The sequence below is a fragment of the Capra hircus genome, chromosome 3 (assembly GCF_001704415.2).
Source record: "Capra hircus breed San Clemente chromosome 3, ASM170441v1, whole genome shotgun sequence".
NCBI classification, from domain to species: Eukaryota; Metazoa; Chordata; class Mammalia; order Artiodactyla; family Bovidae; genus Capra; species Capra hircus.
In genome coordinates this window covers 72136726-72280904 of record NC_030810.1, presented here as the reverse complement: position 1 = coordinate 72280904, position 144179 = coordinate 72136726, and the positions used below count along the sequence as shown (strand labels likewise).

The following is a 144179-nucleotide window of genomic DNA, read 5'->3' as shown; positions in this document are numbered from 1 at the left end:
GAAGGAAATGGCAACCCACTCCAATATTCTTGCCTGGAAAAAACCACAGATAGAGGAGCCTGGTGAGCTATAGCCCATGACATCTCAAATGAGTCAGACACAACTTAGCAACTAAATAACAACAACAGACATTTATCCTATGATAAAATGTCATCACACATATCATATAAGTCAATATAAAGCATGTTGCAAAAATGACTAGATGATTTAAAACTTGTTCAACTCAGAAACAGCCAGTACTCCAACAGAATGGCTGAGATTAAAACTGGTTTTTTTTCCTTTTATTTATTTTAATTGGAGGCTAATTACTTTACAATATTATAGTGGTTTTTATATTTTTGCCAAGGATAAAACACCAGCCTTTTTGCTAACTCCACTAATGTTGCTAACCTAAAGGTTAAAATCAGTATTGTTATTGGCAGTGGGGAAAAAAAAAATTCTCTCATTATTTTTTGCATTTTCAGTTTTTAAATGGAATAGAGCAAAATATTTCATGTATAAAGTACTTTACAGTTTACCAAGTGTTTCCATACCAGCCACCTATTTTCAAGGGACTTAAAGAGGCTTCCCTGAGAAATTACTACCCACAAATCACTACCTGTGACAGTTCTATTGTATTTCTAGCTGGTTAAACCACATCAATAATATAGAATTCAATGTTGGTTGCCACGTTTTCAGAGGGGCATTGACTAATTAGAGTGTAATGAAATGTAAATGTCCAGATGACTAGGAGAAGCCATAATTTTTGATAAATTATTCAAGCAACTTGGGAAGTGAAGAATAAGGAAAAGCATAATATCAGCTTTCAGATATTCGAAGGGCTGTCATGGAAAGATGAGTATACTAATTCTGTGTTTCTCCAGAGGCCAGAATTAGGATGCAAAGCTGGAAGTAAGGAAGGCAAATTCTGACTGAAAGTAGAAAGAACTTTTTATCCACTTGTGCTGTCCAATAACAATAACAGCTGCCTCTTGAGGGTTGTACCAATCTCCAGAGGTATTCAGGCAGAAACTGAATGTCTGTCAGAGTTATAATTTTTAAAAATTACTGTACCAGGTGGAGAACTAGGCTAAAAATCTCTAAGTTTCTTTCTAAGTCTCAGATTTTACTTTTCTTGATAAAATGAAATACATAAATGCAATACAAAATAAGAGTTTTATTGTATGCTCATTTCTATAACAGTATAATATTCTCAATTAAGTGTTTAAATTTAAGATTGTATGATACACAGAATGCTTACTTCCAACCAAAAAGAGCCATTTGGTCATTTAAAATATCCAATGAGTGAAATAAGAAGTATAACAAGTTTCTGGCAACAGACCCTTATATCCTATTCACAGATAAATAAATGCAATCATAAGAAAACATCTTTCATTTGTGAGGAAGCCATATAAAATTTACTATGAATAGGTATAAATCTAAGTATAATTTTATGAATCAAAAATAAAGTCCTTTCTCTCTCCTCTCTAACATGCTAGAACAGGATGGAGCAGAATAAGCTGTGACTATTGAACAGTGGTTCACTTGGTTCCCTGAATCCTCCTTGATCATATGTAAGACTAAAGAGCTAATATATTTCTCTTTTACAGAAGGTTTATAGACCTAAGTTCTAGTCCTGGTTTTGCTACCACGTGTATGGCCTTCAGTGAATAATTTACTTCCATATCACACTTCAAAAAACAGTTGGATTAAAGCATCATTTTAATTCTTTCTGGTTCTAAGGTCTATGACTTCTATATATATGATATCCTACCTATGCAGTCAAGCACTGTCGACCTTCAGGAACAAACTATAAACCTAAAAACATTTTTTAAAGCCTGTAAATGCGAGCAACGATGGAAATAACAAAGAAAAAAGATATAGAAGACACATTGTGATCAGTTGGCTTACTGATTGAAAGAAAATGCACTCTCATTGGGTGATGATGGCTATAAAATCTAAGCCCTGTTACCCTAAAGTCATAAAATTTGGAAGAAGTGGGAAGAGAGAGAGGAGGCCACAAAGAAGAAAAAAATTTTTAAAAAGAGGGACAAGAAGAAAGAAATCAATAAGCAGCCAAACTCTGCAATGGCAGGATTATAAAAGAGCATCAGAAATAGTGAGCAGGAAAAGAGAGAGAGAGAGAGAAGAGAAAATGAGCTGTGAGAACAAAAAGAAAAGAAAAGACATTGCTGGAGCTTGAAACAGTGTGGTCCGCTGAGGCTGGACAGTGGAAGCTGAAGCTCATTCAGTCGTACGGACAGGAGCGGGCTTCCTTCTACCACAGCAGAGTGGACTCATGGCCATTAGTGACAATCTAGATGCATTGAGCTTAGACTGTGTCCAATCCACTCTGCATATCACAGGAGAGTATAACATCTTTAAAATGTTTTCACCTCTAAAATATTTCCAAAAGAGTCTTGTAATTAAGGAACTGACCTTTAGATTGGGAGGAATCTCATTCATCCAAAGTTAACTGAGATGTTCCTTGGTACATGGAGTGAATTTATGGATAGGTATACATGGATGATCTATAAATAGATATAAATAACTGCTTGAGGGCCTAGAACAAAGCTCTAGCCATTTATATATGTATATAGGTGTGTGTATGTATATATATGTGTGTGTATATATATATACATATATATATACTCTGCCCTTCTATTCTCCTTCTACTTGGACTTCTTTGGAATTCACATTTGTGGGGGCTGACGATGTAAATCCAGCAGTGGGCTTAATGAAAACCACATAAATTCACAGCAGACTTTTCTCTGTTTTTTTCCCTGTGTGTTATTTTCAAGGGAATCTGGGTCTTCAGGAGAATTCTGAGCAAAACACCTAATGTTATCTGGCTATCTTAGCACCATGCAAATTTCCAATAATTATTAGTAATAATTCTGGAAAACAGAAAGATTATAATACTAAAAATAAAAGTATGCCAAATCAGCTTGTACTTAATTAGAAACACTGGAACAGAAACTAAGAATAAGCTGCTATTTCCCTACAGTCAAAGGAATACTTATGTATAAGATATGATATAGGATGGTATTTAGAAACACTAATGTACACATCTTCTCCCTTGGCAATTTCTTGTATCCTTTCCTCAGTCCAAACAATTAGCATGTCCCACTTTCTCTGCAATATGGAATGGCCATTGAAGCTAACACAGGCAAACAAAAGAATTCAATTCTTAGACAATATTTTTCTTTAATCTTACAAGAATATCGTACTGTGTTGTATTTTTGGCTGCACCATGAGGCATGCAGGATCTTGGTTCCCCAAGCAGGAATTGAATCCATGCCTCCTTCAGTGAGAGCACGGACTCTCAGCCACTGGGCCACCAAGAAAGTCCAGCAACATGTTTTGTAAGTTTACTTTCGATTAAGAAAATCTAGATTTATAAGAATTCCAAGCAAAAGTTTAACCCATAAATAATAGATCTGGAGTAGTTCACAATTACTCACATTTTTAGCTTCTGTTATTTATATTAGGTATCAAACTGCATATCCAACAGGACTGGACTTGATGACATCTGATAGAAAACTTCAAACGTGGCTTAAAGCCACAAAGGTATATTCTTTCACATAAAGCATAACCCAAGCTTGCCATTGGAATTTCAGCCATCCTGTTCACATTCCAGGCAGTAGAAGGGAGGAACAGGTAGCCGCTCCCAGTTGGTCAACATCTTCAAGAAGCCCTTCTGCAAATCACATACAGTACCTCCATTTACCCAGAATTTAGTCTTATGGCCATACCAACCTTCAAGGAAAGGTGCAAAATACAGTTTTTATTCTACATAGCAATGTACCCAGTTAAGAAACTACTTGCAAAATTACTAGTAAAAAACTACTGAGAAAGAAGTTTAGAATGGAAATTAGGTAAATACTTAGTGACCTAGGAAAATACCACTAGTGTTTCTCTCTTCAGAGGACACAATAAGGGTAGGGATTAATGGGGCTTTAGAGGAGACGTTTCAAGTGAGAGAGAGAGCAGAGCCTGGAGATAAGCAGAACCAACCTGAAAGGACCAAGTGGGCAAAAGCAAAGGTGGCATTCACAGACTGCCCCAGAGTAAGCCCAGAACAGACCAGCGAGCCCCAGGGAACAAGGTGGGAGTAGTCACTGCTTTCTCACTGCCCAGGTTCCGTGTGAGTACCGAAGCTCATCGGTGCAGAGGAGCTGTGTTAGCCATCCCGGCCACTGGTTTCTGGCCAGAGCTTCCCAAGATCCAGTGGCCTGTTAATGCGCCAGGAAAAAAAGTGCTCCACTAGGCTCTGAGACTTGCCACAGTCTGGGTGGGCAATCTCCCTTAAAATGGCTCAGGATATTCAGAGGACCCCTGAAGCAGAAACTGCGATACTAAACATCATGGGTCCTGTAATCATAGATTTTGTTTTGTTTGAAATTTATATATATATATATATATATATATATCTCCATACCTACACAAACCAGTCTTTCCAGAACCCAGAGGGATAGTTGGAATTTCTCTGTAACACCCTTTGTATTCATTTCACACAACTCAATCTTGACTGAGATTCCAATCAGCAAAGTTGTACCCTCACAAAACTTTTCTCTAGTAATGCAGACAATAAAGGTATATTTAAAACTATAATATACAGAGGATGAGTGGAAGATACATCCAGAAATAAGAGATTGTAATCAAATTGAGAAGGCATTTGAAAATAGCAGAGTGAACAGTTCACAACTAAGCCAGTAGAAAATAGGAGTGATATGGTTACTTGAAGATTTACCGAATTCAGTTCTACCAATCCTTATCCACAATTTCAAAGTCCAAAAGTTGCAAAAATCAAAAATATGAGTTTTTTTAACAATGCATTTGGAGATAAAAGCCAGTCTGATCTGAACACATTGGGTATGAAAGTTTAACATGCACAATGAGAGACCATTTATTTATTTATACCAATTGTACCATTTATATTACTTAATGTGAATATTCATACATTTCACTGAAGAAATAGTGATGTTTGATTACAGGATGCTCCCCCAGTCTCCATTATGGGGATTTTGTAATATAGAGTATTTTCTTCATATTACCTTTCTAAAACTCCCAGAATTAACAAGAAAAAGGTCTATATTCTAAAACACATCTTAAAAATAAACTAATTATTTAAAATAACATACATCTGATCTCAAGAGTTTAATGAGTTATTATCATCTGTATTGATGTATAGGATGGGATGGGAGAAACAGGTGAGAAGACTAGTCTGGATACTTTCGAAAGTCCCGGCTGGAAAAAAGCAAGTAAAGTATGGTGGCCATGAGACGGAAAAGATGAGAGGATGTAAGACTCACTGAGAACTAGATTTGGCAGCTAACTGGAGGCATGGACGTGAAGGAGTAGTCAAGGAAAATCCTGGGAACCTGGTGATAATTTCAATAACAATATCAACAACAACAAAGGCAGAATTGTTAATGAGTTTGTCCTAATTGTACTGGACTTAAGATGCTGGCAGAATATCTAAGTTGTAATGTCAGGCAGAGTTAAAAATGGGTGTTTAGAGTTCAGGAGAGAGATCAGTACTAGAGTTGGAAACCTGGGACTCAACCACATGGAGGAGATAATGAAATTTATAGCAATGGATGAAATTTCCAAGAAGCAAAGAAATGAAAAAAAAAAAAGTACATGTGTAGAATTTTGGGAAGTCACTAGCACTTTACAACATAGTTCTCTTAGTTGCACGAAAGGTCTATTGCTAAAGATTAGCAGAGGCTAATCATCTCTTAATGATGGAGAAGCAGCACTGTCGGATGTATCAGAAATGCAGCAGATCCATATAGGAAGGAGTGCGGTTCCAGAATTCCCTCTTAATAACACTTCACGGTATCTGTTGCCGACAAAGAACTGAGCAAACATCATTTTGAGATGCCCCAAGGCAAATGAGTTCACTTTTTACCTAAAATCAATATATGTCCTTGAGTCCACACTTTTTATACTCCCAGGCTAGTAGGAATGTAGCTTTCTATGGAGTCTATTACTGTGACCAGCTCTGTCTCAAGCAGGACCAATCAAGCCACAGTAAACTACAGTTTGTCAAGTTGTTAACTTAGTTTGAAAATGGTATCTTTCTTGCCAATGCTGCCACAGATTCATATCAATATTTAATGTTTTATAGCAGTGAAAACATAATAGGAAGAGATTGCAATGAGTTAAGCAGATAGAACAGAAAGCTACATTCCTCACCTCTAAAAGCAAAACTGCAGATGGGGTAATTCTCTAGAAGTATGATGGCTAATTTTATGTGTCATCTTGGTCGGACCACATTGCCCAGAACTGTGGTCAAACACTATTCTGGATATTTCTGTGAGGGTGTTTGGGAGATGGAATTCACATTTAAATTGGTGGACTTTATGGTGGATTGCCCTCCATAACTTGGGTGGATCTCCTACAATCAGTTGAAAATATGAATCAAACAAATGACTGACCTCCCCTGAGCAAGAGGGTGTTCTTCCAGCCTCAGCCCCCAAACTTGCACTGCAGTGTGGACTCTTTCCTCGGTCTCCCATAGTTCAAGCTCTATGACTTGAACTGCAACAGGGTCTCTTCCTGAGCCTGCCGGCCCACTCTTGGATTTACCAGTCATTATAATCCCTTGAACCAATTCCTTAAAATAAACATACATCCTATTCTGTTTCTCTGGAGAACCCTGACTAGTACAAGAGGGGAAAAAAGAATAAAGCTATATAGCATCAGGTGATCTGAAGAAATTGGAGAAATTGAAATCTGTGATCACGTTGTTTGGAAAAAAGTAATCTAGTCAAAAACCAAACGGTAAAGGTGAACTAAGGCATTAGATTAGTTGAAATGAAAAACTGATCAAAAATAAAGATGCCACTCCTCCACTCCCCAACTTCTTTGAAAGTGAGAGTCGCATCCAACTCTTTGCAACCCCATGGACTATACAGTCCATGGAATTCTCCTGGCCAGAATACTGGAGTGGGTAACCTTTCCCTTTTTCAGGGGATCTATCCAACCCAGGGATCGAACTCAGGTCTCCCACATTGCAGGTGGACTTTTTTTAATCAGCTGAGCCACAAGGGAAGCCCAAGAATACTGGAGTGGGTAGCCTATCCCTTCTCCAGAGGATTTTCCCAACCCAGGAATCAAACCAGGGTCTCCTGCATTGCAGGCAGATTCTTTACCAACTGAGCTATCAGGTTTATTTCTCAGTAATTTTCACACATCATTGGCAGTTTTACAACCCTTAGACATTTTGTCTTTTTCACAAAATGGGGGATTTGCTCCTATTTTTACTTTTTTTTAAATTTCAAATTCATTTTTCTGCCCAAACAAATTCAGACTTTGGTGCCTCAACTGACAAAAATGAGTCAACTATTTTATGACAACTCCAAAATTTAAACAGCATCTTTTTCTATAGTTATATTTGTACAATTATTTAAATGTTACCTGTTTCCCTTTTGTGTAAAAATAAAAGGAAAATGGCAATTAAAGGGCCAAAAAACTGTGTTAAAGGTTTCATAAAGCTAACACAGTTGTGATAAGATGGAGATCATTTGGTATGCAAAGAAAGGTGGATGTACAGCTTCTATCACATAATCTTTACTCAGTTGAGTGTTAATTATGAGACAAAGAACAAAATTAAGAATATATAAGAAATGCTAGAAATATTTGATCAAATATTGTTTGATAGACAAAGGTAATTAGGAATTTTAAAATATTTTTAGCTTTCTGGGACTGGAATGTCCCTTATAACATGGATATCTATTGTTAAACTTTTCACACTCAACCTCCTCACATCTTTTAAGAGCATAGATATGTTGACAGGGTTGTTCTTGTCATTGAGTTGCTCAGTCATATCCAACTCTTTTGTGACCCCAGGCATTTTAGCCCACCAGGCTCCTCTGTCCATGGGATTTCCCAAACAAGTACACTGTAGTGGGTTGCCATTTCCTTCTCCAGGGGATCTTCCTGACCCAGGGATCGAGCCCATCTCCCACTTGGCAGGTGAATTTTTTACCACTGAACCACCAGGGAAGCCCGTTGACGGGATACAGCTTCTCAAACTTCACTGTGCGTGCAGATCACCTTAGGATCTTGTTCAATTACAGATTCTAGTTCCGTTGGTCTGAGGCAATGCATGAGATTGTGTCCCTGAACCACACCTTGAGCAGCATGGTTGTAAGAGACTCACACTCAAAGGTGCATATAAACATTGCAAAAATTACCCCATCTACAGTTCACCAAAGTTATCACTAGATGAAAAATGAGTAACTGATATTACTCAATCAAAACTATTGATATTTAAACCAATTTTTAAAATCCAAACTGCTTTTAGAAAAAATATTTTAAATTATTTCATTTGTTGCCCAAATTTCCATTTGTCAACTTGTTGGCTCTAAATTTGGCCCCCATACATGGAGGGCAAAGAGAGACCCAAGAAAGAGGCAGACCACTTCAGATTGGTAGGTGGTTATTTTAATAAGCCAGTGAACTTACAGATGAGGCTTGTGTTGGATGGCCACAAGATGAGTAGATCTCTGCACCCCATCAGAATTTTAGAAGCTTATTTATAAACGCCTTAATCAGGTCCAGTCACGTATTCAGTTCAGGAGTTCTCAACCACATCTTACTGTCTCAAGACTGCATCCTTGAATGGCTCCTAGTGTGGAAACGGTGGGCAGAACATATGTTCCAAGGACAGAAGAGAGGTGAGGAGCCTCCGATTGCCCAAGTCCAGCTCTTGGGTCAGCCGGCAGTTCACACTCTCTCCATGACCTCCTCCAACACTAGTTGAATTAGTTTCTTTAATTCCTTTTTTTTCCCAATAGGTCTATAATGGCAGCAAAGAATCAAGGAAATATAACAACTTTCTAATATATCTCAAATGGACTCCTTCCTCAGACTTCCTTAATTCATAAGACAAAGATGCCATCGTTCACCCAGCTACTAAGGAAAAAAAAACTAAATCTCATCTTTAATTTCTTTCTTCTTCATCTTGCACATTCAATCTGGCATCAAATCTGCTCAGCTTAGACTTCCCTGGTGGTCAAGTAATTAAGAATCCACCTGCCAAAGCAGGAAATACAGATTCGATCCCTGGTCTGGGAAGATCCTACATGGCACAAGGCAATAAGCCTGTGGGCCACAACTCCTGAGCCCAGGCTCTAAAGCCCAGGAGCTGCAGCTACTGAGCCCAGGCACCCTAAAGCCTGCACTCTGCAACGAGAAGCCACCGTGATGAGAGCCTGCACATCACAGCTATGGAAAGCCCACCTGCAGCAACCAAGACCCATGCAGCCAAAAATAAAAACATATTTTTTTAAAGGTCTGCTCAGCTCTGTCTCCAAAATATATCTCATGTTGACAGGGTTGTTCTTGTCATTGAGTTGCACTTTGCTCCGATGCCATCATAAGCAAACCATTTGCTGACCACTTTGCTGCGATGCCATCATAAGCAAACCATTATCATCCTTCAGCTGGACCACTCACTGCAACAGGCTCCTAACTGGCGTTCATTCTTCCACTGTTGGCTCTCATACTGCTCATTTGCTTTGTAACAGTCAGACGATCTTATTAAAGTGTAAATCAGATATCACACCTGTCTCCAGTGCAATGAATTCCCACTGCAATTTTTTTAAAGGCTTATACTGGGTTTTAAGACTCACAAGGGTCTGGTTCCTACATCTGTCTCCCAACTTATCACTGTGCATATATATTGTAGACATCACCCCAAGGGTGTGAGACATCACCCCAGCACCCTGTTCAGGAAGAATATAGCCATTCCCCACCCTCAAAAAGCCCTTTTTCCAACCACAACCTATAAGTAACTGCCATCCTGACTTTTATTATACCAACTTCTTTGCTTGTCTATTAATTTCAGCACTTGAGTATGCATTCATGGTTTAAAGTCATTTTCTTGCTTTTGAACTTTTACAGTCATATGGTATACATTTTTTTGTGGGTTTACTTAATTTGTTCAATGTTGCTTTTTTAAAGATGGAGCTGTGTTGCTCTGTATGACTATAGTTCATTCATTTAATTTGCTGTGTAGTATTTCACTGCATGAATATACTGCAATTTACTTGTTTATTCTATGTTGGCGGGTGTTTAGGTTTCTTCCTTTGGCCTGCTAAAAATAATATTGTTATAAACATTCTTATACAGGTAACCTCACACATATGCACACATTTCTGTAAGGTATATGCCTAGAAGTAGAAATACTGGCTTATAAGCTATGGAATTGCCAGTTTTTCTAGATAAACTGCTTGTTGAAAGCATTTGGGTCAGTTTATACTCCTGCCAATAGTATATTGGTGTTGCCATTTCTCCATTTCTTTGTTGACTTTTGCTATTAATCCATCTTTTAAATTTTAGCTATACCAGTGGGTGGCGAAGTAATACTGTTGGAATTTCTATTTGCATTTCTCATTACCAATGAGGTATTATTTCATCCATGAAATCATGAAGGTTGTAGTTGCTGTTGTCCAGTTGCTCAGTCCTGTCTGATTCTTTACGACCCCATGGACTACAGCATGCCAGGCTTCCCTGTCCATCACCAACTCCCAGAGCTTGCCCAAATTCATGTCCATTGAATCAGTGATGCCATCCAACCATCTTGTCTTCTGTCATCCCCTTCTCCTCCCGCCTTCAATCTTTCTCAGCATCGGGGTCTTTTCTAATGAGTCAGCTCTTTGTATCAGGTGGTCAAAGTATTGGAGCTTCAGCTTCAGCATCATCAGTTCAGTTCAGTTCAGTTCAATCGCTCAGTAGTGTCCGACTCTTTGTGACCCCATGAATTACAGCACGCCAGGCCTCCCTGTCCATCACCAACTCCCGGAGTTCACTCAGACTCACGTCCATCGAGTCAGTGATGCCATCCAGTCATCTCATCCTCTGTTGTCCCCTTCTCCTCCTGCCCCCAATCCCTCCCAGCATCAGAGTCTTTTCCAATGAGTCAACTCTTCCCATGAGGTGGCCAAAGTACTGGAGCTTCAGCTTTAGCATCATTCCTTCCAAAGAAATCCCAGGGCTGATCTCCTTGCAGTCCAAGGGACACTCAAGAGTCTTCTCCAACACCACAGTTCAAACTCATCAATTCTTTGGCATGTACAAATGAAGTGATGTGTACAAGACCAGGCTTAAGCAGGTCTGAAGGCACAAATAAACTGCACGCTCAAGTGGCTCAGATGTTGTAGTGACTACTCCTGCACAGCTGTTTCTTCCTCAGTCCACACCTAGGCTGTCATAGTGATATCTATAGTTTATTTAGTGAGGAGGAAAAAACTCCGAGGATGGTTCTTTCCATCACAATATGCTTCAGAAATTACCACTGCAATCTAGTGTGTTTGAAAGGTGGTGAAGAGAAATCTCAGTGGGCAGAATTTTCAACAGTACTTCTAGGGAAAGAGATGTCCACAGGTGTAGATCTACAGTGTTTCATGGGCAAGGGGCTAATGGATTGGTCAGGTAGTCAGGGAATTTGAAAGAATAAGATCAGAAGGCTAATGCCAAGGAAATCTGGGGAGGGAGTATGTGAATGGACCTCTAAGGATGAGGAGAAAATTTGAGGCTAGTAGTAAAATTTGTCCCATGTGATGTTCATAGGGCAACCGCTGTGGTGAACATCCTCCTTGATTAAGTGGACAGGATGACTCATCCTCTGGATGTCAGTCATCCTCTTTCGCTAGCATACCAGTGCTTGCTCAGTGGGCTCATGTACCAAGTAACTATGGCAGCAGGAATAGAGGTTATCAATCCAGGGATCGAATCCAAGTCTCACACATTGCAGGCAAATTCTTAACCATCTGAGCCACCAGAGAAGCCCAAGAATACTAGAGTAGGGAGCCTATTCCTTCTCCAGGGGATCTTCCCGATCCAGGAATCAAATCAGGGTCTCCTGCATTGCAGGATTCTTGACCAGCTGAGCTACCAGGGAAACGCCATACATGGACTCAGCAACACGAAATTCTTCTCACCAATACTAATCTTACTATTGTCACTGCCAAGTACCTAACCTGCTAAGAACAGAGGCCAGTCCTGAGAGACCCCAGCCATCTGGTCACTAGTTAATCACATTGGATTCCTTCTCTGGTGGAAGGGCCAGCAACTGTCATGAAAATATTTATTCTGGATATGAATCCTAAGACTCTTGCTGTAAGACTACCAACCATAATCTTACCAACATGGTTCTCTCTCAAAACATAAATTCTAAATGAGAAATTCATTTCAGAAAGGGCTCACTACTATGAAATTCATAGGAATTCCCATGTACCAAATCACCCAGAAGTGGCTGGATTGATAAAGTAATATAATGACCTACTGAGACATATTAATATGATGTTATTTCTCCCATTGCCAGAATACAGAGTTTGAGGAATTATGGAATAAAAACTAGGACGGATTTTTCTATTATGTTTAATAATCCACTCACAGAATTTTTTACTCCCATCCCTATAAATGGGCAAAAAAAGAGGTCCCTATAAGGGCTGGGGTGGTTGATCCATATTATTAAGGGAAATTGGTCTACTGCCACACAGTGGGGTCAGTATGAACTATGTCAAGAGCCCAGGGGATTATCTGGGTTGCCTCTTAATGTTCTCTTATTTAACAGTAAAAGTTAATACACAACCAACTCCTAAGGACTCAGACCTATCAGAATTAAGATTCAGCTACCTTACTAGGTAAAGAGCCTCGACCAGCTAGCATGCTGGCCAGGAGCAAAAAAACCAAAACAATGGAGTAGAGGAAGAGGTTATAAATATCAACTACAACTTCCTGCCCTTATAGAAACAAGTACTTTTTTTTTTAATTTTTATTTTAGAAACAAGTACTTAAGCAAATCTACTTTATTGTTTGTTCTGTATATTTTTGTGTATATTAACTATTTTTTCTTCCCCCTTTCCCTATCAAGTTATATAAAAAATGTTGGTGGTAGTACACTTGATCATCCAGGTGATTCAACCAGAATAACTAACACCTCTAAGAATAACAGTAGGCGCTTCCCAGGTGGCTCAGTGGTAAAGAATCCACCTGCCAACCCAGGAGACACAGGTTCCATCCCTGGGTTGGGAAGATGCCCTGGAGGAAGAAATGGCTGCCCACTCCAGTACTCTTGCCTGGAGAATCCCACGGACAGAGAAGCCTGGTGGGCTGCAGTCCACGGGGTCACAGAGTCAGACACGACTGAGCACGCACGCGCAGTAACTGATGGAACCTACTTGCCACAGGCACTCAGCTCCCTCTCCCTCACTCCACACGGACACACCCACCCTCCTATATTCTGCTCTGTTCTCCTGGGGCTAGGGTATTCAGACTACATTTCCCAGACTCCTTTTTGACAACTGGAGTCCTGTCAAGTTTGGCCAATAGGAAGCACTGCTGAGAAGTCAGTGGTAGCACAGGTCCCAGCACCGTGATATTTGTTGGCAGTGGTTTCAGGGGAAACGGCGGTAGAGTGACTCCGAACTCCAACAGACCACAGACAGCACCTGTCAGTAATCTTAGCTCTGGTCCAGGCAGTACCATTGGAGCAGATCTAGCATCGACTACAACACCCTCCAATAGTGCAGCGGTGGGAAGAGACTCCTAGCAGCTTCTGAACTCTGAGAATACTAACCTCCCACAGAACAACCTAGCTACATTTACCAGGTACCCAGGAAAACCATCACCAACACCCTAGAATGAGATAAAATGAACCAAAAATCCCCTCATTAAAGCAGCCCCGCAGAATGATCAACAGGTAGGTCTAATTTAATTACAAGGGTATCTGAAAATGAGACCATCAGATTGGACTGCCATAGTCAGAGCAGCATGCTCAGGAAGCACTACTGGGCGGGCCGCCGCGTCTCCTTATTTACCCCTCCCATCAGTTATAACTTATCATGACATCACTGCAGATTACAGTGAGAGAGTTTTCTTCCATCACTTGGCCCCTTATTTCAAAGCACAGGTGGATTCATGAACACAAATATCCTTCCTTAAACATAAATGCCTGTCTATACTTTTGGAACCGATTTTAACACAAGCTTTTATTTTATTCCTGCTCTCCTTATATCAAATACATTTTGAGATTATCAGACTTTACTAAATTTTCCATCAGAAATTAAAAATATCTCCATATAATTTCCTCCCTCTGGTAAGTCAAGTTCATTTTGTGTAAAACATTTCTTCCCTTGTAAAACTAGACTGTAAATTTTTCAAAAAAGAATTTTCTTTTAAATTGACTCTTCAGTCCTATAACTAGTAAGCACCATGCTATTCTGGGACCCCAAAGAAAGCAATAGTAAATCAAGTTCTATAGAACTTCTTTGGTTTGTATTTAAACTAACCATTTATTCAATTCCACAAAGAAATCAGTGTTATATTTTTCTTAACATTCAACTTAAAACATTAGACATAATAAGCTGAATGAGGGAAAATCATTATCAAATGCTAAAAATGTAAACATGAAGAAAGTAAACATGAAAACAAATCTCTTTTTAAAAATTCATTTAATTACAAGAAAATTAGCCAGAAAATTGCACAGTTCCAAACAAATCCTCTGTATAAACACAAGGGCTCATTTACCATCATCTTTTTATATTTATCTCTGAAATAACATTCCATCTATTGAACTCAGCTTCTACTGGCAAAATTAGAATACATGGGTATTTTTACTGTTTAATATTCCATAAGCAGAATTGGCTTTTGTCCTGAAGTTATGATGGTGTCTGTCATTCCACTTCAGAGAAACTCTAAAATTGTCCCCTTATGAGTTTAAATTAGCCACTCTCAAAATCCAATGGAAAAAAAAAAAGAAAAACACTGTAGTTTCACTAAAAGATTCCTGTCCTCAACTTCATTTTACCAGCCTAAGTACAAATTCAGAGAAAAGCTTCTTAAGTCCTGTAGTTTCAAATTCCTTTTGTAACTCATCCAACGATGAATACTCTTTGACTTCAAATGCCAGAAACCTGCATTATACAAGAGAAACTCATGAATATGCCTAAATTTGTCAGAGTATAATTATCGATTCAGTTGCTTTTCCATCTGCAATAGTACTAAATTATACCTTTTGTGTTCTGCCTGTACTTTTGTTTCAAACAGTACACTCATCATTTTCTCTTTGCATTTCTTTCCACTTGAGTCCACATCCACTTTGCAGGTTTTCTGAAGAATCAGGTACTCCTAAATGATAGAACAGTATGTTAAATACATATCTTACTCTGAATCTCAAAGTCTCACTTTTAAAGGAGAAATAATCTGCTGGCCTGTTTGCATGCTGACAGAGTACTCGCTTTCTGAATCAAGCAGTAAGAGAGTTATACTGTTTTTATGTACTTGGGAGCGTAACATTCTGGTGAATGCTGGAGAAAAGAAGGTTTTAATCCAACTACACAGGCTTAAATCTAGACTAATCAGCCTACTAGAGCTGATTCTGGGGTTAGTTACCTAAATCCTCTGTGCCTCAATAACCTACTCCATAAAATGCTTGCTCTTAACAGCTACCTTATAGGGAAGCTGTGATGGTTAAATGAGCTAATATGTTGCTCTTAGAGGAATGCCTGGCACAACAGCACTTAATACAGCACCAGCTGCTGTCATTATTACAGTACTATTACTACTTCAAGGTCAGAGTGAAGTTAATAGGCACACAGCACCAAACTTTCCAAATTGATGGAATCCATAAATATGTACCTGTAATTCTCAATCCTGATAAACAATCTTAAAAAATTTAAGAGATATTTACATTAAATGGCATTTTAGGGAAAGTTAATAAAAAGGAAAGAACTATTTTTAAAAGTTCTCTGGTCTAGCCATATGATTAAATATATATTCATTAATTGATGGATCCAATCAGAGTAAAAATATCTGCAAAACAGCTGCACTTAGCCTAATATGCCTGAGCTGGCTTAAAGAACATCTGACCCCTTTGGGGAAATATGAGCAAAGAAATTATGAGCATTCATTCAGTCAGCCAGTATTTTACCCAAGAGTCCAGCTTTATAGATATGCTAGGAGTGAGTGATATTCGCTCAGTCATGTCTGACTCTTTGCAACCCCATGGACTGTAGCCTGCCAGGATCCTCTGTCCAAGGAATTCTCCAGTCAAGAATACTGGAATAGGTTGCCTTTTCCTTCTCCAAGATATACTATACATCACCTTAAAAAATATGTCATTCCTTGGTCAGACCCCAACCCAAGATCTGTATTAAATCTAAAACTGTGTTGTACCTATACACTATAACCTAGCACTACTCTGGTTAACTGACATTATCAATTATCAAGTTTTGTGTTAAGATCCCATCATGAAAAGCTATGTAATCCTACAAATTTTAGTAACCCTATAAATCTTTAAGACAATAAGTTATGAAAGATAAATCTGTTTTAAATAAATTCCACTGTAATTATCCTTGACCCAACCCACTTGAAAGCATAAAGTGATTTGTAGCTCTTTCAAGATTTAACATATAATAAGCAATTTTCCTTGTCTGGTCCCACATAAAGCAGGTTAGATGTTTATAGAATGAGAACTTGAAAAATCTGAAGAAGATGATGATTTTGAAAGCAGCTGCTGAGACAAGTCAAGTGGAAAGCAAAAGTTAGGGAGGAGATGACAAGCTGACAGCCCTAATGATTCTACTTCCACTCACACTAAATCCTGGTTAAGAGGGACCAGGTCCTCTTTCCGGATACTACAGATACCAAATTCAAGCTTCAGAATGTATCTTTAACTGCCAAGTTAAAATTTTGCAGGCTTACCCACAAATACATACATTGCTGTGTGCTTAACCAAGGCAAGAAATATAAACAGGCACAAAATTAGTCCAAATTTATAAAGTTTAGGCTCAAAGCTAATTACAGAAACAAACATTTGGGTACCATAGAGAGTTCTTTTTTAATAACCTATCACTTTCATTAAGTGGCATGATTTTTAAAACATAATCTTCTACTTATTCTTCAAGCTTTACAATTCTGCACTTGTAATTAGAAGTTACAGATAGTCTTTAAAAAAGAAAATACAGATCTATTAACATGGTAAGAGCGCACACAGAAACAGCTCAATGATTCATCTGTCCCATTCTTATAAAACACCATTTTAGCAGAACATAGCCAAATTTACATTCCACATCAAACGTTTTGGCACCTTGATGTCATTTCTGTCTCCCTGCAGTAAAATCAGTATGATTTTACCCATGAACATCAGTCTTCCTGTCAGCCTTAAATCAGAAGCCCACTTCTCCACAGTTCTGACATATTTAGCCTTCGCTCTCATGTGATCTAAATGCAAAAGAGTCATCCACAACCCATCATCCACAGTCATGCTCGCTGCAGAAGAGCACTTTTCACCACCACTTCCTGCTTCTGGGTGCTCGAGGATGTGCCTGAGGTTTTGTTGAATCCAGAGAACCAGCTCATGAACCATAGGTTCTGACAAAAGGGTCTCTGCTTGCTCCAGTAACTTCTCCTTCACGATTTCACACTGGGCCCTGGTCAAGTGCTTGGAGTTCACCACAATACCAGGTAGGCAGGACGGGTAACTGAGCGGTAAGTGGAATACCAACTGCAAGGGTATATCCGTATCTGTAAATCCTTCGGCTTTCGTGAGAATTCTGAACATAGCCCCGTCTGTCTCTGGAAAGCATCCAAAAATAATGATTAGTTGTACCTAATTCAATTTGAATGGAACACTAACAAGAGAAAATTTTGGTTTCAGATGTCAATTTATTTTTCATGTGAAAACTAAGTTATTTTATGAAGAGACACATCACACTAAGAAAGCCATTATGTACAGGTGTTTTCTTTCAGACATATATATACACACACATATATACATTCATAGAATTATGCCCAACCAGCACCCAGGATTTCACCGGCATTTACAATTGCTATTATCCTCTTTTCATTAAGGTCACCAGAAAGGTTTCTCCTTATATGATTTTTTTTTTCCTACCCAGACTTAGTTGCTAATTCTGGAAATTCCTAATAAACTCACATGAACCTTCAAAGAAATAGTGTCGTGTATTTATAAAATCAGCAATTAGCTTAAAAGCTATACACTAAATCCAATGAAAATCATGTTGCAGTGAGTCCGAGCAGAAGCAAATACTGGATCCCGTGTGGTGGTTGTAAGGGTGCAGAGAACACCACGACTATGCATACACACTAACAGCCTGGACCCGCTCTTTCTCACTTCAAATGTATTATTATCAGTGTAACATGAAGGCAGCGAGAGGAACTAAAATGGGGCAGCCATCAGTTCAGCCGTTCTCTGGCTCCATGAGGAGGGGGAAATGGGAAAGTACACACAGGATACAAGATGAAACGCTCTGCTCTCTTTCAGATTTGCTCCACTTCACCCCTCTGATGTGTTCCACACCACTTCACCCCACTTCTCGCAAGTTGATAAAACATCAGGCTGATTCATTCTGCAGGGGGCAGAAGCACACAGATCAGAAGAGAAGAGTAGAACAGAACCGGGTGCCGAGGAGGCTCTTTGAAGTTAACTTGCCTTCGTCTACGCTACTTCTGTCTCCACAGCCCTTGTTTCATTCTCCTTCACAAGACAGGCAGTCAGATCATTCTCATTTTCATACCTGGATTGCTGCTCAACAGCCTAAACAATGGAAACCTGAATGTATCCCCATTTTAAAGAACTGAACAGAACATTAAAATAGCTCTCTAGCCATCTGATTCCATTTATTCAGAAGCCATGGTTATAGACATTGATTTATATGGGACCAAACACATCTGTTACACAAGGTTTTTCTTTAGTAGAATCTTCAGCATCAGAGGCAAATCACAACTGTTTTAGGACACTACCCCAAAACTCAGGCAGTAACCATTATAAGGATGATATTAAAATGATATAACTTAAATTTGTATTACGTAAGAAAAATGTGGCCACATAAAGCAAAGTTTTCCAAACAACTTAGTGCATTCCCCTAAAACCCATCACCAGATTCTCAAAATCTTTCTTTCTTCTATCCTGTTACTTCTCCTTTTTTTAAAAAAAAATTTTTTACTATTAAAGTAGGCTCCCTGGATGTCAGTAAGATCATTACATTTCACTTGGTAAAATGGGTATTATAAATAGACCAACAGACAACGTGTAACCACTAGACTAAATAAGCCTTCCAGAAATCATCTAGAGGGTCCACTTTCCCTCTCAAGGGGGAGATATAATTTTTAAAGCTCTTCATTCATCATTTAACAAATAGTCACAGGAAACATAAGTGACTAGGGTTCGATCCCTGGGTTGGGAAGATCCTTTGGAGGACTAAATGGCAACTGACTCAAGTATTCTTTTTTTTTAATTCATCTATTGAAAATACTTTTTTTTTAATTGAAGGATAATTGATTTACAGAATTGTGCTGATTTCTGACAAACATCAACATGCATCAGCCTTAAGTATACATATGTCCCCTCCCTCTTTAACCTCTCTCCCACTTTTTCCCCATCCCACCCCTCTAGGTTGTTACAAAGCCCCGGATTGAGTTCCCTGAGACATACAGCAAATTCCCATTGGCTATCTATCTTACATATGGTAACGTAAGTTTCCATGTTACTCTCTCCATACATCCTACCCTCTCCTTCCTCCCCACACCCCCTCGCCCATCCCCATGTCCGTAAGTCTGTTCTCTACGTCAATTATTGTTGCCTGGAGAATTCCATAGACAGAGGAGCCTGGCAGGCTACAATCCATGGGGTTACAAAAGAGTTGAACACAACTTAGCAACTAAACAACAAGTCAGCAAATAGAAAATTAATAAGAGAAAATCCTGACTTTAGCTTTGGAAATTGTGAAATTATTAGTTATGCTTAGAAGGAAAACTACTTTAATTCTATCAAGAATTGGAAAGGACTAACAACCTTCCTACTTGGTTTTCTCTGTGACTCCTTTCACACACACACACACACACACACACACACACACACACACACACAGGAGTTGCAAACTGAAATTACACAAAATGATGCTATCTCTGTAAGAAAATGAAAATCCCAATAACATACCCCCAATACTGTTGATATTTAACGCAGCAGTAAAATTGTACATTCTTTTAAAAACTCATTTTCTCCCTAAAACTCTAGAAGGATGTACATTACCCTTCCTTTCTCATCTGCCCTGGTTTGTACATGCAATTAAACTGGCTCTTTTTGCCTCAGAAATTTTCATGTAATCACATATACTGTCAGTCTGATTTGGGTTATTTTTCCATAAAAAAGAAAACAAGGTTGTTCCTATCTACTTTATGTTTATTTAACAGGTTAGAAACAGAGTGATTAACAGAAAAATAATGGTGTTCTATATCTTACTGCTAATCTCTGGCCTTCCCTGGCACCAAGATACTCTAGTTATTAAGTTCAACTCACAAACTCATCATTCTCAATAAACATCTGTGCCACAGAAAACTTATGCCTGCCCTAGGAATCTACGATTTTCATAAATTCCAAGAATATTTCACCTAAAGATCCTAGCAAAAGATTTAAGTCTTGCCTCTGGTTAAAGTTCACATACCTATTCCCTAGTTTGTATTTTTTTTTAATAAGTCTTTATGCCTTAAAATAAGTGTATCAATTTCATAACCAAAATAGGGGTTTCAAACCTTATTCTTCCTTACAAGTATATGAAAGAAATTATGCTCCTAACTACCCTCCAAACAACAGAAATTCAAACTATAGCAACTGAAATAAACCCCAAATTCCATACCATTATTTTTAAGAATTCACCCTACACACACACAACAGAAATTCAATAAATGCTATACAATAACAGAAGACAGTGGAAAATCTAAACAAATTTAAGAGGATGAATTCTTCAAGATTCATTTAGAGCCTACTTAGAAATCATTGCATCATAACTGCATTATTGCAATCACTGAATCATGGCATCACCGACTGGAAGGACAGGAGCTTGAGCAAGCTCCAGGAGTCGATGATGGACAGGGAAGCCTGGAGTGCTGCAGTGCAAAGAGTCGGACACGACTGAGCAACTGAACTGCACTGAAGAAATCATTTATATACCACATACAACTGGCTTTCCCCATACTTTCTTTCTTTCTTTCTTTCTTTTTTTTTTGCAGTATTTACATGTCCTCAGGGTAAGACTGTTCAGAAAACCACTAAAAAGTCCCCAACAGCCTCTCTTACTTCATTATACAGGGTTTTTTCCCTCTTGCTTCCGGATGCCTCCCCACAAGTATACATCCACCAGTGCTGCAGCTGGATTGTTATATACACTAAAAGGTAGTTACAAAAAAAAAAAACAAACTAAGAATAAGTGAAGCTCAAAGTGGCAATCCCTCCTTTAGAAGTGAAGTTCAAGGCTGAATTGGTTTTAGAGGTGACCTCAGTACCAACAATCAGCAGGGAACAGGCCTGAGCAGATTTAGAGGGCTCAGTGGGTGACAGTAATGATTCATTTTGCAGGAAGGTCCAATGCAGTCTGAACATCAGTGTTAGCAGAATACACAAATTTACTCTGAAGCTACCGTGCAAACATATCATATGATAATGAGTCTTACACCCTCCCATTTCATAACATGCTTATCTGTAAGATGATTTTCCAGAAACACAATTCAATGTATAATGAGCACTGACTATGGCAATATACTCTCTGTGACCTCTGATTACCTCATCAAGAAAATGAAGATTCGTAACATCACCAGTCTCACCTACTTCCCAGGTATCCACAAGGCCAAGCACACACATTACCCTTCGTAACTATTCTGAACGTAAGTTGGACCACATCTGATTCTTTGCTCTGGGTAGTCGTCTTGCTCTCCTTTTCTGGACAAGTGTTATCCTTGCTAAGAACTGTTTTCCGGTTGCAGCAACTCATCTCTATTAAGTAGCATGATGCACTGCAAGAGTCCTCGAGCTTAGTGGTTACTAAACCAGCCTGAGCATCTGTTATCTTCTCTATAAAATAAACAGCACCCCTCATCGGGACTAATGACAAGCCTGGTAGATTTTTAACCATGTTTCCTTCTTTAGATGTGTCTGTGCTGTGCTTAGTCACTCAATCATGTCCAACTCTTTGTGACCCCATGGAGCCTGCCAGGCTCCTCTGTCCATGGGGATTCTCCAGGCAAGAATACTGGAATAGGTGACCATACCCTCCTCTAGGAGATCTTCTCAACCCAGGGATCGAACCTAGGTCTCCCACACTGCAGGCAGATTCTTTACCAACTGAGCCACCAGGAAAGCCTAGATTTGTCTAGTTTCCATGAAAAAAAGTGTTAGTGTTCTAACCTACCTTAAATTTCACTGACACAGCTTTTAAACGTCTTTCAGGATTCTCTGTCACTGTTTTCCCAGTATCTGAGAATAATTCCTTGCCAATTTCATTTGCTTAATCACAGTTTAAGATTACCTATCTTTCTTTTGAATAAAGTTGTTCAAATTGCTCATTCTTCTTCTACCATTCTCTCAGATATACAAGAGATTATGTATATATGCATAAATACTTCTTGAAAAATAAGCAAAAAATAAAAAATCTTGAAAGAAAAAAAAAAACAGAATACCTCTCATCAAATAAGATGCATTTAAAGTATCAGGTATATGGCAGGCGACCCCCATTAAACCTGGCACTTTGTCTGACTGCGCTGCACAGGGAACAGCAGAATGCCCCTGACTTGGTCTACCCATGGCATGCCCTAGTGGACAGGTGTCGGAGCTTTCAGAATTTACACCCATAAGAAAAAGCTACAGCTGATGCCTCTTACAATGAACTAACTACAGCCATCACAAAGAGGCCACAGTGTATGTAAGTCCCGTGAAATTCTCAGCACAAATTAGTCCAGCCAAAAATATGCAATTATTCAGACTTCAATCTTATGGCCTTAATATATGACCCCTGGGTTGGCAGCCTGAGCCTTCCCGGGCTACCTCCTACCAGAAGCACAATCCTACCAATGTTAACCTGATTTCAGGGGCAACAAAGGGAAGCTTATATGAGGAAAAGGCCAGGAAGGAACTGATGGTATTCAGAATGTTCTGGTGTTAAGCTTATACCCTCCAATCCAGGCTGACAGTGACCCGAGAGTGGTAGCCAGCAGCCCACTGGATGTTTACTGTGGTCTATTTAAGCAGTTCTTACGTACCCTTAATTCCCAGTTGTGAACATCAAACATTCCTATTTCAACCACTGAATTGTTTTATTCTCCAATGAACCTTTCAGCAACAAAATGTCCTAAGTTGTTACACTGAATTCTTTTATAATTCAATTACTTACTGATGCCAGAACACTGAATTAAATTAATTAGGAGGCATGGCTTGAAGTCATGCTCAATTTAACAGCAGATAAAGGGTCCACAGTGTTCTTTGTATCAAAAAATTGCTCCCTTTCTTTCTGTGCTTACTTTTTTCAGTTTTCTCTGAACCATCAGCAGTGTCCTATGTTCAGCCATGTGCTGAGGATACAGACCACGGTTACTCCATCCTCTTTCAGGTGTAATGGTAAATCCTAGGTTCATTTTCCCAGGATATTCCCAGTTGAGCCATAATAAAGGAATTAAAGAAAACTAATGATGTCCTCAAATAGCCTGCCTCAAGTAGAAATAATGAAGTAATTATCAATAAAGAAAGTAGTGAAGAGAGCAAGTAAGGTGATAAAGAATAACAGATGCTATCCTATCAGAAGATGGGTGACCCTCCCCCCCAAAACAAACACTACCAGGGAGTAAATCTTCTCATAACGATTTTAAACTTGTTTCAGAAAGCTGCAAGACAGGCTAGGCATTGAAAAGAAAGCAGCTTCACCACATAAATTGGTTCACGGTGCCCAGAACACAACAGTGCTAAATGAACGTGTAAAGACTGGTGATCAAGAGAAAAAAGTAAAAAGGAGGCAAGCCTCTGCAGGTGAATAACACGTCACATGGACACGAGGAATAGATCCTAACCCTTGATAGCTTTCTCACAACACCCAGACATTTTAGACTCCCTTCTTAAAGGTCAATCAATTTATGGTCAGAAAGACGATTTTAATAGCAGCTGTAACATGACAGAAGTTTAGATCTCATGCCAAAAAATTTACATAGTGTATTTGAAAGCTAAGAGAAAACTGAAAATCATCTGCATCACTGCACTTTTTCATAAACTGAAGTTTTGTTTTTTACTTAACAGAAGCTACAGACAGATACAGAGAGTAAGTGTTCGCTATCAGGAAAATAAACCCAGAAGAACCGTTCTAAACTGTAAGCTCCGGGGAAAGTGTCTTTGAAAAACCTTGAGTTTTCAGGGACTCAAATGTGAGCGGAACAATTAATGCGCTCCAAGAGCCTGTAATTGACAACCACCTTTAAGCGAACTAAAAAAGCTGAAGAAAAACAATCCAACTGGGAGAGCTCTGAGTGAGCGCTGGTTGAATTCAAAAATTCATTCAACAATAATTTACTATGAATACCTACCACGTGCCTGGCACTGACCTAGGTGCCCGCAGTTTTGTGATTACAAAACAGACAGGGTCCTGCCTTCTTGCAACTTGAGACAACCAAATACCCATTTAGTTAAACTTCAATGGGTGCCCCGATGGGGAAGTTGGCTTTAAACTAGGGGTGTCAGAAAAAAAAAAATAAATAAATAAACTAGGGGTGTCAGGAGAGACCTCTTTGTAAGATGAGATCTGAAGAATAGGTTCAGGACACCCAGGGAAAGCCTGGGGGGACGCTGTCCAGGAGGGCGCAGCTGGTAGCCCTCAGCGAGTTGAGGAGTGATCAGGCCAATTAGGGGGTGAAACGGGCGCGGGGGGAGGTATGTCTGAGGGGGATGTATAGGTGAGTGGCGGGGGGCGGGGGACGGGAGAATGGGGGGAAATCAAGGAATGGGGGGGGAGCGAATGGAGGTGGGAATGGGCGAGTGGGGGACGCGAGAGTAGTGGGTGAGACGGACCAGTGGATGAAGGGGCGCGGGAAGCAGGGACCGGCCGACGGGCTGCAGGAGCCTGAGCGTTGTGTTCTCGGCTGACTGCAGAGCAGCGGGAAGGGGCGCTACACTATTCATGTTTTAAGCGTCGCCGCACTCTCCCGCCTGCTCCCGCACACGCCCAGGCCCGGCGCCTGTCACTCCATCACTCGGGGCGGTGAGCCCAGCCGGGGTGGTGGGGAGCCCGGGTCCCTCCGGCGCGGAAGTAGTCACCTGAGAGACTCAGCACTTCCCACTCGTCAGGCCCGCAGAAAATCGCTGCCAGGGCCGAGAGCTCCTCCCGCACCGGCTCCGCCATGGCCGCACGGCCTCGCACGCTCAGCACCGCCCCTTCCGCCGCCGCTGCCGCCCCGGCCGTCCCAGAACAGTGCGGCCAGGCTGCCACCGGGGGGCGCTCCGCGTCTCCGCTGGGCTCCGCGGGCTGGATGCCGCTAGACGCCCCGCCCACAAGCTCCGGCTCTGTAACTGCAGCCGGAAGACTCACGCCGTTTGGGGGACTTTTCTCCAAGGGTGAAGGCCCTGTGGTCCAAGGCAGGGTGTCTGCCAGAGGCCACCGTGCAGCTCACCCGCTGCTTTTCTAACACAGGGAAGCCGCCTAGCAAAGCCGGAAGTTCTCTAACTTTAGTCCGGGCTTTGTACACTAGCCATTCCCTCCCAGACTTGTCCTTGAAGGGAACTTGGAGGTTAGGAAAAAAAAAAAAAAGCAGGGAAGTGACTAGAAGAGGTTAGCCCCTGTCTGGCTCAGAAGTGAACTACGGGTTAGAGACACTGCAGTTAACAGATCAGAGGAGATTCTCCGCCCTCATGGAGGTACTGGAGACCCAGGCGATCTGGGACAGGAAAACCTCCGGGGCAGTAACAACCTCCACATGCTGAGCGGTAACTGGCACTCAGACTCTAGAGCAAGACCGGATTCCTCTTTTTCTTTCTCCTAACGATGGTTCAGAAGGCGAGAGTTGGACCTGCCAGCTCTGCAGTCTAAGGATGTTACTGGGGTGGCCTGGACCCTTGCGGGGGACCTGTGTACCCAGGTGCTGGGAGCAGTGTCATAACGTTACTATTTGTCTCTAGCTTCACAGGGTTCCCTGGTGGCTCAGTGGTAAAGAACCCGTCTGCCAACGCAGGAGACCCAGGTTCAGTCCCTGCGTGGTGAAGATCCCCTGGAGAAGGAAATGGCCACCCACCCCAGTATTCTTGCCTGGGAAATCCCATGGACAAAGGATGCCTAGCCGCTACAGTCTATGGGGTCTCAAAAGAGTTAGACATGGCTTAGCATGTAAACAATAGCAAACAAACAAACAAACAAAATCATAGGGGACAGCCCTGCTGATTGGCAACCCCCACTTGCCAATGCAAATGGAACTCCTGGGCCTTTGAGGGTACAATCAAGTATGTAAATGTGGCAAATGCTAGCTTTTCAACATTACTCATTTTGTGATCTTCGATTGATACAAAGCAATGTGATTCTGAACTCCACTCAAATCTAAGAATGTTCAGTTCTATTTGCAATTTTTTAAGGAATCTCCACACTGTTCTCCATAGTGGCTGTACTAGTTTGCATTCCCACCAACAGTGTAGGAGGGTTCCCTTTTCTCCACACCCTCTCCAGCAGCACTGTTTATAATAGCCAGGACATGGAAACAACCTAGATGTCCATCAGCAGATGAATGGATAAGAAAGCTGTGGTACATATACACAATGGAGTATTACTCAGCCGTTAAAAAGAATTCATTTGAATCAGTTCTGATTAGATGGATGAAACTGGAGCCAATTATACAGAGTGAAGTAAGCCAGAAAGAAAAACACCAATACAGTATACTAACACATATATATGGAATTTAGGAAGATGGCAATGACAACCCTGTAGGCAAGACAGGAAAAAAAGACACAGATGTGTATAACGGACTTTTGGACTCAGAGGGAGAGGGAGAGGGTGGGATGATTTGGGCGAATGGGAATTCTAACATGTATACTGTCATGTAAGAATTGAATCGCCAGTCCATGTCTGACGTAGGGTGCAGCATGCTTGGGGCTGGTACATGGGGATGACCCAGAGAGATGTTGTGGGGAGGGAGGTGGGAGGGGGGTTCATGTTTGGGAACGCATGTAAGAATTAAAGATTTTAAAATTTAAAAAATAAAAAAAAAAAATTTAAAAATTAAAAAAAAAAAATGTTCAGAATTATCAATCCATTCTGTTTCAACGTTGGTTTTGTGAACAAGATTACAATGATTCCGTGTGATAGTTTTTTCAGTATATTTGACTTATCCTTTTGTTTCTCAAGTAACACTTTAAAATTTTGCAGACCCAAAAAGTAGCTGGTCTAGTTCACAGAGGTCCCACGATTTTTGTTTGTATCAGAAATAACATTTTGTGAGATAAATCAGGAAATTTAGATGGCTACACAGTGACTCCTGTCATTGACCTATGGATGTCAGGGAAACAGGGCTGATTTAAAGACTGAATTCATGTTACCATCATTAACATCCTTCCCACTCCAACTAAGAAGGGGTGTTAAAAAGGAAAAGATACTGTCTTCTGAGAACAGAAAGGAAGTTTAACAAGATAAACTGCAGGAGAAATGCCTTTCAGAGAATGCCGTGGGGTTTAGTGACCCCAAGTAATTAAGAGCACTGCTGTGTACATAGCTGAAAAGACAAAGGTTTATTTAAATGCATAATTATCTCTGATGTGGCCAATTTGTTTAATAATAATAACTCCTTTGAGTTATTTCCAAAGTAGCAGCAGTTCAGTAGGTTCAGTAGCTGCTAAAGAGTTTGGTGTGCAAAAGAATAAATTTTTAATTTAAAACATCATTGAATTATTGTTAATTTTAGCTTGAAATCCAATGTTAGTATTAAAAGTGATAGGAAAATATTAATTTATTTGACTTATTAAAGATAATTGACAAAAAATCAAGTAGTTCATATCTTATTTTTGATTTCCTGAATTCAATATAAGTGATATGAGTCCAATAATATTAACAGCAAGACTACAGCTGTCAGAAATATTAGGAGGCATCCCTGAAGCCTGTTGTCACAAGGTGTCCATGAAATTGATGTAAGAGTGCATCAATCTATGTAAAATTTTCTTGTCAATAGGTTTCTTCTTTGCTTTTCCTTTCTTCGTTGATTTCTTAACCTGCTTCTCATACTCCATTTAGCATGTTTAAATAAAACAGGAGTCGATGTGCATGTCTTTTAAATTGACAGTATCCTCAGGCCCTGGAGTCCTATGAATAAGTTTCTATTCTCTGACATTTGGAAGTAATCATCACAGAGAAAGCATAATGTCAGCTTGATATTTCTCTCACTATGAAAATACCAGCTACATGTCAAATATCTGAAGCCTACCTTAATGCAGTAAATTTTCTTGGATTCATATGCTACTGAAAATTCTAAATATTTAAATGTGCAATGATATCTAGACATGTGGATAAATGTCTAGTTAGAGCATGATCTCTTTCTCTTCTTCTCTACTCCTCTGCCCCAACAGTGTTTGTTTTCCTAGAATAATATTGTTTATATACGCAACTTTCCTAAATAGTTGCTTTCCCAAGACCAAAGGAGAAGCTATAAATCTCTCACCTCCAGTTAAAACCACTAGCCCACGAGAAAGAGTTCTTTAACTTTTCTGGGAAAACCTTTCTATTTACTTTATCATATGTAGTATGTGGACTGGAATATTCAACTCTGTGTCTGCAATTTTAAGTCAAATTAAGGTAGGAGACAGATGGGCCCCTGGGCTGGACAGCTGGTGTTTGTCAATTGGAGTAAAATTGAAGCTTTGTTCTCATCCAGACTCTTGAGGAACAGTGCTAGTGGCAAAAGCTATGAAGTAAGAGATAAGGTACCCACTCCTAAGGTCTCTGTCTGCACATGCGCAGGAAGGCTTCTGGGGGGTCAAAAAGGGAGGGAGTCCAACCCCATATTAAGTGTGAACATGCACCCACAGGCCATCTTAACAAAAAGTTGCACATACATATTGGGGAGGGTCCTAGGACCCTAATTCTGACTCCTAATTCTGAAGTGAATGGGAGTGTGATAAGGAAAATGATCATATTAAGACTATGAGGCAAGTAAAAATGCTTTCAAGAACCACTAAAAGTAAAGAACAAAAGAGGCATTAAATGCCAACTTGCTAAGTGAACCTGAACTCCAGTAAGTTGTGCTACTGGTTTTGTCTAAAGGCTTTTTGTATTTACTTACTTCATAAATACTCATAAGTTGCTTCATAGTTCTCAGGCACTATTGGTCTGGCTCGACAAGCTGAGTATTAAAACACAGAGATGAAAGCAGCGGGCCTTTGCTCTCTTCAGTTTTGAGTCTAGACAGGTAAACCCTGCGTGCAACAATTACACGTTCTTTCATCATGCTGAGGTAACAAGAAATGCCACATTCTCTGATTCATGTAAAGTCCACTGTCATGGTTTGGTGACCGTGAAGGGCTACTGTGGAGCACGTTACCTCCCACAATTTCCCAGAGGATAAATATGTCTGTAATGCTAAGGAATACAGCAGGTTTCCAAAAGTACATCAAGTCAGTGGTGTCGATTGGCCATAGTTCTTTTTGTTCTGTTACCATGTATGAGTCACAAATTTATTTTTCACCCAGAAAACAAAAGCAAATAGGATGCGTAAGAATTTGATATTGACACTGTAATCATACCCTTCTGTGGGAAGATCTGCCTCCACCTTGTCCAAGTAATCTGTACTCCCTCCAAAAAATTGGTTACATTCTGCCTGTAAGAAATTGTTTGATTCTCACACAGGAGCAATATCAAAAGTTTCAGCTTACCTTGTAAGAAAACATCCCCATGACCCAGGTCCATTACATAAATGTTCAATGCCTTATCAATGTTATAAAAAGAAGTCTTCAGTTTCATTAGGGTTTTAGACTTTGCCTAACACCCTAGAGTTAATTTTGGTTACTACTGTATTTTTTATTCATCATATATTTTGTCAGTGTGTATTACTAGTCTGACCAGTTTTTATTATCTGGATTGGAGGAGGGGGTACTTGGGATTATGTGAATTTTATAAAACTCCTTTTCTCCAAACTTGTAAAGGAATTATAAATAAGTCAATGCTGCCATCTTGCAAAATAGATTCTCGGTGGTTGAAAGTTGAAAGAAAGAGTATATCAAAGAATCAAAACTGTGATTGGGAAACTTAGATCTGAATTTCCTTATAAGAAAAAATGTGGGGGCTCTGCAGGCAGAAAATGTATTAGGCACAAAGAGATGAAAGGGAGGAAAAAAGGAAGGAGGAGGGGCAAAGAGGTACGCTAGGAAGATCAACACTTCAGAACACTATGTGAAAGGACGATTTTCATGAAGTGAAGGAAGTCGGAGGTTAGAAGTTCGGCTTTATTTCTAGAAGATTTATTTACCAGCTTTTTATGCATAGAGAGTCCTGAAACTTTATTTATTAATAATATGATGTCTAGGTTTGCTTCAAAATAATGTAGGAAGGGGGGAAGAAGCTGCGGTATGGATGGGGCTGACATGACCATAGGTTAATAACTGATGAGATGGAGTTGTGGGTACCCAAGGATTTGGCATACTGTTCTGTTTTCGTGTATTTTATATTCTTTATAATAAAAGTTCATGTTTATATTATTGGTAGATAATCTATCAAGATACTTGAAATTTTCATAATAATTAAGAAAGAAAGAAAAGGGAAAATAGGAGGGAAGAGAAAAGAAGAAAAAAAAAACAGGGCCAAGTAGAAAGAACTGAGTTGGTGAAGGCCATTAAGAAAGAAGAGAACAGGTTCCCTAGTGACAGGTTCAACGAATGCATGACTTACAATTTGTTCAGGTGAGAAGAGCATAGAACCTAACATTTATTTCAGTGTCCTTCACAAGATACAAGAGGTTTACTCGTAGACATTCATGTAGAGGGAGACAGGCAGAGCTGTGGGCTCCTCAGTGTAAGCCTCCAAACTCCTTCTGGTTTGTGGTTTGGATCCCATCGGTCGTTCTGTGGTCCAGGGTGGCCACCAGAGCCCCAGCCACCAAGTCCACATAGAGTCAGGAGAGTAGGGCTCAGGCCATTGGCTGGAATTTAGTCCCATGACAGCTCCCAGCTAAAAGGGGGACCAGGAAATGTCATTTCTGGGAGGCCATGTACCCAACCAAAGGGAGAGGAAGAAGTAAAGTATTATTGTTATCATTTCTTTCTTATTAGGGACAAAGGGAATCAGCCCTGGAAGACAGCTGGCAGTCCCCACATGAAGCTGAGTTCTGGCCAAAAGGTTAGGTGGTCACATACCATAAATCTGTGGAGCTCACCTTCCCCACCCCTCAACCCCCACTACCCTTTAGTATTTGTCACGCTGCCCCATTTTATTTTTCCCATGTCATTTACTGTTACCTGAAATCTCGTTTATTTGCTGACCTGTAACTTGTGATTGCCCCACAGAGAGCAGGGTCTGCCTCCTCCTGAGTACCACCAGATGGGTTCATATGTCCAGAGTGTTGAGGACACACAGGCCCCAAGACGGTCTGATGGGGTCTGTGGCTCACAAGCTGAGACTTTCTGGGAGGAGCAAGGCAATTCAGAAAGACCTGAATGAAGGCAGGGGCCAGCGGCTCTGGTGTTCCTATGCTTAAGGGGTGGGGCCGGCTTGGAGTTCTCTGCACCATGCGGGTTCCTGCAATCTCAACAAGGGAGGGAATGTCCACACTTTCCCAGAGGTAGAACAGAGGGAGTGGGCTGGGGGTGGGGACAGGGCTTGAAAGGTGTAGGCAGTCACACATCAAAAACAGAGTCAGACGCATTTACCATCTGTCTCCACCAGAATTCTATAACTCCCACGATGTCAGGGCCCTATCAGTCTTGTTCACTTCAGTATCCTCCGTGTCTAAAATAGTACCTGGCAAATTAGGAATTCAATAACATTTGCTAATACAAATAAACTCACTGCAAAGTTTATAAACTCTTCATAACCGTTGCTTATTCAACAGAATTATGGAGTGCCTACTATATGCTAGTGACTTGATGAGGTCTCAGGAATTCCGTGGCTAAGTAAGACTACCCTCCAAGAGCTCCAACTCCAGTCTGGGAGGCATCTGCTTTCCTGGGATGGGATGATGAGTGTCCTGCCAGGTGAACAGAGGGTTATCAGAGGCAGGCCAGGAAAAACATGGTTTGGCCATGGTATTAGAGTTCTCCCATCACAGGGCAAGGGGAAGAGGAGGAAAACTGCAGGCAGAGATGACTGGAGGTAGATGTCTGCTTTCATTCTTAACAAGCATTTATTGAACACCTTACTATGTGCCAACTATGACAATGGATCCCGGGGAATCTGTGGTTGCAGTGAAATGAGGGAGACAGGTCTTGAAAGATCGCACTTTTGGTAATGGGCACTCTGTTGAAATCATGGAAGTAGATATGATTGCCTGCCTGCATTTCAAGAATTTCCCAATGAAGGTGATATATGTCCCAGCGATTGGAGCGGAGCAGCACTGGTTGGCCAGGGTCTAACGCGATTGGAGCGGAGCAGCACTGGTTGGCCAGGGTCTAACGCGATTGGAGCGGAGCAGCACTGGTCGGCCAGGGTCTAACGCGATTGGAGCGGAGCAGCACTGGTCGGCCAGGGTCTAACGCGATTGGAGCGGAGCAGCACTGGTCGGCCAGGGTCTAACGCGATTGGAGCGGAGCAGCACTGGTCGGCCAGGGTCTAACGCGATTGGAGCGGAGCAGCACTGGTCGGCCAGGGTCTAACGCGATTGGAGCGGAGCAGCACTGGTCGGCCAGGGTCTAACGCGATTGGAGCGGAGCAGCACTGGTCGGCCAGGGTCTAACGCGATTGGAGCGGAGCAGCACTGGTTGGCCAGGGTCTAACACAATCTGCATCAGAACAAAAGTCACTTTGTGGTAGAGTCTCTGTATTTCCGTTTTGTTTTCACTTATTTGTTTTACTCTGTGTTTAGTGAGGAGAAAAATCAAGCTGAGAAAACAGAAAAAGAAATTTTTTTGTGGCACTGTTACCACTTGGAAGGGTCTCTTTGTCTCTGTCTCTCTCCTTAGGAATATAAAAACTATCTGAGAATAAAAGACTAGGCTAGGATACGTTGTCTATAGTTGTTTCAGATAAAATCCTCCTATATTTATGTGATTCTTATTGCCCTTTGAAACAGGTTGGTCAGAAATTTCTTCACTATAACTTCATTAACAGCTTTTAGAGGGAACATTATACTTCCAGTAGAAGCATAGCAAGGGTTCCTACTATTGGGATCATATTACTGGATACTTTGTTCTTAGCTCCTTCTTTTTTAGAAAATACTTTCCCACCTCTCTGCCTGGTGAATTCTTATTCATTCTTCAGCTCTGAATCCCACCCATGCCTCCTCCTGAGGCTGAGTTGAGGACTCCCTTCTATTTCCCGACCATCTACAATATTCACACACCTGTCAGGCTGTATCATATCAATAGTTGCTCATGAGTCTGTGATCCTGGGGGAGTATGATGTTCATGAGAGGATGGGGTGGTTTATTCCATCTTTGAAGGTATCTCTGACTCTTAGCACAGTGACTGGAATACCAAAAGCACTCATATTTGTAGAATAAATCAAAAATGAATGAATGTGGAACTTCCCTGTTGGCCCAGTGGTTAAAAATATGTCTGCAGCAAAAATACAAATAAATAAACTTTTTTTTTTAATGAATGAATGCATGGTTGTAGTGTCAAAGAAAGAGACTGTGCTTTGTTTTACTTGTTACCTCTACCCCAATTCTCACAGTTTATTTCACCCTTGAGTATATTTATGTATATCAACATCAAACAAGTAGATTGCTACCCATGTCTTTACCTGTGAATCACATTCAGAGGAATAAAGAAAGCACAAAAGGACAAAGGAAACAGTGGATTACTCCTAATGAAGTCCCACAGTTTCATACAGACAGTAACTTCCAAAGTGGAATAGTAGTGCACAGTTATTACTTTACTTGACTATATCATTAACAAAGAAAAATGAATTTTAAAGTAATTATTATAGCTAATACATAATACTAAGTGAGTCACGTGGTAAGTAAATCTACATAGTGAAAAAGTCCCAAACTGAAATGAGACAGCACATGGTATCTGATCCAGTCTGGCTAGAAAGTGATCATATTTCCACCTGAATTTGTAACTAAGGTATATATTTTATTTATTCTTCAGGTTAACATTAATCATTTTAAAAATAAAAAACTCACTTGAAGATAGGGTATTATATAAAACAATGTAGCCATAGTAATTAATTTGAAGCTTTGACACAAATTTTTGACTGTGTAACTCATGAACACTTATGAAGATTCTCTTCTTTTTTCTTTTCCTAATCCCTCAGAAGAAATGGAGTAGCTATCATGGTCAACAAAAGAGTCTGAAATGCAGTACTTGGATGCAATCTCAAAAATGACAGAATGATCTCTGTTCGTCTCCAAGGCAAACCATTCAATATCACAGTTATCCAAGTCTATGCCCCAACCAGTAACACTGAAGAAACTGAAGTTGAACGGTTTTATGAAGACCTACAAGACCTTTTAGAACTAACACCCAAAAAAGATGTCCTTTTCATTATAGGGGACTGGAATGTAAAAGTAGGAAGTCAAGAAACACCTGGAGTAACAGGCAAATTTGGCCTTGGAATGCAGAATGAAGCAGGGCAAAGACTAATAGAGTTTTGCCAAGAAAATGCACTGGTCGTACACTCTTCCAACAACACAAGAGAAGACTCTACACATGGACATCACCAGATGATTTCAACTCCGAAATCAGATTGATTATATTCTTTGCAGCCAAAGATGGAGAAGCTCTATACAGTCAACAAAAACAAGACCCAGAGCTGACTGTGGCTCAGATCATGAACTCCTTATTGCCAAATTCAGACTGAAATTGAAGAAAGTAGGGAAAACCGCTAGACCATTCAGGTATGACCTAAATCAAATCCCTTATGATTATACAGTGGAAGTGAGAAATAGATTTAAGGGACTAGATCTGATAGACAGAGTGCCTGATGAACTATGGACTGAGGTTCATGACATTGTACAGGAGACAGGGATCAAGACCATCCCCATGAAAAAGAAATGTAAAAAAGCAAATGGCTGTCTTGGGAGGCCTTACAAATAGCTGTGAAAAGAAGAGAGGTGAAAAGCAAAGGAGAAAAGGAAAGATATAAGCATCTGAATGCAGAGTTCCAAAGAATAGCAAGAAGAGATAAGAAAGCCTTCTTCAGCAATCAGTGCGAAGTAATAGAAGAAAAGAACAGAATGGGAAAGACTAGAGAGCTCTTCAAGAAAATTAGAGATACCAAGGGAACATTTCATGCAAAGATGGGCTCGATAATGGACAGAAATGGTATGGACCTAAGAGAAGCAGAAGATATTAAGAAGAGGTGGCAAGAATACACAGGACTGTACAAAAAAGATCTTCACGACCCAGATAATCATGATGCTGTGATCACTCATCTAGAGCCAGACATCACTACGAACAAAGCATCACTACGAACAAAGCTAGTGGAGGTGATGGAATTCCAGTAGAGCTGTTTCAAATCCTGAAAGATGATGCTGTGAAATTGCTGCATTCATATGCCAGCAAGTTTGGAAAACTCAGCAGTGGCCACAGAACTGGAAAGGGTCAGTTTTCATTCCAATTCCAAAGAAAGGCAATGCCAAAGAATGCTCAAACTACCGCACAATTGTACTCATCTCACATGCTAGTAAAGTAATGCTCAAAATTCTCCAAGCCAGACTTCAGCAATACGTGAACTGTGAACTCCCTGATGTTCAAGCTGGTTTTAGAAAAGGCAGAGGAACCAGAGGTCAAATTGCCAACATCCACTGGATCATGGAAAAAGCAAGAGAGTTCCAGAAAAACATCTATTTCTGCTTTATTGACTATGCCAAAGCCTTTGACTGTGTGGATCACAATCAACTGTGGAAAATTCTTCAAGAGATGGGCATACCAGACCACCTAACCTGCCTCTTGAGAAATCTGTATGCAGGTCAGGAAGCAACAGTTAGAACTGGACATGGAACAACAGACTGGTTCCAAATAGGAAAAGGAGTCCGTCGAGGCTGTATATTGTCACCCTGCTTATTTAACTTCTGTGCAGAGTACATCATGAGAAACACTGGACTGGAAGAAACACAAGCTGGAATCAAGATTGCCAGGAGAAATATCAGATATGCAGATGACACCACCCTTATGGCAGAAAGTGAAGAGGAGCTAAAAAGCCTCTTGATGAAAGTGAAAGAGGAGAGTGAAAAAGTTGGCTTAAAGCTCAACATTCAGAAAACGAAGATCATGGCATCTGGTCCCATCACTTCATGGGAAATAGATGGGGAAACAGTAGAAACAGTGTCAGACTTTATTATTTTGGGCTCCAAAATCACTGCAGATGGTGACTGCAGCCATGAAATTAAAAGACGCTTACTCCTTGGAAGAAAAGTTATGACCAACCTAGATAGTATATTCAAGAGCAGAGACATTACTTTGCCGACTAAGGTCCGTCTAGTCAAGGCTATGGTTTTTTCCAGTGATCATGTATGGATGTGAGAGGTGGACTGTGAAGAAGGCTGAGCACCGAAGAATTTATGCGTTTGAACTGCGGTGTTGGAGAAGACTCTTGAGAGTCCCTTGGACTGCAAGGAGATCCAACAAGTCCATTCTGAAGGAGATCAACCCTGGGATTTCTTTTGGAAGGAATGATGCTAAAGCTGAAGCTCCAGTACTTTGGCCACCTCATGCGAAGAGTTGACTCATTGGAAAAGACTCTGATGCTGGGAGGAATTGGGGGCAGGAGGAGAAGGGGACGACCCAGGATGAGATGGCTGGATGGCATCACGGACTCAATGGACATGAGTCTGAGTGAACTCTGGTAGATGGTGATGGACAGGGAGGCCTGGTGTGCTGCGATTCATGGGGTCACAAAGAGTCGGACATGACTGAGCGACTGAATCAAACCAAACTGAATACTCCAATATGTTGTTAACTCATGATTTAATTTAAAAGATAGATTATGTTGAAAGGGACAGGAGGATTGATTGGAGAGAGACCCAGGGAACTTTTTTTCAAGATAGAAACATTTGTTTTCTTGATTGGGGTGGTATTTACATGAGTTTATGCCATTTAACTATACCTTTAAGAACTGTACATTTTATTTTAAGTATAGTATGTCAATTTTTTAAAAAGAGTATTTTGAGGAAAGAAAGTAAGTTTATAAAATTTTATAAGATTTTTTTTCTGAATTTGAGCTATGATTTCAACTTGAAAATTGAAGGGAATTATTCTTTTAAAACACCTTGAAACCTTGCTGTTGCTTAATTTTTAGGTATAACAATAAATCTTGGCAAGAAAATAGTTGCAGTTTTCAAATGTCTTCAAATGGCACTGATTTGTCTCTCTGTGAGTAGGTTGTTAATAAAAATGAAGAAAACCATCCCTTAACCCATGGCAACTTGTTTTTAGCCTAAAAGCTCAGCTGCCCATTGTCTGTTGATGTAAAAAAACAAAAATGATTGGTACAAGTGTACCTCATTTTATACAGTCTAAAGAGGGTTATTCAAAGATTTTAATGTACTCAATGAATTCTCAGTACAAATAATTTTAGGATGAGTTTTTTTTGCTAAATGAGGAACTTGTGATGATGTAGACCATCTACCATTTGTACAGCTGTCCTGAGATGCCCTTATTTTTTACACTTTAATCATCTCTGAAATCAAAAAGCTATCCACCATGGACAGCACCTTCTGTTGGCCATTGGCCAGGCAGCAGACAAGACTAATGTGGCTTGCATGGGCATAAATTTGGTTATTTTCCTTGGACTTGATTTCTGGTGGAGATATGAATGTAGCAGTATCAAAATTTGCAGAATGTCAGAAAAGGTATTAGCAACTTGGAAATAGTCTAGAATTCTAATATTAGTGGAGCATCATTGTTGTTATTTTTTTTAAAGAAATGCTGTCTCACTGATGCTCTTGTTGGAACAAAGGATGACATATGTGGAAAAACAGACACCAGTGCCGCTGGGTTGATATATGATTCACAGTTGACAGACACAAAATGTGAGTTGCTCTAGGACTGCTTGAGTTATTTCTTGTGCACATATAAACAGGTTATATCTTCCTGTTTATATGTGTACAAGAGTGATACTTGATTATGTACACTTATATAACTCTAGAAAAAACTTCTGTAAGAAGTGTAAAATAGAAACTTCAAGTAATAAAAAAGTGAGCCATAGTAGATTGGCAGCATATTTCCTTTTGCAGCAGTACAAAAAATAATGACTCATAGTTAATAGCATCTTATAATCTATTAAAGCTGATCTTTGCACTTTTTGTATGCTGGCTTTTCAGCTAAGGGGATTATTGAAGAGCAGGCAAGAAAGACTTTCATCAAATAATATCTTAAATTTATAATAATAACAATACTATGTACTGAGTAGCTACTATAGGCCAGCTGCTATGCTTAGTGCCTTATATACCTCATTACGCGTAATTCTTCCCCCAAAAGCCTGAGAGTTACTATTGAGCAGATCTTTATCCCTTCTGAGCTGTTAGATAACCTAACTCAAGCTTGCAAAACTGAATCTGAACCTTGTTTTGACTGATCCCCCCTAAAATTTCTTGATTTTTGTGTAGCAGATTCTTCTTCTGCCTATCTTCCTGCCCTCCCCACCCATTCCCACAAATTCAAAGTGAAAGCTTATAGAAAGGGAAGAGAGAAAGACAAGAATCCCAGCAGCACTCAATTTCTGTTCAGGTTGTTCTTAAAGACAGCTTCATCCTTGATCTGGTGATGCACTTCTGCATTCAATCATGTGCAATATCCCAGAATTCTAACATCATCCTCCTTTTTCCTTGGTTCTATTTGGGATTTTATCACTTGCAACAAAAAACATACTACTATAATCATTCATAGCTTTAATACATTTAAACATATTACTTGCAATAATAAAATATTACTTCTAACACAGCCAGCCAGTTTAAGTCCTGCTGGCTCGTTTCATTAAACTGCACAAGGACTGAAGCTGGCTGTTTCAGTTACAACCAGCAGCCCTGGAAGCACTGGATTCTCTCTGGGATTAAACAGTATCCTAATCAGCACAGGTAGGAAGCTGTAGATACAGCACAGAGAACCCGGGACATTGAATGGGCTTGGTTTTCCTGGGAGCAGCTCTGTGGTTAAGCACAAGTTGCTTAACTCTGATGCAATTCCATTTCCTTGATTGTAATAAGATACAAATTACAAGATTTTTTTTAACTTTTATTGAAATATAGTGGATTTACAATGTTGTGCTATTTTCCTGTGTATAGAAAAGTGATTCAGTCATACATATACATAAATTCTTTTTTAGATTCTTTCCTACTATCGGTACGAGATGATTTCTAAGAATGTTTCTGGTTTTAAAATTTTTGGCTCCTGCACAAATTAAAGATATCCAGATAATGCATTGGTTCACAGTAGTGCAGTGTTAGTCACTCAGTTATATCCAACTATAGCCCACCAGGATGCTCTGTTCATGGAATTCTCTAGGCAATAATATTGGAGTGGGTAGCCATTCCCTTCTCCAGGGGAGCTTCCTGACACAGGGATCAAACCCAGGTCTCCTGCACTGCAAGCAGATTCTTTACTGCCTGAGCTACCATGGAAGCCCCATTCAGTGGATTTCATGGCTAGCTTCAACTCCAGTTTTTCCTTAATAAAATTAAAATTTGATACTATCAAGGGATATGCTTAAGAAAATTAAATGACACTTAAAGTTTAAAAATCTTAGTTATAATATAAAAACATAAGTTGATAGTCCAAACATTATCCAGTAACAACTTCAGAATAGTTTTAATACTATAAGACTTGTAACTCATGGAAGGAAAATCATCAGGTTCTGGAATGGTGAACTGAGTTTTTTATTCTTACCCCAAAACAGCAGCATACATCCTTGAAAGGAAAGTCAAATTTTTAACATTAAGCAATAAGAAGGACATGGAGATGTTCTTGTTTTTCCTTATGGACTATTGATTTCAAATTTTAATACCAAAATACAATATATAATGACTTTTTCCCCAAAGTGATAACCTTAAAAATAAACACATTAAGGAAATTCCCTGGCAATCCACTGGTTAGGACTTGGTGCTTTCACTGCCATAGCCCACATTACATCTCTGGTCAGAGAACTAAGATTCTGTGAGTCACAAAGCATGACAAAAAAATAATGACAACAACAACAAAAAACCCACATTAATAAGTGATTTGCAATTGTTAAAAAATATTTGTGTATTCAACCTCAGACAATTGATACAATTTTACAAATCAGAAACTAAACTCTTTTGACAAATGCTGACTTGGAAAAACAAAACATGAAATGTGATTGAAAATTATATTATTAAATATTTCTTCCAAAAATACTAAGCATTTTTTTCCAGCAAAAATGGAACTGATTCAATTAAGTGACTTCAAGTTATATGTAACATGTTTGAGGAGCTGCTCTTCGATGTTATTCTTATTTACTTGTGTCATGTAATTTCCTGGAGCAGCTATTTCCTAACTCAGTTCAACTATGGCTTGGAATTTTTTATTAAAGTCTTTATTGAATTTGCTATAATCTTGCTTCTGTTTTTTATGTTTTGGTTTCTTTGGGCAAGAAGCATGTGGGATCTTAGCTTCCCAACCAGGGATCAAACCCACAGCCCTGCACTGGAAGCTAAAGTCTTAATCACTGGACCGCCAGTGAAGTCCCCTGGCTTGGAATTTTTGTTTGCTTTCTATATCTAACTTGCTTATACTTAAGAAATTATTCAGGGGCATAATTTCCCTCATGTGTATAGTACTTTGGGTAACATTTTAACAAAAGGAAACCAAGGAAATGAACAAAACTACCTTTGCCAAACACTAAATCTGTCAACTGCCTTAAATGTTCATACCAACAGATGGGAATCCACAGAGCCACAGCCTGGGAAGGGCTATACCGACTTGGCTTCTGACTCAACCATTTAAGGTACCTGTTCTGCAAGAGGAAAAATTACCCTTCAAAATCCTCACCCCCAGATCTCCAAGCAACACAGCATCTTAATTATTCACAGGTAGCGAGGTCCAGATACTGTGGTTGTCCCAACAGTACATAAGTAAATAACTGTGAGGGCCAGGAGGAAGCAGGATCTCTGTGCAGCTCACAAGCAGCTACCAGCAGTGAGAGTCAAAATAATAAACACTAGTGCAGCTTGTGGAGAAGGAAATGGCAACCCACTCCAACATTCTTGCCTAGAGAATCCTGTGGACAGAGGAGCCAGGTGGGCTGCTGTCCATAGGGTCGCACAGAGTCAGACACGACTGAAGCAACTTAGCAGCAGCAGCAGTGTGGCTTAGGTTCTGACCAACCTAATCAACATTCGGTGCAAAAGTCTATACTGGCTGTAGCAGTGCACCCTGGCTGGGTGTCAGCCCCAGGAATTAGTAGCCTGAGCAAACTAGTGCAGTTTTATAGGTTACAAATATATTTTGAAATATGTTATGTAACTTAAACCTCAAAAATTATGTAGGCATTACTATTTTTCTAATTTGTAGTTTAGAAAATCGAGGCTTACAGAGGTTAAGTAATTTGCCATAGCTTATCCAACTAGCAAGTGACAGAACTAGATAAACTACTACTGCTGCTAACACAACCAGTTTGTTTTATTCTGTGGTTTCTCTTTCATTCTCCGGGCTAATTATAAGGACCTGAAACTAACCTTGATTTTTCAAACTGTTCTATTTAGACATTAGAACATAAAAAGCACCAACGATGTTGATTCAGTCCTTCAGCTTCATGTTATTCAAATCACTCAGTTATCAGCAGTTCCTATTAAATGACTTTTTTCTTGGCCTATGGAAATATTAATGACTAGTACAAGAAATATGTGCTTAAGACACTTGCAATGTTATTTTTGTGAGGCTCTTCATTGCTCTCATCTTCTGCTACTGTCAGCATGTTCATCTGTATTGAAAAATAGTTAGCTTCCTGAATGAAATCTATCTCTCAGTTTTAATCTTAGAAAGCAAGGCATGAAATAATTGAGTCTTCTACAGGAAAACTAAAAATTCACTTACCCTGGAAAGAAAAGTCTGTGGTTCAGAAGATTTCTGCATAATCTGTGAGTCTCCTCACACAGAGATGGAGCCTGTCTCCTCATTCCTTGAGTGTGAGCTGTGCAGAGTGATATCTATCCAAACAGGACTGTATGAGGAGTGGGGTATACAGGGAGTAATGTTAAAAGGGGAGAAACCTGAAGAATGAAGCTTCATTCAGGTGATCAAGGTCGATATCAACAGTGATAAGTCACATTAATGGTATGTACCTTTGACATGCTGTGATTAAAATGACATTCTGGGGTCTTCTCCAAAACTCACAACCCTAGTCTAATCATGAAAAGCACTGGACAAATCCGAGATGATCAAGGCATTTTACAAAAAAAAACACCTAACCAGTACTGCTCAAAACTGTTGAGTTCATCAGAATCTAGGGACATCCAACACATCGTCAAAGCCAAGAAAAGGCTACGAGACATGATGACAAGATGTTGTGTTTCTTGGATGGGAGCTTACAACAAAAATTATTCTAAAATATAAAGTTTTTTTTTCAAAAAAATAATATTTTATCATTTTGGCATTTCAATAGTTGATCACATAACACCAAGCCTTCAGTTAACTCAAAATTTCAAAAGTATTACATAAAGTGAGGTTGGAATTCCTTGGATCCACCCTCATTGGCTCTCAGGAAGTCTACCTCCTACATCACCACTATCCCTACTTTATCCTCTCTCACTTTGGTTTCACAACCAAGGTTCTTTTTTTTAAAAAAAAAAAAAAGTGTAGACTTACTGTCTCTACTTTCACTTACTCTTTGAACCACTGCAGCCATGTGTCTACCCAACAATGATTCCAAGTCCAAATCCAAAGGATCTTTCTCAGTCTTCACTTATTTAATCTGGTAAAGATTGAAAGTATTGATTATTCTCTTCCTTAAAACTCCCAGTTTCCTTGCCACAGTCTGTCCTATTCTCCTAACTTCCCTTCTCGACTGTTAATAAAGCAGGATATCTACCCTCCAGTGTTGTTGTTGTTTTTTTTTACCTTTATACAATTTGATAGAATCTGGGTTTCTTGGTCTGGAAAAGGGTCATTTAGTTATGCAAATATAGAGCAAGTACACAAGCATCATTCCAGAACAAATGACTTACTTTTTTGTCTTAGCAAAAACTGTCTCTCCCATTGATGTGCAGAGCTGGACACTGGGGAAGAGGTGACCCCGAACCTTCTAGGAACTCAAGGCCTTCTTGAGAAAAAGACGTCAGAGCCCCAGAGTTCAATCTCCAAGTCAGAAAAATCTGTAAGGATCCATCAAAGAGTTCTGATTAAAGATTGCTAGACAAGTAGTGTGGAGAAGGCAACGGCACCCCACTCCAGTACTCTTGCCTGGAAAATCCCATGGATGGAGGAGCCTGTTAGGCTGTGGTCCATGGGGTCGCTAAGAGTCGGACATGACTGAGCGACTTCACTTTCACTTTTCACTTTCATGCATTGGAGAAGGAAATGGCAACCCACTCCAGTATTCATGCCTGGAGAATCCCAGGGATGGGAGAGCCTGGTGGGCTGCCATCTATGGGGTCGCACAGAGTCGGACACGACTGAAGTGACTTAGCAGAAGCAGCAGCAGAGGAATAGTGACCAAGGATTCCAAGAGCTGAATGTACCAGGAAAATACGATACCGTCATGCAAGGACTCCAGAATTCATGGGGGTAGAAGGTGGGTACATTGTCTTCAGCACTGCTGCTGCTGGAAGTAGCTTCAGTCGTGTCCGACTCTGTGCGACCCCATAGACGGCAGCCCACCAGGCTCCCCCGTCCCTGGGATTCTCCAGGCAAGAACACTGGAGTGGGTTGTCATTTCCTTCTCCAATGAATGAAAGTGAAAAGTGAAAGTCAAGTCGCTCAGTTGTGTCCGACCCTCAGAGACCCCATGGACTGCAGCCTGCCAGGCTCCTCCATCCATGGGATTTTCCAGGCAAGAGTACTGGAGTGGGGTGCCATTGCCTTCTCCACAGGGTAGAATAATTTTCTCTCCAGCCATCCTGCCAGTGACGTTGCACGCTGGGGAAAATTAGTGAGTGTAAGTGGGAATTAAATGTAGCTAGGACCCTAATACACCCCACTCCAGTGTTCTTGCCTGGAGAATCCCAGGGACGGGGGAGCCTGGTGGGCTGCTGTCTATGGGGTCACACCGAGTCAGACGCAACTGAAGTGACTTAGCAGCAGCAGCAGCAGCAGAACCCTAACAGGGCTTCCCTGGTAACTCATTGATAAAGAATTTGTCTGCTAATGCAGGAGACTCAGGTTCCAACCTCGTGTCAGGAAGTTCCCCTGGAGAAGGAAATGGCAACCCACTCCAGTATTCTTGCCTAGGAAATCCCATGGACGGAGGAGCCTGGAAAGCTACAGTCTAATGGTTCGCAGAAGAGCTGGATACAACTGAGCGACTAAACAACAACAAAGGACCCTAATACACAACACTGTGGCTTTGAACCATCATCTGACAGGCCAGCAAGGGCATCCTAACATCATCGATCAAACTTCAGGATTAATCTTCAGTGGTAATACCCTGTGACAGGCTGCGACGGCGCAGGAAAGGCTGAGAGGAGCCACCCTGAGTCCGAGGCCAGGGGCGGGAGCAGGGAGGAGCCACCCATGCCCGAGGCCAGGGCCAGCAGCCAGGAGGGCCTAGAGGAGCTATCCCACGTTGAAGGTCAGGAGTGGCGGTGGTAAGGAGATACCCCTCGTCCAAGGTAAGGAGAAGTGGCTGCGCTTTGCTGGAGCAGCCATGAAGAGATACCCCATGCCCAAGGTAAGAGGAACCCAAGTAAGATGGTAGGTGTTGCAAGAGGGCATCAGAGGGCAGACACACTGAAACCATACTCACAGAAAACTAGTCAATCTAATCACGCTAGGACCATAGCCTTGTCTAACTCAATGAAACCAAGCCATGCCTGTGGGGCAACCCAAGACGGGTGGGTCATGGTGGAGAGGTCTGACAGAATGTGGTCCACTGGAGAAGGGAATGTCAAGCCACTTCAGTATTCTTGCCTTGAGAACCCCATGAACAGTAGGAAAAGGCAAAATGATAGGATACCAAAAGAGGAACTTCCCAGGTCATTAGGTGCCCAATATGCTGCTGGAGATCAGTGGAGAAATAACTCCAGAAAGAATGAAGGGATGGAGCCAAAGCAAAAACAATATCCTGCTGTGGATGTGACTGGTGATAGAAGCAAGGTCTGATGCTGTAAAGAACAACATTGCATAGGAACCTGGAATGTCAGGTCCATGAATCAAGGCAAATTGGAAGTGGTCAAACAAGAGATGGCAAGGGTGAACGTCGACATTCTAGGAATCAGCGAACTAAAATGGACTGGAATGGGTAAATTTAACTCAGATGACCATTATATCTCCTACTGTGGGCAGGAATCCCTCAGAAGGAATGGAGTAACCATCATGGTCAACAAAAGAGTCTGAAATGCAGTACTTGGATGCAATCTCATAAATGACAGAATGATCTCTGTTCGTCTCCAAGGCAAACCATTCAATATCACAGTTATCCAAGTCTATGCCCCAACCAGTAATGCTGAAGAAGCTGAAGTTGAACAGTTTAATGAAGACCTACAAGACCTTTTAGAACTAACACCCAAAAAAGATGTCCTTTTCATTATAGGGGACTGGAATGCAAAAGTAGGAAGTCAAGAAACACCTGGAGTAACAGGCAAATTTGGCCTTGGAATGCAGAATGAAGCAGGGCAAAGACTAATAGAGTTTTGCCAAGAAAATGCACTGGTCATAGCAAACACCCTCTTCCAACAACACAAGAGAAGACTCTACACATGGACATCACCAGATGGTCAACACTGATATCAGATTGATTATATTCTTTGCAGCCAAAGATGGAGAAGCTCTATACAGTCAACAAAAACAAGACTAGGAGCTGACTGTGGCTCAGATCATGAACTCCTTATTGCCAAGTTCAGACTTAAATTGAAGAAAGTAGGGAAAACCGCTAGACCATTCAGGTATGACCTAAATCAAATCCCTTATGATGATACAGTGGAAATGAGAAATAGATTTAAGGGCCTAGATCTGATAGAGTGCTTGATGAGCTATGGACTGAGGTTCGTGACATTGTACAGGAGACAGGGATGAAGACCATCCGCATGGAAAAGAAATGCAAAAAAGCAAAATGGCTGTCTGGGGAGGCCTTACAAATAGCTGTGAAAAGAAGAGAGGCGAAAAGCAAAGGAGAAAAGGAAAGATATAAGCATCTGAATGCAGAGTTCCAAAGAATAGCAAGAAGAGATAAGAAAGCATTCTTCAGCAATCAATGCAAAGAAATCGAGGACCAGAGATCTCTTCAAGAAAATTAGAGATACCATGGGAACATATCATGCAAAAATGGGCATAAAAAAGGATAGAAATGGCATGGACCTAAGAAAAGAAGACGATATTAAAAAGAGGTGGCAAGAATACACGGAAGAACTGTACAAAAAAGATCTTCATGACCCAGATAATCATGATGATGTAATCACTAATCTAGAGCCAGACATCTTGGAATGTGAAGTCAAGTGGGCCTTAGAAAGCATCACTATGAACAGAGCTGGTGGAGGTGTCAGAATTTCCGTTGAGCTGTTTCAAATCCTGAAAGATGATGCCGTGAAAGTGCTGCACTTATATGCCAGCAAGTTTGGAAAACTCAGCAGTGGCCACAGGACTGGAAAAGGTCAGTTTTCATTCCAATCCCAAAGAAAGGCAATGCCAAAGAATGTTCAAACTACCACACAATTGCACTCATCTCACACACTAGTAAAGTAATGCTCAAAATTCTCCAAACCAGGCTTCAGCAATACGTGAACTGTGAACTCCCTGATGTTCAAGCTGGTTTTAGAAAAGGCAGAGGAACCAGAGGTCAAATTGCCAACATCTGCTGGATCATCGAGAAAGCAAGAGAGTTCCAGAAAAACATCTATTTCTGCTTTATTGACTATGCCAAAGCCTTTGACTGTGTGGATCACAATCAACTGTGGAAAATTCTTCAAGAGATGGGCATACCAGACCACCTAACCTGCCTCTTGAGAAATCTGTATGCAGGTCAGGAAGCAACAGTTAGAACTGGACATGGAACAACAGACTGGTTCCAAATAGGAAAAGGAGTCCGTCGAGGCTGTATATTGTCACCCTGCTTATTTAACTTCTGTGCAGAGTACATCATGAGAAACGCTGGACTGGAAGAAACACAAGCTGGAATCAAGATTGCAGGGAAAAATATCAATAACCTCAGATATGCAGATGACACCACCCTTATGGCAGAAAGTGAAAAGGAGCTAAAAAGCCTCTTGATGAAAGTGAAAGAGGAGAGTGAAAAAGTAGGCTTAAAGCTCAACATTCAGAAAACGAAGATCATGGCACCTGGTCCCATCACTTCATGGGAAATAGATGGGGAACCAGTGGAAACAATGTCAGACTTTATTATTTTGGGCTCCAAAATCACTGCAGATGGTGACTGCAGCCATGAAAGTAAAAGACGCTTACTCCTTGGAAGAAAAGTTATGACCAACCTATACCAATAGATAGTATATTCAAAAGCAGAGACATTACTTTGCTGACTAAGGTCCATCTAGTCAAGGCTATGGTTTTTCCTGTGGTCATGTATGGATGTGAGAGTTGGACTGTGAAGAAGGCTGAGTGCCGAAGAATTTATGCTTTTGAACTGTGGTGTTGGAGAAGACTCTTGAGAGTCCCTTGGACTGCAAGGAGATCCAACCAGTCCATTCTGAAGGAGATCAGCCCTGGGATTTCTTTGGAAGGAATGATGCTAAAGCTGAAGCTCCAGTACTTTGGCCACCTCATGGGAAGAGTTGACTCATTGGAAAAGACTCTGATTCTGGGAGGGATTGGGGGCAGGAGGAGAAGAGGACGACCAAGGATGAGATGGCTGGATGGCATCACGGACTCGATGGACGTGAGTCTGAGTGAACTCTGGGAGATGGTGATGAACAGGGCATGCTGCGATTCATGGGGTTGCAAAGAGTCGGACACGACTGAATGACTGAACTGAACTGAACTGAACTGAAGTAACAAAGGCAAAGAACTTACCAGACTCCAATGTGCTCTCCACTTGATGCTTGGAAGCGGACTGACCAACAAACCTCCTGATCCTTGGGCTAAACCAGGACCTGAAATTAATAGACATTTTTGAGGATGAAAATTATGGAAATATCCTTGCTAATATGGACTCAATCAATTTGTTAAGCAAAAGATGTGATCATATTTGTACCCTAAATTTGTGATGGTCACACCAGCTGTACAAGTTTAACTCACTCTACCTAACCCTTTATATTGCTTCTTTTTGAAGATTTTGTACTCCATCTAGATAATTTCATCCTGCCTGTAGCTTTCTTATTGCCTTTATCCATGTCTCCCGTACCTTTATTTAGAACAAAGCATTCTGAGCTATTACCTCTAAAGCTTAAGTGTTTCATAGGACTGTAAACACAGCCTGTGCAAAAATGATTGTATTTCCCCAAAGTACACCAACACACCCACAAAAAACTTATTCTCCTAACCTTGCTAGTGGCATTATCCCAAGCAGAAATACGGGAGTCTTCTCAGTTGCCCCCTTTCTGTCACCTCCCACATTTCATCTCTCCTTTTCTCAGCACCTTCTCTTGTTTACCACCTTCTTTGCATTAATCCAGACCCTCATTGCTTCTTGCCTGGACTTTGCAATTGTCTCCTAATGTCTTACACCTGCCCAAATAAGCTCATTCCTCCTTTTGAAACATGCTTCCCATTTTCCCTCTCCTCGCATTTGTCTTTTCCAATTGGTTTCTCCAGGAGGCTTCCTTCACTTCCAAGTCTGGATTAGCAGCCTCTCTGTGAGTTGTATCACAGTGCTCGTCATGCTGTTCCCCGTTCTTGTTTCTCATCCTTGTGAAACTGAGGGCTCTTGAGGGAGGGGCTATCTCATTTACCATGACAGTCCCAAAATCCAGCACAGTGCCTGGCACTCAGTAAGTAGGTATTTAATAATAATTTGATGAAGAAATGAGCTTCCCTGGTGGCTCAGACAGTAAATAATCTGCCTGCAATGCAGGAGACCTAGGTTCAATCCCTGGGTTGGGAAGATCCCCTGGAGAAGGAAATGGCAACCCACTCCAGTATTTTTGCCTGGAGAATTCTCGTGGACAGAGGAGCCTGGTGGGCTACAGTCCATGGGATCACAAATAGTCTGATACGACTGAGTGACTAATGCTGATGAAATAAATGAATAAAACTTAACTTTTGCTCCTTCCTTTTAGTCTTCCTCCTCCAATCCATCCTCGACAGTCTGCTCTCAACACGTGATTCTAAAATAAGTCATGTTGCTCTACAGCTTAAAACTCATCATTTATTTTCTTATTGTTCTCAGTAGTGTATCTCGAACAGTGTCCCGTGTTACAATTCAGTGAGGAAAAAAAGCAAGGCTAATGATATTTTTCTTCTAAAATTCATAGAGAAAAGGAGAACCAGCCTTTGACCCCTAGGCGCTGGCCTGTTGCTATCAGCTGTGCCCTGGGGCTCTACCATTGAGCACAGTTTCATAAAACATCAGCAAGAGACAAGACTGTTCTTTGACTGTGCTGGGTCAGGACAGAAAGAAGGCCACTGGATAACCATGTCTGCACAGAGGCATAACATGAACAGTGTTCAAACCACAAAAATGGCCTAAACATCCTCCTACCCTGGCTGATATGAGTGAATGTTGCTTCTTTACCCATTGCAGGCTAGCCTCCAACTGGTCTTCTTCCCTTTGAGTTAAGATTTGTTAATCCTACCCAATCATAGAATTACCTGTTTCCTGACAACATTCAATCTCAAGAAAACACTTCCTCAAACTCTCCTGAAATCAACCCAAATTCCAGTCCTACAATAAGCCCTTTCTAACACCATCTTACTGAGATGTACAGTTCCCTGTTGTGAGCATCCTTCTTCTCTGTCATGAGTGATAAACCCAACCTGTTCAACCACAAGTATGTTCTGGTCTGATCAGATTCAGCTCGAATATTGGCTCCCTCCCTAACTAAAGAAGCATGAACTAACAGGTAGCCCTAAGAGCATGTAGAGCAGGGTGAACACAGCACTTTAGGTAATAAAAAGGGCCAGACCTGGGACTAATGCTGTAGGAGTAGGAGCCCACATTTCCTTTCAGAGTGTTTGCACTAGTAACAGTTCAACTCCTCCCTTGTCTTGTCCTGTCTTTATAAACAGAAAGTGTCTGCAGAATGCTGTCTATAAAGCCATGACATCTTTGTGGAAATTATAAAAGGACCAAGTTTCACCTCCAGGCTCATTTCATAAATTGTGAGAAAGTCTCTGGATTTTCAGACGTTATAGAATTAGGAATGTGTTTTGATCTAATTTTATCTGGATCCTGAGAGGAGGAAGAAGTTCCTTGATGCCCTCTGGGCTGTATACATAATATGAAAAATAGGCTGAAACTTTTTGAACTACAGTGGAGGATAGAAGTGGCTCTAAGTAGACTATGAATCTTTTAAGGATGGACTGTTCTTTCTGAATTTTTCTATTCCAAGTGTGGTCCAAGGTGACCAGCATTGGCATCACTTAGAAGCTTATTAGAAGCACATATTCTAACCAACTCCAGGATCAACATGGATCTACTGAGAATTCGTATTTGAATAAAATCCATGATATTTTGTATCCATATTGAGAAGAACCTGAGTCCAGTACTATACCTCACTCAGGTGTAGTACTCTCTTGAAGGAGAGAAAGAATAGATAGAAGAAAGGCAATCTTATTTTGAAAGCTCTTACACTAGAATATCAATGAGTATTTTAGAACTTTAACAGTGAGGAGGTGATAAGAATATTTTTTAAATTAAAATGTATTAATTTTATGCAGTCCATGATGTTCTCCTCTTTCCTTTGTTCTCTAATATTGCATATCATTGTCACAAAATTTCTCCTAATTTTTAACATAAGTACTAGTATGAATAGAGTAGTGCATGCAATATTTTTTTTTATTACTCAACTAATTCGACCTAAAATGCTGCCAGCTTTGACCTAAAATTAAGGGCATCATTGTTGTCCCTTTATTAGCTATCAGTTAGCACTGCGTTTTTAATATATTTGTTTACTGTTTTTACGGTAATGTAGTTGTTGTTGTTCCTCTTGTTAATACTCTCCATCAGAGTTGAGCATAAACTTTCATTCTTTTTTTTCCTTTTGGTAGGAAGTTAGTTGCCAAAAATAAACTGTATTAAGTCAATATACTACTTTATGACTTCGGCTCCCTTAAAATCATGACTTAAAATTACAAGCACCCTCCAAATTTTCTTTCAGCCTTAGGTAAATTACAGAAACGCTGGAGGTCACAGTGGCATGAGATAATGAACTTAATTGTGCAGAAAACCCACTCCACTGTTCTTGCCTGGAGAATCTCAGGGACGGGGAGCCTGGTGGCCTGCCGTCTATGGGGTCGCACAGAGTCAAAAACAACTGAAGCGATTTAGCAGCAGCAGCAGCAATCTTGTTGATATAAGTACTTTGAAAATTCTAAACACGGTGCTGGCTCGCCTCCTCCTTAGCAAAGATAACAGGACGTTGGAATATTCACACTGCGATGACCTCAAGAACAGAATAAACAAGGAAGAGTAGCCTGGAGGGGTAACGAAGTATTTAAATTTAATTGCTGTTCTCCTCAGTGTTTGCTACAGAGAAAGAAGTTCCCCAAAGATATTTAACTATTCACTATGACTTTTTGGTTTCTTCCCAGGAAATCAAAAATTATGTCAGGATCCCATATCTTAGAAATCATGTTTGTTATAGGAAATTAGCTTTTTCCGTGGAACCTATATGATATCTATTACTTAAATGTTTGTTATTTAAACCATTTAATCTATAGACGGTTTAGTATTTAAGTTGTTCACTATTTTATAAAGGAACTAAACAGCCTTGTAAAAATTCTCCTCCCAGAATATTTAGTGTGTAGGGTCTTATTAGTCAGACTCTCTTAGCTTTCTACCTGCAGCCCTCTCAGAATAAGGGGTGTCCCAAGTAGACACAATTGCAAGCACATCAGAAGGCTTTGTTCTTCCATAGAATCATAATTAGGCAATTGTTAATTATCATTAATTTATTAAAGACTCTCCTTTCAGCCTAGATTACCTACCAATAATTGAACAATATTTTTAAACCCTAGCTTGGAAATAATGTGTTCTAGGGGAAGTGGAGGAGAGAGGTTAATAAATATAGCACAAAGCAAGTGTTTCAGATGCCATTAGGGCCAATTATTAAATGTAATATTCTAAAGCCAGGGCAGGTTGTAGACTTTGCTTTGGGGTAATAGATCCAGGAAGAGACCAACGGGGTGGGTGGGGGGTGCTCAATATTTTCCTGCTAAGAGCGCTTACTATTTAAATCAAACTATGCTTAAAAACAACCCTTGGGGCCATACATTCATAAGTTTTATTTTAAGTAAGCTTTTCACTGATGTACAGCATTCAGAAGTTTGTCCAAAACACATGAGTTTCACGTGAACTCACCCATGTGACCAGCACTGAAATCAAGCAACAGAACAAGGCCAGCTCCACAGAAGCCTCCATCCTGCCCTTCCTCAGTATTACTCTCACCCCTCTCCAAGGTAACTTTTAACGTCATAGATTAGTTACCTGTTTTTGAACTTTAGGTAAATAGAATCATGTAGTATTGACTTTTTGTACTGGACTTTCTTTTGCTCAAAAATAAATTCATGCAGTTCATCCTTAGTTACTTATAAATGTGATTCAAACATTCTCATTGCTATACAGTATTCCATTGTGGGATTATATAGCCATTCTCCATTCTATCATTGATTACATTTGGGTTATTTTCAGTTTGAGGCTATTATGAATCCTACTGCTGCATTATAGCTTCTAATCAAAAGTTCTAATAATTAGTTTGAATAAGGAAAAGTTTGGCAATACTTTTTCTCATCAGTATTTTCCTTTAAAAAAATGAGATTATTGGATTAGATAGAGCAAAATAAACCTTAGAGTCTAACAGTCTATAATCATATAATCTTAATAACCTTTCTGTTTATAAATAATCTTTTTAAAATAAAAAATAGTCTCTGTATAGCCAATTTAGCAACTTAATTAGTTTCTATTGCTGCTGTAACAAATTACCTCAAATTCAGTGGCTTAAAGCCACACAATTTGTTCTCTTAGAGTCCTGAGGTCAGTCCAGAATGTGTCTTAAAGAGCTAAAATGAAAGCATTGGCATGCCCACCTTCCTTCTGGAGGCTCCCAGGAGATCTACTTCTTACCTTTTCCAGGAAAGAGGTTTCCCGCTTTCCTTATCTCTTGGTCTCCAGTCTGTGAGCCCATCACTGCCAGCTATATCTCTTGTCCCTTCTCCTCTGATTCTCATGCCTCCCTTTCCCTTCATTATAAGGACTTCTGTGATTACACTGGGTGCAGCTGGATAATCACGTTTGCAAAGTCCCTTTTGCTATGTAAGGCAACACATTCACAGATTCTGGCAATTAGGGTGTGGACATCTTTAGGGGACCATTAGTCAGCCTACCACACCAACCCTCTGAAATTATGTTCAGCTTCCATTCCCCACTACACCTTGCCCTCATCACTTCACTGAAGTAAGGAGACACTCAATATCCTTTTACCCTATGACCTCAATTGGAAGACATTCACAGCATCAGCTCATGGAGGGTAGAGTCTGCGCAACTCTGTTGCCTCTTCCCCGTCTCCTGAATAATGTCCGGTTCTCAGCAGGCTCTCAGTGACTTGGATGAATGAATGCACGGAGCATTCCCTACATCCTCATGTCTTCTCCCTGCTAAGAAAGGAGGAGCCGTGTGACACTGGAGGCCCTGCAGCTATGGCTTTACTCGGCACTCTTGGTTGCTTAGTCGCTAAGTACTGTCTGGCTCTTTGGCACCTCATAGACTGTAGTCCACCAGGCTCCTCTGTCTATGAGATTTCCCAAGCAAGAATACTGGAGTGGGTTGCCATTTCCTTCTCCAGGGGATCTTCCCAACCTAAGGATTAAACCCACGTCTCCTGCTTATCAGGTAGATTCTTTCCCATTAAGCCACCTGGGAAGCCTGCCATCCAGGATATCACATATTTAGTTGTCATGTCTCCTTAGCCTACGACAGATTTATGGTTTTAGAAAAGGCAGAGGAACCAGAGATCAAATCGTCAACATCCGCTGGATCATCAAAAAAGCAAGAGAGTTCCAGAAAAACATCTATTTCTGCTTTATTGACTATGCCAAAGCCTTTGACCCTGTGGATCACAATCAACTGTGGAAAATTCTGAAAGAGATGGGAATACCAGACCACCTGACCTGCCTCTTGAGAAATCTGTATGCAGGTCAGGAAGCAACAGAACTGGACATGGAACAACAGACTGGTTCCAAATAGGAAAAGGAGTATGTCAAGGCTGTATATTGTCACCCTGCTTATTTAACTTCTGTGCAGAGTACATCATGAGAAACGCTGGGCTGGAAGAAGCACAAGCTGGAATCAAGATTGCCGGGAGAAATATCAATAACCTCAGATATGCAGATGACACCACCCATATAGAAGAAAGCAAAGAAGAACTAAAGAGCCTCTTGAAGAAAGTGAAAAGAGGAGAGTGAAAAAGTTGGCTTAAAGCTCAACATTCAGAAAACTAAGATTATGGCATCCAGTCCCATCACTTCATGGCAGATAGATGGGGAAACAGTGGAAACAGTGGCTGACTTTATTTTGAGGGGCTCCAAAATCACTGCAGATCATGACTGCAGCCATGAAATTAAAAGACTTACTCTTTGGAAGGAAAGTTATGACCAACCTAGACAGCATATTAAAAAGCAGAGACATTACTTTGCCAACAAAGGTCTGTCTAGTCAAAGCTACAGTTTTTCCAGTAGTCATGCATGGATATGAGAGTTGGACTGCAAAGAAAGGTGAGCACCAAAAAATTGATGCTTTCGAACTGTGATGTTGGAGAAGACTCTTGAGAGTCCCTTGGACTGCAAGGAAATCCAACCAGTCCATCCTAAAGGAAATCAGTCCTGAGTATTCATTGGAAGGATTGATGCTGAAGGTGAAACTCCAATACTTTGGCCACCTGATGTGAAGAACTGATTCATTTGAAAGACCCTGATGCTGGGAAAGATTGAAGGCAGGAGGAGAAGGGGATGACAGAGGATGAGATGGTCAGATGGCATCACCAACTCAATGGACATGAGTTTGGGTAAACTCCAGGAGTGGGTAATGGACAGGGTGGCCTGGAGTCTTGCACTCCATGGGGTGGCAAAGAGTCAGACACGACTGAGTGACTGAACTGAACTGAATGGAAACTAAAAATGCAGTCTTTTTATTGTCTGAGATAAATTGGTCAAGAATTTCTGTTTCTTGTAACTCACAAGATTCCCAGCTGATACAGCTTTCTAGTATAGATTATTTTATAATTAGAAAAATGAGGCCCATACTGTCCAAATGATTACCCAGTGTCAGACAGCTAGTACTAAAAGCTAGGATTCTAGCCCAAGTTGTTTCACTCTTTTAATTTTTATGCTTTATGGTAATATACCAATTGTGCTGGGATACACTGCCATCTAACTACTCCAGAAAGTTGCCTTCATTATATCCTTAATTTTGGAGCTCTTATAAATAGCCACACTAAGCTATAGATCACTGACAAGGCCTTGATGAACTTTCAAGGTCTTCTGAGGAAATAATAAGAACAAATCTTTGTAGTGAAACTTTTGTATCTACAAGTTAAAGAGAGAAAATTTTCACTCCCTGACTTGTACATCAGCATCTTTTCTAACAATGTACTGAATACAGGGCTTAAGAAAAAAAGATCTACTCATCGATCCAATAATGTATTCATCCACCTTTGAAAGTGTAGTGTGGGCTTCCCTGGTGGCTCAGATGGTAAGGAATGTGCCTTCAAATTAGGAGACCCGGGTTCAGTCCCTGGGTTGGGAAGATCCGCTGGAGAAGGAAATGGCTAGCCACTTCAGTATTCTGCCTGGAGAATTTCTTGGGGCCCATGGGGTTACATCCAATAATGCAACCATCCACCTACTGAAACAAAAAAATAAACAAAATGGACTTCCTTGGCAGTTCAGTGGTGAAGACTCTGAGCCTTCACTGCAGGTGCATGGGTTTGATCCCTTATTGGGGAACTAAGACGCCACATGCCACCAGGCCAAAATTGACCAACCAACCAAACAAAAAAATCTGCTCATACATACACACATGTAAGTATTTATTCAACAAACACTTATTGACTAACTGCTATTGCTCAGACAATACTCCTGGCAGTGCAAAGCAGCTCTTGTCCATCTGTTTTATCTCCTATAGTGGGACAGTCATGCATCTCCAGCAGTGTTTGGATTCAAACCAAATGGTATCAAGGTATTTAAGTTCATGAATCCTTTTCTCTTTTTTGTGGGTTCAAAGTTAGCAAAAACACATAGTGTCTCTCTGTGTCTCCAATTCATTGTCTAATAAAGGAAGTGGCTGGCACAGGTAATATCCAGAGTATCTGGCCAGCATTTATGTTTAAGTAGAAACAATGCTTGACAGTGTGAAAGTGTCAGTAGCTTAGTCGTGTCTGACTCTTTGTGACCCCATGGACTATAGCCCGCCAGGCTCCTCTGTCCACGGGATCCTCCAACAAAACGTGAATAAAGTGAAAAGGTCAGAATTCAAAATTTTATCAATGGTATGATTCAAGTTGACTGTAAAATTATGCACCATACTGTTAGGTAGTTAGAATAGGGAAAAGGAGTCCAGAATGGCAGTGGCTAAAAGACAAGGAAGAGAGAAGCCCACGAAATAGAACAAAGCAAGGTCCGAGGACTGGAATGAGTACCTCCAGCAGAACAAGCAGCGCTCCTGGCTAGCCCAGTTTACATAGGGCAGGCCTGGGGGGGTGGGAGGTGGGCGGGGGATAGAAAAAACTTACAAAAAGAGGAGCCAAAGGGCCAGGTCTCTCTCTCTTTCTCTTCGAGTTTTTTGGGTCGGCATGCCCTCACGCCTCGAGGATGTGTTTCCCTTTATTTTCTAAATTAAACAGCTGTAACATGGAATTGTAACACTGATCTGTCCTAGAGCTGTGACACGGTCTGTCCGAGAACTGTGACATGCCGAGGGCTTTAACGTCTGTCACTTCAAATTTTTGTTGTGACAAGACAGAACCGAGGAAATGGCATACTCCCCCAACAATACTAATATAAAAGTTAATACTGGAGGAAACAGTTTGGGGTATACGGGGGCTCTGTACTATCTTTAGACTTTTAAAGTAGATTTTAAACTGCTCTAAACTATAAAGGATTTTTTCTTTCAAGCTGCTTGGCAATGAGATAGATTACAAACTTCTTAAGGGCAGAGACCATGCTCTCCCTCATATTTGTTTACATAAAGTCTAGGACGATGCTTCAGAGTGATTAATGTGTTGAGTGTAAGAGAAAATATTTTTCTGGATTTCAGATTAGCACAGGGTATCTAAAAGTCTTATCAGAAGTGTGAAATAACCTTTGTTGTATGAAAGCCCAGCTACACTTGATGAAATCACTTGTCATAGAGGAATGAAGTCTTGGAGGAGGCTGAGAAGTGTGTGGCTTTTTAAGGATGAAAAATGGTGTTTCAGTGGTAAGGAATCTGCCTGCTAATTCAGGAGACCTGGGTTTGATCCCTGGGTAGGTACAATCCCCTGGAGAATGACATGGCTAAACACTCCAGTATTCTTGCCTGATGGACAGAGGAGCCTGGTAGGCTACAGTCCACGGAACAGCGAAAGGGTTACATATGACTTAGCAACTAAACAACAACAACATCAGATGGGAAGTGAAGGAGGCCAGAAAGAGCACACATAATTCAGACAAGCATATTTAATTACTTTATAGCTGAAAAGTCTTAAAGTCTGTGTATCCAGAATTTCAGTGGGGACATAGATGGATGTCGTAGAGTGTGTGAGGTGCAGCTGATCCGCCATACCCACTGACGCCATATCTATGGATTCTACCAACTGCAGCCCGAAAATATTTAAGAAAAAAAAAAAAATCCAGAAAGTCCCCAAAAGCAAAATGAATTTGCCTGTGGGCCAGCAGCTATTTACATATAATTTACATTGTATTGCTTCCCTGGTGGCTCAGAGGTTAAAGCATCTGCCTCCAATGCGGGAGACCAGGGTTCGATCCCTGGGTCAGGAAGATCCCCTGGAGAAGGAAATGGCAACCTGCTCCAGTATTCTTGCCTGGACAGTCCCATGGACTGAGGAGCCTGGTGGGTTGCAGTCCACGGGGTCACAGAGTCAGACACGACTGAGTGACTTTACTTACTTACTTACTTACTTACTTACATTGTATCAGGCATTAGGAGTAACAGACAATTTTAAGTATGTGGGAGGGTGTCTATAGGTTATATGAAAATACTATGCCATTTTAAAGAAGGGATTGAGCATCCTCAAATTGTGGTATCCAAAGGAGATCTTGGAACTTATCCCCTGCAGATATCAAAGGATGAATGTAGATGTGCAAATAGCACATATCCAAAGCTGGTTATAAATTATGATGTGATCATACACATGGATTTTTAAAGTTTGAACAACATTGGACTGAATAATTGGGTTTCTCATTAAAATTATTTTATTACAAAAGTGAAACTACTTGTTAAGCATTAATGATCATAAACTTCTTGGCCTCTAAAACCACTGATTATCTCCAAACTGCTTATGTAATTTAAACTCTAAACAACTACCTTTATAGAAGTTTAGACAATGACAAAAAATACGCATGGAAAAAATTACATTAAAGAAACAGTAAAAAATTAACCATTGTCATTTGAGGGCAGGACTAGCCCAGGGATCACATTTCTTTCCTTTTTGGTTTATTAAGCAGGTTTTATTTCTATGGTAAAAATAAAATTAATGTTTTTTAAGTGTTTTTAATTTTAAGAGTTTACATAAAAAGATTGTTTTAGTGTCAGCTTATAATTTGAGCAGGGCTTCCCATGTGGCTCAGGGGTGAAGTATCCACCTGCCAATGCAGGAGACATGGGAGATGGGTTTGATCCCTGGATGGGGAAGATCCCCTGGAGAAAGAAATAACAACCCACTCCAGTATTCTTTCCTGGAAGATTCCATGACAGGAGCCTGGCAGGCTATATAGTCCATGGGGTCGCAAAAGTTGTACATGACTGAGCAACTGAGCATACACACACTATGTTTTGAGCAATTAATATTACAAATCCATATGCACAGAAACATCTATGATCAAAGATTTTTGAAGTATTTAAGAGATTGCTCAATTTCCCCTCCACCTCTCAAAAACAACCTTTCAAAAGAAGGTTGTTTTGCAGGATACAATTCTCCGGCATCTGATCCCATCACATCAAGACAAATAGATGGGGAAACAATGGCAACAGTGATAGACTTTATTTTCTTGGGCTCCAAAATTTCTGTGGATAGTGACTGCAGCCATAAATTTAAAAGATGCTTGCTCCTTGGAAGACAAGCTATGACAAACTTAAGACAGCATGTTAGAAAGCAGAGACATTCCTTTATTAACAAAGTGTATATAGTCAAAGCTATGGTTTTTCCAGTAGTTCTGTATGGATGTGAGAATTGGGCAAAAAGAAAGCTGAGAACCAAAGAACTGATGCTTTCCAACTGTGGTGCTGAGAAAGAATCTTGAGAGTCCCTTAGCAAGGAGATCAAACCAGTCAATCCTAAAGGAAATCAATGCTGAATATTCATTGGAAGGACTGATGCTGAAGCTGACGCTTCAGTACTTTGGCCAACTGATGCGAAGAACTGACTCCTTGGAAAAGACCTTCATGCTGGGAAAGACTGACTCAGTGCAGTCAGTTCAGTCGCTCAGTCGTGTCTGACTCTGCAACCTCATGAACTGCAGCATGCCAGGCTTCCCTATCCATCAACAACTCCCAGAGCTTACTCAAACTTATGTTCATTGAGTTGGTGATGCCATCCGACCATATCATCCTTTGTTGTCCCTTTTTCCTCCTGCCTTCAATCTTTCCCAGAATCAGGGTCTTTTCAAATGAATCAAGTCTTCACATCAGGTGGCCAAAGTATTGGAGTTTCAGCTTCAGCATCAATCCTTACAATAAATATTCAGGACTGATTTCTTTTAGGATGGACTGGTTGGATCTCCTTGCAGTCCAGGGACGCTCAAGAGTCTTCACCAACACCACAATTCAAAAGCATCAATTCTTCGGTGCTCACCTTTCTTTACAGTCCAACTCTCACATCCATACATGACTACTGAAAAAACTGTAGCTTTGACTAGACAGACTTTTGTTGGCAAAGTAATGTCTCTGCTTTTCAATATGCTGTCTAGGGTGCTCATAGCTTTCCTTCCAAGGAGCAAACGTCTTTTAATTTCATGGCTGCAATCAGCATCTATAGTGATTTCAGAGCCCCCAAAATAAAGTCTGTCACTGTTTTCACTGTTTCTCCATCTATTTGCAATGAAGTGATGGGACCAGATGCCATGATCTTAGTTTTCTGAATGTTGAGCTTTAACCCAACTTTTTCAATTTCTTCTTTCACTTTCATCAAGAGGCTCTTTAGTTCTTCTTAACTTTCTGCCATAAGGATGGTGTCATCTGCATATCTGAGGTTATTGATATTTCTCCCAGAAATCTTGATTCCAGCTTTTGCTTCATCCAACCTGGCATGATGTACCCTGCATATAACTTAAATAAGCAGGGTGACAATATACAGCCTTGATGTACTCCTTTCCTGATTTGGAACCAGTCTGTTGTTCCATGTCCAGTTCTAACTGTTGCTCCTTGACCTGAATACAGATTTCTCAAGAGGTATGTCAGGTGGTCTGGTATTCCCATCTCTTGAAGAATTTTCCACAGTTTATTGTGATCCACACAGTCAAAGGCTTTGGCATAGTCATAAGGCAGAAATAGATGTTTTTCTGAAACTCTTTTGCTTTTTCGATGATCCAGAGGATATTGGCAATTGGATCTCTGGTTCCTCTGTCTTTTCTAAATCCAGCTTGAACATCTGGAAGTTCATGGTTCATGTACTGTTGAAGCCTGGCTTGGAGAATTTTGAGCATTACATTGCTAGCATGTGATATGAGTGCAATTGTAGGGTAGTTTGAACATTCTTTGGCATTGCCTTTCTTTGGGATTGGAATGAAAACTGACCCTTTCCAGTCCTGTGGCCACTGCTGAGTTTTCCCTATTTGCTGGCATATTGAGTGCGGCACTTTCACAGCATCATCTTTTAGGATTTGAAATAGCTCAACTGGAAATCCATCACCTCCACTAGCTTTGTTCATAGTGATGCTTTCTAAGGCCCACTTGACTTCACATTCCAGGATCTCTGGCTCTAGGTGAGTGCTCACACCATCATGGCTATCTGGGTTATGAAGATATTTTTATATAGTTTTTCTGTGTATTCTTGCCACCTCTTCTTAATATCTTCTGCTTCTGTTAGGTCCATACAATTTCTGTCTTTTATTGTGCCCATCTTTGCATGAAATGTTCCCTTGGTATCTCTGATTTTCTTAAATAGATCTCTAGTCTTTCCCATTCTATTGTCTTCCTCTATTTCTTTGCATTGATCTCTGAGGAAGGCTTTCTTATCCCTCCTTTCTATTCTTTGGCACTCTGCATTCACATGGGTATAACTTTCCTTTTCTCCTTTGCCTTTGGAGGCTTTTCTTTTCTCAGCCATTTGTAAGGCCTCCCAGACGGCCATTACATTTGCCTCTTTGCATTTCTTTTCCTTGGGGGAGCTTGGTCCCTGCCTCCTGCACCATGTCACAGGCTGCTGCCAATAGGTCTTCAGGCTCTCTGTCTATCAGACCTAGTCCCTGGAATCTATGTGTCACTTCCACCATATGATCATAAGGGATTTGATTTCGGTCATACTTGAATGGTCTAGTGGTTTTCCCCACTTTCTTCAATTTAAGTCTGAATTTGGCAATAAGGAGTTCATGATCTGAGCCACAGTCAGCTCCTGGTCTTGTTTTTGCCGACTGTTTAGAGCTTCTTCATCTTTGGCTGCAAAGAATATAATCGATCTGATTTTAGTATTGACCATCTGGTGATGTCCATGTGGAACATCTTCTCTTGTGTTGTTGGAAGAAGATATTTCCTATGACCAGTGCATTCTCCTGGCAAGACTCTATTAGCCTTTGCCCTGCTTCATTCTGTACTCCAAGGCCAAATTTGCCTGTTACTCCAAGTATTTCTTGACTTCCTACTTTTGCATTCCAGTCACCTATAATGAAAAGGACATCTTTTTTGGGTGTTAGTACTAGAACATCTTGTAGGTCTTCATTGAACCATTCAACTTCAACTTCTTCAGCATTCCTGGTCAGGGCATAGACTTGGATTACCGTGATATTGAATGGTTTGCCTTGGAAACGGACAGAGATCATTCTGTCGTGTTTGAGATTGCATCCAAGTACTGCATTTCAGACTCTCTTGTTGACTATGATGGCTATTCCATTTTTTCTAAGGAATTCTTGTCCACAGGAGTAGATATAATGGTCATCTGGGTTAAATTCACCCATTCCAGTCCATTTTAGTTTGCTGATTCCTAAAATGTTGATGTTCACTCTTGCCATCTTCTGTTTGACCACTTTCAATTTGTCTTGATTTATGGACCTAACATTACGGATTCTTATGCAGTATTGCTCTTTACAGCATATTGGACTTAACTTCCATCACCAGTCATACCCTTCTTTCTGGAGTTATTTCTCCACTGACCCCCAGAAGCCTGTTGGGCACCTACCAACCCGTGGAGTTCATCTTTCAGTGTCCTATCTATTTGCCTATTCACACTGTTTATGGAGTACAGGAAAAGGAATATGTCAAGGCTGTATATTGTCACCCTGCTTATTTAAGTTATATGCAGAGTACATCATGAGAAACACTGGGCTGGAAGAAGCACAAGCTGGAATCAAGATTGCCAGGAGAAATATCAATAACCTCAGATATGCAGATGACACCACCCTATGGCAGAAAGTGAAGAGGAACTAAAGAACCTCTTGATGAAAGTGAAAGAAAAGAGTGAAAAAGTTGGCTTAAAGCTCAACATTCAGAAAATTAAGATCATGGCATCTGGTCCCATCACTTCATTGCAAATAGATGGGGAAACAGTGGAAACAGTGACAGACTTTATTTGGGGGGCTCCAAAATCACTGTAGATGGTGATTACAGCCATGAATTTAAAAGATGCTTACTCCTTGGAAGGAAAGTTATGATCAACCTAGACAGCATATTAAAAAGCAGAGACCTTACTTTTCCGACAAAGGTCCGTCTAGTCAAGGCTATGGCTTTTCCACTAGTCATGTATGGATGTGAGAGTTGGACTATAAAGAAAGCTGAGCGCCGAAGAATTGATGCTTTTGAACTGTGATGTTGGAGAAGACTCTTGAGAATCCCTTGGACTGCAAGGAGATCCAACCAGTCCATTCTGAAGGAGATCAGCCTTGGGTGTTCATTGGAAGGTTTGATGTTGAAGCTGAAACTCCAATACTTTGGCCACCTGATGTGACTCATTTGAAAAGTCCCTGATGCTGGGAAAGATTGAGGGCTGGAGGGGAAGGGAATGACAGAGGATGAGATGGTTTGATCACATCACTGACTCAAAGGACATGAGTTTGGGTGGGCTCCAGAAGTTGGTGTTAGACTGGAAGGCCTGGCTTCTGCAACTCATGGGGTCACAAAAAGTCTGACATGGCCGAGCGATTGAACTGAAGTGTTCATGGGGTTCTCAAGGCAAGAATACTGAAGTTGTATGCCATGCTTTCTCCAGTGGACCATGTTTTATCCGAACTCTCTACCATGACCCATCTGTTTTGGGTGGCCCCACACGGCATGGCTTATAGTTTGAGTTAGACAAGGCTGTGGTCCATGTGATCAGTTTGGTTAGTTTTCTGTGATTGAGCAAGTTTGGGAAAGATTGAGGGGAAAAGAAGAGGATGAGATGGTTGGATTGATTCAATGGACATGAGTTTGAGCGAATTGCAGGAGATAGTGAAGGACAGGGAAGTCTGGTATGCTGCAGTTCATGGGGTCACAAATAGTCAGATATGACTAACAGAACAGCAAGCATTTATGACTAGCCGAAATTACCTTGTATATTTATTTCTTTTCTTCAGACTTATTTTCTAACTGCCATTTTCTAATTGCTACAATGTATGATGGGGTGCCTAGATGGTAAAGAATCTGCCAGCAATGTGGGAGACCTGGGTTCGATGCCTGGGTCAGGGAAGAAACCCTGGAGAAGGGAATGGCTACCCACTCCAGTATTCTTGCCTGGAGAATTCCATCAACAGAGGAGCCTGGCAGGCTACAATCCATGGAATTACAGAGTGAAACACAACTTGAGTGACTAACACTTTCACTTTCAAGGGAGCAGAGGCTTTCAGGTCTGCCTTTTTCACCGATGTATCTCCAGAGCCTAAAATAAGTCCTTGTACAGAGTAAGTGCTGATGAAATATCTTTTGATTGAGTGAGTCAATGTGTATGAAACACTCAGCTAGATCTGGGATCAGAGGAGGCATGCTTGAGTCGCTTGACATACCATATGCTTTCCTGTCCCTTACCTTTCTATTCCCATCCAGTTCCCAACAGTGTTGTTCACCTTCTGCTTTGCATGGTGCCTGGTACCTAGAGAATAAATTTTTATAAGTGAAAGACCAAGATCGTGAATTTGTAGTGGCTCCAATTACATGGAGTTGAATGATTTTCCAGCAGGTCTCTGGTACCCTGGTTAAGCACAGAAAATGTATGTATTTGGTTAGATCCAGGACAAAGATACTTAAGAGTTGAGAATAACAACTGGAGAGTCATGAGAGGGATAGACAATGGAGTGTAGACACCTTCATTCTGGTTTCACATTTTTCATTAAAAGCTTAGATTCCTGTCTAAAATAGAATGGTTCCAAGTTATAAAAGCTTTCCTTTCAGTCATTTTTAAAGGAAAAAACTAACATACTGTCACATCCATTTTCTTTTCAATTCTTTAGAATATAAATCTTAATTAGTATTTATTTTTGCTCATTACAATGCTAAGGAATCATTCAGACTTTCCCCTAGAGCAGTACCATTACTTAATGATATAGTGTCTTAGAGAGTCCACCCACCAATTGTGGAAATTTGGAGTGGATTTTTACTATAGATAATTCTATCACCAGTCAGATAAGTCCAATCAAGTTACAGGAAACGAGTATACCACACAACCAAGTCACAGACAGTAAGTACTGTCAGCGTAACTCCCTTACCCCATTTCATCCTGGCCTGTGCACAAAGCCCACCAAACAACCCCAGCAGTCCATATTTAGGGTCACTAAGAAAACAGAAATCTTGTGGAAAGTCTGATTACTCAATACTTAGTAAATCAAGGAAAATGATCCATTAATGGTAAATGGCTTCTCAAAATAATTGAAGGATTCAGTTTCTCAGATATTTTTGTTTTGGAGAAAGAGGAATAAATAACTGCTATTTACATGTTCATTAGTCACCTACTTTCCTTTCTGATGATATTTTATTGTGGGAAACAATGAAAATGGATTCTGTATTTGGGATACCGTGATCAAGATACTTACATCTTCCAAAGGTTAACAGTAGGAAGAGTATTAAAAAATAAAATTGGCTTCAAATATAGAGGGAAAGAATATCATTAAAACTTTCTCTCTTTCCCCTAAATATGTTGAAGCACTCAGCAAATACTATACTCGGTCTCTTTGGCTAGGTTCATCAACTGCAAGTGATACCATCTCCTCTGCAAGTGAGGAAGATGGAGTCGTAAACAAGGGGCCTCACTCAAGGGCATGCAGTCACAATTAAAACTGGTATTTAAGCTGCCTCCCAAAACATACACAACTTAAACCAATATACTAGAACTGTAGTCTGCTAGTCTGCTGCACCCAGGGCTAAACCCTAACCCTGATTCTAATTACCATTATCACAGAATGATGAAATCTGAATTTGAAATTTGAAAAGCGGCCTTCAATTCACCCAGTTTAACTCCTCACTTTACAGATAAAAAACCAAACACCAGCAAGGTGAATGAGATGGTTCCGTTGGTGGCCCTTATACATGCACAGAGTAAATGATGATGGCAGGTTTGCAGTGTTAGCCCCTGTGAGTAACTGGTCACCTGACAGATGCTCCTGGATGCTCCCCCCAAATTAGAGTCTTTGTCTCCAGCCTGTGCATCCTCATCTGCCTGAGGAGCCCGTGGCTGCTTCTGGCACAATGCTCCTAGGTATTCCTCATCCCAGCCAAACAGCCCCTTCCTCTTTTCATCTGTCTCCAGCCAATTTTACTGCCACATTTCGTCTTATCATTTTACCATATTCGGTTATACCACTCCCAAAATTACCTTTGCAGGATTTTCAAAGAAGGGGACTTGTGGGGAGAAAGGAAAAGTCATAGGAATGAAGGGCTGCATTTCTACTGAGGATAGAAGTTTGAGGACAGATGAAAATTTGAAAAGAACGACACAGACAAGGAAGGAGAAAAGATTTCAGAGAATAAAAAGAATAAAGAAAATGCTATGTATGTGTCCATTGTATAGGGTGACACGGATATTATCAAAAAAAAATGAATATAGTGAAGTTCCTATACATGGTATAAGAATTTTTACATCTTTTCTGTATTTAAAGGTAATGTACACGTTATTCATTTTAGATGCCTCTCTGTTTATATACGTAGGGATATTGTGTGTGTATGTGTGTGTGTGTGTGTGTGCACATGCACGTTTCTGTGTACATACATGAGAACATATCTTAGTAGTGTTTCACCCACTGCCAACAATCAGATGCCTCACTGTGGAGCCTGGAATGAAGGGGTGGCCTTTGTGGAGCAGTGGCCCTAGTGGGTTGCCTGAGCCTGCAAAAGACCCCAAGTCCTGACCTATCATTACCAAAAGCCATCATCATTCCTATGACTCCACACTCTCCCTGCTCATCCATCACATCTGCTATGGACCAACTGTCAGATGATCAGTTACTCAGAGGGGCAAAAGTTGCACACCTGCCATCATCACTTACTCTGTGCATGTACAAGGGCCACTGAAAGGAAGGGAAAGTAGTAAAGAGGCTTTGATGAAGACCAGAAAATAGAATAGAGGGTGACTCATCTCCGAGATGGCCTGAGGAATGGGAGAGCAAGTTCATTTACATTCGTTTAGAGGACATCCGAATCCTTGGAATTTTACCTGTGGCCTGCCTCCACTGACAGCTGTGCCTACTATTTTAATTTTGAAATTCAGCTGTTCCTTTGCCAGTCTTGACACAACATTTTAGGCATGTTCTGAAGCACAACTCATGCTACTCTCCAAAGGCCAAGCCACTTCAGTATTCTCTTCAATTAGTGCTCTGCTTCCTGATCTACTGGATATTCTTGGAGTAAGATGCAAGATCAAGACCATGGGCAATTTGAGAAGGCAGGAATTTCAGCCAAGACATTTGGCAAAAAACAAACAAACAAACAAAAAACCACTAAAGACCACATGAGAGGCTTCAGGGACAAGTAAAAGGAGATGAAAAAAATAACTGTCAAAGTTTTACTTAATCTAAAAAAGCCCATTGATTAGACAGCACCATCTTTTCCATTAGCAAGCAGGGCTGAAATGTTTGCTGCATCTTCTGATGTGCTGGGAGAGATGGGGAGGAACAAGCTGTATAAGCATCTTAGAGATGACGGCATGTGAAAAAAGTCATTTTATCATCCATTAATTATTGTTCAAGTGTACACCTTGCAGATTCAAACTTTTCCACTAAATAACTGTGATTTTATTTTTTTTCACAAAATACAAAGCTTTGCACCACATTATATTACTGTTCTACTACAAGAAAATCCCAATTTTTTATTGGGAGAGAGGGGTGATTTATATATAAATATTGATAAGCATATTGATTTTATACATTCTTAAAATAATAAAATTGCCATGACAAAGAAATGTCAACCCTATATAACATGCAGATTATTGCTTATAACTTGCATATATTTACTTTAAACTGGCACACATACTAAGTACACAAACATTTCAAATTTTTAAGGGAAATACACAAAGATGTCCAGAAACCCCTCTAAAGCACAACCAGAAACAAAAAAGAATACTAAATTGCTATTTTAATTGCTGATAAATCTGAGTAACATTGATTTGTAAATTACCAAGTCTTACATTCTATAAATAAAAGTTCTTCAGCCTTATGGAAATACATTAGAAGGTATGTTCTCAAAATGTTAATAAATGTATTTTGAAAGACTTCTAAAATCTTTGACAATTAAATATTAATGCGATATATTCTCAGAGAAAAATTGTATATCACAATAGATGTCACATCTACTGAAGTTTTCAAGTAACTTCTTCAAATTAAATCTATGTCTAAAATTATTATAAAATCAAATAATTACCAAAATACTCTCATAACTCATCCCAGTTACATGTTAGTAAGAGAGTATTATCTGTGCAAAAAGTCCTTGAGTAAAAAGTAGACATAATCATACTAGAAGCAAACCAAGCAAGAAACAGAAAAATACATAGCACATTTTATTTAAACTTTTTATGCTTCATTAACCAACAAGTAGCAAATACCTTAATGCATACTTAATTACAGCAAGAATTACATAAAGATAAAAAAGAAAAAACATGCAGATGACAATTAACGAGTTTTCAGCCAGAGGTATTTTTATCTTTAAGATTTTAAAAATGTCTACTCCTTGGAGGGAATCAGTGTAAACACTTCCTATGCAAACAAACTAATCTTTAGTTTCACTGCCAAAATATCTTCCAAGAAAGGTATGACCTTACAAAGTTTGAGGTCTGGGCTAAAAAGAGACAGGGCTCAAATCCTTGGCTGTTGTACTCTGGAAAATACCCTAAGTAATTCACTCGCAATAAGCTCACTTTTGAAGGAAACAGGACTGTGACTACATTTGCTTGATTAAAGAGCAAGACTCAATAATGCTGCAACATATCAGCACACCCTCCTCATAACATCCTCATAACACAGAACCACCTCAGTTCCTCCCTCACCTGTCAGAGGGTCTAAAGAAGAACATTTAGATAATTTACATGCCTGCAATGAATCCCTAGCTGAAACATGTTATAAAGCTCTTATTGCTAAACCAGTTTAAGGAAAAGACACCTAAAGATGTTTCTCAATAAAACCATAACATTATAAGCTTTGCTTGGTGTTATAAATAAGTATTATTAAATGTTAAATGGCTTCGTGTAGCCTCTTAATAAACTATGGCTTGTCTGTTCATTACTGAAACTCACAGCAATGCTTTTTTTTTTTCCCCAATGAAAGAACATACTAATGAATACCTAAATTTGCCACAAGGGGCTGGGAAGCTTACACATGTGCACACATGTTAATTTGCTTCTGTAATGTCTGACTCTTTGTGACCCTATACACTGAAACCCTCCAGGCTTCTCTGTCCATGGGATTCTCCAGGCAAGAATACTGGAGTGGACTGCCATGCCCTCCTCCGGGGGATCTTCCCCACCAAGCGAAGGAACCCATGTCTCCTCCATCTCCTGCCTTGGCAGGCAGGTTCTTCACTTCTGGCGCCACCTGGGGAGGCCTCAAAAGCTGACATAGAAAGATGGCATAAAGGAGGGAGGTGCTGATGAGATGGAAGGGCTCAAAAGATTCAGAGAGGAAACTTCTGGATTGAGGGAGGAACATCATGGCTTTTAAGGGCAAAGCAGTCATACTATCTCCTCCAACCTTAGGTCCTGCTGGCTTTTCCTTGTCCTCACTCATATCACACATTTTATGTCAGAATTTGCTTTCAGTACCTTTAGCCTGTCTGTCATTAACCAGCTGTGGTTAAGGCTAGGAAGGTATGTGTGCGCCCAGGGCCTCTCATCACGGGAGGGTCTCCAGGCTATACTGGTTTGCACCTTTTGAGATACACCCTGCCACATTATGATAAAATTATACCAGTTTGCTTCTTATATAGACTCCAAAACACATAAATACATAATTTTCTATAAAGTATAATTGATGATGTCAACAATGACACAGATTTTCAAATTTCATTTAACAGATTAAACCACTTAAAGCCAACTGAAATGTGTATATTTACGTATTTGGAGTGAAGAGAAACCTAGAAATTGAAATTTATTCAAACACTTATTTTAATAGTGTCTTTTGGAACATGTTTATTTTCCTTAAAAATAAAGCAGAACAAACATGAATATTACAACATACTTTCCCCCCTATATATCTCCATGAAAAGAATATTTCTAAACACATGATTACAATGTTGGTATACCCAACAATATAAGGAAGAACCACTCTTTAAATGACTAGTGCACCTCAGAGAAAATATATAATTTAAAAACTGATACTTTCAGCAAAATTTTGCTTTGAGTCAAATAGGTCATTAAAATTTAGAAAAGAGTTTGATTCAAACACCTATAAATTAGGCAGTTTTTAAAACTAGACCTTTACAACAGTACTGGGTCATCCACAGTATATGAGCCACCCTTAGGAATGATAAAAACATTATTTCTCTGAACAAAGACTACTCTATAAAATAACAAAACTGAACAGTTGGAATAAATATTGCATTTCAACTTACTATGATATATCAAGACACAATTTAAGCAGGAGTTCATTTCTCTGCATTCAGATTCATACTGAGATTTAAATAAATGCAAATGATACTCGTTAAAAAGGTTTTAGACACAATAATGCAGACTCTATAAACTCAAGCTCATAGTTTTCAAATTCTCCCAAATAAAATATTTAATGCAGAGTTTATGATCTTGCATGATATTTAGTTGATTTTCATTCATTTTCAAAATTTTGAATGATATTAACATATATTAATGTACAAAACTTGTTTGATTCAAAAAAAACACTCTTTAAATGACTAGTGCACCTCAGAGAAAATATATAATTTAAAAACTGATACTTTCAGCAAAATTTTGCTTTGAGTCAAATAGGTCATTAAAATTTAGAAAAGAGTTTGATTCAAACACCTATAAATTAGGCAGTTTTTAAAACTAGACCTTTACAACAGTACTGGGTCATCCACAGTATATGAGCCACCCTTAGGAATGATAAAAACATTATTTCTCTGAACAAAGACTACTCTATAAAATAACAAAACTGAACAGTTGGAATAAATATTGCATTTCAACTTACTATGATATATCAAGACACAATTTAAGCAGGAGTTCATTTCTCTGCATTCAGATTCATACTGAGATTTAAATAATGAAATGATACTCGTTAAAAGTTTTAGACACAATAATGCAGACTCTATAAACTCAAGTCATAGTTTCAAATTCTCCAAATAAATATTTAATGCAGATTTATGATCTTGCATGATATTTAGTTGATTTTCATTCATTTTCAAAATTTTGAATGAATATTTTATTTTCTAGAGTACTACATGTTCAGAGAACATTTATATAGTTACAGGTTGTCACTAACTTTTTTCTACAAAAATAGAGTTGCTTAAAAACTTATACCAATTTGCTTTCATTTTCTATAAATATTTTAACAGTTGTTTAATATCAGAATGTCTAATATCAACAGAATCATTTAAATTAATCCATGTAGTCAAAATATTTAATACATAAAATGTCTAGCAAAAGTTTGTCATTTAACAAATGAAAATTTCATTATTTAATAAATGAAATGTTCTGTCTTTAACTACTTGTATCTTAGGCAGGTGGATAAAATCACAGAACAGCAAAGTATAGCTTCTGTAAAGATCTGACTTAAAGTAGCATGGCAGCTTATAGTGTCTTTTCCATTTCATATCTATTGTATGAGGAAGTACATAGAATCTATTTCGGATATATAATCTGGATGCTAACTTATCTGTCATGCAGCCAGCATAAAATAACAATTGTTGACTAAGGGAATAACAAACTTTAGTTCAACACACTGATATTTTAATTATACTTACTTAGTGGGGGCTATACTGAAAGGTGCTGTTAGTGAAAGTAAAAATAAAGTTTTAAGATTGAAATAACAACTATAAAAACTGAAACTGCTATATGGAAACTCACTCATATTATATAGCATTACATTTTCTTCACATTGATGATGGGTTTAAAATATGTGTTCAGAAACCACAGAAATATCTGAATGGTCAAAATTATTTATTTCACATTTTGTTTCTTTCTAAAGGAATGAATTTCCAAAATAGCTTTCTAATGTAAGTGTTTTCCTTTTTGAAAGCCATTTTTCTTTTAAAAGAGCAAGAAAGGAACAAGATAAAACCACATGCTTTCATACTCCCTCTAACCAACCAATACATGTCTAAGTGCTTATGTGTAAAAGGGACTAAACTTAATAACAAATAATCAATGTAATATTAGTAAATCGGAAAACAAATACTTACATTTTACATTACTTTAAGCCTTTCAAAAACAAGTGCACTGGTATAAGCCAATCAATTTCAATTTATCATTTAGTTACTGACTGAGATTTCAATTACCTTCTTTAAATGTTCTATAACTTATCGGGTCCTATCTGCAATGGACAGCTGAGTCAAATCAAATCATATTAAATCAAAAGTCCTGAAATATCCAGCTAGCCTTCCTTCGTCACCATAACATGGACAATGAGAATGAGTAGCACATCCTCATTCAAATTGAGAAAGTGAATGGATTCGATCTTTTGGTTTGGGTTCAATTAAATTCACGTATTTTCCACTGATTAATTTTTTCCTTAGATAAGAATGATCATTAAAGTCAAGTACTTGAGAAAAATAAAGACAATAATAGCTAACTATGTTATTTTATATTTGGGTTGTAAGGACCAAAACAAAAGCAAACATATACCCACATACAAAAACAGAAAAAAAAAAGTCACCATTAATCCTCACATAAAATAATAATATTGATAATCAGAATACTTAAATTATCTATCTTTTGCCTGTCTTTTAAGAAAGACAGAAATTCAAAGTATTCAAAATGCTAGCAAGCATGGGTGTAAATTGTGAGTAAAATATGAATACTGACTTATTTATTTAGTTTTTGCAGTTTTGGTCTCATCAAGAAAGGCTTACTTTAGGAGCATGATAAATATATATTGCACAAGACTGTGGTGCTAAAAGAGGTTGGGTTCAGAATTCATGGGAGGTTTTCCAAATAGAAATAATACAGTTTTCAAAGAAAAAAAAATGCAAGGGAAGCAGATAGAGACAGCAGTGTTAAAGCCTTTTTCTTAATGACTCCTCGTATTAGTCTAACTAGCCATCTAGAACATGCATGTTTAGAAGGAAGAATTCATCTCTTAAGGAGCTCTATTAGATTGGTCTTAAGCTTTACTATTTAAGAAAAAAAGCAATAATTTGATAAAATGTTAAAAACAGATATAATAAAGTGATGTCAGAAAAATCTAAAATTGTAGGAAATATTTCCCATGAAAACTAATTAGAGGTTCCCAAAGTAAGCAAAATACTTCATTATTAGTAGATGATAGCAAATTGAAATGAAAAAGACATCACATCTAATAGTCTAAGTAAAAGAACATTTCAATAATTTGGAAATCAAACTCTACTCCAGGAATTGACAGCCATAGTAAGAAATAAGCACAGTGCATCAGAATGTGGAGAGCTGTTTACAGATTTAAAGGCAGTTCCCATTCTTTCAGCAAAATCAGTGACATAAAACCAAGTGCACCAAGTTAGCACAGTCATCTTTTCACAGAGAAAAGTACCAATGCCAGTGAACAGATTTCCAAAAAGATTCACGATCAATATTTATACATTTTTATTTTAATCTTTAAGATTTTATCCATGCTTATAATGCAGAAGAAAATTAGAAAATAAATCTTGAGGGAAAAAAACTGTTTTAGTCTCTCTTTTCTAATGGTTAAGATAAAAAGACACTGAAAGTATGAATACCAAGTATAATTAATAAAGAAGCACAAGAACATGCCAAGAATTTATCCTGTCAGAAGATACAATGTGGGTAGTAATGAAGTATGCTTATCGATAGCCCACTTTTAGTCAAGTTTTCCATTCTGAAGACTCTTTCTGGCTTTCTCTTGTCTTAAGAGAGAGATGATTTTGATGCACCCCTTTGAAATTTTGATCATCCACATGACATTCATCACATCCAAAACCACACAAGTAGTAATCCAGGAAAACTGAATTAAAAATCCAAGCCTTCTGTAGGCTTCCGTCCCAAACACAGAGTACATGTAGCTGTAGAAAGGAGGTATCGAGGCAATCCTCACTACGAAGAATACCACCGTCATAAGTATTCCATTGATGACATTAGCCTTGGAAAACTTAGGATACTTCAGAGCCTCAAAGAACCACCTGGGAAAAAAATTAAAGAAACATCTCATTTATTCTGCATCTTTGAGGATTAATGGTTTCTAGTTTACAGTTTTTAAAATTCAGAACACCCCCACCCTGCCCAAGATTTATTGGGTTGGCCAAAAAGTTTGTTCAGGGTTTTTCCTAAGCTGGTATAGAAAAACCCAAATAAACTTTTTGGCCAACCCAATCTATGGAAAGTCGAAGGGCCTAGAATAGTCTACATAATACTGAAAAAGAACAAAGTTGACAGATTCACTTCCAAGAACTACAATAAAGCTACAATAATTAAGACAGCATGGCATTGATAAAAGAACAAATAGAACAGCGGACCAAAACACAGTCCATCAATAAACCCACACAAATATACTGAACTTGCTTTTGACAATGGTGTAAAAGTAATTCAATGGAGAAAAAGCAGTCTTTTTAACAAACAGTGCTGGAACAATTGGATAGCCATGTGCAGAAAAATAAACCTAGGCAGAGACCTCACAACTTACACAAAAATTAACCTGAAATAGACCACAGACTTAAAAGTAAAATGCAAAATTATAAAACTTCTAGAAAAAAAAATGGGAAAAAAATCTGCATGACCTTGGGTTTGATGATAATATTTTAGATGTAATACCAAAAGCACAATCCATAGAAAAAAATATCAATAAGCTGGACTTTGCTAAAATTAGAAATGGGCTCTGTGAAAGGCACTATTAAAAGAAAAGGAAGAGACATCCAAACACTGGGCGATTGTTTACTAAATACATATATGATAAAATACTTGTATCTAAAATATATATAGAACTCTTAAAGCTCAGAAATAAGGAAACAACTCAATTAAAATATGGGCAAAAGATCTTAAATACATCATCAGAGAAGATAAACAAAAGGAAAAAAAGTATATTAAAAAGATGTTAAACATCATTTGTCCTTAGAAAAATGTAAATTAAAACAATGGCATACTACTACACATATATTATAATGACTAAAATCCAAAAATCTGACAATATGCATTGTCAGCAAGGATGTGGAACAATAGGAATACTCATTCATTGCTGGTGGGAATGCAAAATGGAAGCCACTTTGTAAGATAGCATTGCAGTTAAAATATTAATCATATTCATAATGCACAATCTAACTATCACACTTCTAGGTATTTTTGTCAATTGATTTCAAAATATATATCCACACAAAAACCTGCATGCAAGTGTTTATACCAATTATATTCATAATTGCCCCAAACTGGAAGAAACCAAATGTTATAGGTTGGTTCACAATATTATTCACAACATAGTATGTGAACGAATAAGCAAACTGTGGTACATACATACAATAAAACACTATTTAGCGATACAAAGGAACAAACTATCAATTCATGTAACACAATAGGTGAATCTTAAATGCATATTGCTAAATCAAAAAAGTCAGTATGAAAAGTGTATGATTCCATTTATATGACCTTCTGGAAAAAAGCAAAACCATAAAGACAAAACAGAAAAGCGATTGCCAGAGGTTCAGAGAGAGAAGGAGAGTAGGTAGAAGCATGGGCAATATTTTAGAGTAGTGAAACAGTTCTGTATGATACTGTAGTGGTGGATACAAGGCAATATGCATCTGTCAAAACCCACTGAACAGCATGAGGAATGTATGCAAGGTTCTTTTAATGAATAAATAAAATGTCCCAGGGGACCCCAGGTAACTCTGAAAATAGACTGTAAGACTAGAAAAACTATACACAGGCACTGTGCTCTAGCTAGTAAAATATTATCTCAAGGGGGAACAGGTTAACAATTTTGAAACCATTATGCATGTATATTGGGATTTAACAAATAAATTTGTCTGATGGTGCAGTAGGGACCAGATTTCTCATTGTTGGAGTGGAGATTACAAACAGTTGAGTGTAAAAGGCTAGACTGAGCCGTATGATCCTGGATTAGAGCTGGGAACTTCAGTATAAACTTACATTCAGTTTAATACAGATTTAGATGGATATATAGAGAGAAATAACTATAGATATGTGTATATATATACAGGTTAGTATATTTCCAAGTCGTCAGCTGGAAGGACATAGGAACAATGATTCCCCAGGAGCAGTGAGCACACCCAGGGCCACATTTTGGTTTCTAATACCAGTCTCCAATAAAAGGAAACAAGACTCCTTAAGAAAAGGCAGATTCTAGGGTTGGGATATAGTATACAATAAAAATCCAGGATACTGTTTTTAGTATCAGAAACTAAATAAGTGTTCAAAGAACAAAATGATAAAGTTATGTCAAAGGGACTACGAAACCAACTGAAAGAGCTCCCAATGGCAAAAGTTATAACAATTTGAACAAAATAAATATAGGTAGTATCAGAAAAAAAAAAAAAAAAAAAAAAAAAAAAAAAAAAAAAAAAAAAAAAAAAAAAAAAAAAAAAAAAAAAAAAAAAAAAAAAAAAAAAAAAAAAAAAAAAAAAAAAAAAAAAAAAAAAAAAAAAAAAAAAAAAAAAAAAAAAAAAAAAAAAAAAAAAAAAAAAAAAAAAAAAAAAAAAAAAAAAAAAAAAAAAAAAAAAAAAAAAAAAAAAAAAAAAAAAAAAAAAAAAAAAAAAAAAAAAAAAAAAAAAAAAAAAAAAAAAAAAAAAAAAAAAAAAAAAAAAAAAAAAAAAAAAAAAAAAAAAAAAAACAAAATAAATATAGCAGTCAGTATCAGTTTTAAACTCCAAAAGTAAAAAAGTCAAATATCCACAAATCACATCTCCCGCGCCCCTCCCCCCCCCACCCCCACATCAGGTTCAATGAGTCAACTTCAAATGCAAATATTGGATTCACTTAGCATCATTCCTTCAAAGAACCCAGTGATCTCCTTTAGAATGGACTGGCTGGATCTCCTTGCAGTACAGGACTCTCAAGAGTCTAAAATTATTCTCAAGTAAAAAGCATATTTCTGAAAAATTCAGTATTTGCTCTATTCTACTTTTTCCTCCTTAAAGAAACTATATTGCCTAATGTTGCTTCATTATATTTTAGAGGTTAAATTATAAAATGGAGTGAAATATATCCATGTATCTTAATGTTCAATTTGACTGAATTAGTCATGACTAAACTAGAAACTGCTCAACCTCAGATACTAAAAATTAAACTGTTAAAAAAAGACCTTAAAATATTTTACTAAGAAATTAAAATATAAAACAGAAATAATTTGTAGGATAAGAGAGATATTACAATTTATAACTATGTTGAGTGAAAAAAGAAGGAAGTTAAGGTAGCAATTTAGGTAGCAATGCTCAAATTAATAAAATAGTATCACAAATAGGAAAAATGTCACTGTAGCAGTAAAGTCAAGCTTTTTTGCTCTATCTAGATCTCCTATCTTCCAGCCTTCTCTACTCCAAAGATTTTCTCCATCTGATCCTCAGTCATTCATTTTTGTGACTATATAGCCTCAATTTTAATGAAAAATGCTATACCTTAAATAACCCATCCCCTTCTTTTTTAAAATATTTTTAAAAAATATTTATTTATTTCACTGTACAAGGTCTTAGTTGCAACAGGTGGGACCTCTGATCTTCGTTGAGGCATGCAGGCTCTTAGCTGCAGCAAGCGGGATCTAGTTTTCTGACCAGGGATTGAACCCGGGCCCCATGCATTGGGAATGCAGAGTCTTAACCACTGGATCACCATGGAAGTCCTAACCCATTCCCTTTTAAGCATATTCGTAATACCTGATATTTCATTTTATCCAATTCCATCTAAATCTCTTCATTGACTTCCACTCCCAAACCTGTCACTATCTGCCTCTGATTCACTTCTTTTCCTACCTACCTCAGTTACCTTCAGGACACACACTGGCACCCTCAGCGCTCTTGCCACTTCATCCATCATACTCACCTGCCTAGTGTCAACTTCTCATCAAGCCAGCTTTCCTTAGGCAGAAAACAGAGGGAAGGCAGGCACTACACTCTGCAGTCAGAGGCTGGGCTCAAACCCCCTTCTTCCACTCGGCTGCTGTGAGGCCTTACCCGTTACTGACCTCTCTGTCTCAGTTTGATCTACAAAGATCATGGTGGATAATGATAGCACCCCCCTTATACAATGAAGTTGTTATGATACGTAGTAAGAACTCCCTCAAACTGAAGAGCTCAATCAATAGCTATTATTACTCACCAGTACTGACATTAGATAAATAGCACAAATATAGAGAGATCTGAACTGCCCAGTGTATCCTCAGATTTGCTTCATGTTCCTTTTACTTAACTCGACATTCTCCATAGAATTGCCTCCAAACGTCTGTCTCACCAATGAAATCACTTTCCTTCCTCATTTAACTTTACCTCTCAATTCCAGAGGAACCGGCCTCCTCTACTAATAAGATATTAGTCATCAACTATGGATTCCTCAAACTCTGACCTCAAGACCTCAAATATTTTCAGGCACATCTTCCTCTACATTCAGAAGTGGTTTCTCTTGCCCTCTCCAAGGCCAACTGCTCTGTACCTACGCTCTGCAACCTTAGGCGATCAATTATCCCCTTTCTCTTGCTCCATCCAGCTCTCCATCTGTAGGATGATTCCTTCTTTCTTACCAACATGTCCAATTCTTCCTAATCCAAAAATCTCTCCTACTCTGCTTGTCTTCCCTTAAAAAGAGACATCAACAGTGTATTCACAGACATTCTTGCTATAACTTCACAACCCAGTATATATGACTGCATTCCCCTACAAAAGAATGCAGGGGTCACCAGCGGCAGCTCCATAACAAGACAGTGGATTCATCTCAGCCTTGATCCCAGGTGACCTTTCTGCAGCATGACACTGTCGATCATCACATTTCCTTTCTCCTCTCCTGGTTTCCATGATACTATTTCCTCTTGATTCCAAAGCTACAGTTTTTCAGTTTCTATTTCCTCTGTCTTTCCCTTAAATTTTTGTGCTTCCCAAGTATACTTCTTCCATATGCTGTACCAAGGCCATTTAATCTACTCCCAGGGGCCGAAAGAGGTTCAGAACAAGTTTTCCAAAATGTGCCACCACTACGGCATGCCGAATATTTTGTGTGTGCGTGTGTGTTAAGTGGCTTCAGTCGTGTCCGACTCTCTGCCACCCTATGACTGTAGCCCACCAGGCTTCTGTGTCCATGGAATTCTCCAGGCAAAATAGACCTGAAAGAAATTAAGACCCAGCAGATTCAAGAGAAACTCCTAGCTCTCCCGGAACTACCTGAGAGAATTGAGACAGGCGACCCAGCCACACAGAGAGCTGTTACCAAGAGATAACTTTTCATCTGAATGACCCATCTGTATGGCAGGACAAACATCTCATTACCAGATATCTGCTCTTCGTATCATCCGGTGAATATACTCCTCCACAGATGCCTACACCATTCCTTAGTTCAAGACAGCTTTCTAAGCCTCTATTGCCCAGTTTGAACTTGGATCTCACTGTCCTGTGGGACTCCCACATATATGTAATTAAATCTGTTTTTTCTCCTGTTAATCTGCCTATGTCAATTTGATTATTAGATCCATCAAAGAACCAAAACTAGTAGAGGAAAACATTTTCCTCCTCAAAGGCTCAAACACCCTGACACAAATCTCTGGTTTCAAGTTCTCTCTTATATTCTACTTGTAGCTCCATATTTCTGAGTTACTGCTGAGCATCCTTACCTGACAAATCACACATTCTCAAATATGCCTCAATCCCAACACGCCTAAAACCAATACCCTACTCTTTGCCTAATCTCCCTTTCCTCCATGACCACCGTCACAGAAATCTCCCAGTATTAATCAATGGGATCATCATCAGCTCAGCCAAGTCAGAAACCTGGAGTCACCCTGGACTGTTCCTAGTCTGGAACCAAGCCCTGTTCATCTTATCTCCCAAGATTCTTCCCAACCCTTTCCCAACTTATTCCATTATACCTGTTGCCATTATAACTTTTGGTCATTGGTGTCTCTTACCTAGATGAATGCAATAACCCAACTGGTCTCCTGTAACCCTTTATTTCTAGCCTTTTATCTTTGATCTCATAACTCCTAGATTGTACTTAGCCTAGACTGTTTCCTGTTCTCCAGCACGTTACACATTTTCCAAATTTTTGGTTGTTTGGAAAGGTGATTATCTACAAATCTGGACTTTAAGAACATGTGCTTTGGCTTTACTGTACGATCGTCGCATTTGCCTTCAGCCAGTTTCTCCATGTGACTGGCGCCTGATCTTTAAGCCAGTCTCTTTCAAAGGAAAGAACTCATGTATTAATTTTTAGGGTAAAATAATATTTATATAATGGTTTTTCTCTTCCTCATGTCAGAAGAACCCCTTATGGTTTTGGAATGTACCACTTTTTACCCAAGTAGAACACTCCTTCATTCCAACATACATAGGCTAACAGTTTTTGAATATATGTTTTGATGTTGAGAGGGAGAGGAACAGGAGGAAGCAAGAAGACATGCCTGTGGGAAGGAAGGAGAGTGGGAACACACCGTCTTTCCCCACCATCCACAGTTATTACTCAGATGGGTATAGGAGAAAAGATGGTAGATTGTATGTGTTTGTAACCCTCCCCAGTTCCATATAGAAAAATCTATCTTTGCTCATTTAGCACTTCATCCTCCCTTTGTTCTAAATGCATGTGGACTCTTCATGTTTCCTAGGAATGAACTGTGCACTGTGTGGTACTAAGCACACTCAGTGTGAAAACAAGGTATTAGCGGGTGTAATTCACATTTGGAAAGATGAGCCAGAGCTACTTTCAGATAGAGAAAAAAAGGCAAAAAGAAGATGGGAACCAAGAATCTATCCACCAACAAGGTACTGGTTTGGTGAATTTTAGGAGTTGAGAGTCACAAGTGTGAGCTTTGGGAAACCTACAGGGTCCCGGAGATACTGTGAGTTCAGGAGGAATGAAGAGAACAAAAATATCACAAACCAAAGAAAACAAACTATGGAAAATTTCATTATAATCTCCTTGCTGCTCCATTATACCATTTCTTGCTCATATTCCAATCCCATTTCTCAGTTCTTAATTTCTTCAAGACTCAAAGATTTTAAATAAAGGTAGAGCATAGCTTTTTACTATAAAATTAAAGAATAGGTTATATTATCTCTAATATTATAATTTCTCAAAAAGAGTTTCAAACAAAAACACATTAAAGTTCCTTTAAGTGTCAAAGATAAGTTCCTCCTGCTTTAAAATCTCAAATCCGAATCACCTTCAAGATACAGACATTGCTAAAGCTAAACTGATCACCTCTTGGGAACCATTAATTCAAAAAGCAATTAAATGGCTACTAAGTACCAGACAACAGGTGGGCACTGGACGATGTAAAATTCAACAAAGTTTGGCTGTTGACCTAACAAAACACAGAGATAAGTAAAGAACAGGAAAAAAGAAAAGTTTACTTTATAATAATTTATTAATCATAATGCTATAACTGTGTGTTGCTATTGTGCCACACAGGTGAGGGACATACAACCCAGCCTGGAAGACATGGGATTTCTTGTTGTGCTCAGTACAACAACTCTTGGGCTGACTTGTGAAGAATGAGCAAGGATCCAGGAGACCTTTCCAGCATAGGGACAGTGGGGTGAGAGAAGAGTTTGAGGGGAATATGGCATAAAGAAAGAAGACAGCTCTACCTGCAGAGCTTTCCATGTCACATTACAGAGCCCAGAGTTTATCCTAGAAGCAGCAGGGATCACTCAGAGGATCTAACCAGGGGGTACATGCTCATTTTTGTGTGGAGATCACTGGAAGGTAATAATAGAGCAAAGAAGGAAAGGGGAACAGGACTACAGACAGGCAGACTGCCTAGGGCAGAAATCAGTGAACTTCTTCCCTAAGAAGCCAGAGAGCAAACACAAAGCAAGGGGCTCTGGAAGCCATACCATATCTGTTACAACTAATCAACTTGGCCGCTGTCATGGGAAAGCAGCCATAGGAAACAAACACACAAGGCTGTGCCCCAGTAAAGCTTTATTTGTAGAAACAGGCAGCAGGTTTGGCCTTCAAGTCTTAGTTTGCCAACTCCAGTCTAAAATAGCAGTGTTCAAAGGAACTTTCTGCAGTAATGAAATGCTCCACAGATGTTCTACTCAGTTCTGTAGACACACAGGGCTATGAAGCACTGGAAATGTTACAAGTCATGCTGAAGAACTGAATTTTTAACTTAATTTCATTTTAATTAAATATAAATAGTCACATGTGTGGCTTGCGGCTACTCTACTGGACAGTACAGGTATAACAGCTAGTTCAGGAGCCCAGACAAGAGATGATGAGCTAGGGCACTGACAGCAGAGATGGAGAGGAGGCGGCCAAGGCAAGAACTGTTTAGGAGGTGATGTGGCAGGACCTGGGATGTACCAAATACAGGTGAGGGAGAAACAGTCAAAGATGATTCCCACATGCTGAGCAGAGATAACGGAGGGAATGGCCAGGTCACAAGCTGAACAGGAGCATGTAAGAGAACACAGAGGGAAATGTGTTACATTTTATTTCAGATGTGTGGATTCTGATGTGCCACCTGGGAGAAGAAAACACTTGACTACAATGCAAAGAAGTAAGTAATATTAAATATGCTTTTTTAATAGAGAAAGCAACTGTAGTACAGGAATGTTACATAACTTAGCCAAGGTCAGAGCAAGTAAGTGGCAAGGTTAAATTGCAACTTGACTTGCTATGACTCTAAAATTCTGGCATAGTTCATTACACCACATTGAGCAAATGGGTAATAGCTGAAACCTTGAAAGCACAATTCACTAGGGGAAAGCACCGAGAAGGTCAGTGGGCCCAGAGGAGAGCCCTGGGGAACAGCAGCATTTAAGGAACTGTCTATTACAGAAAAGACTGAGACAGGATGGTCAGAGCGCTACAAGAACCAGTGTGGTGTCATGAAAGAGAAGGGGAGCTGTGGCATTAGAAGGAGATGGCCCACAGTATCAAGTCCACAGAGAGGTGCAATGAGATAGGCACCAACCAGTGTTCACTGGATTTTGCACATGCAAGTCATCGTACCTCTAAGGAAATCATTCTAGCAAAATGACAGAAGAGGAAGCCTAGTTTTAATGCGTTAAAGATACAACCAAGTAGAGAAGGCAAGCATGAACTATGCACTTCCAGTGTTGACTAGATTTCAGCATACTGAATACACACTACAGTTAGCACTTGTTGCATATGTAGTGAATGAAAAGCACTAGGTCAGGTGCTTTACACATGTAAGTAAATATACAACCAAACATATAACCACAAAGAATCTTCACAATAAACTGTGAGGCCTATAGGGATCATTATCCCTGTTTTATAGGTTAAAAAAAAAAAAAAAAAAAACAGAGGCCCAGAAAGATGAGATAATTTTCCACTCACATACAGTGGGAAGCGGGGCAGCTTGGATTTGAATCCAGGTCTTCTGCCTTCAAAGACCATGTTCTTTGCTCTCTATACTTTCACGTCATCAGAGTCTTTAAAAATTGCAGAAGAACTCTTACTTTAAAAATTTCAGATGGCCAAGGCTAAAGAACTTAGTGTCTTCTTGAAGAAATAAAAATTAAAATGTACGAAAGACTGACAAGCAAAATAAGATAGTACATAAGTATCTGGGAAAGAAAAGTTTAAGCAGCAGATACGTAATCTAATTTCTCCTGTTTGGGTGTGGAAGGACCATGGTTCCGACCTTTGGCAAGAAAAATAAGTGATGAGGCTAACTGCTTGGTAAGCACAATGATGGTATTTGCAGCAGAAGAGTCTTCATCCTCGGAATGCTTTTAGGATACATATAGTCTCGGGTTGCTTATAATAAATGAATATAGAGTGTACAGATGTATGGGGTCTGACCTCCCTGGGGACGGTTACTTAATCTATGTAACTATTTGAATATTAAATGGAGATATTTCATAACCAAGATAGCTACTTTATGTCAGCAATATGAACCATACGTATCACCTAGAGACCTCATAGGTAACCTCATTCCAGAACGTGCCCAATGCAAAAAAAACTTAGGGAGCCTTGCTGATGGTCCTGAACATCATCATGCTTTGCCAGTGTCTCATGATTACTTGTATCCTTGGGATTATTAGTAAGGCTTGATACAGGGTAAGCTCCCTAATGCACAAGTCTGCTTTGACTCCCAATTCTGAGTTATCTCTGCACTAAGATACAAAAAGCTACATGTAATCGTGGGAGCATTCCCTGGGTTTGGGACTTTGACCTAAAACTTGAAAGACAGGCAAATTTTTCAAAGATGGAGGGAAAATGGAGGATATGAATAAAGGAGGAAAAGTGAGAAAAATCCACAGGAGCATGAGACAGGTTAAAGGTATAAAACTAACTCTAACGAGTGGTAAGAAATTAGGCTGGAGACATGGAGCACATCACAGAGAGCTTCAAAAATTCAGGGAAGATTCTAAAGCAGACACAGTGTTTAGTAAGAAAGTAAGGCACTGAAAGTGGGACAAAAGAAAGAGGACTTGGAGGCACTATGAGGAAAGGACTGGAGAGGGGGTAAATGGAGAATCAGGAAGTCAGTTAAAATGCTATCAATCACCCACGAGATCCTAGAGGCCCTAAACTAGGACCATGGGTATGGAATGAAAGGAGCAGCTAAACATCACACACAAAAAATTACAGCAGACCCTGTTAAATGACACGATAATAAGAAATGATGATAATAAAGCCACTGTCAAAATGAGAGGTAGGGAGACAACTACCTCCCTCCAGGAGGTGGAGCTTAATTTCTCCCCAGAATGGGTTACATACTTCATGCCTTGCTTTCAAAGAAGAGAATAAGGAAAAGGAAAAACTTCACAGCAGAGAAACTTGTCAAACACCACCTCCACCACACAGCGGACGTTCACACCTCCAGTGATGTCACAGGGATATCACACAGCTCCTGATATGTGACAAGGGCAGTTCAGTTCAGTCGCTCAGTCGTGTCTGACTCCTTGTGGCCCCATGGACTGCAGCACGCCAGGCTTCCCTGTCCACCACCAACTCTTGGAGCTTGCACAAACTCATGTCCATCGAGTTGGTGATGTCATCCAACCATCTCATCCCCTGTCGTCCCCTTCTCCTCCTGCACTCAATCTTTCCCAGCATCAGGGTCTTTTCAAATGAGTCAGTTCTTCGCATCAAACGCTAAAGTACTGACATTTCAGCTTCAGCATCAGTCCTTCCAATGAGTATTCATGACTGATCTCCTTTAGGATGGACTGGTTGGATCTCCTTGCAGTCCAAGGACTCTCAAGAGTCTTCTCCAACACCACAGTTTAAAAGCATAAATTCTTCAGCACTCAGCTTTCTTTATAGTCCAACTGTCACATCCGCACATGACTACTGGAAAAACCATAGCTTTGACTAGATGGACCTCTGTTGGCAAAGTAATGTCTCTGCTTTTGAATATGCTGTCAAGGTTTGTCATAGCTTTTCTTCCAAGGAGTAAGCGTCTTTTAATTTAATGGCTGCAGTCACCATCTACAGTGATTTTGGAGTCCCCAAAAATAAAGTCTGTTACTGTTTCCATTGTTTTCCCATCTATTTGCTATGAAGTGATGGGACCAGATGCCATGATCTTCATTTTTTTAATGCTGAGTTTTTCAAATATTGAGTTTTAAGCCAGCTTTTAAGTGACAAGAAGGGCACTTCACCTCTATAGGATTCCTTTCAAAAACCTATAACCTTTGCCTAGTCATGAGAAAAACAGGTAAATCTAGACTGCAGGATTCTACAAAATAACTGGAGAGTATCCTTTAACAATGTTAAGGTCATGAAAAACAAGGAAAGACTAAGAATCTGTTACAGACCAGGGTGGATCAGGGAGGAAGACTGACAACTAAATGCAACGTGGCAGCCTGGATTGAATCAGAGAACAAAAGGAAGACAGTAATAGAAAAACTCGGGGAATCCAACAGTCTGGAGTTTACTTAGTAATAATGAGTCAATGCTGGCTTAGTTTTGACAAATGTTCCGTGATAATGTAAGATATTAACAAAAGGGGAAACTCTGTGAAGGGTATGTGGGAGTTTTTGTGTAATTTTTGTGACTTTTCTGCAAATCTAAAATTAAAAGATTCTTTTAAAAGAGGGACAACATAATGTTGGCATCAAAATTTGGGAACAGGAGGAAGTTGGTGTCAGGGATATTAACTGGACCTAAGATAAATCCAGTAAAACAAAGTATTGTCATACCACAAAAGGAGCTGGGTTCAAGAGCCAGGGTCACCACCAATCTTGGCTAAGTTTCCTTCACCTTTCCAAGGCTCAATTTCCTCATTTGTACAATGGTGAGAATTCATATCACATATTCTCATTTTTATAGCTAGGATCTTGAGGAAAATATTTCCCCAAACTAGACAACCCAAGTATAAAATAATTAATGATACCAGTAACCTACCGCTGATTCACAAAAGGGCTGGAAAGTTCTGCAAGCAGGCGGAAATTCCCAATGTACACCAGCACACCATCCTTCTGGGTGATAAATATAAAACATCATGTCAGGGTTAACATTCTTATCAAAATCTCCAATCATTGAAGAAACATTCAACAGCTTCTTGGCATAAAACAATGATCAATATAAACACAAACCAAGTCTGCTAAAGTGATCTTCTTTATGAAAACTTAGAAATGTCATTAGAATTATACAGTATTTTTAAAAGACAACATATTGCACACTTATGTTCATTTATGTACATAATGTTCACTCAGAAAGACAGATTTCAAGCAGTAGTCTCATGCTGAACTAATGAATTCTGCAAATAGCCATGAGTAACAACAGTCTCAAATTACCATAGAAATAATGATTATGGTAGTGTGAATTTCAAAAGTTGAGTCATTTTATAGCAATTAAATATCTAATAGGAATGTAGTTTTAGATCCATTAGACACACCTTAAAAATCTCCAGAGTGTGCTTCACTTCCTAAATAACAATATAAGCCTATGAGCAGACACACACTTGCCAAATATAACAACACATGTTAGACCTTATCTGTCATATTTGACCTGAAAAATATATTTATCAATCAGAAGATCCTATAGCTAAAACACATACTTTGGGGACCTTTCTGAATTTAGAAACATAACGCTTAGTACATTCCACTAATTTAATAACAATACAAGTATAATAGTGTTAATAAGCATTAGAAATAAAACCAAAAGTATACATTCCAAAAATGTTATTTAATTTTAAAAGTGTTACTTTAATGGAATCATTATAGCACTTCCAATTAAACAGAATTATGATTATACATCAAAAGAAATAGTTCCACCTGCCCTCAAAAACATTCCCAGATGGCACTAGTGGTAAAGAACCTGCCTGTCAATGTAGGAGACATAAGGGACATGGGTTTATTTCAAAGTTGGGAAGATTCCCTGGAGGAGGGCATGGCAACCCACTCCATTATTCTTGCCTGGAGAATCCCATGGACAGAGGAACATGGTAGGCTGGAGTCCATACGCTTGCGAAAGAGTCAGACACGACTGAAACGATTTAGCATGCATGCCCTCAAAACATGAGATATACAACTTCAGAAACATTTTTCCCACTGTTTATAGCACACTGTCTTCCAAATGGGAACAATATAAAGTAATATATTAGAAAATGATAATGAATGGACTTTTTATTTGAAGAGTCTCAGTTCTTCTCTATGTAAGTTATTTTAGGGGTTAAAAATTGAGAGCTGGATTGCAAGAATTAGTTTTTCCAAGATATATCTAAAACTAAAACTTTTCATCATCTCAAACTCGCTGTCCTTAGTGAAACTGAAATGGGTTATGAGGAAGAAGAGAGGACAGCAGAGAGATGAAGACAATGGCCAAGATGAGCTCTGTGCACGTGGAGGGTGATGGGGAAGATGATCAACATTTCAGAGGCAACTGGACACAGCCGCAGCAGTTCAAAAACACATGACAATACATGGGAAATAACTGTCCACATGTGTTGTTACTTTAACACAGAAATATATGTGAATTTGAGATTCTATACTATTCTGTACTATTTACTTTTCTGTTACAGTAAATGTTTTTATTTAAATAATAGAACTAGTTAATATCAGTAACCAGCAATTAATAGTGGGACTAATCAAATAAATCATATAGTGGAAAAATATAATATTTTTATAATGTTCCTGATCTTTTATTTCTCTTTGATGTTGAAATTTAGTAGGTTACATTATGTTTTCAGAGGCATAAATGTAAGACTTTTTAAAAGAAGAATACAAATACAATAGGACTAAACAGTTGTTACCCATAGTTAATAAAAAAATTATGATATCTTTTCATCTATGACATATTTTCACTCTTTATCTCCTTTTCCAATAGTACCTTTCTGAAATGTCTGCAGCTTTTAGGATATCCTTATTTTTTGCAGGATTAAAACAACTACAGTTAAATATAAAATTTACTTTGACTTGTAACTGTGCTCTTAGAGGTCCACATTACTGGTATCAGTCAAATATGATGATCTCAAGCTAAATATTTTCTCAATAAAGTTGTTTAAGCATAAAATACATAAAATTTTACTTATTAGCAATAGCAGGCTTTTGGAGTTATAAGAATTAAGTTTCCAGCTCTCTAACAATATCCATTCACTTTGTAGCTACAGGCTTGTTCTGGTAGACCAGCAGTTTGCAAGATCATTTGTATGTATAAATTCATCGTATATGCCATCTATTTCTAAAATGTCTAAAATACATATCATTTTAAGATACCCTAGAGCATACTCAATGAATTCCAGTAAGTTACAGTTTTAGTATAAAAAAAGTTCTATTTAATGTAGCTACTCTTCTCTGGTAACATTTTGGAGTTCTGAGGCAGTCTTATTTCCAAAAACCTGAGCCAGTATTTCACTGTATGAGTTTTCTCATTTCATTGTATGCAATTTCACAATCTGCACATAACATCAAACAATGCAGGTACTGATAGTTCACTGTTTTCTAGCTCCTTATGGCCTCTTCAACTATCATCATTTTGGAGAACCAATACATAAATATCTGTTTCACTGCAACATTTTTCTGCATTCTCATCCTCAATCTATTTCCAAACTAAAGGACATTCCTTTTGCCTCACACTCTGAACATATGCTTACAGAGCAGGCCAACATTTGCTGGCAGCAGTTATAGCTACTTGTAGGCTCTTGTCCACAAAGGTTATCTCCTTCCATCTCCATAAAGTCAAATATCTCATTAAGTGTTTCTTCAGGTTTTGAGTAAATGAAAGGTGAGCAAGAACTTTCATTATGAAAGATTCAGCGTCACAGGTAAGCAAATCACGTTCCTTTTTAACAGGATTGTATACAAGATGTAGAAGGCATCTAGCAGGTAATATCTTTTCACTTCCCTTGGTAAGAAGTTTATAGACTGAATGATATTTGCCAAAGTTGACAACGGTACTGTCTGCTATAAAATGTAGATAGATGAGCAAAATCTAACTTACTTTTATATATCAACAATTTTCATGTTTTATGTGGTTTCTTTATAATCTTCACAGAAATAAAAAATTCGGTTTGAAAATCCATTTTTCAAATAAAAATACCAAAGATGGAGGGGAACACATTTTTGTTGCTGTGGTTTAATAAATCATCTGATATACTGCAGAAAGAATGACCGGTAAGATCTGACAGAATCAGCTCTATGTAAGAAGCCATCACATCTGTTACCAAAATTTCCCCCTTCTTTCACCTACAGAATATTTTAGTTGCACCTTCTGAATCAGGAAATCCAGCTTTACTCAGTTTCACAGAGAAATCAAGGGGGTAAAATGTGTACATTCATGTGGAATATCCAAGCTAAGTCAATGCCTGCTATTTTCATTTGAGCATTGGTGTCTTTCTGCAAGATGAGAAAAGCACAGATTAAGATGTATCTGCCTGTATTATTCCAGACCTGTGAGATTTGGTCTCTTCAGGTACTTTTACATCCCCTTCTCCACCAGGCCTGTGTTGGTGGCTAGGGCTACCATAACTAAGTACTGCAAACTGAATGCCTTAAACAACAAAAATGTATTACCTTACAGTTCTAGAGGCTAGAAGTCCAAGACCAAGGATCAACAGGGCCATATTCCTTCTGAATGTTTTAGGGAAGAAGTTATTTTAGGCCTTTCTCCTAAATTCTAACCGTTCCTTGGTTTCTGGCAGCTCAGCTCCAATCTTCACACGACGTTTTCCTTGTGTGCATGTTGGTGACCAAATCCCCTTTTCACGAGGACACCGATCGTATTGGATTAAGGACCAATACTACTCAAGTATGACCTGATTTTCACTTAACTAATTATTTCTGTAATGACCCTATTTCCAAATTAGGTCATATTCTGAAGTGCTAGGGCTTAGGATTTCAACATATACATTTGAGGTGGGGCAGAGGACACAATTCAGTTCGGAATTCTTATATGCATATTGTGCAGTATGTTCTGCTTTGGTTACCCAACTTCCTAATTGTTTTTCTATCCATCTATGATTACATATCACTATACACAATAATATATACTATGTATATTTCCGTATATAAAAACTACTATAACCTTCTTTCTTGGTCATGTTTGTGGCAGTTTGGTGGTATCATAACTGTTGTCATTTTCATTATCTTCTCTTAGAAAAAATGGTCACAATATGTACAGTGCTAATAAACTAAGCTAGCACTGTTTCAATAAAAATACAGCATTAATCCAATGGGCAAAGTCAAGGATGGCTGCTATTGTTCATGATTACAACACACTTAAGTTGCATCATTCAGAGTGATATGACAACAGATGACCCATTATTGAGAACTGCAAATCGTGGCTGCCATGATTTTTTTGCATCACAGGGAGGGGTTTCATGGGATGCAGGATTTTTGATGGTAAAATGGTAAAACCAGGATAGACATAGGCAGGCCACTCCTGACGTTATTTTATTATGATGAATTCCAAATGGCAGGTGAATATTTTCATTTTAATATGTAATAGGAATCACATTCCCAGCTAGGAGATGTGGGAATGAATAAAGAACAAGCATCTTGCCTCTCTTAAGTCATCCAGCAGGAAAAAAAAAAACAAAGCACTTTGAAGAGAAAAGGAGAAAAAAATGTCACTCATATTCCAGGTTCCTGGATAGTTTGTGGGCTTATTTTTAGTTTGAGTGATTTGTTTCAAGTTTAAGTGAGTTTTTCCAAAAGAAGTGGTCAGAATAGTTAAATTAAGAAAAGGTCAGAAAAACAAGAAATTGTATTCAATGACAAACCATTCAAATAAAATTCTGAAGTTGAAATGCTCTTTTCTCCTTCCATAGTTGAATTCTGTAGTGAATAGGTTAAGGGAGAAAAGCCTTGCAAAGAGTATAAAACTACAAATAATATGACTGAGGCCACAGAGGACAGAAAACAAAAGGGAAAAAGTTACTTTAGTAAGATTGTTACTTGAACCAGATGTAAAAATCTTGGCAATACGTTTACTAGTATAATCTTTTATTATAATAGATTCTATATATAACAAGCATTTCCTATTTTTTCTTAAAGATAAATTCTCTCATTCATAACATTGCCTTTCCCCCCTCAGTTAAAGGCAGCTCCTCATTCAAGCCATTATTCTTAATGATTTTCTTCTTCTTTTGATTAGTTTTTTTAAGTCTATGCTATTCTAGAAAAGTGTACCCAATGTTTAGAGAATATGATAGTCCACACTGCTGTACTGTGAGTTATTGTGTTCCTATGGTCAGTCAAAATCTTTGTTTAATTACTCACTGTGTCTTTCAAATAAACAGTTTTTCAAAAAATGAGGTCCAAATTCTAAAATTTATTTTTAATTTGCATTTTATGCAATTTCAAAAATATTTAAAAGACACCTCAAAGTCATGTAAAATACTGAAATGATATAGTAGCAATAGCTTTAATCTTAAACTTTAAAAGATAATTCTATGAATTACTCTCTAGTTAACTTTAAAAACAAAAAAATATGTTCATGAAATATATTATGTCTAAGACTTTTTTGAGAGTTTAAAAGATTACTTCTTCCAACTCCTTTCGAATTGGAACAGAATTAAAAATACCTATTAATCAAATATCAAATACCAGGTTAAACCTGACTTTATGATATTCTTTAAGTATTAAAAGTTACTAGTAAAAATAGTCGGAGAAGGCAATGGGACCCCACTCCAGTACTCTTGCCTGGAAAATCCCATGAACGGAGAAGCCTGGTGGGCTGCAGTCCATGGGGTCACTAAGAGTCAGACACAACTGACCGATTTCACTTTCACTTTTCAGTTTCATGCACTGGAGAAGGAAATGGCAACCCACTCCAGTGTTCTTGCCTGGAGAATCCCAGGGACAGGGGAGCCTGGTGGGCTGCCGTCTGTGGGGTCGCATAGAGTCGGACACAACTGAAGCGACTTAGCAGCAGCAGTAAAAATAGTATTTTTGGTACACTGTCTTTATCTAAATATGGCCAAAATACAAATTTTTCACATTTTGAGAAAATTTCCTCTAGATTGTCTTTGGAAAAAATGAGCATAACATCCTGACCTTTCCCTTAACTTCTCTTACCTCTTTCTAAAGAGAATCAGTTAGTTGTAAGCCAAAGATTCTCAAAATGTGGTCCCCAGACTAGCAGTATTAGCATTTCCCAGGAACTTGCTAAATTTGCATATTTTATTCTTGGACCCCATCCCAGACCTACTGAATCAGTAGCCCTGGGGGTGACACCAGTAATCTAGTTTTAACAGGTCCTCTAAGTGATTCCCATATACACTAGAGTTAAAGAGCTACTGTCCTGACCTAGAGATCGAAGTCCTAAGGAAACTAGCTCCCTACTTCTCTGAAATTATAATTACAGAAGATTTACAAAAGCCCTCATCAAAACCCGCAAGTATTATCTAGGTGGACCTGATACATTCCACTAGAAAAGTTTCTTCTGACCCATTCTTGTCTGTTATTGTACTTAGCCCCCTGCAAATACCTACATCCCCGGTCTCTCATTTACTGTTCTATCCAGAAAGCTTAGTGCAGCGCCTGGCCCATGTTTCCTGAGTTGAGCCTCGCCTGCTGATCAGTGTAAAGGAGAATCACCTCCAAAATCAAAATCCTAAAAGAGTCCTTTGGACCTATTTCTGAGCGGGTCAGTACACCCTGATGAGAACATTAGTATTCCGCCCGAAAATGAAAACAGAAAAATATCTCAATTTCAATTTCTTTAAAGAGATTGGTAGAGCAGCATTAGAGGTTATCATAACCTTGCTACGAGAAAAAAAAATAGATGACTAACCTCCAAACCGTGATACATTCAGGTTAGTGAAGGCAAGACAGGAAAAGTGGGCAGGCAACTAAAAGAGGTAGGGGAACTTGAGACCTATGTAATAGCTACCAATCAGAAGGAAAAGAGCTAGACGCAGGTTCTCAATGAGCACACAAGCAGAGTCCCTCATCATCCCATGACCTCTTGTCTACTGATGAACTTCCCTAACCCCATTTCCAGAAATCTTTAAAATATGAGGAATAGTTTGTACCAGAGCTGTTGTTAGGAGTATATGGCTGTCACTGCCACCACCATGATCTTCATCACTTTATAAAACAGAAGGACAGAGTTACAGTTAACTGATAGATGAGAGGTCTCTGGAGGCCATGACCTCTTTATCCTAATACTCATGATAGAATTTCCATCAAGACTTACCGGCTAACTGACTGCTTAGAAAGTCTGTAAAACTTTATCCTCTTTGGACAATTCCTGATGATTATGGGCCCGTGGCCTGAAAACCAAGATTTGAACCATAGCTCTCCTGGGCGACCTTGGGCAAAGATGACCAAAACCTCAGTTTCTCCATGTGTAAAACAAGCAGAATACCATCCTTATGACAGAACTGATGTGAGAATAAGACGCAATGCATACTAACAGCAAGCAGGAAAAATACTAAAACAGAAAAGCACTGCAAAAAAGCACTTTTTTAAAAGTTAAAAGTGAAATAGAACCAGGTACTTTTTCTTACCATAGCTATTAAGAAGATTAAATAAGTTTGAACAAGTCCTGAAACGATGTATTCTTTCCTGCCTACGTACAAGCCTTCAACTCTAGTCATTGATCCCTGGATGACTACACAAGACTAAGGGCCATGCCTGCGGTGATGACAATGAACAGATGATAGGAAAGACAGATCATCATCACAATTAGGACTAAAATGTAGGTTCACTGCTGCTATTTCACTATATATTAATAATCACTCCTCAAAAAGTAGTTAATGTTACTTTCTAACTGCTGCAGAAAAGATGTCCATGTTGGACAGGAAAACAAACACTGCTAAGGGAAGACTCACCTGTTTTATTTGCCCAGTAGGTTGTATCAACTTTATACGTCACTTTACACAACTATACTGCATCCAAGCCAAACTTGCTTCTGCATGATAAGCTTATGCTTATGACCATCAAAATGTGGTGAGATTGAGATGGCCTCTGAAGACTGCCTATTTCAATTACCCACAGATTTCTTAAATCCCTTTTACAAAAGTTCTTCCAGTTTGTCCCTCAGCATTGAAAACTCTGTGTTAAGAGGAGTAGCATCTTCTAAAGCAGCTTTACAAAAGTTCCAGAACTATTCTGTACCCTCTTTGACATCTACCTGCTAGTCCTAATTCCAGATTCTGGCTATCCAAAATCACTTTTTCATATGAAAGTCAAAGTGTTAGAAACTCAGTTATGTTCAACTCTTTTGCAAACCCATGGACTATAGCTCACCAGGCTCCTCTGTCCATGGAATTCTCCAGGCAAGAATACTAGAATGGGTTGCCATTCCATTCTCCAGGGGATCTTCTCAACCAGGGATTGAACATGGGTCTCCTGCAATGCAGGCAGATTCTTTACCCTTTGAGCCACTAGGGAAGCCCCTCTTTTCATATCATAACCCTTCAAATATTTAATGACTGTCCAAGTATCTATCTTCTTTACAGGTATCATTTCTACTCTGCACAGAAAATTCTGGCCTATCCTCCTCAGAGTTCCTTAGCCCTATGAACTGCCAGCATTCACAAGACAAAAACAAACAGATGCAACAACAAAACCCACCAATCTCTTGATGAAAAGAACCATTTACATATAACACTTCCTACATGTTAACCGATTCAATCACATTCGCACACACATCTTTGGAGGACACTGGGTAACCTTTCTAAAGAGAATTTTAGTAGAACATGTCACTGTCCTTAAAAATGTAAATGCCATTTGCCCAGGAACCCCACAAAACTAACCTTTGAAATAACTATGTATAGATACAAATCTGAAGACATAAGAATGTTTATGCAAGTTATATGCAACAGTGAAACTTAACAAACACATAAGGATAGAGAACTGATTAAATATGATTGTATATCTATATGCCATCCACAGAGATAATGATGCAAGTAGACGACCTGAAAATAGAAACATTTTTGGAAACTTGCTGAAGATTTCGAGAGTGTACCTCCTTTACCCTCTTTCTTGGAAAATATTTGAGGATATACTATAGCATGAGTGAATAAACCAAGACAGATATGGGGTAAAGGAAGCAGCGGCCTCAAACCAGAAGAGTAATGGCAGGAAGCCTGGGACATTAACAAGCACACCTAGAGGGCAGGAGAATGGAGAGCTCCAGGGGCAGGTTATCTGGGGAATTTGACTGAAGAGATGGGACAATTCAAATATATGATAAAGGCATATGTTACAAAGGAAAAAAAAAAAAGAAGGCAAATAGTCTAAGCAGAAATCAGATAGGAAAAATAATCCTAGCTGTTCAGTGAACTATTTTAATACAAGGCATAAGAAACATTTCATTTTCTCTGTTGTAGGATCAACTGAAAAGCAATATGATTATAGAATAAAAGGCAAATATTGTTAAATCTTAGTGATACAGAAGTTCACATACAAATGACCGAAACTGGGAAGCAGGGTAGGAGACATGAACAGAAGGACAGAAGCATAAACATCTTCACCTTAAAGGATCAAGAGGTGCTACAAACCCAGAATGAAAATGTTTAAATTTTTCAAAGAAACTGAGAGAGGAACTCAAATCACTTTAACTACATGGGAAGAAAGAAGGGAAAAGAGATAGAGGTGGGAGAGTTAAATTCTTACCCACCATAGCAAGAAGATAATAGATGGTATCTAACACTGACCAATTAAGACGTGGCTGACAGTCACCTAAGTGATCACCAGCAATTCTGTCCCTTCCTGCACGTGCACAGTGATCCTCAGATCATGTGTTTGGGTCTTACTTTCCTCCCCTTGAATCTGGGCTGCCTCGGTGACTCATTTGACCACCAGAATGCAGAGGAAATAAAGTTCTGGTCTTCTGCAGCTAGGTCACAAAGAGCCATGCAGCTTCCTCCTGGGTCCGTTAGAGTATTTGCTCTTAAAATAGCTCCCTCTTGGAACACAATAGCCAGGCTGTGAGACGCTCAAGACACATGGAGGGGCCACATACAGGAGCTTGAGGCAAAGACCCTGCTGATGTTCCAGCAGGGAACTAGCATGAACTACCAGCTACTTGAATGAGCCCCTTTCAATCCAGTCAAGCCTTTAGATTATCCAGTCTCAACTGCTACCTAATAGCACCCACATGAGACCTCACGCAAGGACCACCCAGCTTTCTTCCTCCCTTCTTTTCTTTTTTAAATATAATTAAAAACTCGTGAGTCAATGGGTTTCACTGGCCTAAGTCAGTATTCGAACTGAAGATCAAATTGTCACATTTGTAACCAATGGGATAGCCATTGTGTTGACTCCAGTGTCCTTTTAAGAAAACCATATTAGTCTTTGATAGGTTCCTTGCTTTCTGACAGATTACCTTATTTTGTTGTATGCAATGCTTCAATATGTAAAACAAATTTTAAATTTGGGGGTTTGATCCTATTCATATACAGAAGGGTATATTTTAATTATTCATATACACTGATAGGATATATTCCTACATGTAAATGGTGATTAAGTAAATATAAATAGTTATCTCTGGGTTGTGAAATTGAGCATTAGCTTTTCTTTTTGCTTGTCAATATTTCCTAATCCTCAAATAAAAATAAGTGACCAAATTAATTTTTTCAAATAGCTCTGCACCAACATTTCTAATTTTTTAAATTATAGTGTTGCCTTAACCACTGTTTACCAAATGTATTCTTCCGTGGTTCTCTTTCTGCACTTCTGAAGTTCTCCTCTTCCTCTTTTAAAGAATTGACTTTCTTTGGGTCTCTGACTCTGATTACCCTGCACTGACAGGACACTTCCTATTTCTAATGGCATATGAGCCCTTTTCCCCTGGAATAACCATGTATCACCACAAACCTGAAATCTACAAGCACATTTCTGACCAAACTGGTTCTCCCATTTCCTTTAGGGTCTCCATTCCTCTAGCGCCCTGGGTCACTTTGCCCTCGTTTCCCTTCTTTCTCTGAAATCTAAATTAGTCACCAGGATCTACTGACTACAATGTTGCTTTTAGATTAGTTTCTTCCTTATTATTTCTTCCTGCTTATTTATTATTATGGATATTTCTTCTGCTTATTTAACTTATATGCAGAGCACATTACGTGAAATGCTGGGCTGGATGAAGCACAAGCTGGAATCAAGATTGCCAGGAGAAATATCAATAACCTCAGATATGCAGATGACACCACCCTTATGGCAGAAAGTGAAGAAGAACTAAAAAGCCTCTTGATGAAAGTGAAAGAGGAGAGTGAAAAAGTTGGCTTAAAGCTCAACAGGCAGAAAACTAAGATCATGGCATCTGATCCCATCACTTCATGGCAAACAGATGGGGAAACAAAGGAAACAGTGAGAGACTTTATTTTGGGGGACTCCAAAATCATTGCAGGTAGTGACTGCAGCCATGAAATTAAAAGACTCTTGCTCCTTGGAAGAAAAGCTATGACAAACCTCTCTAGCATATTAAAAAGCAGACATTACTTTGTCAACAAAGTTCTGCCTAGTCAAAGCTATGGTTTTTTCAGTAGTCATGTATGGATGTGAGTGTTGGACTGTAAAGAAAGCTGAGTGCCGAAGAATTGATGCTTTTGAACTGCGGTGTTGGAGAAAACTCTTGAGAGTCTCTTGGACTGCATGGAGATCTAAACAGTCAATCCTAAAGGAAATCAGTCCTGAATATTCATTGGAAGGACTGATGCTGAAGCTGAAACTCCAATACTTTAGCCACCTGATGCTAATAACTGACTCATTTGAAAAGACCCTGATGCTGGGAAAGACTGAAGGCTGGAGGAGAAGGGACGACCGAGGATGAGATGGTTGGATGGCATGACTTGATGGACATGAGTCTGAGCAAGCTCCAGGAGTTGGTGATGGACAGGGAAGCCTGGCGTGCTGTAGTCCATGGCATTGCAAAGAGTCGGACACGACTGAGCGACTGAACTGAACTGAACTTGCTCATTAATAAAACCACCAAAGTTAAGTTCTTCACAATCTATCATCTACATTACTCCAATAACCTCCTCAAAGAGATCCTTCCACACAAAACTTTTCTCCCCCTACATATCACCTTCAGCTTTATCTTTCTAATAAGTAAACTGCAGCAAGTTATTTTTTTGGCTAAAGGTCCTACAACAATTCTGTGAAAAGTAAAATACAAGGTTGATAAGGTCCAGGAAAGTCCCTTGAATTTTTTAAAATAGTTTCCTATATTTAAATCTTGCGACTTATGGTATTTAATTAGGTAGCTATCATATTCCTATTCCTTACCCCCCAACTCCTTAGTTCAAAACCATTGTGAGCCAGTGAGCTATGCTTCAGTAGCCTGGCTTCCATATTTTCTGATCCTGTACATCAATAACTCTTAACCAGTTTAATACAATCCACCCATGAGTGAGCATCATGTGTGGCAGAGGCTTCCACAGGCAGAGGAAGCCATTAGATAAGATTCAGGTTACGTATAATTCCCTACCCCATCAACCTACTAAAATATAAGTCAGATAGATGCTATTAAGAGGACAGATTTAATTCAGATCTAATAAACTATACATTTTGATACTTTACTGTAATAAATTACAGCAAACTCACAACTGAGTAAACTCTCTTTGCTATATAGGTCAATACGGTGTTTCTACTTCTGGCATCTACCTTTAAGGCTCTTTGTCTATAATAGAATTCTTACTGGCCACGGACTCTGCATGACTCTGTGAGAGAAAACAAAATAAGATTTGTCTGATCCCTTCTAGAGCTTAAAGAAAATTCTTCTTTCAGCCAGTGATTATGAAAATCTGGATTTTCTTATCACGAGAAATTTAATTTTCTAATAGCCAAGAACTGCTAGGGTCAGGAATTTAGAAGGTGAGGGAGAAAGATAAATAAAATTATTATGCACCTATTATAGCTAGTATCATGCTAAATATTGTGCCACTATCAATGGTGTAGAGTGGGATGGACACATTTTCCCACCACTACTACTACTACTAAGTCACTTCAGCCGTGTCAGACTCTGTGCGACCCCATAGACGGTAGCCCACCAGGCTCCCCCGTCCCTGGGATTCTCCAGGCAAGAACAGTGGAGTGGGTTGCCATTTCCTTCCCACCACTAGGGCTGTATAATTGGTGTGAGGTCATTTATGGGCATCTCAACTGGGCTTTGTATAAAACTGACTATGTTCTACTGTAGCAATTAGGAGGTACTTTTTCTTGGCTATTTGAACTGACTCAGAATCTTAGGTCATTTCTATGATCTAAGAAAACCCTTTTAAAGCACTATCAATATAGAAATGAGATTTGGGAACAAATTCTACCATGTTTTCAATTACTGTTTGCTTCACTTTAATCATTTAAAGTTTTTGATGATTTACTTACAAGGCAGAGTTGAAGGTTTGAGGTAACACACTGGACTAGGTTGCCAAATCAGGCTCATGGGAAACAGTGATCTTACCTAGAGTTAAGCTTTACTGATTGCTACAAGCAGAGAGGCTATCAGATTAACGCAGAGGAAGCAGAGAGAGGTTTGGGATATGAAGGGCAGTTGGCAAGCCAGGTCCTTCCTGTGCTGAACAAGCAGTTCTGGCCCAAAGAAGTGAAGGCTCTACTAGGTGAGGTTTACAAAGTTCCTCACACAGCAATAGGCGTCTATCTTATAAAACGTCCTCATCTTATGCCTCTAAAAATACTGTAGAGCCTATATGACATTCTCCAAGGAGCCAGGCCTCACAGAGCCTGGCTTCTCCTTACCACAGCGCATCCTTAGCCAGGAATAGGCTAAGGGCACTTCAGAGTTAAGATCGCCTTCTTCTAACAGTACATACCCTATTTCCGTAAAGGTCCAGTTGACAGGAGATTAGGCCTGGGTCACTTGCCTTTCTCCCCCTCCCTTTCTTCCAAGGAAGTGAATGCATTTGCAGACCAGCTGCTTGCACCCCTTCCTTCCTTAAGAACTTGGTGACAAAATGTAGCTTATTCTTACTTGCCCAGTGCTTAACTCTCCGTATTAGGAATAAAACCAATAATTTCATCAAAACAACTGAATCACAGAATCTCAGATTAGAATAGAATTTTAAAGATAATTTATTACAAGCTCCTACCTAAAGCTTCTGCTTATTAGATTCATTTTTATACCTATCTGATTGAGGATACCTTATCGAGAAGAATCACTTTAAAAGGCTGTTGTTAAAATCTTCTATTCATTGGGGATGTCTCTTTCCTAAAAGAGAAGTCTCCCCTACCTCTCATTACCATCCCCTTTGGTCCTATGTCTTAGTTAAACCAGAGTAAGTCTAATTCCTCTTCCATTGAATAGTCATTTCACATTTCTAAGGACATTTCAAAACCACATAGATGTCCTACAACTTATCTCTTCTATGCTGACCTCTCTGGGTCCTTCAGTTGTTTATTCTGGGACAATACCTACCTAATCTAATCTCTCCTCTACAGCTATCTGGCAGCTCACCCCTGGACAAAGGCAATTTTAGAGACTCCAGAGGCTTTGGGTATGGTCTAATCAGGAAACTGTAATTTGCTTGAACTGGATACCAAACCTCCCCTAATAGAGTACACATTTAAGAACAACTTTCTATTTTAGCAGAGGGACACGCTATTGGTACACCTACAATTGTGGTCATCTGCTACTTCCAGGCCATTTCCCTCTTTTTATACACTGGAAAACTCAAATGCAAGCCTTGACGTTCATCACTATTCAGTTCAGTTCAGTTCAGTCGCTCACTATTAGGTTCCATCTATTTGTTTCAGCTTATTATTCCAGCCTGAAACATTTAAATATAAAATACATCATCTGACACATTATTAGTTCCTCCTCCTAACTTTGCTTCAGTCATCTGATGTGCTTAGTCGCTCAGTTGTGTCCCACCCTTTGCTACCCCATCGACAGAAGCCCACTGGGCTCCTCTGCCCATGGAATTCTCCAGGCAAGAACACTGGAGTAGGGCCATCTCCTTCTCCAGGGGATCTTCCTGACCTAGGGATCAAACCCAGGACTCCCACAGTGCAGGCAATGGGCAGATTGTTTACCTTCTGAGCCACCAGGGAACTCCATAATTGAGAATGGCTTCCCTTGTGGCTCAGCTGGAAGAGAAAGAATTGAGAATAGGGAACATTATTAAAATAATCTTAGAAAACAATAGTTTTTTTAAAAAACAGTGTTAATTATAAAATGTTAGTGAGTCATGGCATTTATTCCATGGCATTGTGGAAATTTTTCTCTTTAGACTGATCTTATGATGAGTATTTTTCTACTTCTTGTCTCCTAATGTAAATTACAACTTTATCTTATCTTAAACACTAAATCTCATTTTTTAAAACCACTTCATATGTAATTGCTGGCAAATGTTTTTAAAATATGGATACTGGGGTAAAATAGTAAACAAAAACTAAAACTCCTCACTCTTGAAGTATGACACAACCATGAAATAAATGTAACAAATGGCATCTGAACCCAAGTTTTCTTCCTAAATTGCAGTAGAATGGTTTAATGATTAGATCCTAAGGTAGTGGAATGATGCAGAAGAGTTGGCAAAGTATGCATAGACTCAGTCATTTCGTATCAAGTCTGAAAGTTTTCCAAATATACTATAACTTATTGGTTTTGTTGAGGGGAGGCAGTGGTTCACAAGGAACACAAGAAAAGTAAGGCTACCCAAGAAGTCAGAAATGGAGTACAAAGAGGGTGGTTTACCCCTAAAAATAGGATATTAAAGCATAAATGTGTCACTTCCTTTAAGATAAGAGATTAACCTGTCATATTTTCCCTGATTATGAGTATCCTGCCCAAGAGATGAAAGTTAAATATCAGGAAAAAAACTATAGAATTTTTTTACCTGCCTATGTAAGCAGAAGAGAGAAAACCTCTTAAACGCTAAACATTTTTACAACCTACAATACACTAAATCCATGACAATCTGACTTTTGTTATATCAGATAAAGTAAAGTTGTTACTTACATAACTATTCAGCAGGGCATACACTTAAAACCTACAGGTAATTAGCCTCCATTCTTCACTTTTTTATTTAGTTCCAGTTAGAAAATAAAAACAGCTTAAATAGCTTCAGAAGCATCAAGTCAAAGTACTTTCCAAGTATCAATTCTCATTGCATAAGAGGTAACAATTTCATAAAAGTTTATATGAAATAAGAATAGTAGTACTTGCTGTTGGTATTTTGTTAGCTTTACTTAAAAATGTAAGCAAGTGATCTGAGAATTCACCACATGGAAAATTTTCCTTATACTCAAATAGTAAATGTAAGATCTATAAATGACATAGGATCTCTATAAACATGTGTTAGTTCATCAATTTTGTTTCTATTTTCTTTCCCTATGAATAGATTCACTTTAATTAGATAAATTTATTTTATACCATTCATTTATTTCATAGAATGAAATAAATTTATAAATTTATTTCAATAGAACATAGGAAGGCATATCAAAAAAGCAACCATCTCTTAAAAAATATTGCTGTTAATCTTATCAACTTTACTAAAAAAGGCAATAGTTAATTTCTTTTTTAAAAATCCAGCATTTATGTCACTGACTTTTTTATAAAGGCATAAAAGTTCAAAAAGGACACAGCATTCATCCCACATAATGAAATATTCAACTTGCCAACCCATGTACAGTCAGCCACTTGCCAAGCTTGTGACTTCAGTGGTCAAGACAGAACAACACATCATACTAGTCACATTTACAGATGCATGTAAGTGACCTGTTATCCTTCACCAGTCTATGTTCTTCTCATAGCACAACGATTATTTGTGGCTTATGTTCAGAAACCATACTTCTAACCTGCAGCATGATATTAAACTCAAACAGGTACCCACATACATTCTTCCCTGGATTAACCAATATTAGGTTAGTCAGTTTTCATGTCTTTTTAGCAAAAGTGTTTAGGAAGCAAAGTGTGTATATTCCAACTATCTAAGACCTGCAAAAAGTAGAAGCCTATATGTTATCATTGCTTATAATCTATTAAAATCTAAAAAGGAAGACAAGGAAATAAACATTAGGAAATGCCAGTAAAAAAACCTATTGTTTCAGAAAATAAAGCGACTGTGGATACCTACTGGGATATATAAGCATTATAAACAACATTAAAACCAGCATAGTTTTTAAAACATTTACATTAATTATTTAGATTCATGACTTCAAATGGGTGATATAAAGAGATGCTTTGCTATATCTTATTCTTGCAGAATGATGAATTGATGTCTTATTTACCAGCTATCTTTGTGTGGGGCAATATAAAGAAAAATGGATGAATGTTATTAACATACATTTGTATGAGTTTTTTTTAAAAAGACCTCAAAACAGATGCAAATGTCCACTAATATGCATATTTTAGTAACACCAAATAAAAAAAAAAGCCAATGGTTACATTTATGTCTTAAAACAGAGAAAACACGGAAGTGTATACCACATGTATTACACAAAATTTATACTATTTTAGTTTACATATGTCTATTATTTCCTAATACTGATCTTGGGTTTGGTGGTATATCTAGGCTAAAAAATAATTGACTGAGGAGATGCAAAGGATATAAAATTGCTAATTTACAAATGTATAATGTAGAAAAATAATGTTAGAAATAAAAATGTACATTAGTGCTGGACATTACATTAGATTTGCTGGATCCTCTATTAGGTCAGTCTTGAAGTCTCTGAGCAAGACTCCCCTGCACTCCCACCCCACTCTCTAGGCCACTTAAGTGCAATTATGTATTTATAGGGCTTCCCTGATAGCCCAGTTGGTAAAGAATCTGCCTGCAACACAGGAGACCCCAGTTCAATTCCTGGGTCGATCTGCTGGAGAAGGGATAGGCTACCCACTCCAGTATTCTTGGGCTTCCATTGTGGCTCAGCTGGTAAAGAATCCATCTGCAATGCAGGAGACCTGGGCTCAATCTCTGGGAAGATCCAGAGGGGTTGGGAAGATCCCCTGGAGAAGGGAAAGGCTACCCATTCCAGTATTCTGGCCTGGAGAATTCCATGGACTGTTTAGTCCATGGGGTCACAAAGAGTTGGACATGACTGAGCAACTTTCACTTCACTTCACTTCACGCATTTACATGGAATTATACATGAGATGAAATAAAAAAGAAATATTTTAGCTGGTTATATAAGAATCTATATGTAGCTCTGGCTGTTAAAACATAAACGCATCTAGAAAGACAGACAAATATCAAGACAAACATTAAGAGCCACATAATCCTAAAGGTTTTCAGTGAACATTCAAGAAATTGGGGTCATTTGCCTTTCCCAAAGTTTATGAATCCAAAGATATACACACTAATACAAATACACAAGTAAAGGTATTATTTTTGTTGATATACAAGATGACATCACAAGAGTGATCCCTGAATGCATATGGAGTTGACCTTTATAAATTAAGAACTGTATGTTTAGATTTATGTTCACCCTTGAGTCATTACTCCCAGTGTTGTCTGTTCGTCAGACTGCTGGATATCCTAGCACTCACCAGTACAAAGTGGTATGCATACAGCGCTGTACAATGGTGAATTACAAAATACTTATCACCAATCACTTTCCAATACCAAATGAGAATCAACAAATCTGTAAGAAGGAAAAGTAAGATATTACATAGGAAGAAAGCTTCATCATTTTTCAAATGTATTTAACTCTTTCTCCTGACAGCTCACCACAGTCCGCTCTGAGCCCTCAGCACTTGTCTCATACATCAGGAGATCAACTACCCTTTTACCACAAAGCCAGTGCCTCCAGAGGCTATCTCCCTCACACTACTGCGACTCCTCTAGGATAAGCATCAAGTGGGGCACTCATCACAGTGTCTGGCATATAGTTATGTAATGTATTTGTTGAAAGTATAAATGAATAACTTGTTTCCAGGGTTAAACAAAACAAAAACATTATTGAATAAAAATAATTGTAAAACAAGCTTAAATTACTGATTTTTATCAGTATATAAGTCAGAGATTAAGATGTTCCCAGAAGGTATAAAATGACCAACTCATTTATAACACATATTCAGCAAAAAAAATTTAAAAATTAACAAAGAATGTGGTTAAATATTAATTCAGAATAGGAAAAAAAAAAAGAACCAAGAACTATAGCTATTAAAAAGAGATCTTTAAAAAGAGCTCAAGGCATTGATTTTCTTTAAATTCTAAATCAGCACTGTGATTCAGAAAATTGTTTCCTTTAACAAAACACAAATGTCTCAAAATTTGAACACAACTATTTTCTTTACCAAATGGTTAAACATGAAATTTAGACATGGAAACAAATGGCTATCATGGATGGAAACCAGATTTTAAGGGTTTGGAGCTTATAGCATGGAGAGCTTCTTTTATAAAAATAAAAATTACTAACACAAAACTAGGTGTGACTATATACATAAGATAAAAGAAATTATCAAATTACAAATTTTTAGGAGAGAAAAAAAGTACCATAAATGTGGAAACCAAGAAAATTTAAAAGTGTTAGTAATTTACTGCCCTTTATACATCTCTAAATGCATTTTCCCTATATTTCAGCTGTATACTCTTTGGTCACCAATTTATATTAAGATAATGATTTCATAATATTTTCTATAGAGAGAATAAAATAATTCACTTTTCATCCAGCTTGGTATAAAAATTTTGTTTCAGTTCATAATCCTTATTTTTAAGTATTTTGAATTATTACCTTATTTGAGTAAACCTTTTTCAAGTTCCTTTTGTACAAGATTTCCTGTGTTATAACTACTCTCTGAATTGACAATAGTCATTAACCAGTGTATGAAGCATATAATACATTTTGTGTTAACCTTGTCAGTGACAGAATTTTGTGCCAAATGAGCATTTTCCCAGTGTGTCCACATGATTCACTCTTCTTTTAATTGGGCCATCAAATAATCCAATAGCCTATTCATTATTTCTATCCCAAATATATCTTTTCCTTTTAATAAATTACTGTGTTTGGGTTTAATCTAATTTTTTGGTTACAATTCACTTCTTGATGGCAGAACATTTTCTAAGGCCATTACTCCAATTTCATCCAACATGAGATGAAACATGACAGACGAAATGTGAAGTAGAAAGACTCCATGATCTTAACTGATTACAACTAAAATAGTTTACTTTTGCAGATTTTCCTAAACCATACAAAACCATGACCGTGGAAGCACATCTCAGGTGCCTGTGAGATGAGGACTCTCTGGCTGAGGCTTCATTGGCTGCATGGTGATTGCACCTGAGCAACAGGGACAACCACTAGTTAAAAAAGAAACAAACACTCCAGGCTTAACTGAGGCTTCACTCTACAGCTCTAAACTTTGAGAACTACAGAGCCACCATGAAAAATGTTTCATATCCTATCATCAGAGCAGACATTTTCTTCCCTCAGTATGGGTCCTAAAAGCTACTTCTCAAATAACCAAACCTAAAGCATTGACTCTGTATTCTTTGCATAATTCCATAAGCAGTTTAAAAAGAAACAGACAGATATGAACAACATATCACATACCAGAAACGAGATAGCCTGAAGCAATAGCAATATTCACTTTCCCAAGAGATGTATCACCCCTATAAATATTAAAAAAAAAAACAGGTTTCTTTTTTAGCACATGGTTATAGAAGACAGCTACTAATTTTTCTATTGAGATTTAAATATAAATGCTTTCTATAGGTAGCAAATAGTAACCTATCATTTGCACAAGGTATTAATGTTAGCTATGATAATACTTCTAATTGCAATAATCATAATTTCTTATATTAGCCAAAAGTGTTATGAAAATAACATTTTATAAGTATGTTCTTGTATGATTTGTTTTTGAAAGGACTAAAATGTAGTTCCAGATCCTGGTTGTTGTTTTGATTCCTATTTTGAATCACAGGCTCAAACAGACTCAAGAAATAATCTAGCCTGCCTGATATAGAGGCAATATATTGAATACTATTAGCATTCTCACTTTTCTGAGGACTAGAGAGATTTCCCTATTAGCACATATTAGAAAGGCTTCTCAGGTGGTGCTAGTGGCAAAGAATCCACCTGCCAGTGCAGGATTCGTGGGTTCAATCCCTGGGTTAGGAAGATTTCTTGGAGGAGAAACGGCAACCCACTCCAATATTCTTGCCTGAAAAAATTTCACAAACAGAGGAGCCTGGCAGGCTACAGTCCATGGAGTCACAAAGAGTCAGACACAACTGAGCAACTGGGCACGCATACATTAGAAAATGGTCAGAACAGGACAATTTAATCCCGTTGTTTCAACCCTTTTGCCCTAACCTAGGTTCCAAGGAACAAATACAGATTATCAGTCCTTTATCTGACTTATAAGGTGAATTACTGGTAAAATGAACATTAAGTAAAACTGATAACAGCTAAACTACAAATGGAAATATTTAGTAGAAGTTATGTCTTCTTTACAAATTTTCATTTGTAAATATGATCCAGGAAAATTAGACCTGGAATAAACTACAGTATCAAAAAATGCTATAATACCAAAATGTATAATAGGTACAAATTTGTTCAGGACAAATGGGTCAATGAATCAAATCTGTGTTATAAAATTTACTTCCCAAAAGAACTGGTTCTATTGACAATCGTGTTGGCAAAATATGGGAAAAAGTAGCACTTGTTCAGGTAGACTGCATTAAAACCTGGTCAAAGAATTAAATTCACTAAATTAATTCACTTTGAAAAAGATCTTCTCAATGAAAATTTACCAAAACTGGTATAATTCTGACTAGCATAGCTTCATATTTATGAATAAAAAACAACATCATTTCAGTCAAATAGAAACAATCAAAAGACCTGGTTAAATTGCCCCACATCCCTCAGAGGCCATGACTATCACATCCTTGTCCAGTGCCCTCTCAAAACATAGTCTCTCAAACTAAGCTGAACTAAAGCTTCTCATATAGTGCCAGGAATTACAGTTTGTAAAATTTCTGCCATTGGAAAGATACTTAAATTCTCCAAAAAGAACACTTTACAAATAATCCTGTTATGGCTGAACACAGTTAGTATTCATGCTTTAAATCATTTCATGTGGTATTAAACTCATTTCACAAGGACATCTTTAATTCTCATTTTCCTATCTTTGAAATTGAAGGATGGGTCAAACATAAATTTGAAGACAAAGTGCCGTTTATCCAAGTTGACTATTCTATCTCAATAACAACTCATTTTTGCTCAAAACAGTGGTTATAATAACTTGATTTCACTCACACAGTATACATGTTTACATAATTATCATATTCTGTTTTGGACAGCAATTGCAATACTAATGCAAAATGGCCCTCATTATTTGTATTCAAATCTAAAATAAATCATTCTGATGCACCTTGCTGAAACAAGTCTGAACACAAGCATTCAAATAAACCATACACCATCAATATGCTTTCTGTTTTACAGTAAAGAGAAGTTCTTATCAATAATTAATATCAAAACATAAATCAAAATGACAATATTAGAAAGAAACAGCTTACCAAAGTGGATCAGCAATAGCAGCCTCGTCAAAGAAGAAAATGTACAAGCCAACAACCCCAACCACCAAAGAATGACACGTAGATACCACCCTAAAATGAGATGAAATACACACAAAGATTTTAGATTCTGTGCAATAAATTTTAACTAATTCTGGCAAGACATTTAGCAGTCTGAAGAAGTTAAATCTGGAAGCATTTAAATATAGGATTGCAGTACATCTGAGAGTATAATACAAAATGGCTATTTAGAAATCCAAGGGCCATAACTTTACTTTGGAATCAATAACAAGAAGGATGCCTAGGTCTACAATTTCCTGCTAAACTACTGATGAATCACGTATTGGTTAAAGGGTCTAAAGGGGAAGAATAGCTAATGATACGGTTGACAGTCTTGTGCAAACAGGTGGCAACTGGTAAGCACACCACCCTGCATCCTGCTTCATCCCCAGCACCATCACTGAGAGAGTAGTTTCCTGCTCCAATCAGACTTGAAGGACTTTCAAATCTACTAGCCTTAATGAACTCCACATCCATGGATCAGAATTGGAATGGATTGTGAAGTGAAAATGTATTCCTTTGGAGATTTCAGTTTTAATACACACATTATTGTACTTGATTCTTTTAAGCAATCTGTGAGATAGCTACGGCAGCTATTGATTATTAGTGCCTCTATCACTGTTATGAAAATGGAGGGCTATGAATTCATTCAGAAGAATCTTTTTAAAAGAAATGCCCAAATGAAAAAAAAAATGTTCACAGGATCCAGATCAAAGTTTCTTTATAGAAGGAATAACATTTAGCTGAAAAACATCAGTTTCTTTGAACATATCTTGTTAAACATTAAATGACTTAACCAAGCTCCAAGATATCCTACTTACAGAACTATATACAGGACACTATATACTTACTTACAAAACAAAAACATTTATGAGTAGTGAAATTTCTCTTCTCTTCATTAGAATAAAAGATGAGAGGAACAGTACAGTTTTTAGAAATTAATTGCAGTGGTAAACAATCCACCTGTCAATGCAGGAGACAGAAGAGATGTGGTTGGATCCCTGGGTTGGGAAGATCCCCAGGAGCAGGAAACAGAGATCCACCCCAGTGTTTTTGCCTGGAAAATCCCACTGACAGAGGAGTCTGGTGGGCTACAGTCCATGGGGTCATAAGGAGTTGGCATTCAAAAATTCTACTAAAGGAAAAAGCATAACTTCTTACTAACCCATGGTAGTGCTTGGTAACCGTCTATCAAAATGTTCCCTTTTGGAAAAAAATCTAAATTTTTGTTCCTGATACTCAGGCTTCAAATTCCCTTCTTTGTTGAGATGTTTCATGGTAAAAGGGAAGAATTGCAAGCCCTCAACTGATGGAAATAATATACAATTCATAAGAGAAAAGTTACATGGTACTTGGATCAAATAGCTCCCACTATAATGAACAGAAGAAACAAACACCCTATGCTTATATGCTATTCTGTATTAAAAGCCTATACATTCAGAAACTTCTATTAGTAAGAATTTCAAACCAGATTCCTGGCAAAGTAGAATGTAGATTCCTCAAGGTCTTAAAAAATAAAATAAAATAAAATATTTAAATTTCTTCAAAGAAATTTAAAAAGAAAGGTTTGTGGACTTTTTCTTTAAGGAAATAATGACCATTTTAGAATAGCAATTTAAAGTTACTGATGTAATCACTCACAAGTAGTATGAGTATGACCAATAGAAATGATATAGCTCCATCAGACAAAAAGAGTTATATTTTAAAAAAGAACATTTAAAAATTAGGAATATTTCAGCATAACAGGACTTTCCATGTCATAGGAAAGCAAATGGAAATAATGAATTCATTTAATTATATAATATAAATAATATCAATAAGTATGCATCTTTGCAAAAAAGCAACATTTATGTATAAGATTTTCTCACTTATAATTAATTAAACTGTAATCTCTCAGATATGAATTTTATGGAGAGTTTTCCTGCCTATAGATTTTACCCCACCAGGCTCCTCTGTCCATGGGATTATCCAGGCAAGAATACTAGAGTGTGTTACCATGCCCTCCTCCAGGGGATCTTCTCAACCCAGGGATTGAACCCATGTGCCTTATGTCTACTGCATTGACAGGCAGGTTCTTTACTACCGGTGCCACCTGTGAAGTCTTTCAAGATATATATATACACACATATATATATACATGTATATATATACACGTACTCAAAAAGCAACTGTTTTTCTTTCTTTGCCTTCTCCACCTTACAGCTTGAGTCCCATGTACATTAAGGTGGAGTGGGAAACAGGAGTAAATGTGAAGAAAGAGAATACCATTTGAATAGCATAATGCATCTTAGATAATTCCAGATTTTTTTTCAAACAGGAACTCAGTTTCCCAAACGGTGATTCCATGTCTCATAGAATGGCAGTGATAAGACTGAATAATGCTAAGTATTTTTCCATTTCATCATTTTATTTCATTTTTATCTTTGCTTCAATCTATCTGAAACCTCCCTATTTCTTTGGCTTACAGTTTCCCAAGATTCAAATGCGTTTACTCAACCTAACCATGTTGAAGAGAAAATGAAAATAGTTCAAAATTTAATCGCAGAAAATGTATGTCCTCCTATATGTCCCTTTCCTTTTCTTTCCCACTATCTGTTGTCCCTTCCCCCCCATCTCTTATCCTTTTCTTTTCCATTCTATCTTCACGTTAGAAATGATTTTACAAAATAATGGTGTCTTTTGTATCCTACATTTGAACAACATTTCAGTGCTATTCTTTAGACAAAAGAATCATACCTCTTATTTTTCAAAAATATGTGGAGAAATAGTTCTAACTTTTGGGGAGAAGAGCTGTAACATGTATGAACCAGACTAATCAGTGTAAGATGCAGAGAAAAACAACTAGCCTTATTCCCAGTCTGAGTTATAAAAGTGCATGCCTACAAAACAATTTGGCTCAAACAAAGATGGGGCATTTCGGGTCCTGTAAGGCCATTCTCAAATAAATAGACTTTGGCAGAAGTTTTTAATGCTAAAAGGAAATTTCAATGAAAAATAATTATAGCAATGTTGGAGATCTGCTGAATTCATTTTCTAGTTAGCATTAACTTCAACTAAATAAGAACAATAAGAAGTATCCCATAGCTGCTCTAATTCACTGAGGTTTGCAAATGCACAGAGGTCTTTGGGCATCTGAAATGCTCTAAAGCAAGTGAACTAGTCATTAAAGTCGTTTCCCCACTTGAAACTCTGCAAGAGATTAACAAGTTGCATATACACAAACAATTTGCAAACCAACTAACTAAAACTGGTAGCTTTCTACATCCTTCGATGTCTTACTTGTTTTCCTCTTACTGTTTTGTTAAAAAAATTTTTTTAAGCAAGTTTTACTTTAAAATCACATAACAAAAGACTAGATTCTGGAGGGCTCTGAATTATAATGAAAAGTTCATTAAAAGAGAGACACAGATGTTCTAACTGTACACCAGGTTCTCTGGTGTGTAGTATTTAATGCCCTAGGTTGGGCTAAACCAGCCAATACTATATTTAGGCTACTCACAATCCCAACTACTATTACTTTCGTTACCGTTTCCAGAGAACATGTATTTGTTATCATAAATATTTCAGAGGAGAATGCAAAACAGTGCCTTCCAGCACAGTTAGCCACAGCCTACTTACCACTTCCCTAGTGAGTTAAACTTTCCCTAACATCTTTCAGAATAAGAATTTAAAACTGTTTCTTGTATAAGATCTATCCACTTTTCTTTCCTTTTACTTCTAATGTCAAACAAAAAATTTGACCTAAGATTTTGTTAAATACTAAGTGAAAAAGAATTTTTGGAAATATTTTAAATGTGTAATTTTGTTTCATAAGACTATGTTTTTTTAATCAATTACATTTTCATATATGCTTTACCTTGAGTTCCATTCAATCTTCTTTTTGAAGTTGAGATTATTAAAACCTGGAGAAATCTTTGCTGAAAACCAATAACTTACAATGTGGAAAATAATCTGAAAGGTGAAAAAGCTGGCAAAACTAGTGCTGAGGACCAGTATGGTGTTGGTATCCATATTTCTTCAACCTGTTGAAAGAAATGATGGCTATAAACTCCTTTAAATTGCCTGTAACACACCGAAATTAATTTTTAATTTTAAAAGAGTATGTGGTTGTATTTTTTTGCAATTTACTTTAGCACAAACGTAAGAGTACAAGGAAATTGTATGAATTCAAACCTTTACCAGCTATCTGTCCTGGTATCTCATATTTGTACCTAAAAGAGGGAAAAATCTATTGTTTTAAAGATCTCAATATTATAAATGTCAGGAAACAAATTTAATACCATTTTACTCAAAATTATCTGAGTCTAGAGTTTAACATTATGAGGGAGTTTCAAATACTGTAATTGAAGATATTATTTTAGTAATATTTTTAATTAAACCAAGAACAAATCACCTGATTTCTCTATGCCTCAGTTACCTCATCTATAAAATGAGAAAGTTGGTTAGATAATTTCTAAGAAAAAATTATACCAAAAATAAGAATAGAACATTATCTGCAATAGTAAAACAAAACACAATCATCTAATAAAAAATAACTGTACCATGGGACAAACATTTAAAGTCTTAAGAAGAAGAATACCACCTTGGAAAATAATCATACCATTGTTTTTGCTTAAATTAGTATTTAACCTAAAAAAAAATATTTTTCAGCCACACATATCCTTGAACCAAAAATCCTCTATGGTTTTCTTAATCTCTAAAATAAAAGATTTGTATTAAAACTCTCCAGGTTTTAGGGACAGAATTACTGAAAGAATAGTAATATGCATATATACGCATTCAAAGTATATTTTCTATCTCATTGAGCTCAACTTTATTTGGCTTCTAAAAATCTCAGGAACATTCAGACCAAAAAAAAGACACTAAGTCATTTGCTCATATTCAGCAAATACAGCATTTCTATGACTTCATCTTTGATAGAGCTGACCCTCAAATGAAAAGGAAATGAATCAATATGCATTTCCAGCTGTATAATGTAAAGAAATAAAGTCACCTACAGAAGCCAATTCACTAGAGAAAAAATCAAGTCATTGACTACACTGGCAATAACCCTACTTCATTCCCTTCCAACCAGGATATCATAATAAGAATCGGTCTCCCACAGGGCCCCTTCTGACTGAATTGATGTGTCTGTAATGAATTCCTTCCTCATTCTTTTTTTCTGGCCTGTGTGCACAGTAAAAATATTGATATCACAATTCTTCTCTGTGAAATTCCATTAACTTCATTCCTCATTTAATTTTTTTAATTCAAGAAATGTTTATTGGGTATTAAAGTTTTTAATTTTAATTTATCTTGGTCTTTTAGCCTCATTTTAATATTAATCAAATAATACATAAAAGTAAGTTGCATACATAAATTAATGTCATCATAATTTGCTAAGTGAGATATGAAAAGGAAAATGTTTTTCTAAGATTCAAGCAAATAAGCCTATGGATCCCATGTGGGCAGATCAGTTCAGTCACTCAGTTGCATCTGACTCTTTGCAGCCTCATGGACTGCAGCACACCAGGCTCCCTGTCCATCACCAACTCCCAGAGCTTGCTCAAACTCATGTCCATCAAGTCAGTGATGCCATCCAACCATCTCATCTTCTGTCATCCCCTTCTTCAATCTTTCCCAACATCAGGGTCTTTTCCAATGAGTCTGTTCTTCACATCAGGTGGCTACAGTATTGGAGTTTCAGCTTCAGCATCAGTCCTTCCAATGAATCTTCAGGACTAATTTCCTTTAGGATTGACTGGTTTGATCTCCTTGCAGCCCAAGGGACCCTCAAGGGTCTTCTCCAACATCACAGTTCAAAAGCATCAATTCTTCAGCGCTCAGCTTTCTTTATAGTCCAACTCTCATATCCATACATGACTACCGGAAAAACCATAGCTTTGACTAGACGGACCTTTATCAACAAAGTACTGTCTCTGCCTTTTAATATGCTGTCTAGGTTGGTCATAGCTTTTCTTCTATGTGGTGGGCAGAAAAACAAAGACAATGAAACCAGAAACAAGAAGCTAGCGGAAACTAATCTTAAATGTGAAGATTTGCCCTTAAGGGTTTTATGTGTTTGTTCCCTGGAGGTTCTAGAGGGTGGCGAGGCAAGAGCTGCTTACTTCCTTCAGTTAAAATTTAATGTATACAATGAGCATTTATTTCATGAGTGTTTGCTAAAAGTTATAAAACATAGAAGGTGGCATGTAACATTATCCATTTTATGAATTGTTAATTTAAGTAACGTTTTAAAAATCACTCAAACAATTCACCATTTAAAAAAAATTCCTCATTCCTTAAAAAAAAAGTTGCTTTTTATTAAGTTTTTCCTATTTTGGTCTACTGGATATCACATATTTTCAACAGACGTTTGGTTAACTAGGTTTTTTAAGGAACATGTTGAGAATCTCCCTTTGCAAAAATGTTCCACTTTTAAAACTAAAAAGCTCCACATAATCAAGTTATGGCTTCCATTAAAGGCTCAAAGACAGAAGCTAATTAAATTGTTCAACTCCCAGCTTTGCTTCTTATTAATCAGTTGCTTGCTTCATCAGTCATGCCAAGTCAAGAACTAATTTAAGGAATTAAAAAAACAAAAACCCCAGGAAACCAACGTTTCCGGTAGGAAGCAACTGCCTCTGTTCATTCACTGAATCTGGCAAGAAAGTGGTAAAAATGGATAAAACCAAATAATGCTCATCACTGACACAGATTAAAGGCCTTTTAGAGGTTAGTGGTTATTCAGTAGAGGAACACACAGTTAAAGCAGAAAAGTATTAGATGTGGTTCCTACACCTTTACATGTGGCAAAGAGCTGGTGGAACAGAGCTACCCTAGAACAGAGCAACAAGCTATCCCAGAACACAGAAACAAGGACAGAAGTGGGAAATATTTCTGTAGCAATTTACAAGAGGCGTGTCTAGACATGAAGTTTAATTAGCCCATCTTGCTTCACAGGAATTATGGACACCAAAGAAACTCTTCCAGACGCTTCCTGGATACGAAGATCTTTGTACTTTTTCCCCTAAGATAGTTCCATAAATTTTAATTCAAGTTTGTTTCTTGGTAGAGAAAACCATGAAAAGGTTTGGAGTAGGCCTCTCAATCATCAGCTTGTGAGGAGAATTCCAGGAAGAGGACTCCCAGAGGCAGGACCACTAGAGACATCTTGGCCAGGCTGATTCAGGTCTTCGGCCGACAGTTCACCCAATACCTGTCATGAGTCCACTCTGAGCCAGGCACTGGGATGCGAGTCCAAATACAAGATGGGAGACATGCTCATGGGCCAGCAGGTAAGCAACAGACTGATCATCCCCACACAAAGTGGTAAACTCGTGGTGCTAAGGGGGCACTCTCTGCTTTCCAGGGAATAAACACCCAGCAGATATGATATGTAAACAGTGAGGAGATATCCAGTGGTACTCAGGGTAAACCAAGAGAATGTCTTCTCTTCTACTAAAATCCCAACAAGACGCTTTAAGGCTGAAGCCCATAAAGATTCAGTTACACCAGCTGACTCTAGAACTACCAACCTGGGAATGCAACCAACCCCATGTTGGTTATCCCACTGTAACACAAAGAATTCCTTAGGGAGTATGTTGCAATCACCAATGTCATCTCCAATCTCTAACACACACACATACCACACTCCTTCATTCTCTGATACAACTTCCAGATAAAACCACTGCTGTACTGATTAGCAATAAAAATCCTTAAAACCAGGGGAAAGGCCTTGTGTGGTTGTCTTTAAGGGCAGCAAGGAAGGAGGAAGCTGGGAAGAACGTTCTACACATGCTTAGCAGTTCTTTACCCATTTCTAGTAAGTTCCCTTTCCTATTTCCCACACTGATTCCAAACACTGATTGCTCTCAAACCTCCTGGTCTCCCTGTCTTGCAATAGACGAGGTTTCTTCCCAATTCACCAAAAAATGTAGGCTCTCAAGTGTGAACTTCTGATGATGGCAATGTTTACCACCTCCCCTCACCCCAACCCAGAAGCTCTTCTCTGCACACTATGGATTCTGCAGGGGTGTATGTCCCACGCTTTCAACATGGCTTACACTGTGTACAACCAAACCACACTATCTCCCAAGGAACCAGTCTTGGATGGTCAGCTACCCTCTCAATGGCTCCACAGGAGCATCCTGGAGACCCCCAGATTCTACGTGGCCCAAGCAGAACTTGAACCCATTTCAGTCCTCCCGCCAGGGTTCCAGATCTCAGAGAAGGACAGTATCAACCATGACACCTCCCCACCTTCAATCTAGAGCAGCGCTGTCATCCCGGTCTCCTTATCTCTAACTCCCACAGTTAACTGCCAAGTCCTGGTAGATTGAAGAATACCAAATGAATAGCAACGTGATTCCAGGGAAGTTCTGAAAATTTCTCTTGAGAGCCTTATGAACAACACAAAAATTGTGGCTGGTTAACAAAATTAAGTAATTCTAGAGTTAATTGCAAAACTAGAACCAGCATGAAGATCAGTGATCTGAAGGAGACTTGAGAAATATCTCCTGCTATCACATAAGGTTCTCTCTTTTTGATCTCTTTCAGAAATATTTTTATAAATATTTATATGTTTACTCACTCTGCTTATAACACAGAGCTGGGAAAGATAGCTAATATAATTAGTTAACAGATTCAGGTTTCAAAATTATCTTCAGAAGCTGAAATAATAATCCCAATCAGAAAAACAGGAATAAATTTTTAAAAGGTAATACCCAAGTATAGGACTTAGCATAATAGTGACATAACACACACAAATACACATGGAAGAAATCTTACCATTTTAATTTGCACAAACCAATAAGAAATAATAATGTAATAAAGACACTAATATCAAAAACAAACTTTAGAACCATTTATATCAGAGAGTTAGATCAAGACATATCAGCCCTATTTTACTCTGAATTAACCACATATCAAAGTACCTTTAGAGCAGTGTAACTGAGATGTGATTTTTGGAAAACATATCATATCATAAAGAGTTGAAGGGCTGAGAGATGTCAGCTTAGGAACAAGATTACTTAGAGAGGACTCAAGGGCATTCTGCGAACATCTAAAGAAGTGTCACATAGAAAAGTAAAAGAGAGAACTTACTCTGCGTTACTCCAGATGACCCAAATGTGGAAAAATTACAGAAAGGGAAGAGCTCACCTTAACTGAAGGAAACATCTTCTAATAATTTAGAAGTACCCAAGCATCCATCAGGTGGCATAGTGGTAGGTGCAATGCAGGAGATGCAAGAGACATGGGTTCAATCTCTGGGTTGGGAAGGTCTCCTGGAGAAGGAAATGGCAACCCACTCCAGTATTTTTCCTGGAAAATTTCATGGACAGAAGAGCCTGGAGGGCTGTAGTCCATGGGGTCACAAGGAGTCAGACATGACTGAACACACACACAAATATCATCCTGGAAGTGGTAAATGACCACAAGGTTGCTTCACAAGCCTAAATTTTAGAGAACTTAAAAGTAAGATTCTGGAATTCTAGGACTGAATTGGCATCTAAAAGGTTAATTTTGTATTAGCTTCTCAGCAGTCTATCACTTATGTTTTACAAAATCAAAATTACGTGCATAAGAAAATATCAATTATGTACTACCCAGTGGGAAGTACACAGGTTCTGTCACAGACTCGAATCTGAGCCTCACTTCCACCACTTGTTAGCTGTGTCACCTGGGACAAGTCACTTGCCTTGCCTTACCTGCATTTCAGTGTCTTCATCTGGAAAGTGGAGATAAGGAGAATTAACCTGACCTGGGGGATAAACCACAGAACGCTTGGTGCTTAGAACAGTACTTGGCATGCGGTGCACACTAGAGTACTATTTATGCTTCCACTATTGTCCATCTCCTGGGTCTGTCATCACTCCAGCCAAAGAAAATAAGACCAGGCTCTGACCACTGGGCCCTTTTCTCTAACTCATCCCCTTTACCTTAGTCAACACACAAAACGCAGGTGGCCCCACTGTAGAAACCTAGCCTCCACCATTGGACTATCCACTGTCATGCTCCAATGTTCCTTCTGGTCACCCGACCCAGCCCATCGCCCCTCCACCTCCCACATGCTTCCACTAGCCTCCTGGAAGTGAAGGCCTACACCCAGAAAACAGTGCTCTCTCCGTGGCCTCTCCTCTGCCTGCTCTGAAGACACCCTCTTCTTCTGCATGCTTTCAGCTAGCCCAGGCCCTCATCCATCAGGGTCAGGAGTGGCCCCACATCCTCTTTGCTCCTCATGGTTCACTTCAAGCCTCTCTCCTCCCTTCCCTCACCTCCCACAGACAACCAGGGTGTTAGGTCCTTCTATTCACACCTTCTCCCACTCCACAGTGATATCATATTCCAACCTCCTGAACATTTCCCCCCATTTAAACACTTTGGTCCTGGTTCACTTATGTTCTCAAGCCCTGCCATCATCCTGTGTGCATGCATGCTTAGTCATTCAGTCTGACTCTCTGCAACCCTACAGATTGCAGCCTGCCAGGTTCTTCTGTCCATGGGATTTCCCAGGCAAGAACACTGGAGTGGGTTGCCATTTCCTGCTCCAGGGGATCTTCCCGACCCAGGGATTGAACCATGTTTCTTGAGTCTCCTGCATTTACCACTCAGCCACCTGGGCAACCCTGCCATCATCCTGACTGACTGCCTATGTAGAAGACTCAGTTTCCTTAACAACTCAATCCCTTAATCTTATCTTTCAACCTCTTATTTTGTGTTGGAGTACAGCTGATTGACAATGTTGTGATAGTTTCAGGTGTACAATAGCAGCTCAGCTATGCGTACACATGTATCCATTCTCCCCCAAACTCCCCTGCAATCTAGGCTGCCACATTGAGCAGAGTTCCCTGTGATATACAGTAGGTCTCTTAATCTTCATTTGGAATGGGACTTCAACCATCTGTTTGTCATCTCTTATCCATCACTTTTCTGCCTCCAAAATAATATTTCAAGAATTCTTTGTTGAACTTTCCTTCAAGTGTGCTTAGTGTGACAACATTCTCAAGGTCATTGACCTCTCAGCTTTTCCTCAATCCACTAGCCCTTTCCTCTTTTTATGTCCCTCTTTAATCGGCTTTGATCCTACAGCCCATCATTTCAATAAGTCTTTCTAACATCCCACATTCCCTTTCTATTGCCAAGAGCCGGCAAAACTCCAACGGTGGATATGTCCAACAATTTACACAGTGACAAGCCCCAAACAATCAGAGCACTGTTGGAAAAAGTCACATTACAGAGAAGACTGAGGCTGGGGAGTGTGAAATTACAGAGATCAAACAGCTCTCAACCCTGCTCTGCACTTCCAATGCATTGCCCTTGCCAACCAATCCTTTTATGCTCTACAACTAATTTTCCAAACCATCCCTCCTCTTTTCAAACCTCCAGCCATACAGCCCCATTTTCAACAAATACCCATCCTACTTCACAGAAGAAAAGACGACAACATAAATACCCATCCTACTTCACAGAAGAAAAGACGACAACATATAAAAAGTATGTGGTCACACTGGGTTAGCCAAAAAGTTCGTTCAGGTTTTCCCATAGCATCTTATGGAAAAACCTGAACGAACTTTTTGGCCAAATATCAACCATTCAAACTACCCATCTGTCCTCCCTTCTCAAGACCACCTCTCTAACCTGTGCAAGTGGGGCCATCCTCTCTGATCTTCTTGGGGAACTTTTGCTTCCCATTATCCTCTATTCTCTCTTCAACTATTGGTTTTATTTTATATAGCTAGTTACTTATTTTTGGCTGCACTGGGTCTTCATTGCTGCCTAGCAGCTTTCTCTAGTTGTGGTGAGCAGGGACTACTCTCTAGCTGTGGTGCGTGGGCTTCTCATTGCAGTGTCTTCTTCTTGTAGAACATAGGGTCTAGATGCATGGGGTTCAATAGTTGCAGCACATGGGTTTAGCTGCTCCACAGCATGTGGGATCTTCCTGGACTAGGGCTTGAATTCGTTTCCCCTGCATTGGCAGGCAGAGACTTAACACCTAGACCCCTAGGGAAAAAAGCCCCCACTATTGTTTTTTAAACAGGCTCAAGTTCCCAGAAAAAAAAAAATCAATAAACTCCCACCTCTTCTTCATTCTCCTCTTTTCCAGTGTAATCTCTTAACCTTTCTCCTTCCCTCTTCCTTAAGGACCAAGTTCTAGAAAGGTTTGTAAATATCCTCATCATTTCTTAACTCTCTTACTCTTCATTCCTGTTCCCACCCTGGTTACTCCCCTGAAATAGTTCTTGCTAACATCAGTAACAACTTCTTCGTGTAGCCTTTGTGCCCCCTGACATCTCTGCAACATTAGACACTATGGACCACCTTCTCCTTGAAACACTTTTTTCTTCCCTATGTTTTTACGACATCACACTTCTTCTGCCCAGAAACTAAGTGATAGAATCCCCTAAGTTTCAGTCCCTGACTCTCTTCTACTTGATTTCGCCTATGCCTGCGGCTTTGGTTACCACTTACATGCAGAAAAGTCTCAAGCTTAAACTCCACCCTAGGTCGCCCTCTGAGCTCCTGGCATGTATAACCGACTGCCTGGCTCTTAGCACCACAGAGCATTTCAAACGCCGCTCAGGGCCTGACTTCCAAACTTGCTCCTCCTCTAGGTTCATTTCTTCTGTGAATGGTACCACCATACATTCCCATTTGACAGCCAGAAACCTAGGAATCATCCATGATAACTTGCTTTCCACACCATCCTGCTAAGCCACCATATCCTTTCCCTTCCAAAATAACTTTCAGAAACACCCATTTTTCTCAACCTGCTATCACCACTTTTCTGGACTGTCTCCAAATTGGTCTCTTTAGGGTGGAAGACAGATTGGAGGACCCCAGGGGAACTGGTTTTAAAAGCTGTCTCTGCTCATATCACTTCCTCACCTACCCCCAACCTAAAACACTCACTGGGTGCCCAGTCCTCTGATGAGGGCTCTGCTGTCCCCAGCTTCAAGATGCACTTACCCTCACTTGCTTCCCTCCTCAGCCAACATGGCCTTCTTTCTGTCCCTTAAAGCTGCCAAGTTCCCTCCATCCTCAAGGCCTCTGAATAACCTATCTCCCCACTCCCACCCTGCCCCTCCACTGCCACAATAACGCTCAGGTCAATCCTCACGTCCTCAGGAAAGCCTTGCTGGAGCAATCCCGCCTCGTCTGCTTGCATGGCATCACCTCCCTCTCTTTTACAGATGCAATTTAAATGAACATCTCTCCCAGTGGAATATGAGCCCCATGAGGGTGGGAGACATGAACATTTTCCCCCCACCATGGTGTCCTCTTATCTAACACAGTGCCTTGCCACACAGGATGCACTCAACAAATGTCCATGAAATATAATAATGATAACAACTGACATTCATATTCTTACATGTGCTCTGCATTGTAAAATGCAAAGTTCCAGATCCCTCATTTCGCCAGTACAGTCAGAACACTGGAAATAAGAATTTTCTAAACTGACAACCTCAGTGTTACAGCATGAACACATACTGACTGCAAAAGGATCCTCACCTCCAAACAGCCAAAGTAAGAGTGAAGTGAAGTCCCTCAGTCGTGTCCGACTCTTTGTGACCCCATGGACTGTAGCCTACCAGGTTCCTCCATCCATGGGATTTTCAAGGCAACAGTGCTAGAGTGGGTTGCTATTTCCTTCTCCAGGGGATCTTCCCTACCTAGGGATCGAACCCAGGTCTCCTGCGTTGTAGGCAGACGTTTTACCATCTGAGACACCAGGGATTGAGCATGTGCCTCAGTCTATTTGTGCTGCTATCACAAAACACTACAGACTGAGAGACTTTAAAATACCATGTTTATTGCCCACAGTTCTGGGGGCAAGAAGGGTGATATCAGGATACCAGCATGATTGGAGGAGGGCCCTCTTCTAGGTCACAGAGTTCACGTGATGGAAGGGGCGAGGCAGTGCTGTGGTATCTCTTTTACAAGAGCACTAATCCCATTCACGAGGGATCAACCCTCATGACCTAATTACCCCCAAAGACTCCACCTACTATTACCACCACTTTGATGGTTAGGATTTCAACACAAGAAATTTGGTGGGGGAGCCGCAAACATTCAGACCACAACAGTATGATATTTGGTGTCTATTCCAACCAAGGTGTGACATGTGTTCTCAAGTTTCCAAGAGTATATTTAACTGTAATCTGCCCTGTGTTTTCATATTCTTTCCAATTACAGAAGTACTTATTTATCAATTTATCTACCAGTAGCCCCAACATATAAAAGTGTTTTAAAAGCCTCTATTAACAAACTGTAAGCCATTTGTAAATGAACACATGACTATAAAAAATGAGATATTCACCATACCAAACAAATAAAAATCCTACCAAAAAAACACCTGCTCCCCACCCATTCTGGTTTGACTTGCATTTTCATATGGCTGGAACATTGAAATCATCTTTCTCAGTACTCACGAAATGTCAATAATTAACCAGAAACATTAAAACCACCTGGTAAAGAATAAATTATCTACGACCCACTTTTGACTTTTCATTCATGTAAACATTTGAGCATCAAATGTGTACATAGCTTTTGGCTAACTGCAGTCACTGCTTTTGTTATTGTTTTGTTATTATTGTTAATTCTGCATTAAGAGCTATATTTTAAAAAGCTAGGAGAATCCACCTCTTTTTTTTTTTTTTTTCTTCTAGACATCAAGTTTAAGAACCATTAGCACTGGAAAAGTCTAAAACCCCAGCTGCATAAATGTCAACCTAATTTCTATAAATCCTCCAATAGTCATGGTACCACTTTTTAAACTGAAGCAAGTGAAAATAAATGAAGACTAACACAGAAAAGGCTAAAGAACCCCATAAGTTACACTCCTTTTCTTGAGGATATGAAGTTACTTAATATTTAAGAAGGAATTGCTCATTACTATGGAAAAGATTGCTCCATAGTTCTTCCCTATCAGTTAAGATCCTAAACTTTGAATAAGGGTATCCCCAGCAGAGACATTACTTTGCCTACTAAGGTCCGTCTAGTCAAGGCTATGGTTTTTCCAGTGGTCATGTATGGACATGAGAGTTGGACTGTGAAGAAGGCTGAGCGCTGAAGAATTGATGCTTTTGAACTGTGGTGTTGGAGAAGACTCTTGAGAGTCCCTTGGACTGCAAGGAGATCCAACCAGTCCATTCTGAAGAAGATCAACCCTGGGATTTCTTTGGAAGGAATGATGCTAAAGCTGAAACTCCAGTACTTTGGCCACCTCATGTGAAGAGTTGACTCATTGGAAAAGACTTTGATGCTGGGAGGGATTGGGGGCAGGAGAAGAAGGGGACGACCGAGGATGAGATGGCTGGATGGCATCACTGACTCGATGGATACGAGTCTGAGTGAACTCCAGGAGTTGGTGATGGACAGGGAGGCCTGGCATGCTGCGATTCATGGGGTCGCAAAGAGTCGGACACGACTGAGCGACTGAACTGAACTGAACTGAACTTACATTTTTCCTATACTTTCAACCCTTTCTCTTCCTAGAATATATAATAGAATTCAAGTAAAAGAGAAACTGTTTTATTCTGCTGTTACAGAGCTTGGCTATGGTTAATCCCCTGAAACAGGTTTTTGTTTTTTGAATATAGATTGTTTAATGAAAACAAAGAATGAAATATGTAAGGGTAAATATCCATACATATCTAACTGACCTTTATTACTGCCAAGATTTTATGTAATAATTACAATTACGGAGTGTTAGGGCCAGAAGAAGGCTAAATTGTTCCCCAAAACTGGCTATAAGAGTCACCCACTCCCAGGCAAAACATTCAGGGTAATCTATGTCATGGCAACTTTTCTGTCGTTCTTATTTAAACATTTTTATTTCATTTTACATTGACTCCTGGCTTGGGATTTGTTTTTATAATGCCTAACAAGAAGTGAGGCTGTAATACAAAAAAGGTCTTCTTTTCCAGCTCCCAACCCACTGAAGAATACTTTCCTTGGGCAATTCAAGAGTTTATTTTCCAGGGTCTTAAGGCTGAGCATAGATGGCACAATTATTTGATAAATGTTGCTTCCTAGCATCTTACTCCACTCAAAAACTTTCATAAAGAAGTCTGCCTTTTGAACTTATAAGTTCTAACCACAGCCGCTAGATTATGGATAAACCAGAATGCCTTAAGCCAGAAGACAGAAACAATTAGAAGATCACACTAATATAGTATCTGACACAAGCAAAAAGTGAGGGGTTGGAATTTGAGGACCCATCTTTAAAGAGTTCAACATTTCAAACACAATGCACTCCCTGAGCCTTAGAAGGGGTCTGTGCAAATGAGAGGCTCTGTAGCTGACGCTGGGACCAGGGGGGACCACATAAGCTGGGGGACTCTGGGAGAGGAGGCGGTTCTGCATCCGATCTCTCCCAGCTTCTGATGTGCTCATTTTCAGATTTCCACTCTTCCTTTCCTGGAGGGATCACAGCAGGAGCCTCTTGGCTTGGGACTACTGGCTTTCTGCCAACACTAGGAAATCCAGGAAAAGCTGGACAAAGCAAGTTTTCCAACTGTGTTTTGTTCCTTTAAAAAAAAAAAAAAGAAAGAAAGAAAAGAAATCACTGGGACACCTGCCAAGCAACCTAGAACTTCAGAATCTAAGGAGACAGGGAGGGCCTTCTCATCTCCAAATTGTCCACCTGATCACCCCCGAGGAAGGGCTCAGGATGCAAGAAGGGACTGTGGCCGGGCTTTGCCTGCCTGCCTGTCTGTCTTCTATTTCTCTCGTGCCTGCCCTCCACAGGAAAAAAGGAGATTGTAGTCAATGGATTTGAGGCATTGAAGAACCTCAAACAACTGGGCAAATTTCTCCCACCTGTTGAGGTCTTAAGCCAAATTAAAGAGATGGGAATACCAGATCACCCCACCTGCCTCCTAAGAAATCTGTAGTTAGAACTGGACATGCAACAACAGACTGGTTCCAAATTGGGAAAGGAGTACGTCAAGGCTGAATATTGTCACCCTGCTTATTTAACTTCTGTGCAGAGTACATCATGCAAAATGCTGGGTTGGATGAAGTACAGGCTGGAATCAAGACTGCTTGGAGAAATATCAATAACCTCAAATATGCAGATGATGTCACCCTTCTGGCAGACAGTGACAAGGAACTGAAGAGCCTCTTGATGAAAGTGAAAGAGGAGAGTGAAAAAGTTGGCTTAAAACTCGACATTCAAAAAACTAAGATCATGGCATCTGTTCCCATCACTTCATGGCAAATAGATCGAGAAACAGTGGAAACAGTATCAGACTTTATTTTGGGAGGCTCCAAAATCACTGCAGATGGTGACTGAAGCCATGAAATTAAAAGACATTTGCTCCTTGGAAGATAAGCTATGACCAACCTAGACAGCATATTAAAAAGCAGAGACAATACTTTGCCAACAAAGGTCCATATAGTCAAAGCTATGGTTTTTCCAGTAGTCGTGTATGGATGTGAGATTGGACCATAACGAAGGCTGAGCACCAAAGAATTGATGCTTTTGAACTGTGGTGTTGGAGAAGACTCTGAGAGTCCTCTGGATAGTAAGGAGATCCAACCAGTCAATCCTAAAGGAAATTAGTCCTGAATATTCATTGGAAGAACTGATGCTGAAGCTGAGACTGCAACACGTTGGCCACCTGATACAAAGAGCTGACTCATTTGAAAAGACCCTGATGCTGGGAAAGATTGAAGGCAGGAAGAGAAGGGGATAACAGAGGATGAGATGGTTGGATGACATAACCGACTCAATGGACATGAGTCTGGGCAAGCTCCTGGAGTTGGTGATGGACAGGGAAGCCTGGCATGCTGCAGTCCATGGGATTGCAAAGAGTCAGACACAACTGAGTGACTGAACTGAACTGAGAGAAAGAGAGCTAGAATCAAACACTAGTCCTGGTATTCATCAAGTGGTCCTGGGCAAGAAGACTATGACCTGCAAGATCTATAAAATGGAGATAAGGTGCCAAAGGTGCAAGACAGTTATGTGGGGTAAATGAAATGAGTTAAACACACTAGCACAGTGTGTGGCACATGCCGCCACTTGCAGCAAGTCATTTAATGACCATAAATTCCTTTGTAATGTGGCATTACCATCCTACCATTCACAGGTATATCATCCTTGTCTCTGTCCCCTGTGAATGTGGGTTGGCCTTGCCACCTGATGACAGACACAGTAGAGGAGAGGGTTCCAGAGTCTAGGGAGGCCTCCAAAGACCTTGAGCATCTGCCTCTCACTGTCTGGGAGAGTTACCCAGAGATTGCCATGTAAAGAAACCTCTTTGGCCTATTTGAAGATTAGAGGCCACATGGAGAACTGAGGCTGCCCAGCTGACAGCCAACATGCAATACCAACTACCAGCCATGCTGGTAGGTCCACCCTGGACCTTCCAGCCCAACTGACCCTCCAGCTGAATGCAGACACAGTAATGAACCTATAACCAACAGAGTAACTGCTCAACCACCAACCAGAATCAGAAGAAAGAAACTGTCTTACTTTTGGGAGTGGCTTGCTATTAAGCAATAGATCAAAACATCACTCAATAAAGTATATCATTTTTACTACCACTCTTTCCTAACTAGAAATTGTTACATCTGATGGCACCAAGTCACACAGGGATAGGATATTCTGTATCTTAAGCAATGTGATCATTTCCCCCTTCCCTTAACCAGTACTGTTGCCTGGAGAATCCCAGGGACGGGTGACCCTGGTGGGCTGCCGTCTATAAGGTCACACAGAGTCGGACACAACTGAAGCGACTTGGCAGCAGCAGCAGTAGCAGTATGACCTGATTAGGGAATTTGGTGGCTTCAGTGAGAAGACAGCCAAGGAATTTCAAAATTCTCTAAGTGGACCTTTGTCCTGTTACCTAAGAGCCACTTAAATCCCTACCCAAGGTACTTTGAGAGTGGTTTCTCTTCTTACCTCCTTCCATAACATTGCCATTGCCTCAAATTGCTTCCAACTGCACTTTTTTTTCAATAAACATGGTACTTACCTGACTCAGTATCTGATCTGACACTTTCAGGTAGTCAAAAAATCTAAATGCATTGACGTGTTTCTTTGAACCATTTCACAGATCAGAGAGTTGATGATGTGCAAAACAAATCTGATGTGGCTTCAGGTGAATTCAAGTTTAACATTTATTACAAAGCTTATGTTTAAATACAGAGTTAAGTCCTATAAAATACCTAAGCTTGGCCCATAGACTTGGTAACAAAGAACTGTTCTGGGTCAATGTTCATGAGACCAGGCTTAAGTGAAGGAGGTTATGGAAGCTCAGATCCAGGTGGTTCAGGAAAGTTGAACTTTCCCCAGCTTTACAAAATAGGATCAAGCTACCCCAGCTTGTAGTTCTCTACTGCCAGAAACACTCATTCTACAACCTATTAACAATGTTAAGCTTGGTGATGCTCTCAAGGCTTCTTGGAACTGTAGCTCTGACCTTTCTAATTTGTGGAGCTGATCGGTGAGCACATTACCATCCTTCCTGCATGGACCAAGTGCAGAGTTTTGCTCTTTTTTGTTTTAAAGAAAAACTTTTTCTTCAATCTTTGTTATGGTTCAAATACATTCATGTCATCGAAAACATCTCACTTCTTGCTTTGTAACTTGCAAGCCTAGTATTCTTGGGTAAATGAGTTCTACTAAAATTCCACTAAATTTAGAAATTCCACTAAGATTATAGATCCTCTACTACTTTGCAGAAAAAAAAACAAAAATAAACTGTCCAAGAACAATATCGGATGACTGTTTTCATTGGACATTGTATCCTCTTAAAGCTATTTCTGGATTAAACCCATGAACTTATACCTCACCCTAATGACCTTTCACTGGCAGTACCAAGGCATAACACCCCTGGCCAGAACTGAGGAACATGATATGAAATACATAAAGCAAGGTCACTAGGTTTTATTGCAAGATACCAGGAATGTGGCTGGGCAGGCTGGCCACTGCAAATGCAGCATTTTCTTAATGCAAATCCAAAGGAGAAATTTCTTTCACCTCCTCAAATCAGGAATAGATGGGCTTCTCCAATCTGGTTTCTCTTCTGGACACCTTAGAGCTTATTCTGGATGGTTGGCCTCTTCTCTTTGGTTGCTGGAAATCTGATGGCCAGAACTTTCAGGAAGAATAGAACAGCACTTCAAGGTACACTTGCCAGCCTCACTCATACCTCCATCTTATTTTCCTTCCACTTATTTTTCTTACTTATCCTGAGTTTATTTTATCTTGTCGTATTGCGTGCATCTTTGTAAGCCTTCCCCAATCATTTCTGGAACAGGGTGGGATATAATTAAAGACATAATAATCAGTGTGTATGCCTAATCCCTCCACTCTAGAGACAGCGAGCTCTTGTAAGCAAGTGCTGTGCATTGCCCCACTTTAAAAACCCTATAGTGTCTAGTGTTGTGCTTTTACTGTTAAATAAATATTTGGGGAGTTAAATGGCAGAATATGTATACTGTGATAGCATTATGTTACCTGAATTATGAAACAAGCAGTATACTTATGACTTTATCTTTTATCCTCAGAACAAATTCACATGATTGTGAAGGGATGCACATACAAGAGTTTCCTTTAGCATTAGTTATCAGAAGTAACCTCAAGATCCAATGATAGGGACATGGTTAAATATATACGCACAGGCACACTATCCCAAGTTATACAGACCCTGAAATGAACAGGAGGATAAAGAAGAACGTCGTCACATACTACAAAGTGTAAAAGAATGGTAAGCTGCTGCAAAATGATACATTTTCATAAATACATAGCTGGGCACATTCTGGTATTTGTACAGAAAGAAGGCCTGAAGAGCTACACCCTGCAAACTGATAACTGGTTGAGGCTGGCGGTGAAAGGGAGGTGGGGTAGGAGCTGGGGGTAGGGGGTAGAAATGAACTTTCACTCTCTGGAACACTGATTGTAATTTTTTTATAATGTGCAAGTTATCACTCTTGTGATTTAAAAATTAAAAGCACTGAAGAAAACATTTAGAGACTTGAGGCTACAATGCACTCTCAAATTCTCAAAATGCCTAACGTCTTGAGGGTTTGTTGGGAGATTCTAAACTGGGATACTCCCAAAACGCTCCCTTTGCTGCAAGCAGCCAGGCCTCACCTTCCTGCAACGGGGCCTTCCTCCCTGTAGATTTTATCTTGCCCTGGATTTCTGCACAAAGTATACAAGAAATTGATCTGCTCAGTAACACCCATACAGGTGGTCAAATACAAAAAGGCAAGGAATCTTTCTCCATCAGAACATAACTGTAGAATTTATAAGTCCTTTAAACAGCATGTGGGCTTCCCTGGCAGCTCAGTGGTAAAGAATCCACCTGCCAATGCAGGAGACAGTGGGTTCAATCCCTGTGTTGGGAAGATCCCCTAGAGAAGGAAGAGGCAATCCACTCCAGTATTCTTCCCTGGGAAATCCCATGGACTGAGGAATCTGGTGGGCTACAGTTCACGGGGTTGAAAAAGAGTCAGACATGATTTGGCCACTAAACAACAACAACAAAATAGCATGTAATAAATTATAGAGCATTTAAATTCATAATTGATTCAATATTTTCACATGTATTAGGGAAAAACATGTTAACTGAGTAACATGAGTATGGGGAAATACATCCCTAAAAATGAAACACTTTGTAAAGAGGGGTTTTTAATTTGTTCTAAATTTTTTATCAAATGAAAATTCCTTCTTCCTCCTCTTCCACTAAATAAATACCTGCCAAACAAGAGTTTCCTATACCTTCAAACTGTACTTTTTAAAGGTTTTTTTTTAAAGCCTATTTGGAGGAAGCTAAATAAATTAACCTGACGAAGATAGTTTCTCTGTGTCCCCCAAATTTTAAAGTTAAACCAAAGCCAAGTATAAATCTACTGATGTACCAGTTACTTCTAAAGTGGCCAAGGCAGGACACAGTGAACACTAACATAGCCCAGGCCTGGATCCAATGTGAACTCCAAGCCTGGGCTCCATGGGAACAGTCAGGTGGAGACTATATGTCTGGACCTCACAGACGATGTCAGAGAAACCAAGGTTCAAAGCATTAGACAGATAGCAGAAAGCTGAGGAGAGCTGAAGTCAGACACTGAAAACATCAACTAAGGGAGGAAAGGGTCTTCCCTGGTGGCTCAGTGGTAGAGAACCCTCAGGCCAATGCAGGAGATTAATGGGTTTGATCCTTGGATCAGGAAGAATCCCCTGGAGAAGGAAACAGCAACCCACTCTACACCAGTATTCTTGCCTGGGAAATCCCACAGACAGAGGAGCCTGGTAGGCTACAGTCTATGGGGTCGCAAAAAAATCAAACACGACTTAGCAACTAAACAACAAGGTAAGAAAATCAGACAAGGCAGAGGCGGGTCAAAGGAAGGATCCAACTAAGTCAGATGGCTTTGTATTTGTCCGCGGGTGAGGGTGTTAGTGCTGGAGTCAGATGTTAATTATTATAAAAAGTAAATCAAAGGTGTGCAGATCACCTCTGCCCTTGATTAAACACCAGGGCACGGCTAGTGGATATAGCTCCAAGGTGCTGGCTCACCTATTTCTCCAAAAGCTTTTTTGGCAATCCCAAAGACTGTGAAGATGATTCCAGTTTGATTGTAGATCTTGAAATAGATGTCAAAGGAATAATCTAACCCTTTTATAAAATGCAATGAGAATACTTCCCCAACTCGCTGTGAGGCAAGCAACCACTTCCTAAGGAGTCTGATCAGCAAATGGGGTTTTGAAACAACACATCTATCCACTGCTTCTGTAAGAACTTCCCAAAGCCGCCTAACCACCCACCCGCTACACACTGGAAGGCTCTTTGCTCCCTATCCAGCTGATGAAAGTGACCTAGTCCATCAGCCAACTTGTTCTGAGTCCATCTGCCTTCTTATTTAACCTAAGGAGAGAAGCATACTGATCTAAAGACACTGCTTTCAAATCCAAGTTTACTCCTTCCATACTTCCTTTTCCCTTAAAACCAGTTATTTTGCTTTGAAGCAGACAGAACTGGTATCAAGTTCTACTTTTGCACCTTCCCATCCAGCTGCCCTCCATTAACGTGAGTCTGGTGTCTATCAGATAGAGATGAGCTCCCATATTCCCTTTGTATCCTCCTGGTCCAGAGATCTCCCAACCACGTCTATACATCCCTACCTCCTCCAGTATCTCCAAGCCCAATGCTCTGCCTGCTCCACTGCAACCTGCTTTTCCATCCATTAGACAAATGGTTTCCAAATAGTGGACTGTGATCCATTAATAGTTAATGAGTTTTTCAGAACACAGAATAGAAACAGAAACGTGTGCTCAGTTGCTCAGTTGTGCCTGACAGACTCCATGGAATTTTCCAGGCAAGAATACAGGAGAGGGTTGCCATTTCCTACTCCATGGGACCTTCCCAGCCCAAGGATCAAACCCGTGTCTCTTGCATCTCCTGCACTGGTAGGCAGGTTCTTCACCAGTAGTGGCACCTGGGAAGTCCTGCTCTTCCATCCATTAGACAAATGGTTTCCAAATAGTGGACTGTGATCCATTAATTGTTGATGAGTTTTTCAGAACACAGAATAGAAACAGAAATAGAGTAGAAATAGAAACGAAAATAGAAGCAATACTCACTAAGGGTACATATTGTTTCATGAAACCTGTTTCACATACACATATACTTACTCATGTCCTAAGTCAATGTGAAAATTGTACTGCTCATCTCGTACTGTGTTGTAATCCAAAAATGCCTGAAACAAGCCTTTGTCCATCTAGTCAGACCCCACCCCCCTTGCTGCTGGGCCCGCTGCGACTGCTTTCTCCATGCCGGCCCCAAGCTCTGAACAGACTGCCAGCTGTCTTCTTCATCGGCTGTTTGCACAAACCTTGGCCTTTTACAGTGACTCACAAGCTCCTTCTCATGTAGCCAGGAACTGCCTTCTCCTTGATCAGACCAATGTTCACACACACCTTTGGTATTCTAGGCCCTCTTTTCAGGTCTGGGATCTGCTAGCAGTATCTCCAACTGTTTCACTATGAATAACAACCCCAGAGCAGCAGGACTCCATTTCTTTGTATGCTACCTTTCATCTCCAATGAGGGAAAAAACATCACCAAAGTCAGTCTTGAAATAACCTTAGATTTTCTTACAAAAGTAACCTCACTTTCCTGATTTAATATGTTCCCTGGTGTAATACATACAGCTCCTGATACCAATGCCAGGTGACTACAGCTCACCCCTCCTGTTGAATTAAAGTCTGTCTCCCATCCTTGAGAACAGATGGCTAACCCACCTCCATGTTGCTATCTTCTTCCTCTCACAAAGCAAATGGAAGGAGAGAAAGCATCACCAGGTGACCGTGGGAGCGTGGGCCTCCTTTCCTCTCTCAAGGGCAAGGACACAAGCTGTCCAGCACAATGCCACCCTGGTCCTGCCCTCCCTTGTCCAAGTGCCCACACTTCCCACAGAGACAATTCACGCATTATCTTCCTAGACAGAAAAACTCATTCTCTGTAATTCTCCTGTAGTTCATCCAGTTTACTTTTCTCAGTCAAACTAGGTATCCCACTTTTTAGCCTTCCAAGAGATAACAAAGCCACATGAGTCCTTCATCTGTAGGATGTGGGACATTCATTTGAGAAGAAGGGCGCGGGGAGACACAGGCCTGAAGGTTTCTTGTGAAGCAAACTGCTCAGTTTCCTTTCCTACATGGAAGGCCAGCTTTGAGGGAGGATCATACATGTGGGACGTCAGTTTGAGCACCAAGGGAGGGAATGAACAGGTCTGAGAACTGCAGGACAGCTGTGCTAGGCTTGGAAGGGGAAGAAACACTCGCAAAGTGAAAGGGGGAAAGGGTAAGTCACATCTAGGGCACATTCCAGAATTTTCCTTGCTGCCCCACAACCCCCTCTCTGTGACCTGGCCCTTTTCCCATTTCTCAGTCAGGAATCTAGAGCCCCCTTACCATCTCTCTGGTCACCTGGTTTTTGGGAGGGAGGGCCCTCCAGCCCCTCCCACGTCGTTTCTTCCTCCTCCCCTACTCCTAGCTGAAGAAGCTCTGAATCAATCTGGTCCTGAATTAGATTTCTGATGGCTCCCTGCCCGAGGCCTCTGTTTATCTTGCTCATCAAATGAATCTCTCTCGGATGGAGATTTTAGAAAATCAAGGAAAAGACAGGCCAAACTCTTGAATCCACATTCTAGGGTCTACGTGGAAGACTTGCTTTTTAGGAATTTACTATAAAGTTTCAGCCCCTTGATCCCTGCCATTCCTAGGGACCTCTAAGCATACAGCTTGAGTTGCAAAGAGTCATTTTTCTTTCCAGCAAGATAAAGAAGGCTAAGGGTGAAAGGAACAAGAACAGAAAGTTGAACAGTGTAAAAATCACTACTGACTGAGCAGCTTGGCTTTAGGTGAAACTCATCACACAATAAGGATTCAAACTCTGGAGGGAGGTAATGTGGCAAAAAGGAGTTGCAGGGGTAAGGAGAAATAAAGCACGCTCAAAATATACTAACCTCAGGATCACCTAATAGCATAGGAAGGAGGAGACAAATAAACTAAAATCCATGCCTCCTCAAAGGAATCTTTCAAATTTTCTAGTGTTGCAAGAGCCTGCTTTTCTAATATAGTTTCACCAATTTAAGGACAGATAAACAAGGAGAAAATTCTCTACTTCACACAGCTCAGTTAAAAAGGGACTGGGATTCTGTAATATATTATCTTAACTGGCTACATAAAGATGAGGCTGCATTCCAAACTATACCCTGCTGGGCTCACACAGCAGTATCTCACTTAAAACACACAATCTAAGATCCATTTTTCTCAGCTCCATTTATGACTGGGTGAAGATTTTTTTACAGTGACGGTTGTTTTCTCTGTACTTCACACACCGACTCATAACATCCTCACAGACTCTTCCAACTTGTCCCCAAATTGGAATCAGATTCATTTAAACATTATCAAAGATCACTCTTTAAGGATAATTTTATAAAAATGTGTACCACATTCACATTTAGATGTGTAAAACTAAGAAAACACTGGCCAGCAACAGCGACCCTTTCATGAACATAGACAACTTATAGTGCCTTCAAGAAGGGCCCATTACGGGTCCCATTACATGGCTGAGTAAACCGAGGCACTTAGTTTAATAAACTTGCTCCGGGATATAATGGTAGAGCTGGAAATAGAAACCAGTTTCTCCCTGACTTTGAGCCCAGCCCCTCTCCCACTAGACTCTTCAGCACTCGCTGGCTAAAAATGGGACCCACTTGAGAACTGCAAGGGTAAATGAAAGCTGCTTGTTTTATTTAGTAGCGGGGAGGTGAGAGACCGGGGAGACTTACCTACTTGATGCACCTGATCGTGTACTGGCCTCTAACAAGAAAGCTTTCCATGGATGACCCAACACCCGCCCCTTTGAGCTGAGACCCCAAGGCACCGCCAGGCAGCCCCAAGCAGCCCAAATCACACCGCCCGGGAAACACGACTGGAACGCAGGGCGTCCGGACGACGCGGGGGCCGCGGGCCCGGGGACACCATCTGTGCCCAGAGCGGCGTGGGAGCCCGCCGCGCCGGGATGATGCTGCGCCGGTCGCACACACCTGCTGGAGTCCTCCCTGGAACCCCCGGCCGCCTCCCGCGCGGAGGACTCCCACCCAGCCTCCGGGCGCCTGAGCCCTCGGCCTCACTAGGCCGGGGGCGGGAAGCCGCGGAACCCCTCCCGCGGGCTGCGCTCGGCGACGCGGAGAGCCGCTGGGCAAAGCGAGCCCGCCCTCTTTCCGAACCCTCTCCAAACCGCGTCACCTGTGCCGGGTCCCGGGGCGACTCGCGCGCGGGCGGCAGTGAGCCGGGCCGGGAGAGGGCTGCGGGTGGTTACAGGAGCCTGGTCATCCGGCCCGGCCCGAGGACTGGCGCCGGCAAGAGCCGTCCCGCGAGATGCTCGGCGGGAGCCAGGGGAGCCTTGGGCTCCGGGCCGCTGGAACAGCAGCGGAGGCTACTGCTGCCGCCGCGGCCGCCCGGACTGCGGGCTCGGGTTACCGCAGAGCGTCTCCTTAAAGGGGCCGCGGCGCTCGGGCTACTGCTACGGCTACGGCTCCCCGCGGCTCCGACCCCCGGCCAAAGTGGGCGGGGCCCCGAGGCGGGCGGTGGGGCCGACCTTTGGGTGATGGAACTTGGGTCCCGGAAAGAGCTCAAAAACGGGAGCGTGCGAGGCGGGCTGCGATGGGATTCTGGAAGAGCACACCTCGCTTGGAACAGTGCTCGGTTCCGCGTCTTTCCAAAGCAAGTAACAGAACTAGCAAGTGGGGCTACGGTCTGAGTCCGTTCTCGCAGCGGTCAGTACCTGGGCTCGCCACGTAACCAACATTCTTTTCAGACTATAAATTTACGTTCTGCTTTAGTTGTCCAGATTCTGCGTGAATGAAGCGCATGGTCTGACGATCCGAAAGGAGGTGAAAGGGCAATTGCTGATTTTCCTGCCACGTTGCGTTCCTCGCCGTTTCCGTTTGGGGCTGCAGGTGCGTTCCAGAGTGGGTAGGGGGCGTTTGTGGAAAAGGCCAGTGCTTTGGAAGCCTCCGCCTCTGGAATCCGAGAAAAACACCACCTCCGTGCGAAGTCCCTCTGCTGTCAGGGCAGGGAAGTAGAATTTGGAATTCTGAGAGGAGCTGGCTGAGAATTCCAAGTTGCCCAGTGCATGAAGTTTGCCATTAAACAGTAGCTCTTCTCATTTGCTAAATATGGCCTCAGAGACTTCCAAGTGTCCTGAATCAACACGATAGAATTGTTTTGAATAAAACAAAATAATAAAGAAATACGTTCTGGTTGTTATAATTTGCACACCAAAAAAATCACAAATACATTTTTTTAGAAAGAGCCTCACTGAAGCTCAATTTCTTCATCTGTATAATCGGGATGATAATTCATAGACACCTCTGAAGTGTCTTGCTAAATGGACTGCAGACTGACGTAGAAAAGAAACCTGCCCTGTAGTCAAACAGGGAAGATCTTGCAGGCCCCCACATTTCCCCTTTTCTCTCTAAGACTCTTGGGACATACCCGGGCACCAATGTCCTTTGACTACAACGTGTCCCGTCACAGTTGTTTCACAATGTGCATAGTCCTTGACGACATTTTTTGCTCCATACGCACACGGGTATTTCATAACTATCCACGGGCAGGATGGTTGTGCACACCTGCGCGATCAGCCCTGCCAGTACAGAGGGCAGCTATCATCTCAGGTATCTGCATTAAGACTACTCCTCCAGACTCTGTCCTGCGCTTGTCTGCAGTGACATGGCAGTTGCTCTGCCCTTTCCTGATAAACACACCATGATTATCTTCGATATGCATATTCTCTAACACCCACAGCAGGAGCCAACTCCATCTAAGCCCGCAGAAATCCAGTATCCTCTAGTCCCCCCACTACTGATGCTTCATCAAATCTGCAGAATTGTTTATAGAGAGCATGTAAGTGAATACATCAATGACAAGGCCTGAGATATGAAAGGAATTCAGTAAATACTAGTTGAATTTTTAAGCTTTTAAACTAATTAAAACTCAATGACCTTCAGGAGGTCGAAGAATACATCAACTAGTTTTCCTCAAAGTTTTAATGCAGCTTAATTTCTTCAAAAATATCCATTTCACTATTTACATTTAGATCTTTAACTGCTATTCTTAACTTTGTTTTACCAATACTCTTTTTTCAAGGACAGTTCCCCCAAATTCTGTCTTTATTACCCTGAAGTTTTTCTGCATTTTGAATATGATGTTGCAAAGCTGGATTGCACTTTTTATATTTTTGTTCACTGGAACAGTTCCAAGAAACAGTTCCGAGAAATGAAATTATCCATTCACACTGAAAAAAAAAGAAAGAAAAAGAAATAATACTGAAATTCTTTTCAGACAAATTTTCCTGATAAATTTGTTTCCAAAAATTTCTAAACTTCTAATTAGAGCCAATTGTTTGAAAAACTGAGACCAAACTGCAGTTTCTTCCTGAAATAACAAGATAACTAAAGCAAAAGTATTTGGGGGGAGACTGCCTCAGTTCTCCCCTCTGCTCTGTTAATGAAGATAAAACCAAAATGGCACCAAACATTTTGATCAGAAAAGTTGAGTTAGTAACAACTATGTCCACATACAGGTTTTCCTTTAATTGGTAGTTTTAGTATATTAAGACTTTTGTGTAAGGTTTTTTGTACTTTCTTTTTCAGTATTTTTCAAGAAGAAACTATTTCAGGATATTAAGAGTGGTTATCTCTGGGTGGATGAGATTCTATGTCTTGTATTCTTTTTGTTTCTCTTATTTTATGAAATTTTCTTCCCATTATATACATGTCTTACTTTGTTTGAATTTTTATTTTTACTGAAAGTAATACATTTAAGTGAAAATTCAAGTGGTTCTTAAAGGCTGTAAACAAAAAATACCCAAGAGTTCTATCAGTTCCCTAACCAGCTTCTCCACCACCTAGCTTAAGAATACCTAGCTTCACCCCCTAGAACACCTAGCTTCACCCCATTTCCACACAACCTGCTAGGTGTTCTACATTTCCTAAATGATAAACTTATACCAAGGTCTCTTGATTTTCAGTTTTAGACTTTAGTTATTGACTTCTTATCATGTATTTGAGGATTTTTAGCTCCTATCCACACCACCACTCACTTTGCCCCCAACTTTCCGTCTAACATAGACACATCACAACTCTCATTTGAGTCAGCACTTAAGGTTTATATCATCTTGAAAATACACTGATCAATACAAGGTGTTGCTGAATCAAGTAAGGTACCAGGATAATGCTTTTCTTGAAAATTTCTTGCTTTTTCTGGAGTTAAATGCTTTGTTTTTTCACATTTAAAAAATGTATCTAATCTAAACTGAATTTTACCCATGTGCTTCTACACATCTATCAAATGCCATCAACATTATCTTCTAATGCCCAGACACATGACTTGTTGTTTATTCTCTTACATTGCTAAAGCACAGACTCCAGTCACTTACTCAGAAGGGGTGCATGGAAGATAAATTTTTAGAGGGCTTGACTGTCTGAAAATGTCTCTTTTCTAGTCTCATCCTTGACTGACCATTTGGATAAGTTGCAGATCTTTTTCCCTTTGCTTTTTAAGAGAATCGTTCCATTGTCTTTTAACTCCAGCATTGCGTTGAAATATCTAATACCTTTCGAGTTCCCATTCCTCTGTATCTGACCTATTTTCCTTCTAGAATCTTCCCATTGTCTCTAGCAGTCTGAAAGTTCACAGTGGTGTGCCTTAGAATGTTTCTCTTTTCACTGATTGTGCTAGATACTCAAGGGTTCTTTTGACTTTATCTGTACTTTTTTCCTTTCATTATTTCTTTGCTAATTTCCTCCCTCCCATTTTCTCTGTTCTCCCTTTGTGAATTATTGTTAGTAGGATATTGGGACTTCAATGTTGTTATTCAGTCACTCAGTCGTGTCTGATTCTTTGTGACACCTTGGACTGCAGCACACCAGGCTTCCCTGTCCTTCACCAACTCCTGGAGCTTCCTCAAACTCAGGTCCATCGAGTTGGTGATGCCATCCAACCATCTCATCTTCTGTCATCCCCTTCTCCTCCTGCCTTCAATCTTTCCCAGCATCAGGGTCTTTTCTAATGAGTCAGCTCTTCATATCAGAGAGCCAAAGTACTGGAGCTTCAGCTTCAGCATCAGTCCTTCTAATTAATATTCAGGATTGATTTCCTTTAGGACTGACTGGTTTGATCTCCTTGCAGTCCAAGGGAGTCTCGAGAGTCTTCTCCAACTCCACAGTTCAAAAGCATCAGTTCTTCGGCACTCAGCTTTCTTTATTAAAGTCTGTCACTGTTTCCCCATCTATTTGCCATTAAGTGATGGGACCAGATGCCATGATCTTCGTTTGTTGAATGTTGAGTTTTAAGCCAACTTTTCCACTCTCCTCTTTCACTTTCATCAAGAGGCTCTTTAGTTCCTCTTCGCTTTCTGCCATAGGATGGTATCATCTGCATATCTGAGGTTACTGATATTTCTCCCAGCAATCTTGATTCCAGCTTGTGCTTCATCCAGCCTGGCATCTCTCATGATGTACTCTTCATAGAAGCTAAATAAGCAGGGTGACAATATACAACCTTGACGTACCTCTTTCCCAATTTGGAACCAATCCATTGTTCCATGTCTGGTTCTAACTGTTGCTTCTTGACCTGCATACAGGTTTGTCAGGAGGCAGTTCCGGTGGTCTGGTATTCCCATCTCTCAAAGAATTTTCCACAGTTCGTTGTGATCCACACAGTCAAAGGTGTTAGTGTAGTCAATAAAGCAGATGTTTTTTCTAGAATTCCCTTGCTTTTTCTGCGATCCAACAGATGTTGGCAATTTAGTCTCTGGTTCCTCTGCCTTTTCTAAATCCAGCTTGAACATCTAGAAGTTCTCAGTTCACATACTGTTGGGAGACTGGCTTGGAGAATTTTGAGCATTACTTTGCTTCCATGGGAAATGAGTGCAATTGTGCAGTAGTTTGACCATTCTTTACCATTGCCCTTCTTTGGGATTGGAATGAAAACTGACCTTGTCCAGTCCTGTGGCCACTGCTGAGTTTTCCATATAATGGGACTTTAATATTATTCTCTAAATGTTTGTCCTTTTATGTTATTGATCATCTGTGCATCTTTTTTTCTACTGTCTAAGACAGGGGTTGTAAATTGGGAAGAGGGAAAGTTGGTTCTCCCCACCTCACCCCAGCCATTTGGCAATGTCTGGTGATATTTTTGTTGGTCACCACAGGGTAAGAGGCATGCACTGGCATCTAGCAAGTAGAGGCCAGGGAGGCTGCTAACCATGTTAGAATGCACAGGAGAGCCTCTCACAACAAAGAATTTCCAGCCCACATGTCAGTCATGCCAAGATTGAGAAATTCTGGACTAGGAGAATTACTTAACTTTATCTTCCAAACTTCTGACGTTTCTAGTTCAAACATATTTTTCTTTCCCATTCTCTGATTAGCTCTTTCATTATGGGAACTCTACATCCAAAAAAAAAAAATATATATATATATATATATATATATATATATATATATATATTCCCATTTCACAGAAGGATTGTGTTGGTAGTGGTACAGTGGTAGAATGCAGGCTAGCTGTATGAAGTATGGACCTTCTGGTCCAAGAGCTTTGTTAACAACTTTCAGCAATCTCCCTTTTTCAGGTTTTTGCCTCGCCCCTGCCCTCTGTGTTACACTGTACCTCCAAATGCTAAGCACTTAGGTTAAACTCTCTTCCACTTTGCCAAGTCAATTACAGTTGGTCTGCCATTTCTGTGGATGTACAACCCAGGTGTAGGAAGGGCAGACTGTTGACTGTTTCTGTTGTTGTTCAGTCACTCAGTCATGTCCGAGTCTTTGAACCCCATGGACTGTGTACGACAAACTCCCCTGTCCTCCACTACTTCCAGGAGTTTGCTCAAATTCATATCCATTGAGTTGGTAACGCTTTTTAACAATCTCATCCTCTGTTGTCCTCTTCTCCTTTTACCCTTGGTCTTTTCCAGCATCAGGGTCTTTTCCAGTGAGTTAGCTCTTTCCATCACGTGGTCAAAGTACTGGAGCTACAGCATCAGTCCTTCCAATGAATATTCAGGGTTCATTTCCTTTCGGTTGACTGGTTTGCTCTCCTTGCAGTCCAAGGGACTTTTAAGAGTTTTCTCCCAGCACCACAATTTGAAAGCATCAATTCTTTAGCGTTTAGCCTTCTATGGTCCAACTCTCACATCCATAAGTGACTACTGGAAAAACCATAGCTTTGACTATATGGACCTTTGTCGGCAAAATGATGTCTCTGCTTCTTAATATGATGTATAGGTTTGTCACAGCTCTCCTTGAAAGGAGCAAGTGTCTTTTAATTTCAAGGCTGCAGTCACTGTCTGCAGTGATTTTAGAGCCCAAGAAAATATCTGTCACTGCTTCCACTTTTCCCCTTCTATTTGCTATGAAGTGGGGGACTGGATGCCATGACCTTGTTTTTGAATGTTGGGTTTAAGCAAGCTATTTCACTCTCCTCTCCCACCCTCATCAAGAGGTTCTTTAGTCCTTTTTCACTTTCTGCCATTAGCATGGTATCATCTGCATATCTGAGGTTGTTGATATTTCTCCCAGCAAGCTGGATTCCAGCTTATGACTCATCCAACCAACCCTTTCAGATGATGTACTCCACACAGAAGTTAAATAGGCAAGTCAGCCTTGTCATACTCTTTTCCCAATTTTGAACCAGTTTTTCCGTCTGGTTATAACTGTTGCTTCCTGACCCGCATACAGACTTCTCAGAGTAATGTGGTCTGGTATTTCTATCTCTTTAAGATTTTTCCATAGTTTGTTCTGATCCACACAATCAAAAGCTTTAGCATAGTCAATGAAGCAGCAGTAGATGTTTTTCTGGAATTCCCTCACTTTCTCCGTGATCCGATGGATGTCAGCAATTTGATCTGTGGTTCCTCTGTCCTTTCTAAACCTACCTTGTACATCTGGAAGTTCTCAGTTCACATACTGCTGAAGCCTAGCCTGAAGGATTTTGAGCATAACTTTACCAGCATATGAAATGAGTGCAACTGTACAACATTTTTAACACTCTTTTTCATTGCCCTTCTTTGGGATTGGAATGAAAACTGACCTTGTCCAGTCCTGTGGCCACTGCTGAGTTTCCCAAATTTGCTGGTATATTGAGTGCAGCACTTTAACAGCATCATCTTTTAGGATCTGAAATAGCTCAGCTGAAATTACATCATCCCACTAGCTTTGTTTGTAGCAATGCTTCCTAAGGCCCACTTGGTTTCACATTCCAGGATGTCTGGCTCTAGATGAGTAACCATCCCTCGTGGTTATCCAGGTCGTTAAGACTTTTTTGGTATAGTTCTTCTCTGTATTCTTGCCATTTCTTCTTAATCTCTTCTGCTTCTATTAGGTCCTTGCTGTTTCTGTCATTTATCATGCCCATCCTTGTATGAAATGTTCCCTTGATATTTCCAATTTTCTTCAAGAGATGGCTAGTCTTTCCCATCTTATTATTTTCCTCTACTTCTTTGCATTGTTCATTTAAGAAGGCCTTCTTCTCTCTCCTTGCTATTCTTTGGAACTCTGCATTCATATGGGTACATCTTTCCCTTGCTCCCTTGTGTTTGCTTCTCTTCTTTCCTCAGCTATTGTAAAGCCTTCTCAGACAACCACTTTGCTTTCTTGCATTTTTTTTTCTTGGAGATAATTTTGGTCACTACTTCCTATACAGTGTTACAAACCTCCGTCCGTAGTTCTTCAGGCACTCTGTCTATCAGATCTAATCCTTTGAATCTATTTGTCACTTCCACTGTAAAATCGTAAGGGATTCGATTTAGGTCATACCTGAATGGCCTAGTAGTTTCACTACTTTCTTCAATTTAAGCCTGAATTTTGCAATAAGGAGCTCATGATCTGAACCACAGTCAACTCCAGGTCTTGTTTTTGCTGATTGTATAGAATGTCTCCATCTTTGGCTACAAAGAATATAATCAATTTGATTTCAGTATTTACCATGTGGTGATGTTCATGCATAGAGTCATCTCTTGTGTTGTTGGAAGAGGGTGTTTGCTATGACCAGTGTGTACTTTTGCCCTACTTCATTTTGGGCTTCAAGGCCAAATTTGCCTATTACACCAGGTATCTGTTGACTTCCTTCTTTTGCATTCCAGTCCCCTATGATGAGAAAGACATCTTTTTTGGTGTTCATTCTAGAAGGTCTTGTAGGTCTACATAAAACCAGTCAACTTCAGTTTCTTTGGCATTAGTGTTTGGGGCATAGGTCTGGATTACTGTGATACTGAATGGTTTGACCTGAAAACAAACTGATATCATTCTGTCATTTTTTGAGACTGCACCCAAGTACTGCATTTCAGATTTTTGGTGACTATGAGGGCTATTCCACTTCTCCTAAGGGATTCTTGCCCACAGTAGTAGATATAATAGTCATCTGATTTAAATTCACCCATTCCTGTCCAATTTAGTTCACTCATTCCTTAGATGTCAATGTTCAATCTTGCCATCTCCTGCTTGACCAGGCCCAATTTATCTTGATTCATGTACCAAACATTCCAGGTTCCTAAGTAATA

The 144179-nt window shown here is 39.5% G+C and overlaps 2 protein-coding genes across 10 annotated transcripts; both read right to left on the bottom strand.

Moving 5' to 3' along the window:
• On the bottom strand, window positions 14256-25197 carry RWDD3 (RWD domain containing 3). Of its 3 annotated transcripts, none has more exons than XM_005678062.2 (4): window positions 25085-25197; window positions 17087-17574; window positions 15011-15126; window positions 14256-14912 (listed from the first exon to the last, which is right to left on the bottom strand). In XM_005678062.2, the coding sequence occupies exons 1-4, from the start codon at window positions 25167-25169 to the stop codon at window positions 14798-14800; spliced, it is 804 nt and encodes a 267-aa protein (XP_005678119.1). In that variant the 5' UTR covers window positions 25170-25197; the 3' UTR covers window positions 14256-14797. The 3 variants fall into 3 exon arrangements, with proteins under 3 accessions (XP_005678119.1, XP_017901289.1, XP_005678121.1); XM_018045800.1 differs by having other exon boundaries at window positions 14434-14912; window positions 17063-17574; XM_005678064.3 differs by having other exon boundaries at window positions 14434-14912; window positions 17134-17574.
• Window positions 72897-136802, bottom strand: LOC102182748 (transmembrane protein 56). 7 transcript variants are annotated; one of them, XM_018045795.1, is made up of 8 exons: window positions 135860-136180; window positions 117350-117417; window positions 112965-113130; window positions 109052-109141; window positions 107085-107143; window positions 105079-105173; window positions 86587-86660; window positions 72897-74234 (listed from the first exon to the last, which is right to left on the bottom strand). In XM_018045795.1, the coding sequence occupies exons 3-8, from the start codon at window positions 113117-113119 to the stop codon at window positions 73916-73918; spliced, it is 792 nt and encodes a 263-aa protein (XP_017901284.1). In that variant the 5' UTR covers window positions 113120-113130; window positions 117350-117417; window positions 135860-136180; the 3' UTR covers window positions 72897-73915. The 7 variants fall into 7 exon arrangements, with proteins under 7 accessions (XP_017901284.1, XP_005678124.1, XP_017901287.1 ...); XM_005678067.3 differs by lacking the exons at window positions 117350-117417; window positions 135860-136180 and adding an exon at window positions 136398-136802; XM_018045798.1 differs by lacking the exons at window positions 117350-117417; window positions 135860-136180 and adding an exon at window positions 136212-136378.

What these genes read in the sequence shown, in the direction of transcription:
- RWDD3 (XM_018045800.1), bottom strand. Translation starts at nt 25,169, where the DNA reads ATGGCGGAGCCGGTGCGGGAGGAGCTCTCGGCCCTGGCAGCGATTTTC. An exon ending in CAAAACGTTTGATGTGGAAT is followed by an intron (nt 15,127 to 17,062) that starts GTAAATTTGGCT and finishes TCTATCATTTAG; the next exon opens with GAGTACCTGATTCTTCAGAA. An exon ending in GTACAGGCAGAACACAAAAG is followed by an intron (nt 14,913 to 15,010) that starts GTATAATTTAGT and finishes TGTATAATGCAG; the next exon opens with GTTTCTGGCATTTGAAGTCA.
- LOC102182748 (XM_005678067.3), bottom strand. Translation starts at nt 113,119, where the DNA reads ATGGATACCAACACCATACTGGTCCTCAGCACTAGTTTTGCCAGCTTT. An exon ending in AAGATTGAATGGAACTCAAG is followed by an intron (nt 109,142 to 112,964) that starts GTAAAGCATATA and finishes ATCTCATTTTAG; the next exon opens with GGTGGTATCTACGTGTCATT. An exon ending in AGCCCTTTTGTGAATCAGCG is followed by an intron (nt 74,235 to 86,586) that starts GTAGGTTACTGG and finishes TTTTTTTCCCAG; the next exon opens with GTGGTTCTTTGAGGCTCTGA.